The following is a 144179-nucleotide window of genomic DNA, read 5'->3' as shown; positions in this document are numbered from 1 at the left end:
GCTCTGAGGGGTGGCCAGTCCCCTTCTGGCTGTGCCAGGTGGAGATTAGAACAGTACATGGCCATTAAGGCCAGATTTCTCTCCAAGATGTTCATAGATGACCAGCAGGGTCAAATAATAATTACAGTGGTTGTAGAGGTTGCAACAGGTCAGTACATCAGGAGTAAATGTCACTTGGCTTTTCATAGCCAGGCATTTAGAGGTTGAAATAGCAGGTGCGGTAGAGAGAGAGAGTTGAAAACAGCAGGTCTGGCACAAGGTAGCACGTCCGGTGAACAGGTCAGGGTTCCATAGCCGCAGGCAGAAGAGTGGAAACTGGAGCAGCAGCACGACCAGGTGGACTGTGGACAGCAAGGAGTCATCAGGCCAGGTAGTCCTGAGGCATGGTCCTAGGGCTCAGGTCCTCCGGGATGGGAGGGAGCGAGAGACCGAATTAGAGGGAGCATACTTAAATTCACACAGGACACTGGATAAGACAGGAGAATAACACCAGATATAACAGACTGACCCTAGCCCCCCGGCACATAGACTATTGCAGCATAGATACTGGAGGCTGAGACAGGGGTGGTCGGGAGACACTCTGGCCCCATCCTACGATATCCCCAGACAGGGCCAACCAGGCAGGATATAACCCCACCCACTTTGCCAAAGCACAGCCCCCACACCACCAGAGGGAAATCAACAGACCACTAACCTACTACCCTGAGACAAGGCTGAGTATAGCCCATGAAGATCTCCTCCACTGCACGAGCCTGAGGGAGCGACAAACCGGACAAGAAGATCACATCAGTGACTCAACCCACTCAAGTGATGCACCCCTTCTAGGGACGGCATGGAAGAGCACTAGTAAGCCAGTGACTCAGCCCCTGTAATAGGGTCAGAGGCAGAGAATCCCAATGGAGAGACAGGAACCGGCCAGGCAGAGACAGCAAGGGCGGTTTGTTGCTCCAGTGCCTTTCCATTCACCTTCGCACCCCTGGGCCAGACTACACTCAATCATAGGACCTACTGAAGAGATGAGTCTTCAGTAAAGATTTAAAGTCGAGACCGAGTCTGCGTCTCTCACATGGATTGGCAGACCGTTCCATAAAAATTGAGCTCTGTAGGAGAAAGCCCTGCCTCCAGCTGTTTGCTTACAAATTCTAGGGACAATAAGGAGGCCTGCGTCTTGTGATCGTAGCATACGTGTAGGTATGTACGGCAGGACCAAATCGGAGAGATAGGTAGGAGCAAGTGCATGTAATGCTTTGTAGGTTAGCAGTAAAACCTTGAAATCAGCTCTGCAGAGACCTGAAAATAGCTGTGCAGCTACGCTCCCCATTCAACCTGACAGAGCTTGAGAGGATCTGCAGAGAAGAATGGGAGAAACTCCCCAAATACAGGTGTGGCAAGCTTGTAGCGTCATACCCAAGAAGACTCAAGGCTGTAATTGCTGCGAAAGGTGCTTCAACAAAGTACTGAGTAAAGGGTCTGAATACTTATATACATGGTTTATTTCAAAGTTAAAAAAAAAAAATTAAATTAAGATTTTTTCTAAAAACCTGTTTTTGCTTTGTCATTATGGGTTATTGTGTGTAGATTGAGGAGGGGAAAAAACTATTTAATCAATTTTAGAATAAGGCTGTAATGTAATTTTTGGGGGGGAAAGTTAAGCAGTCTGAATACTTTCCGAATGCACTGTAAATACATCCCAAGATTTACACCCATTGGTTTAGAAAGAGGAAGGTGAAACAGCAAGCGTGAGGAATGGGCATTATTGGTTTGTCCTTATAGGCTATAAGGTAAATAAGTGAATGACATTCCACACATGGCTACAGGGAAAGAGAAGAAACAAGACGCTATGCTGACGATAAAAAGTTGCTATTCATTCCCACTATGCCCGTAGAATAGGAAACAAAGTGAATTATGTATTGCGTAAACGAGCATTCAGACCAGCCTTCCTGATTAAACTTTTGTAAACTTTATTTGTGAATTATTCGAATGAAATGTGTCCATATATTGGTATTTTAGTGCCACCTATCAGTAACTGTTGATCCTACATCAGTCTATGGCTGAGCTTAGTTGAGCAGTGTGTAATTTTGTCGGATGATATGAAATATGCCACCATTGGAGGCTATCGCTTGTGTACCTTGGCTACATTTGTTTTACATTTGGTGAAAATTGTTTGTCAATTTCGGTTAATAGCCTGTCACACTGGTTGTTGGGGCTATGTGTTGTATGGTGAACTTGGCCTTCATCAAGGTTTATTTTGTGAGTAAATCTGGCTTTGATAATAGCCAGTGTGTTATATCTAGCCTAGCTGTAGAAGAACGCACATCTGCACAGTTTCACGTTGTACATCACTCTGTCCTTTAATGACACTCATTCTGACAACCCATTCATCCGTAAAGCAGCACAATGTCGTAAACCATACATAACATTTCTCCCCCCTTTCCAAAACCAGGGACTGGTATCATATATACAAATGTCCATAGTGCAAGAACCTAGAGTGATACATGTAAGAAATAAACATTAGCCCTTAAACGGAAGGACTCTCCAAACTAGCCTAGACTTTTTGGTTGCAATGACCAAGTTTGAAATCCAGGGGGCAGCGTTGACTGGCTCCATGATGCCTGCCTCCAACTGTGACTGGAGATCTTTTGTGATGTCATCACGCAGTGCAAAGGGAATGTGCCACAGGGGCTGCATGACTGGGGTCACGTCCGGGTTCACTAGGGGCCTGTGAGTGAAGGCTGTGAGGCAGCCCCTCAAACAGAGTTGGCCAGTTCTGTTGCCATGTGCAGGTAACTTGGTGGATAGCTGACCCACTGTCATCGCTCAGTTTTTTATTTTATTTATTTCACCTTTATTTAACCAGGTAAACCAGTTGAGAACAAGTTCTCATTTACAACTGCGACCTGGCCAAGATAAAGCAAAGCAGTGCGATAAAAACAACAACACAGAGTTACATATGGGGTAAAACAAAACAAAGTCAAAAATACAACAGAAATACATATAATATACAGTGTGCAAATTTAGCAAGTTATGGAGGTAAGGCAATAAAATAGGCTATAGTGCAAAATAATTACAATTAGTATTAACACTGGAATGATAGATGTGCAAGAGATGATGTGCAAATAGAGATACTGGGGTACAAATGAGCAAAATAAATGTGTGAATCCCAAGCCTGTGAAGAGGTCGAGACCCAGGAGGTTGGCAACCCGCTTTGCAACGTGAAATGTGAATGATGGCAGATGCTTGGTACCGTAGTGTACTGGGACCTGGAGGGTGCCTACAATGTCTGTCTTGGATCTACCATACCCACACAGGGCAGTGGAGGGCTGTTGGAGTGGTAGGTGACTGAAAAACTTGTAGTAAGTGGCAAGGTTGAGCAACGACACCGCAGCACCAGTTTCCAGTAGCAAAGGCAAACCCACCTCGCCCAGCTGCACAGTGCATGTCCTGAATGACACATGGTTGGTGGAGACGGTTCAGATTTCAGTGTGTTCATGTTGAGAGTGAGATGAAAATAAGGGCCTGTTCTGGGTGGAGCTAGTAGCTGGGGCAGAACGACACACTTTCGCAAAGTGATTGTATTTTGAACAGTTCTTGCATATTTTCCCACGGGCTGGGCAGTTTGAAGCCCTTGAATTGTGAGAGCTAGCCCCACAGTTGCCATAGCTACTTCTGTTTGTTTGTCTGTGTGCCTTCTGCACGGGCATGCAGGTATCTGTGTCCATGCAACTGTCGACGTGGGAGGGCGTGCGCAGCGCGTGATCGTTGTAGTGCGCCTGCTCGGGCTGAAGCTGCTATGTGAGAATGGCTGGGGGCCAAGTGTATGCTGCAGAGCTGTCTGTTAGCATAGTAGAGCATTCCAAAGCCGTTTCAACCTGGAGTGCTATTTTAATAGCTCCATCTAGTTGTAAATTATCAGATTCCAAAAGCAGTTTCTCCCTTGTCCTTTCACATAACGTCCCCTCTATCAACTGATCCCTGATAATCTCATCCTGAAGTGTCCCGTAGTTACAAGAGCTAGCCAAATCCCTCAGATTAGCCATGTAGCTTTGAATGGACTCACCCGGCCGTTGGTGTCTTTTCCGTAGCCGGTAGCGTCGGAGGAGCACTCGCTCTTTCCCGGCGAAGTGGTTCCGTAGGAGGCTGACTGCAGCGGTGAATGTAGGAGCCGATCCAAGGGCTCTGAAAATCCTCTGTCCCTCTGTACCGAAGCAGTGACGGAGCAGTGCTGTCCTCCGCTTGTCGTAGATTGTAGAAAGGTCCATAGCTTCGAGATAAGTGTTAAAACTTTCAAGCCAGTTATTCCACGGGACTGGAGGTTCACCAGGCACGGCAAGGAATGGTGCTGGTGGTGGTAAGCTGAATTTAGCCATCTTCGTCTCCAATGTTATAACTAGCCTAGCTGTAGAAGAACGCACATCTGCACAGTTTCACGTTGTACATCACTCTGTCCTTTTAATGACATGTGCCACTCATTCTGACAACCCATTCATCCGTAAAGCAGCACAATGTCGTAAACCATAACAACGTACAGCACGTCGTACCATACATAACACAGTGCTTACCCAGCCACCGACCTCACCGCCACACCACTGCCAACATCACACACCCTACACATACAGAGTACACACGCAACCAGGAAATGTGCCCACTCATATATCCATAAACACTTATAAAGAAACAATACCTAACTCTGATACTCTGCTGCACTCAGTCTGTTAGTGTCAGCACCAAATTGGTAAAATCCATGGATTTAATCAGTTGTTTGGATCTGTCTGGGCTGTATTAGGGAGTTGTGCTCATAAAGCAGTGTGAAGAGGAATGATGGGGTCATAAAGTGTTAAAGTCTGACAACTCAGAAGTTACATGCACTGGCAGGAATGACCACTCCCACTGCTGTGTGTGTGACAAAAGGAAAGGTACTTTATGCTCTGTATGTGTCCAAGATGACATAAACTAGTGAACAGGAATCGATCAGTTGTCCGTCTGGATCCACTGAGGGATCCGGTGACCATTCCTGTGGACACAGCTTTTGTATGGGCTGTATTACATTTACATTTTAGTCATTTAGCAGACGCTCTTATCCAGAGCGACTTACAGTTAGTGAGTGCATACATTTTTCATACTTTTCTTTTCTCCATACTATTAAAGACTACTGGGATCAAAATGATAAAAATAGGATAATAATGTACAGCTGTCCCCATTGCAGACAGACCTTCATTCCACAGCCTGTTTTGAGGAAAAGCACCATGCTAGCCAAATTGGTGGAGAAACTGAACGAGACAGGACTTCAAGCTGCTCCTCCTGCTCTCTGTTATGCTGGACCTGGAGATGTGGAGTGGGACTTCTGTTCTGGGAGAAAACTCAAAGCTGTCAAGTCCTGTCTGGAGTGTCTGGCCTCTTACTGTGAGACTCACCTCCAGCCTCGCTATGAATCTCCTGCCTTTAAGAAGCACAAGCTGGCCAAAGCCTCCACACTACTACAGGAGAAGATCTGCTCTTGTCATTGCTAACTGCTGGAGATGAACTGCCGTACCAATCAGCAGTTGATCTGTTATCTGTGTATGATGAGTGAACATAAAGTCCATGATACAGTCTCAATGGAATTAGAGAGGACTGAGAGACAGGTAAGGATAGAACTCTGTATTGGCTTATCATTCAGAATATCACTTTGAAAACTAAATAATTACAGAATAGAATACAACTACTTTAGCGCGGGTGAAGTAGAGGGAGTCAGGATTACAACAATGTTAGACAATCATGGTTGGATGTAACTGGAGTTGACTTAGCATCTCTTAAATTCGTGAAGGTAGGATTCCAGAAGTATTTTCAACAGACCGGGACTTGACCTTAAAGACATAGATTACTCAAATTACAAAATTACCGGTACTTATTGGTGTCTTACCCTGTGAGCAGTCTATGGACAAGGTTAGATAGCAATCCATGCTTTGGTTTTGTTTACCTGGCCACTTACTCCAAATGCTAACATTTAACTATTTTCTTTACCAATGTGAGTCAATGTTCCTGATATTAGCATTTATTATTCATGTCCAAATCCAAAATGGCTAAAATGTATTGTGTAGCTAAATAAAGTTATTTAAATATGATTTGGGCATGACCATGTGGCCAGTGAGTATTGTGTGTGATGTTTGAACATGAGAGCAGTACGGCACACACACGGCACAAATTACAGAAAAAAACATTTTGCATTTCTTTAAAAGTGTTTTTACGGAAAGTTTAGTTACACGTACAGTGGGGGAAAAAAGTATTTAGTCAGCCACCAATTGTGCAAGTTCTCCCACTTAAAAAGATGAGAGAGGCCTGTAATTTTCATCATAGGTACACGTCAACTATGACAGACAAAATGAGGAAAAAAAATCCAGAAAATCACATTGTAGGATTTTTTATGAATTTATTTGCAAATTATGGTGGAAAATAAGTATTTAGTCAATAACAAAAGTTTCTCAATATTTTGTTATATACCCTTTGTTGGCAATGACACAGGTCAAACGTTTTCTGTAAGTCTTCACAAGGTTTTCACACACTGTTGCTGGTATTTTGGCCCATTCCTCCATGCAGATCTCCTCTAGAGCAGTGATGTTTTGGGGCTGTCGCTGGGCAACACAGACTTTCAACTCCCTCCAAAGATTTTCTATGGGGTTGGGATCTGGAGACTGGCTAGGCCACTCCAGGACCTTGAAATGCTTCTTACGAAGCCACTCCTTCGTTGCCCGGGCGGTGTGTTTGGGATCATTGTCATGCTGAAAGACCCAGCCACGTTTCATCTTCAATGCCCTTGCTGATGGAAGGAGGTTTTCACTCAAAATCTCACGATACATGGCCCCATTCATTCTTTCCTTTACACGGATCAGTCGTCCTGGTCCCTTTGCAGAAAAACAGCCCCAAAGCATGATGTTTCCACCCCCATGCTTCACAGTAGGTATGGTTTTCTTTGGATGCAACTCAGCATTCTTTGTCCTCCAAACACGACGGTTGAGTTTTTACCAAAAAGTTCTATTTTGGTTTCATCTGACCATATGACATTCTCCCAATCCTCTTCTGGATCATCCAAATGCACTCTAGCAAACTTCAGACGGGCCTGGAAATGTACTGGCTTAAGCAGGGGGACACGTCTGGCACTGCAGGATTTGAGTCCCTGGCGGCGTAGTGTATTACTGATGGTAGGCTTTGTTACTTTGGTCCCAGCTCTCTGCAGGTCATTCACTAGGTCCCCCCGTGTGGTTCTGGGATTTTTGCTCACCGTTCTTGTGATCACTTTGACCCCACGGGGTGAGATCTTGCGTGGAGCCCCAGATTGAGGGAGATTATCAGTGGTCTTGTATGTCTTCCATTTCCTAATAATTGCTCCCACAGTTGATTTCTTCAAACCAAGCTGCTTACCTATTGCAGATTCAGTCTTCCCAGCCTGGTGCAGGTCTACAATTTTGTTTCTGGTTTCGTTTGACAGCTCTTTGGTCTTGGCCATAGTGGAGCTTGGAGTGTGACTGTTTGAGGTTGTGGACAGGTGTCTTTTATACTGATAACAAGTTCAAACAGGTGCCATTAATACAGGTAACGAGTGGAGGACAGAGGAGCCTCTTAAAGAAGAAGTTACAGGTCTGTGAGAGCCAGAAATATTGCTTGTTTGTAGGTGACCAAATACTTATTTTCCACCATAATTTGCAAATAAATTCATTAAAAAATCCTACAATGTGATTTTCTGGATTTTTTTCCCTCAATTTGTCTGTCATAGTTGACGTGTACCTATGATGAAAATTACAGGCCTCTCTCATCTTTTTAAGTGGGAGAACTTGCACAATTGGTGGCTGACTAAATACATTTTTCCCCACTGTAGGTGTGCGCACACGCTCATGCGTGTTTTCCTCATTTTATATAATTAACTATGGAATGATGTTTGTTTCTCTACAAAGGAAGCAGGGGTAGAAACAGCAGAAATCTAAACAGAAAACCCAGAAGACAGAAAGAGATGCAGGAGGTAATACAGGCTGTGAAGTCGCTCAAGGTGAATGTTGACCATTTAAATGTATTTATTAAGCAGATAGTCCTCTCTAAAGTGAGTGAGTGGGGCCCTGGTGAGAGCTGAGTGAATGGGCTTGTTGAAATGAAACTCTTCCTCTCTGTGTGTGTTCTAACAGCGATCAGGACAGGAAGCAGTGGAGGACAGTGAGAGCATCTTTACTGAGCTGAACCGCTCTGAAGTGAAGGAGCTGATCGGAGCCCATGAGAAGGCCCCTGATGAAAAAAACAGCATAGACCAGTATACAATTGAAGCTGGTCCAGGCTGGTCAATGTCAGTCCATGCTGGTCTATGCTGGTTAGTGCTGGTCAAGCTGGTCTGACCAGCATGGTCTATCTGGTTATGCTGGCAGATCAGCCTTCGTTGTGTTTTTGGAGGTGACCAGCCATCATTGTGTTTTTGCTGGTGACCAGCCTTCGCTGTGTTTTGGACACTGGTGAGCAGCATACACTAAAGCAAAACCAGCATCAAGTCACATTATGCTGGCATGTAAAATTATGTTTAATTCCTATTGGAATCCAGCCAGAGTGGATTCCCACAATCTGCATTCAGAATGACTGCCAGGGTTATAGTGATGTGCAGTTCACGAACAAATCGCTCTTTTTGAACGACTATTTTTACTGACTCGAGAGTAATGATTCGTTTTTCTGAGTGACTCGTTCAAAATAGTTGTTTTGTTTTATCTGCTGTTAGTGCTGGCCGCAATGCGTCCTACAGCAGGATTAATACATGCTCCTCTGGCTCAGCAGCTCCAGAGTCATGCACCGACCACCAACTGTCTGTCATATGCGCGCAGGAAAATAGATCATGAGCATAGAGAAGAAAAAGACATGTTTAGAATGGACAATTGATCGCATGGTGCAAAAATGACTGCTATTAATTTCTTATTGAATGTTATGATGGACACAGATTTGTAGAAACAAAACATACACAGCCTCTGCTCAACAAATTCGAACTCGAGAGACGAGTTCACGAACGACTGTGCTTATCATCCTAATGGCATTCAAGCAATGCATTCTGCCAAGAGTTGTTCACAATCTAGTCCGATTGAGGCCACAACTAGACCTCGTTTCAAATGTATCAAGAAATAATCGTATTTATATGCGTAGCAATCAGCACAAGTTTACAAGCACACATTTACAAGTATCAGTCACAAATGACAGCTCCAATAAGCCCCATTGTGAGGCCAATTTTTCTTAAAGGTATCTGTGACCAACAGATGCATATCTGTATTCCACGTCAAGTGAAATCCATAGATTAGGGCCTAATGAATTTATTTTAATTGACTGATTTCCTTATATGAACTGTAACTCAGTAAAATCTTTGAAATTGTTGCATGTTGCATTTATATTTTTGTTCAGTATAGTACTGAAAGCATAAGCTACAGCTAGCTAGCACTGCAGTGCATGAAATGTGGTGAGTAGTTGACTCAGAGAGAAAGACAATAGTTGAACAGTTTTGAACATATTAATTTGTTCAAAAATGAATGTTATGATGGGTTTCTCCGGTATCAAGTAATTCAGGATGCAAGAAGATATTTAACACTTAGATAGAGAGTTGATACATGTATTTAATATACGGTACCGGGTTCAACATGACAAGCTGCACGTGAGAGGCCTATTGTCATTTGGACTCCCCAACGGATTCAACATAGCAAGATACACGTGGGTTGCATCTCTCTATTCGAATGACATACATAGAAAATCTCTCTGCTTGGCAAGCTAATTCTACCCAACAGTTGCCAACCATTATTGGGTGTCACTCCCAACTACAATAGTATCACCCTATATGGTATCGTCTTAATAATATAATATAATAATATGCCATTTAGCAGACGCTTTTATCCAAAGCGACTTACAGTCATGTGCGCATACATTTTTACGTATGGGTGGTCCCGGGGATCGAGCCCACTACCCCGGCGTTACAAGCGCCATGCTCTACCAATTGAGCTACAGAGGACCACACCCTTGCACCCTAGTCAGGACATTCCATCACATACTCATTCTAAAAGTAACATCAGTGGCCCCCCAGTCTTCCTTGGCACGCATACCTTCTGGCACCCACCAGTGACAAAAATAAATAAATGGAATGTCCTCATCCTCAAAATCCTATGCAACACAATATCAAAGACATTAACAAATCCTGTGTAAAAGACGTCATATCAATCCCCCTTTTCTCTCTTTATATGTTGTCAGTAAAATTCCCCAGATATAACATTTACTTAAACCAAACAATTCACATAAAATTTGATTTCCAAAATAAAATATTCTCCCATAGCTTTACATATGATTGGAGTAAATTCCCCATATAACTCAATCAACATTATCAATGGACTCTACACTTGAATAACATGATATAGATGAAGAATTTGTACTTTCCCTCCTTGCATTTAATATTGACTGATACATCTCTAGCTGTAATCACTAATCCCATCCTGTAACCTTCTAAATTCCCAAAACCTTCCTATTCTGATGGCAAGTATGTACAACATGCATCTCCCCCTATAATCGCATACACTCCCCCATTTAGCTGCTGTAATAGCATCCAATGCTATGCGATTATCAATTGCATATTGTCTAATGAGTGCCATTTCAGACCCAATTGCTTGAAAACCCAAGACTGTTAGTAGGTACCATGTTTAGTCTGAACCCTGTTCAACCCTGACTCCGTTCCAGTAATATGCCTTAAGATAGAGGCATAGGATAACACTCTGGTTTCATTCACTGATAAATCAGTACAGCCTTGGATTACTTAGGATTGAGGAATTCAACCCAAGGTCAGATCAGATGAAAATAGCATAAACATTCCTATGTCACACACACCAAACCCCATAATAGGAACCAATTAAGTTCTTGCATATCAACATAGATGTAACCCTATCTCCGTGTTCGTTGATTAACTACGTTGATCTTATAGTTCACTGAGTCTGAATAAATGTAACTATAGTCTACTGAAAAATCAACATATCCAAATTAATTATCCAACCCTAATTCAGAATGACAATGCTTAGTGACTCACATGGGTCTTATCATTCAAAGTTAACCCTCAACTTATCACATATCACCACTCTCAGAATGTACACTTATATTACATACAGTATAACAATCCAGAATTCTAGTATTACCTTCCTCATCATAATAACTACAGATCATTATCACAATGCATTCTTAATCCAAATGACTATACATTTATCAGTGTATATACCTCCTACATCAACCTGATACCCCACATATTAATTTTAGATCAGTCAAAATCAATTACGGACACAGCTGACCAACCCCGTCCTTCCCCGGCACTCAATCTTCTGGCGTTTCTTCATTATGTTCTTCAGACAGCTTCATAGTTCAATGTGGATTGCCCATGATAATGTCCCAATTTCAATGTCTCATCTGAGCAACTACCTTCTCTACCCCCCATTCTGTCTCGTCCATTTGCCAACCAGTATACCAACAACATGAGAAATGTTGTATTTGAACAGATCTCTCTCCATTCTCACTCCTTGTGGACTCCTGTCCCACTCCCCAGAGAAAAGCATGAGAGAAAAGCAGTTGATAGCTTAAATTGGATGTTGTACACCGGTTGCAGGTAGAAGTGGTGCTGACAGGACCGTATTCAACGCCTTTGTTGCTCATCTTCAGCTTGTTTAGAATGTTTTTTTTTTTAGGTTCACACCGTTCTTGACCAAATTATCCCTGCAATGCATCACGACACCATCTGTAGTTACCTCGAGAGAGAGAGAGGACAGAACACATAACAGTATAGTTTAGTTCATTTATAATCCACGAAATCCATATAAGCATTGACTATATGACAAATTATTATGTTTTACCAATTATTCTTAAAACCAATTTCTAATATACTCCCCTTATCAATCTATCAACTACACCGTAGAATCACAGGATCGGCAAGTTAGACCTCAATATCTGTTAGGGAAACCCTTCAAAGACAGAGAAATGAATGGTGTGGAAGTCAGGTGATTCTTGAAAATCTGGAAGATCTTTAAGTTCTTGGAGGTCTGTCCCTCCGCCAAGGGAATCAGCCAGAGCACATAGCTCATCAGTAGCATTCCCATTGCCATCGTCTCCCATTTCATGATTCTGGCCAGCTCCAGCATCCTCAGCTCCCTCATCTCTAGGTCGTCGGTTTCCTCATGGTACTCTGTTACAGTGGTTTAGATGATACCAGGTCGATCTCCCCTCTATCCGTACAGTCGTTGGTGTAGCCTGGGTGACGATGTATGGTCCCTTTATCTCTGGACCTTATTCCGTCACTAGGATCTCGGGCTCAGGCAGAATCTTTCTCAATTTATCAACATCGTTCTGTGGAGTGTGTCCTTCTGGCAGCGTACCAATAGGGAAGCTGAGAGTCCCTGCTGCAAAGATACACACACAGAGACAGACACAAAATAAAACAATGCTCCGCAGTGGCAGTGCCATCTTCCTCCTCTGAGTTTGGAACACTCCTACACAGTGGGACACATGGATGCAGGTATCTCTCTCTGCTACTTTCCCAACCATCAAGGTAGCCAGCAACACCTAGTACTGACCTCTCCACCTACGGTCTGTCCAGCTCTTACTTCTGTAATAATTTACCGCCAGTCTCCAGGGCGCAGACAATGCTCAGATTCTCCTGCTAGGTTGGGCAGAGAAGCCTTCACCCATGAAGAGAGTCTTAAGAACATTGTTAGTTGAGACACAGTATGCTACTATACCATGTCTTCTCATCAGTCAGGAGAAGCCTCAAGATTAGGAAGTGCACATTCTTGCAGCTTATTTTAGTATACTAGTTTCATAGACACAGGCCTCCTCTACACCCTGCCTCCTACCACAAATACATTTGCACATAACACATTCCATCTAACCCATAACACATTAATTACTACTGCTCATATTCTTAATATAATTAGCATATTTACCAAAAGCCCCAGGAAAAAGGCCCCAGGAAAACAGTAATTCCCCCTTTTGGACACATGACTCACGTCGTGATTCATGCGTTCAAAAAACAAAAACAACAACATTGCCTGTTAAATCAAAATAATAAATGAAATTAGAATGACAACCCTTGATAACATCTTAACCTAATTGTATTCCATAAGGTAATTCAAGGAATAGTCAAATTGACTAGCGACACGTGTCCCTCATTCAGGGCTAGCTCTCTCTCTGTCCTTGTTATGATCCGAATCATTACATTTACATTTTAGTCATTTAGCAGACGCTCTCATATATAGGACTATTGCCAAATTATAAACTTCTTCACAATTATCAGTACTACAAATTACCCTCATCTCGGTATAATAAATTACCTTAAATTCATCATCCTATGTCTCTCGGTTTTCCAGTGTGGGTGATCAAATCACACTAGAAAGTCAGGACAGAGGTCAGAGGTCATTCAAACCCTTCAAAGAAGTGTTTCATTCTATAGTAGACTAATCATTTACAACAGTAAAAACATTTCATACATTACATATCCCAAGTGTACAGTAAGTCTTCAGTACAGTTATCAAAATAAATCAAATGTTTAATTAAAACTCACTCAGAAAATTATATGTGTGTGTGTCCCTTTAAGATATATCATTTCTAACCCCTGAAAAACCCCTAAAATCAAAATCAAAACCCTATGCAACTAACATTTCATAATAGGGGGGTTGTGTGTGGTTATTTAAAACCATTATGGTAAAAACCAAACAAAAATGGACAGGCCTTATTTAATTTGGTAGCTCCCTCTTATGGACTAATTATAAAACTGCCAGACAAAATTAAAACTGGCCTATTTATATACTGAATATGAATTCGGAGGACAGAAATGATTAAATATTAAAGCATTAGACCTATCACTAAAAGCTTCAGTCATACAAAAGTTATACTTAAATCCGAACTGGTTCTCTAGCAAATTTGTAAAATTGTCTCACCCCATGTTCAAGAACGGCATTTTTCCCTTTATACAGATTACAACCTCTCACTTTCAGTTATTTGAAAAGGAAATCATCTCCCAAATATCACTATTTCTAAAACAAGCCATAGAAAGTTCGTTGCAATTTCAATTTCAAATCAGAAACAACAGAACAAATAATGCAGCAAATATTGTGGTTAAACTCAAATATACTAATTGATAAAAAGCCAGTATTTTCTTAAAAAATGTTTTAAAAAAGGAAATCATCGTAAATTATATCATAGGTAGGACTGGTGGAGTTACGTCGCACATGCAGCTAACAAAAACATATGGAAATGTCTGCTCTACCCAAAAATACAACCAAATAATTGCAGCATTACCGCAAAAATGGAAGAGGAAAGTGGAAGGGGGAAAAGTAAGGAACTTGTCTGTCGGCCCTGCATTAAAGAACATAATTGGTTAAAGAAAATTGTGATAAATAAAAAAGTATACCAGTTTCATTTAAGGACCAAAGGATTGACATCCATCCCATATAGATTGCAAATAGTTGGGAAGAGATTTTTGATGTACCGATTCCATGGCATAGAGTTTATGAACTGATACGCAAAACGACACCGGATTCAAAATTTAGGATTATTCAATTTAAATTATTATACAAAATTCTTGCTACCAATAGAATGTTATTTATATGGGGTATACAGTCTTCCCAGCTCTGCAGATTTTGCTGCGAAGAGACAGAATCATTAGATCATTTGTTTTGGTACTGTCCATTTGTGGCTTGTTTTTGGTCACAGGTCCAGGAATGGCTGAAGGATTGCAATATTTACCTGGAACTAACCCTGCAGATAGCACTACTGGGTGATCTGAAAAGTCATAGTCAATCGATCAATAATATAATACTTTTAGCAACATATATATATATTTTTAATTTACAATTTGTAGAAACAATGAGAATAGAAGGGTTCAGAACTTTTGTGAAACATCACAGTACAGTTGAAAAATATTTGGCAAATAGAAATCCAATATGGATGGTGTTAAGAGACAGTTGGGAGGTGTTGAATGGAGCTGAAGGATGGGACTCATAATAACAACTAATAACAGCAAGATAACTAATGTAGGGCATGCTATGTCAATAATAAGTATATAGGTTATAGGTTAAGAGCTTTTGTGAAGGAACACAGTTGGAGAGAAATGGCATATACAGTGAGGGAAAAAGTTATTTGATCCCCTGCTGATTTTGTACGTTTGCCAACTGACAAAGACATGATCAGTCTATAATTTTAATGTTAGGTTTATTTGAACAGTGATAGACAGAATAACAACAAAAAAATCCAGAAAAACGCACGTCAAAAATGTTATAAATTGATTTGCATTTTAATGAGGGAAATAAGTATTTGACCCCTCTGCAAAACATGACTTAGTACTTGGTGGAAAAACCCTTGTTGGCAATCACAGAGGTCAGACGTTTTTTGTAGTTGGCCACCAGGTTTGCACAAATCTCAGGAGGGATTTTGTTCCACTCCTCTTTGCAGATCTTCTCCAAGTCATTAAGGTTTTGAGGCTGACGTTTAGCAACTCGAACCTTCAGCTCCCTCCACAGATTTTCTATGGGATTAGGGTCTGGAGCCTGGCTAGGCCACTGTTTTGGGTCATTGTCATGCTGGAATACCCATCCACGACCGATTTTCAATGCCCTGGCTGAGGGAAGGAGGTTCTCACCCAAGATTTGACGGTACATGGCCCCGTCCATCGTCCCTTTGATGCGGTTAAGTTGTCCTGTCCCCTTAGCAGAAAAACACCCCCAAAGCATAATGTTTCCACCTCCATGTTTGACTGTGGGGATGATGTTCTTGGGTTCATAGGCAGCATTCCTCCTCCTCCAAACACGGCGAGTTGAGTTGATGCCAAAGAGCTCAATTTTGGTCTCATCTGACCACAACACTTTCACCCAGTTCTCCTCTGAATCATTCAGATGTTCATTGGCAAACTTCAGACGGGCCTGTATATGTGCTTTCTTGAGCAGGGGGACCTTGCGGGCGCTGCAGGATTTCAGTCCTTCACGGCGTAGTGTGTTACCAATTGTTTTCTTGGTGACTATGGTCCCAGCTCCCTCGAGATCACTGACAAGATCCTCCTGTGTAGTTCTGGGCTGATTCCTCACCGTTCTCATGATCATTGCAACTCCACGAGGTGAGATCTTGCATGGAGCCCCAGGCCGAGGGAGATTGACAGTTCTTTTGTGTTTCTTCCATTTGCGAATAATCACACCAACTGTTGTCACCTTCTCACCAAGCTGCTTGGCGATGGTCTTGTAGCCCAGCCTTGTGTAGGTCTACAATCTTGTCCCTGACATCCTTGGAGAGCTCTTTGGTCTTGGCCATGGTGGAGAGTTTGGAATCTGATTGATTGATTGCTTCTGTGGACAGGTGTCTTTTATACAGGTAACAAGCTGAGATTAGGAGCACTCCCTTGAACAGTGTGCTCCTAATCTCAGCTCGTTACCTGTATAAAAGACACCTGGGAGCCAGAAATCTTTCTGATTGAGAGGGGGTCAAATATATATTTCCCTCATTACAATGCAAATCAATTTATAACATTTTTGACATGCGTTTTTCTGGATTTTTGTTTTTGTTATTCTGTCTCTCACTGTTCAAATAAACCTACCATTAAAATTATAGACTGATAATGTATTTGTCAGTGGGCAAACGTACAAAATCAGCAGGGGATCAAATACTTTTATACCTCACTGTACATGCTTAATTTAGAGTTATTAATGTAACTTTAGTTGTTCTACAAACATTGGGCTATATGTTACATTTTTTCTACTCAATTTTGTGATATCCAGTTGGTAGTTACAGTCTTGTCCCATCGCTGCAACTCCCATATGGACTCGGGAGAGGCAAAGGTCGAGAGCCATGCGTCCTCCGAAACACGAACCTGCCAAGCCACACTGCTTCTTGACACACTGCTCGCTTAACCCGGAAGCCAGCCGCACCAATGTGTCGGAGGAAACACTGTATAGCTGGCGACTGACGTCAGCGTGCAGGCGCCCGGCCCACCACAAGGAGTCGCTAGAGCACGATGGGACAAGGACATCCCAGCCCGCCAAACACTCCTCTAACCCGGACAATGCTGGGCCAATTGTGCGCCGCCTCATGGGTCTCCCGGTCGCGGCTGGCTGCGACACAGCCCGGGATCGAACCCGGATCTGTAGTGATGCCTCTAGCACTGCGATGCAGTGCCTTAGACCGCTGCGCCACTCGGGAGGCCATATGTTTTGATTTTTAATACATTGTAAGGCTGCATGACGCGACTCTAATGATGATTTGAAAAAAGTTGCTTGAAAGGCATGAGCTCTGCTTTGGTTTTTGCGCCACACACTTTATCAGTCTCTCATTCACAATTTGACAAGCACTTGATAATGCCTCGAATTTCACGGCTGCATCCCCTTCATGTGGCCATAATGGACCCTATAAAAATCTATGCCTGTTGCGGCCAGTGGCCGTTGTGCCCTTCTCCCTGAGTGCTGCGTCCTCCGAAGGACCTTTCACTCACAACGCTCTCCATCACGTGATCGGGTCTTTCTCATAGGCTACAAGTGTAGATAGATGCATCAGGGACGCAACTGCGTACACCCTTATCTAATCCCAAAGTGCATACTGAAGATATTGGAAGAACTATCCACATTTACTTTTCGTCAGCCAACAAGATGAGTAGGCCTAACGAACAGCAAAAGCACTAGCCTAAGTCTATCTACTATCCCCCATAGTACAAAAGTTGACCTATTCTATTCTGTGCGAGAAATAAATATTCCAAACATAGTCTGGGACAGTTGTGGGATGCGATAGATCCCAAATTAATACAATCACTAGCATCAAAAAACATTTTTTACGCAATGTGGCTGGCGCAACAGATCAGAACTTTTACCTTAAAATGTTTTTAAACTATTAGGCTATTTCTTCACATTATAAGCGCAGCAATGTGCACACGGCAGTAGGCTATAAACACGGATGTTCCAATAGCAGGAAAACACCATTATCAAAAGTGACCGCAAATGCGATTATGCATGTAATGCTTTCATTATAAAGGTACATTTTTATGGTGACAATTATCTTCCCCAAACTTGAAACTCATGCACTGCTTATGCGCTGCTTATGTATGCCAGTTAGGCTCTACACCCCTTGTAAAGCAGATGAATGTGCTTAATTTTAAGAAGTTATTTGTCCACTTTAGTTGTGATACAAACCTTATCAAAACATATAGCCTATGGGCTAGGCTACATGAGGTGTGTGACTATGATTTAAAAAAGTAGCAAAAAAAAGGCATTGTTTCTTGCCTCACGCAAATAAAGGCATCATTCACAAGTGATAATATATCATTCAAAAGTGATAGGCTAATGTTTTCACCCATCAAACTATTCTTGATTTAATCTTGTCTTTACATATACTAAATAATATATGTGTGACATTTGTTTTGATTTAGAATGGACCATTATCATGCACCTGTCTCGAAACAGGGGCAGGGGAAAAAATACATGGCATCTATGCACTTAAATAGCGAATGGAGGACGCTTTTCCCGTGGTACATTTTCATGCCAGTCAGGTAGGCTATACTCCTGTTGTAAAGATAAGCAACGTGCTTAATATTAGGAAAGTTGAGAAATAAATATAGTAGGCCTAGCCTATACAAAGCTGATGGATCCTCCTCTTTTTAATAGGCTATCACTCTGTTTTCTCAAGCAATTGTATAGCCTATAGAAATGTTGCGCAACATGAGCTCATGGTCTCTCATGAAATGTTTGATTAGATTTTCGAATACATTTGCATTGATGTCAGAGTGATTAGAGGGACAATAGAGTGCTGAGTACCAGGCAGTTAGCAATTTTGGTAGGAATCAGCAGCATCAGAGCTTGAAGAAGCCTAATTACCATGACTAAACGGTCATGCGGAATTTGACTGCCTTCATGACTCGTGACTGCCGGTGTGGCGGTAATATGGTCACCGCAACAGCCCCAATTGTGAATCTTCAAACTTCTGAAAAAATCTAAATATCACTTTTTGGCCATATCACCCAGCCCTAAATTAATGGTTAGAAAGTTAGCTAGCTAGCCTCATGCTAAGCACTAGTTTAGCCCTTGTTATATGCTTACCAGCTCATGTATTTGACTGTTTGTGTTTACACTACTATAGTGGGTAATCTGTTGATATGTGTTGGACAAACATACATACAATTTGATGGTTTTACATGCTAGATAGCATACCTTTTGCACTATTTGTAAGTGAATAGCCTTTATTTTGGTACAGATACTCATTCATTGAATAGCAATAGCTATATTTACTGTTAAAGAGACTTAACATAGGATATAAAAGTATGTGAATGTATATACACTGCTCAAAAAAATAAAGGGAACACTTAAACAACACAATGTAACTCCAAGTCAATCACACTTCTGTGAAATCAAACTGTCCACTTAGGAAGCAATTGACAATAAAATGTCACATGCTGTTGTGCAAATGGAATAGACAACAGGTGGAAATTATAGGCAATTAGCAAGACACCCCCAATAAAGAAGTGGTTCTGCAGGTGGTGACCACAGACCACTTCTCAGTTCCTATGCTTCCTGGCTGATGTTTTGGTCACTTTTGAATGCTGGCGGTGCTTTCACTCTAGTGGTAGCATGAGACGGAGTCTACAACCCACACAAGTGGCTCAGGTAGTGCAGCTCGTCCAGGATGGCACATCAATACGAGCTGTGGCAAGAAGGTTTGCTGTGTCTGTCAGTGTAGTGTCCAGAGCATGGAGGCGCTACCAGGAGACAGGCCAGTACATCAGGAGACGTGGAGGAGGCCGTAGGAGGGCAACAACCCAGCAGCAGGACTGCTACCTTCGACTTTGTGCAAGGAGGAGCAGGAGGAGCACTGCTAGAGCCCTGCAAAATGACCTCCAGCAGGCCACAAATGTGCATGTGTCTGCTCAAGCAGTCAGAAACAGACTCCATGAGGGTGGTATGAGGGCCCGACATCCACAGGTGGGGGTTGTGCTTACAGCCCAACACCGTGCAGGACGTTTGGCATTTGCCAGAGAACACCAAGATTGGCAAATTCGCCACTGGCACCCTGTGCTCTTCACAGATGAAAGCAGGTTCACACTGAGCACATGTGACAGACGTGACAGAGTCTGGAGACTCCGCGGAGAACGTTCTGCTGCCTGCAACATCCTCCAGCATGACCGGTTTGGCGGTGGGTCAGTCATGGTGTGGGGTGGCATTTCTTTGGGGGGACGCACAGCCCTCCATGTGCTCACCAGAGGTAGCCTGACTGCCATTAGGTACCGAGATGAGATCCTCAGACACCTTGTGAGACCAGATGCTGGTGCGGTTGGCCCTGGGTTCCTCCTAATGCAAGACAATGCTAGACCTCATGTGGCTGGAGTGTGTCAGCAGTTCCTGCAAGAGGAAGGCATTGATGCTATGGACTGGCCCGCCCATTCCCCAGACCTGAATCCAATTGAGCACATCTGGGACATCATGTCTCGCTCCATCCACCAACGCCACATTGCACCACAGACTGTCCAGGAGTTGGCGGATGCTTTAGTCCAAGTCTGGGAGGAGATCCCTCAGGAGACCATCCGCCACCTCATCAGGAGCATGCTCAGGCGTTGTAGGGAGGTCATACAGGCACGTGGAGGCCACACACACTACTGAGCCTCATTTTGACTTGTTTTAAGGACATTACATCAAAGTTGGATCAGCCTGTAGTGTGGTTTTCCACTTTAATTTTGAGGGTGACTCCAAATCCAGACCTCCATGGGTTGATACATTTCATTTCCATTGATACTTTTCGTGTGATTTTGTTGTCAGCACATCAACTATGTAAAGAAAAAAGTATTTAATAAGATTATTTCATTCATTTAGATCTAGGATGTGTTGTTTAAGTGTTCCCTTTATTTTTTTGAGCAGTGTATATATTTTAATGTATATAGATATTTTTCTATTGATAATGAGAACTGTGAATTTATATTTTTCTACAAAACAATTGTAATGAACCAGATAATTGACCCTTGACAGTTTTGGATTAAAATGTCTGAAACCAGAAAATGTTATATTGTCTCATCATTTCTCTTGTTTTACAGGAAACATATTATCCTGGTGTCAATCCTGGGACCTGTAACAAACACGTCATAAGCCATGTTTTCTTTTAATTACAGGAAATTAGCTTTAAAACTAAAAGTTCTCTCTCATCCTCATGGCAAAATGTGTAGAATAGCAGGAAATTAGCTCTAAATAGCAACATTTTCTCTCAGCCCCATGGAAAGATTTGTAAAATAACATGAGATTAGCTATGAAACTGCAAATTTGTCTCTGCCCTATTGCAAAAAACAAGAATGCAAAAAACCTAAACAAGTGTTGTGTGCAGCTTGTATGCAAGGCACACGTGATCTACTGGTGCGCTGCGCTTTTGTGTCGATCTGGTAAACAATTAGATAGGTCTTTGTCATTCAACAGCATCACCTTCAATCTATCCTGATGGTTACTGCTGAGCGATTAACTGAAATGTCGGTTCTTTTTGGGTTTTTAAACAACTTAATTGACCAACATGGATCAATTATTTGAATTTCATTTTGTTCTGATTTTTTCTGTGAGCTCAATGCGTTTCTCTAGAGATAAATCAGATCCAGCCTGAACTGTGCGATGTAGTATGGAGTTGTAGTTTCCAACCGGCTAATATTCTACATAGTTTAGCGCATAAAACATGGTAGTTAACTACAATGACCATAATCCACTGCTCATCTACTTGTCTGGTCTGTGTTTCTTTTATTCCTGCTAAGGAAGAGACAGAAGAATGCATATGCCTTCGGAAAGTATTCAGACCCCTTTACTTTTTCCACATTTTGTCATGTTACAGCCTTATTAAAAAAATGATCAAAATAATAATAATCCTCAGCAATCTACACACAATACCCTATAATGACAAAGCGAAAACAGGTTCAGATATTTTTGCAAATGTATTAAAAATAAAAAACAGAAATACCTTATTCAGATCTTTTGGTATGAGACTCGAAATTGAGCTCAGGTGCATCCTGTTTCCATTGATCATCCTTGAGATATTTCTACAACTTGATTCACATGTATTGATCACATTTTTACTAATGCTGTAGAACTTTGTTCTAAAGCTGTATCCATACACATTGGATGCAGTGATCACAACATAGTAGCTATATCCAGGAAAGCCAAAGTTCCAAAACTGGGCCTAAAATAGTGTATAAGAGATCATACTAAATATTTTGCTGTGACTCTTATGTGGATGATGTTAAAAATATTTGTTGGTTTGATGTGATTAATAAGGAGCATCCAGATGCTGCACTTCATGAATTTATGAAATTGCTTCTTCAAATTATTGATAAACATGCACCTGTTAGGAAACTGACTGTTAGAACTGTTAAGGCTCCATGGATTGATGAGGAATTGAACAACTGTATGGTTGAAAGAGATGGGGCAAAGGGAGTGGCTAATAAGTCTGCCTACACATCAGACTGGCTGACTTATTGCAAATTGAGAAATGATGTGACTAACCTCAACTGCAAATTGAGAAATGATGTGACTAACCTCAACAAAAATAAGAATAAACTGTATTATGAAGCCAAGCTCAATGGTATAAAGAATGATGGAAAAAAAACAGAGTACTTTCAATGAAATTATGGGCAGAAAGACAAATTCAACTCAATCTTTCATCGAATCAGATTACTTATTCATCACAAAACCATTTGATGTTGCCAATTATTTTGATGATTACTTCATTGGTAAAGTGGGCAAACTTAGGCAGGAAATGCCAAAAATGAACAGTGAGCCATCGTACTCATGCATTAACCTCTTCATCACGAGGTTCCCCATATCCGGGGTACTCCTCCCGCAATCTCAAACAATGCCGTAGTACGGTTTTTAAACATGTATGAATACCTGAATGTTATACACTACTGGAACGAGAAGAGTCTCAACTGTGAATCTAGCTTAACTGTTGTTGCCCAAATTAAATAATATTCCGACAAGCAAATATATAAGCATATAGCAAAACCAGTACTGTATTTTGAATCCGTGCATGCCCGTATATTCGTAGACAGATAACTTATTTTTCTCAACCTATCTACACAAACAATACACTATTCGAAAGCTGCTACCTCACAGATTCCAACAGTGATAGCCATCTTCCTCTATGACTAACACTCACTAAACTATTAATCAAAGATTGTCAATAACAAACTTCCATTTTCTTTATCACAACAACAAACTGTGTCTTACATTTGTTGTTTTTGTTACCAAAAGTAGTGTCTGATCGAATAAAACCTCTTGAAAAGATACTCTAGTGTCTCTCTCTCATTCCGAGTCGATTTCAATGAGTTTCCATCGTTTTACATGGCCAAGAATGTGTTTGAAGATGAAGTCAGTAGTTTGTTTCAATCACAACAGGCATAAATAAATAAATAAAATTATAAACGCAAAGTTTATAAAAATATGGCAGACGCTAGTAACAAATATACAGTTACAGAGGCGTTATTAATTGTAACAGATGAAAGTTGGACTCCATGTATCCCCACTGACTCTGAATCGGACAATGAGGACCTGCTTAGACCAGATGAACCAGAGCCCAACGACGAGAACGAAGGTTATCGTGTACAGGGCCCTACTCAAGCATCAGAACAGTATGTAATCCCATTGTTATTTATTACTTCTAATACTACTATTACTAATTTATTGTATGAGTACAAAACATACATTCTAAAATATCTATTTGAGTAACTGAAGCTCAACGTAAGTTAGCGCTAGCTTAGCTTAGAGGCCCACACGCAAGTTTACTTACAATAGAATGCTATGTGTATTATTTCTTGTCACTGAATTATCACTTTAGTCAACATTCTTATAGTTCTATTATTTTATATATCTGACTGTTTTGAGTCAGATTTGTCAATGAATGAATACAAGTGTGTTTTAGTCATGATTTTATGTTCTCTTTTGTCTTGTTTGCACAGTGAAGATGACTATTGGGGTGATGAGCCAGAGCATCTGCCTCCTCAGCCACAGCTTCCCCTTCCTCAGGCAGAGACTCCTCTTCCTCAGCCTGGCCGCTTGTCTAAACAACGCAGTTCTGCTCCCCTCCCTCGGCCACGGTCTTCATCGGACACTGAGTCCCCTGTAAAGAGCCCTCAACCCAAAAGAAAAGGGAAAGCTTTCTCAAAGTCAGCGCATCCAAGTAAGCGTGGTGGAGGTAGGCCTGCCACTCCAAGAGTCGGGGAGGAAGAAGAGGAAGAAGAAGATAGGTGGCATAATAGAGAAGAGAATGATGAACGACCAGACCCAATCCGGTTTATGCCCACCAGAGTCCCAAGCCCCACAATCGACACCACTGCATCATGGTCTCCCCTTTCCTTTATCCAATGCATTGATTGGATACTACAGTGTTCACCACAAGACGATGAAATGGTATAAGACTTTACTTTTTCATTTTGTTGATATTGCTGTTGTAAATAGTTTCCTACTTCACAAAGAACTCCATAAGAACAACCCCACTAAGCCGTACACACAGAAGTAGTTCAGGGAAAAGCAACTCACAGAAATGGTGAGCTTTGCTAAACAGTCTGAACCACAACCTCCACCACGACCACCACCAACATCCTGCATGCCAGAATACTATGGTGATGATGCCAGCAAAGACAGGAAGAACTGTAGGAGATGACTGGATGTTGGCATCCCCAAAGTGAAAACACCTGTGTACTGCAGGAAGTGCCAAGTCCCTTTGTGCATTACATCAAAGCGTAACTGTTTAAAGGATTGGCACGACAGCAAATTTTAGGGTAAAAAGGGTCTACATTTTGTGTGACAACACACCCAAGGATACCATATCATTGTTTATAGTTTTGGGATGTGTGGATGTTTTGTTTTTAATTTTGTTGTTTATAGTTTCTAATAAATCTGCTCAGTTTGGAGTCAAACTTTCCCATTGTATGGTTTATTTGAATGGGAACACAAAGAGGTCTGGGAGAACATTGGAAACAACATCAAAACAGTTGTATTTTGATGGAATGTACACATATAGTGATATGTTAGTGAAATTAAATGACTTTTGCTGTCTGGTACCTGATAAAAGTCAAATGGTACTGATGGTGCCCAAATCTACCCAAATGTCTCCATTTGGAAATCTGCCTAAACATACTTCAACTAAAACCCCTACAACTTTGGTTTACTTTACTTTATTGGCATCAAACTTCACATAAGTTTAGGGGCTGCAGCTGCATAAGTCCAATAAAGCATTCCCTATAAAACCTGAAGTTACTTTCAGGCGGAATCAAAACCTCCCAATTTATGCTCTGTTCTAGCTTCATGTACTCTGACATTGTAATACCCACATTAATTATTTCACTTCAAGATACATCTCACGCGTTATCTTTATTTTGCTACCAAGATTATGTTTATAGCCCTTGTTGTTTTGGAGATATACTATACTCAATTTGGGCATGCATTTTCGAGGCAGGCACTTTAACCAGGTGTCTAGTGATGAAGATGTAAAAAATAAAAAAAATAAAGAAAAAGCATTGCAAGTTTGAATTTTGTAAAGTTAGTGTGGGAGAGGTGGAAAAATTATTGTTATCGACAATAACTAACATGTACTGAAGATGGTAGCTGACTCTATAGCCACTCCTATCTGTCATATCTTTAATCTGAGCCTAGAGGAAAGTCTTTGTCCTCAGGCCTGGAGGGAAGCCAAAGTCATTCCGCTACCCAAGAGTGGTAAAGCAGCCTTTACTGGTTCTAACAGCAGACCTATCAGTTGCTGCCAGCTCTTAGCAAACTGTTAGAAAAAAATGTGTTTGACCAAATACAATGCTATTTCTCTGTAAACAAATTAACAACAGACTTTCAGCATGCTTATAGAGGAGGGCACTCAACATGTACTGCACTGACACAAATGACTGATGATTGGTCCCAGCTGCCTTGAGATCATTGACAAGATCCTCCCGTGTAGTTCTGGGCTGATTCCTCACCGTTCTCATGATCATTGCAACTCCACAAGGTGAGATCTTGCATGGAGTCCCAGGCCGAGGGAGATTGACAGTTATTTTGTATTTCTTCCATTTGCGAATAATCGCACCAACTGTTATCACCTTCTCACCAAGCTGCTTGGTGATGGTCTTGTAGCCCATTCCAGCCTTGTGTAGGTCTACAATCTTGTCCCTGACATCCTTGTAGAGCTCTTTGGTCTTGACCATCATGGAGAGTTTGGAATCTGATTGATTGATTGCTTCTGTGGACAGGTGTCTTTTATACAGGTAACAAACTGAGATTAGGAACACTCCCTTTAAGAGTGTGCTTCTAATCTCAGCTCGTTACCTGTATAAAAGACACCTGGGAGCCAGAAATCTTTCTGATAGTTATTTCCCTCATTAAAATGCAAATGAAGTTATAACATTTTTGACATGCGTTTTTCTGGATCTCACTGTTCAAATAAACCTACCATTAAAATTATAGACTTATCATTTCTTTGTCAGTGGGCAAACTTACAAAATCAGCAGGGGATCAAATACTTTTTTTCCCTCACTGTAGATTCAATGGTTGTAAAGATGGGGAGAAGTCTGTCCGTAATAAAGAAATGCTCTGCTTTTTTGACACCACACTCCACAAAGCAAGTCCTGCAGGCTCTAGTTTTATCTTGACTATGTCCAGTCATATGGTAAAGTGCTGCAAAGAAAGACCTAGTTAAGCTGCAGCTGGCCCAGAACAGAGCGACACATCTTGCTCTTTATTGTAATCAGAGGGCTAATATTAATACTTTGCATGCCAGTCTCTCTTGGCTAAGAGTTGAGGAAAGACTGACTGCATCACTTGTTGTTTTTATAAGAAACAATGTGTTGGAAATTCCAAACTGTTTGCATAATCAACTTACACACAGCACTGACACACACACCTACCCCACCTTACCCCATCTTTTCACAGTCCCCAGGTCCAGAACAAATTCAAGGAAACGTACAGTATTATAAACTGGGTGGTTCGTGCCCTGAATGCTGATTGGCTGACAGCCGTGGTATATCAGACCGTATACCACGGGTATGACAAAACATGTATTTTTACTGATCTAATTACATTGGTAATCAGTTGATAATAGCAATAAGGCACCTCGGGGGTTTGTGATATATGGCCAATATACCATACACCCTCAGGCCTTATTGCTTTATTTTACAGAGCCATGAGTGCATGGAACTCCCTTCCATCTTATATAGCACAAGTGAACAGCAAACCCGGTTAAAAACCCCCCGAAAAAAGCAACACCTCAAGGCACAACACCTCTCCCCACCTACTTGTTGTGTGTATGTACTGACATGTATGTGTAACTGATAGATGCACACACCTACTGTACACACTACATGTAAATGTTTTTAAATGTGTCAATTGTAAAGTATTTTGTCTGTAACGTATTTTTCGTTATGTGTCGGACCCCAGTAAGACTAGCTGTTGCCATTGCCGTCAGCTAATGGGGATCCTAATCAATCAAAAAATCTAAACCCAAAATAATAATCGAAACCTAAATAAAAAAACGGTGATTATTTTTCTACTTAAACCGAACAGACCTAAAAAAGCACTAATCGCTCAGCACTACTGATGGTATTTGTGTCACATATACATAGCCAGCACTGCCCATCCCCCTGAAATGCTTGGACCCCAACATGGCAAATTGCTGTTCAGCATGTGGACTTGTTTTGGTGGAAGATGCATTCGAGCAAGCAAGGGATGCTGCTGGATATTACTTGTAAGTAGCAACATTGGATAGTTGTATTGATTATTGGTGTTATTGTTACAGCTAGAATGTGTAGTAATTGCTATAATTTTAGTTACATAGAGAGTTCAGGTTTCATAGAATGCCATTGTAGCCTGTGTAGCTAGTAGCTTAGCCTAAAGAAAACATTCAGATTTAAATATATTATAGAACACTATGTGTCTGACATGTAGAATATGGAATCCTATCAGCTCTTTTTGACACCAAAAATGTATAACTTCTGTCGCCAGAGAATCTTGAATCATAGATGCTAGTCTACCAAGAGATTCAACTAGCGATTACATTACTTCCTTAATTTGCGTGTGCACAAGGAAGAATCAGGCAGAAGTCAATGGAAAATTGTCACATTCTAAGCTACAGGAAGTAATTGCATTTTGAGTCCAATGTGGGTATTTCGTTTTTCTATTTAGCCTAGCTCACACAAGTCGAGGATTCTTCTATCGACTACTTTCCATTCCATACCCAGTTTCATAAGCGATATAAATAAATCACTAAAGAACATGTTTATGAAGTTAGACATTAGTATTTTGGCCTGTTCAATGTGGATTCTTCAATAGCATAACCCGTTGGAAGCATATTTTATTGGAATGTTGTTATGATAATGTTATGTCTTAGGGCTGGCTAACGCTACCACACAGTCATGGAAATTACCCTGCACATATGGTGTAGACCTATGGCATTTTTAGAGCTTTAAAAAAAAAGCTTTAAAACTTCAGGAATGATGTTGAAACCATGCTTGGATGAAACCTCCCTCCTGGATGAAACAATTAATCAGTCACTCTCCCCCATCCCCACCTACAGGTACTCCTGGCTGGCTGAATTGGTGTTGTATAGCCTATTTGAGCCAATGCAAACACAACACTATTTAGGATATCTAGTTTATTCAAATGGTATACTGACACGCTTTCATAAGAAATCCTGAACATGCTGCACAGGAACCCTGTGTCTGTAGGCCATACAGGGCTTTAAGAAAAATCTAGACATTACTAGACATTTACACGATTCTATTTATTTCACCTTTCATGCTACACAAAGATAAAAAGCTTAACATTTTCTAAACTAATCCAAAGATAAATAGCTTAACATTTTCTAAACTAATCCAATCTGTTAGTTGGATGTTTTGCACCAGTTACTGAAATTGTTGTTCCAGTTTAGATAGTTTAGGTAGTCTCAGTCATTCTGAATGCAGATTGTGAGTGAGTAAAAGGTCATATTTTGGTATATCCCCAATCAGGCTGGACTCCAATACGAATTAGACATCACTTAGCAAGCCAGCATAATGTGACTTGATGCTGCTTTTGCGGGTGACCAGCATACAATATGCTGGTATGGTGGTGACTAGGCTTGGGCGGTATACAGTATACCGGGGTATTTGGAAAAAGCCACAGGATGTTTTTTCAATACCATCAAAATTATTTATTATTAGTTTTTCAAGAAATGTGAATATTTGTAGCTGCTTTTTAAGTTAATAACTACAGTCAACTTGTTCAATACATTAGGAGGTAAAACAGACTGCGTTCTTCATTTCACCTGTCACATAATTTATATTATGAAGCTACCATAGTTCCCTAGAACAGTTGAGCCAGTCACGTGTTTGTTTGTAAATAGCACAACGGGAGACAACGGGAGCTGGTGAGTCCATAGCGTTCTATATCTATCAGCGAGTCCGTTGCGTGGAGCACATGAGGTGATGAAGTTACACTTGTATGCAATTCACTACTAAATGTTTGCCATCAGATATCTTATAATGGCTTTCTGCCAGAAGTCTGTACAGCTGCCATTTATACCCTGTGCTTCCTACTAGCGTTTCTTTCCTTCTCTGTTCTTCTCCCCTCTGCTCCATGTAGTATGGAGGACCAAATCTGCCGTAATTAGAAAATATCTGCCGTAAATAAATAAATAAATAAATGTACACATAAATACACTACTGGTCAAAAGTTTTAGAACACCTACTCATTCAAAGGTTTTTTTTTATTTTTACTATTTTCTACATTGTAGAATAATAGTGAAGACATCAAAACTATGAAATAACACAAATGGAATCATGTAGTAACAAAAAAAAGTGTTAAACAAATCTATGAACGTTTGAACATTTTGGAGAAAAATCTGGCCTTAATGGCCATGTACTGTTACAGTGAGGGAAAAAAGTATTTGATCCCCTGCTGATTTTGTACGTTTGCCGACTGACAAAGACATGATCAGCCTATAATTTTAATGGTAGGTTTATTTGAACAATGAGAGACAGAATAACAACAACAAAAATGCAGAAAAACGCATGTCAAAAATGTTATAAATTGATTTGCATTTGAATGAGGGAAATAAGTATTTGACCCTCTCTCAATCAGAATTTTTCTGGCTCCCAGGTGTCTTTTATACAGGTAACGAGCTGAGATTAGGAGCACATTCTTAAAGGGAGTGCTCCTAATCTCAGCTTGTTACCTGTATAAAAGACACCTGTCCACAGAAGCAATCAATCAATCAGATTCCAAACTCTCCACCATGGCCAAGACCAAAGAGCTCTCTAAGGATGTCAGGAACAAGATTGTAGACCTACACAAGGCTGGAATGGGCTACAAGACCATCGCCAAGCAGCTTGATGAGAAGGTGACAACAGTTGGTGCGATTATTCGCAAATGGAAGAAACACAAAATAACTGTCAATCTCCCTCGGCCTGGGGCTCCATGCAAGATCTCACCTCGTGGAGTTGCAATGATCATGAGAACGGTGAGGAATCAGCCCAGAACTACACGGGAGGAGCTTGTAAATAATCTCAAGGCAGCTGGGACCATAGTCACCAAGAAAACAATTGGTAACACACTACGCCATGAAGGACTGAAATCCTGCAGCGCCCGCAAGGCCCCCCTGCTCAAGAAAGCATATATACAGGCCCGTCTGAAGTTTGCCAATGAACATCTGAATGATTCAGAGGAGAACTGGGTGAAAGTGTTGTGGTCAGATGAGACCAAAATCAAGCTCTTTGGCATCAACTCAACTCGCCGTGTTTGGAGGAGGAGAAATGCTGCCTATGACCCCAAGAACACCAACCCCACCGTCAAACATGGAGGTGGAAACATTATGCTTTGGGGGTGTTTTTCTGCTAAGGGGACAGGACAACTTCACCGCATCAAAGGGACGATGGACGGGGCCATGTACCGTCAAATCTTGGGTGAGAACCTCCTTCCCATTAAAAATGGGTCGTGGATGGGTATTCCAGCATGACAATGACCCAAAACACACGGCCATGGCAAAAAAGGAGTGGCTCAAGAAGAAGCACATTAAGGTCCTGGAGTGGCCTAGCCAGTCTCCAGACCTTAATCCCATAGAATATCTGTGGAGGGAGCTGAAGGTTCGAGTTGCCAAACATCAGCCTCGAAACCTTAATGACTTGGAGAAGATCTGCAAAGTTGAGTGGAACAAAATCCCTCCTGAGATGTGTGCAAACCTGGTGGCCAACTACAAGAAACATAGAAGATACAGAAGATAGTCCTATTTGGTTAAACACAAAGTCCATATTATGGCAAGAACAGCTCAAATAAGCAAAGAGAATTGACAGTCAATCATTAATTTAAGACATGAAGGTCAGTCAATCTGGAAAATGTCAATAACTTTGAAAGTTTCTTCAAGTGCAGTCAACGAAGGCTGGTCACCAGCAAAAACACAACAAAGGCTGGTCACCAGTGTCCAAAACACAACGAAGGCTGGTCACCAGCGTCCAAAACATAACGAAGGCTGGTCACCAGCGTCCAAAACGCAACGAAGGCTGGTCACCAGAGTCCAAAGCGCAACGAAGGCTGCTCACCAGCGTCCAAAGCGCAACGAAGGCTGGTCACCAGTGTCCAAAGCGCAACGAAGGCTGGTCACCAGTGTCCAAAACAAAATGAAGGCTGGTAAACAGCGAAAACACAACGAAGGCTGATCACCAGCGTCCAAAACAAAATGAAGGCTGGTCACCAGTGTCCAAAGCACAACAAAGGCTGATCACCAGTGTCCAAAGCACAACGAAGGCTGGTCACCAGCGAAAACACAACGAAGGCTGGTCACCAGCGAAAACACAACAAAGGCTTGTCACCAGCGAAAACACAACGAAGAAACAAGCGAAAAACACAACAAAGGCTGGTCACAAGCGTCCAAAACACAACGAAGGCTGGTCACCAGCGTCCAAAACGCAACGAAGGCTGGTCACCAGTGTCCAAAACACAATGAAGGCTGGTCACCAGCGAAAACACAACAAAGGCTGGTCACCAGCAAAAACACAATGAAGACAAGCGAAAACACAACGAAGGCTGGTCATCAGTGTCAAAAACACAACAAAGGCTGGTCACCAGCGTCCAAAACACAACGAAGGCTGGTCACTAGCAACTAAAAACACAACGAAGGCTGGTCACCAGCATCCAAAACACAACAAACACTTTTCACCATCGTCCAAAACAAAATTAAGGCTGGTCAACAGCGTCCCAAAAAAAAAAGAAGGTCTGGTCACCAGCGTCCAAAACACAAGAAAGGCTTGTCACCAGTGTCCAAAACAAAATGAAGTCTGATCACCAGTGTCCAAAACAAAATTAAGTCTGATCACCAGTGTCCAAAACACAAAGAAGGCCGGTCACCAGCGAAAACACAATGAAGACCGGTCACCAGCGAAAACACAACGAAGGCTGATCACCAGCGTCCAAAACAAAATGAAGGCTGATCACCAGTGTCCAAAGCACAACAAAGGCTGGTCACCAGCGAAAACACAACGAAGGCTGGTCACCAGCGAAAACACAACAAAGGCTTGTCACCAGCGAAAACACAACGAAGAAACAAGCGAAAAACACAACAAAGGCTGGTCACAAGCGTCCAAAACACAATGAAGGCTGGTCACCAGCGTCCAAAACATAACGAAGGCTGGTCACCAGTGTCCAAAACGCAACGAAGGCTGTTCACCAGCGTCCAAAACGCAACGAAGGCTGGTCACCAGTGTCCAAAACAAAATGAAGGCTGATCACCAGTGTCCAAAACACAACGAAGGCTGGTCACCAGCGAAAACACAATGAAGACAAGCGAAAACACAACGAAGGCTGGTCATCAGTGTCAAAAACACAACAAAGGCTGGTCACCAGCGTCCAAAACACAACGAAGGCTGGTCACTAGCATCCAAAACACAATGAAGGCTGGTCACCAGCATCCAAAACACAACAAACACTTTTCACCATCGTCCAAAACAAAATTAAGGCTGGTCAACAGCGTCCAAAACACAAGAAAGGCTTGTCACCAGTGTCCAAAACAAAATGAAGTCTGATCACCAGTGTCCAAAACAAAATTAAGTCTGATCACCAGTGTCCAAAACACAAAGAAGATCGGTCACCAGCGAAAACACAATGAAGGCTGGTCACCAGTGTCCAAAACACAACGAAGGCTGGTCACCAGCATCCAAAACACAACAAAACCTTTTCACCAGTGTCCCAACAAAATGAAGGCTGGTCAACAGGGTCCAAAACACAACGAAGGCTGTACACCAACATCCAAAACACAACGAAGGATGGTCACCAGTATCCAAAACACAACGAAGGCTGGTCACCAGCGAAAACACAACAAAGGCTAGACACCAGCAAAAATACAACAAAGGCTGGTCACCAGCGTCCAAAACACAACAAAGGCTTGTCACCAGCGAAAACACAATGAAGGCTGGTCACCAGCAGAAACATAAAAGGCTGGTCACCAGAGTCCAAAACACAACAAAAGCTGGTCACCAGAGTCCAAAATACAACAAAAGCTGGTCACCAGAGTCCAAAACACAACAAAAGCTGGTCACCAGAGTCCAAAACACAACTAAGGCTGGTCACCGTCGAAAACACAACGAAGGCTGGTCACCAGCGAAAACACAACGAAGGCTGGTCACCAGCGAAAACACAACGAAGGCTGGTCACCAGCGAAAACACAACGAAGGCTTGTCACCAGCAAAAACACAACGAAGGCTCGTCACCAGCATCCAAAATACAAAGAAAGACTATTCACCAGCGTCCAAAACACAACGAAGGCTGGTCACCAGCGTCCAAAACACAACGAAGGCTGGTTAAGCATCCAAAACACAACGAAGACTGGTCACCAGCGAAAACACAACCAAGGCTGGTCACCAGCGTCCAAAACACAACAAAGGCTGGTCACCAGCGTCCAAAACACAACAAAGGCTGGTCACCAGCGTCCAAAACACAACGAAGGCTGGTCACAAGCGAAAACACAATGAAGCCTGGTCACCAGCGAAAACACAACAAAGGCTGGTGACAAGTTTCCAAAACACAACGAAGGCTGGTCACCAGTGTCCAAAACACAAGGAAGGCTGGTCAACAGCGACAACACAAAGGCTGATCACCAGCCTATGCTGGTTTATGCTGTTTCTTTCAGTAATTGAGGCTGAAGGAATCCAGGAGCCCTGGATTTCCAGTCCCTCTGCAACTTTCCTGGATCTGAGGCCTTACCCAGCATTACTGTCAACCAACCAGTATGAAAATGTATGCACTCACTAACTAAGTCGCTCTGGATAAGAGCGTCTGCTAAATGACTAAAATGTAAACATGCCTCCTTTGAAGATGTGAAGAAATCAGTTTCTGATCTGCAAAATCGGAAAGTATTCAGACCCCTTGACTTTTTCCACATTTTCTTACGTTACAGCCTTATTCTAAAATGGATTAAATTGTATTTTTCCTTACCCCCACACAATACCCCATAATGACAAAGCAAAAACAGGTTTTTAGATTTTTTTGCAAATGTATAAAAAAACAAAAACTGAAATATGACATTTACATAAGTATTCAGACACTTTACTCAGTACCTTGTTGAAGCACCTTTAGCAGCGATTACAGCCTCAGGTCTTCTTGGGTATGACGCTATAAAGCTTGGCACACCTGCATTTGGGGAGTTTCTCCCATTCTTCTCTGCAGATCCTCTCAAGCTCTATCAGGTTGGATGGGGAGCGTCGCTGCACAGTTATTTTCAGGTCTCTCCAGAGATGTTCAATCGGGTTCAAGTCCGGGCTCTGGCTGGGCCACTCAAGGACATTCAAAGACATGTCCCGAAGCCACTCCTGCATTGTCTTGGCTGTGTGCTTAGGGTTGTTGTAATATGGAGTTGGTCCCCCCTTTGCTGCTATAACAGCCTCCACTCTTCTAGGAGGGCTTTCCACTAGATGTTGGAACATTGCTGCGGGGACTTGCTTCCATTCGGCCACAAGAGCATTAGTGAGGTCGGGCACTGATGTTGGGCGATTAGGCCCGCAGTCGGCGGTCCAATTCATCCCAAAGCCAAACCCAGAATCGTCCGTCGGACTGCCAGATGGTGAAGCGTGATTCCACTGCTCCAGAGTCCAATGGCGGCGAGCTTTACACCACTCCAGCCGACGCTTGGCATTGCGCATGGTGATCTTAGGCTTGTGGGCGGCTGCTCGGCAATGGAAACCCATTTCATGAAGCTCCCGACAAACAGTTATTGTGCCGACGTTGCTTCCAGAGGCAGTTTGGAACTCGGTAGTGAGAGTTGCAACTGAGGACAGACGATTTTTACGCGCTACACGCTTCAGCACTCACCAGTCCCGTTCTGTGAGCTTGTGTGGCCTACCACTTCGCGGCTGAGCCGTTGTTGCTCCTATACGTCTACACTTCACAATAACAGCAATTACAGTTGACCGGTGCAGCTCTAGCAGGGCAGAAATGTGACGAACTGACTTGTTGGAAAGGTGGCATCCTTTGACGGTGCCACGTTGAAAGTCACTGAGCTCTTCACTAAGACCTTTCTACTGCCAATGTTTGGCTATGGAGATTGCATGGCTGTGTGCTCGATTTTATACACCTGTCAGCAACGGGTGTGGCTGAAATAGCCGAATCCACTAATTTGAAGGGGTGTCCACATAATTTTTTTAAACTGACAAATAAAATCAATCAACACAGACTAAATAGATGAATGACAAGTCAAAACCAGACATTTGTGCGATGGCCATTACAGATATGTTCTCTATCTTTTCAAACATGATCAGATAAACTATACAAAAACAATGCACTCTCTGGATCAGTGTCTACTAAATGACTAACATATACAAAATGTAATAATTGTACAGATGTAGGATCTTAATTTGATCCCTATGGTGCAGGAGAACTTTACTGCAATGGAAATTTAAAACATGTGTATTTGTGGTTTAAAAAGGCTTCTGAAATTTGTAATTTCAGACTTGATTTTAACAACACATATAAAAATGGCCTGAATTATAATCCACATTTCCTGTTGCTGTAGGATTATTTTCCTGATGTAGCAAACTGGCTCACGTTAAGATCGGCCACCTCTGTATATCACCTGCTAAATTGCTCTGCCACCTGTGACAAAACATTCTGTAAGTCTTCTTTGTCTGAACAAACATATTCTCTGTTTATTGTGGTTTTCTGTTTCTGTAGTTCTGTCTTCGCTTCTGTATTATTTATTACTGTGAAAATAATAGAATTTGCAAATGATTTGCAGTGTAGTGTACCTCCCAACTGACCAGTCAAGTGAGGCATTACCTTGTACAGGGAGCTGTAATGAGAGAAAAGAAAGACAGTTTTCAGCAACCACTAATTGCAGCTAGCATCCCACCCTCCAATTTAAGTGACTTGGCTTGAACCATCTTGAAAAAAGTTGATCTATACAGTCACAATTTAAACAAAGAGTAACACAATCATGGTAACACTTTATTTTACAGTATTGTTCCAGCTGATATTTACCTAATATTTTATAGTAAATGATATGGTAATAATGGATACTTTCTGCTACTTATTTTCACACCAAAACAAATGACTAATAAGCTCATTACCTATTCACAATGTATTGTCTGAATTAATACCAGGTCAAACAGCGGACTGTAAAATAAAGTGTTTCCAATAACACAAGTCATTACTTTGGAGTGTTGGTAGGCATGGTGGGATCGATGAAGACCAGCGCTCCTTCTGAGTCCACCAGCATTATAGCAGTATTTCCGAGGACGAATCAAAGTATTACACAAAGTATTGAACACATCAAAGTACTGCAGGCTGAATCATGTTAATTACAAATAAAAATAAAATAAGGATCCATAATGCAATCTCAGGAGTGTCAGCATTATAAGTAATGTTAGGCAGTTAGCAAATTGATTTAACGTTGTTGATAAGTGCAGGACATAGGGGTGTATGTGAGTGAGAAAGAGGGCAGTGAGGTGACACTGACCTGGCTATGTTTGAGGAGGAACACAGCAGTTTTCAGATGTTACAGGGGCTGCAGTATCGACTGAAAATTACCTAAAAACAGAAGCAAGGACAGTACAGATACATTTATGATACGCTATGGCAATCAAAATCAAAAACCAAAACACATTTTCCTTCAACTTTCCTTTCATCCTCAATTATGACAATTGTAAATTAATATCATTTAAATACCTCAAGCATCCCTTCGATACCTAGGATTTACATACACTACTTGAAGCTCCTTCTTATAAAGTGTTATATCCTTAAAAACGTATGTATGCCATTGTTGTTGGTATAATTTGCATTACATCAGCTTTAATGAACCGATAATGGCAGCTGGTGTACCAGGATCATCATGTGTCGCTCTCACTCACCCTCCACACCTTCCCATCCACATCTAGGTAGACCGTATTGGGGGCGTATGATGAGGAGCTGGTACCCATAGTGACCTTGTGTCAAAAGGTCAAGTGAACTATGGCTCAACCTGGGTCCCTCGCTCCTCATCTCTCTGTGAAACTTGAAATAGGAACTAGGAAAGGCACAAATTACAGTTCAACTTGTGGATCGTTGGTATCACGCTCAACTGTTACAATTTATTTTGTATCGTTGGGTGTACCATGGGATTGAGAATAAGTATTCATGTATACAGGAAGAAATACAAATGTTGACGTCTATGATGAAATTAATAAATATGATATTGTGGGAAAAGGGTACAGTTTTTCATTCATAGCAGCCATTTATTCATTACATTTATTAAATTCATGCTGGATCATTACCATGAAAAGGAAGTGGTAGTAACCTTATTTATCAAACTGTGAAACTATTATTCAATTATGATTTTTGACATTGCGTATACAAAATGATGAATATGAACATTTTCCTGTCAACCAGTTGCTACATATCACATTGAAATATAAAGTAACTCACGTAGCATGTCAAATGTAATATCATGAACAAAAATAGCTCAATGTTTATTAATCTTGCAAAGAATCTAATGAAACTAGATGTACATACCTCAGTCAGTCACTGTCAGAAGCAAACCTCTCCCTCCTGTTGATATGCTGCAGATCCAGAGAAAGGGGGATGGAATACAACAACCTGTACGAAACCTGAGAGGGAGGGATCCACTACCAGCGCTTTAAATAATCACCCATTTACTCTGCAGTTGCCAAGGTACCGTTACTACAGCGAAGTAGGCTGTCCACTGACCCTGTCATATCATCCACTCCTTTCAGAAAAGCAGGAATTTGAATCATGGTGGTTAAATCTCAATATTTCCTTGATTCCTCGCGTCCTCTCTCCTTGCCTCCAATGTAGTTTGAGAAGGAGGCTAGGAAAAAGGACGTGAGGAATCAAGGAAATACTATTGAGATGCATCCATGGTGGTAGAATAGAATCAAACATTGACATAATGTGCATGTGTTTTACCTTTGATGGTCTGATTAGGTAATGCCTATTCAATGGGTTACATCAGATGTGAATGGTGTGCATCAGGTTCAAACCACGTTCATATATCATTAATATCAATAATAAAGTGGGCTTGTTCTGTTTAATTAATAGTTCACCTGGGGTCATGGAAATGAAAGATCCAGATGGTGTTAAAAGCATATGCGTCAGTCCTAAATACCCTATACAGTACACTACTTGTGACCAGTTCTACGGGCCCGTGTCAAAAGTAGTGCACTATAAAAGGGAATAGCGCACATTTGGGATGGACCCATGGGTGCTGTGGTACCAGAATATATGTTTGAGTGATTTTATATTTTGATAAGTGAGTATAGTTTCTGTGTAGCCGTTTCTGTGCAGTTACCTATGTTCTACATTACATAAAATATAAGATAAAACGTCCTAGAGCATGTTTACACGAGTTATCCTAACTGTTATGGTGAGGAGTTGCATTTTACATTTTAGGTAAAATTGAATATTACATTTGATATGAAGCAAAACATGTCCTTTTAATGAAATAGTTTCTCAAGCTCATATTCATCTGGCATCTGATGTACACCACCGGTCAAAAGTTTTATTACACCTCCTCATTCAAGGGTTTTTCTTTATTTTTCCTATTTTCTACATTGTAGAATAATAGTGAAGACTTCAGAACTATGGAAACACATATGGAATCATGTAGTAACCAAAAAAGTGTTCAACAAATATGTGAGATTCAGCTAATATGTGAGATTCTTCAAAGTAGCCACCCTTTGCCTTGATGAGAGCTTTGCACACTCTTGGCATTCTCTCAACCAGCTTCATGAGGTAGTCACCTGGAATGCATTTCAATTAACAGGTGTGCCTTCTATATAATAATAATAATAATAAGCCATTTAGCAGACGCTTTTATCCAAAGCGACTTACAGTCATGCGTGCATACATTGTTGTGTATGGGTGGTCCCGGGGATCGAACCCACTACCCTGGTGTTACAAGCGCCGTGCTCTACCAGCTGAGCTACAGAGGACCATTTGTGGAATTTCTTTCCTTCTTAATGCGTTTGAGCCAATTAGTTATGTAGTGACACGGTTGGGGGGTATACAGAAGATAGCCAAATTTTGTAAAAGACAAAGTCTTCAACTGCAGTCGGAAAAACCATCAAGCGCTATGATGAAACTGGCTCTCATGAGGACCGCCACAGGAATGGAAGACCCAGAGTTACCTCTGCTGCAGAGGATAAGTTCATTAATTACCAGCCTCAGAAATTGCAGCCCAAATAAATGCTTCACAGAATTCAAGTAACAGACACATCTCAACATCAAATGTTCAGATGAGACTGTGTGAATCAGGCCTTCATGGTCGAATTGCTGTAAAGAAACCACTACTAAAGGACACAAATAATAAGAAGACTTGCTTAGGTCAAGAAACACGAGCAATGGACATTAGACCGGTGGAAATGTGTCCTTTGGGCTTGAGTCCAAATTTGAGATTTTTGGTTCCAACCGCTGTGTCTTTGTGAGACGCGGTGTGGGTGAACGGATTATCTCCACATGTGTATTTCCCACCGTAAAGCATGGAGGAGGTGTTATGGTGTGGGGGTGCTTTGCTGGTAACACTGTGATTTATTTAGAATTCAAGGCACACTTAACCAGCATGGCTACCACAGCATTCTGCAGCAATACGCCATCCCATCTGGTTTGGGCTTAGTGGGACTATCATTTGTTTTTCAATAGTACAATGACCCAACCCACCTCCAGGCTGTGTAAGGGCTATTTTACCAAGAAGAAGAGTGGTGGAGCGCTCCATCAGATGACCTAGCCTCCACAACCCCCCGACCTCAACCAAATTGAGATGGCTTGGGATGAGTCGGACCGCAGATTGAAGGAAAAGCAGCCAACAAGTGCTCAGCATATGTGGGAACTCCTTCAAGATTGTTGGAAAAGCATTCCAGGTGAAGCTGTTTGAGAGAATGTCAAGAGTGTGCAATGCTGTCATCAAGGCAAAATGTGGCTATTTGAAGAATCTCAAATAAAATATTTGGATTTGTTTAACACTTTTTTGGTTACTACATGATTTCATATGTGTTATTTCATAGTTTTGATGTCTTCACTATTATTCTATAATGTAGAAAATAGTAAAAATTCAGAAAAACCCTTGAATGAGTAAGTGTTCTAAAACTTTTGACCGGTAGTGTACATACACTAACTACATTTACAAATATTTTTGTTACATTTTAGTCATTTTAGCAGACGCTCTTATCCAGAGCGATTTACAGTAGTGAGTGCATACATTTTCGTACTGGTCCCCCATGGGAATCAAACCCACAACCCTGGCGTTGCAAGCGCCATGCTCTACTAACTCAGCAACACATGTAAATCATATTTAAAAACAAGTACAAAAAACCTACTTTGAATATACACTGAACAAAAATATAAACAACATGTAAAGTGTTGGTCCCATGTTTATTGAGCTGAAATAAAAGATACCCAAAATTTTCCAAATGCAAAAAAGCTTATTTCTCTAAACTTTTGTGCACAAATTACACTGAACAAAAACATAAAACGCAACATGCAACAATTTCAAAGATTTACAGCTCATATAAGGAAATCGGTCAATTGAAATAAATGCATTAGGCACTAATCTATGGATTTCACGACTGAGAATACAGATACACATCTGTTGGTCACAGACACCTGAAAAAAATTAAAAATTAAAAGTAGGGGCGTGGATCAGAAAACCAGTTAGTATCTGGTGTGACTACATATTTACCTCATGCAGCGTGACATCTCCTTCACATAGAGTTGATCAGGCTGTTGATTGTGGTCTGTAGAATGTTGTCCCACTCCTCTTCAATGGCTGTGCGAAGTTGCTGGATATTGGCGGGAACTGGAACACGTCGATCCAGAGCTTCAAAAACATGCTAAATGTCTGGTGAGTATGCAGGCTATGGAAAAACAGATCTTTGCGACATGGTGCCGTGCATTATCATGCTGAAAAATGAGGTGATGGGGGCGGATGAATGGCACGACAATGGGCCTCAGGATCTCGTCACGGTATATCTGTACATTCAAATTGCCATCGATAAAATGCAATTATGTTCGTTGTCCGTAGCTTATGCCTGCCCATACCAGGTGAAGAAGCCAGATGTGGAGGTCCTGGGCTGGCGTGGTTACACATGGTCGGCGGTTCTGAGGCCGGTTGGATGTACTGACAAATTCAGCGGCAGGGACTGGGAGACTAGTCAGGATCGAGGGAAAGATGAACGGAGCAAAGTAAAGTGAGATCCTTGATGAAAACCTGCTCCAGAGCGTTCAGGAGCTCAGACTGGGGCGAAGGTTCACCTTCCAACAGGACAACGACCCTAAGCACACAGCCAAGACAATGCAGGAGTGGGTTCGGGACAAGTCTCTGAATGTCCTTGAGTGGCTCAGCCAGAACCCGGACTTGAACCCGATCGAACATCTCTGCAGAGAATAATGGGAGAAACTCCCCAAATACAGGTGTGCCAAGCTTGTAGCGTCATACCCAAGAAGACTCGAGGCTGTAATCGCTGCCAAAGGTGCTTCAACAAAGTACTGAGTAAAGTGTCTTAATACTTATGTAAATGTAATATGAGTTAATTTTTTATACATTTGCAACAATTTCTAAAAACCTGTTTTTGCTTGATGAGGCCATTTTTATTTATTTAATCGATTTTAGAATAAGACTAACGTAACATTTTTTGGAAAAAGGGAAGGGGTCTGAATACTTTGCGAATGCACTGTATATCGATCATGGTCACTGAGTGTATATCGACAAAGATCAGTCGGAGAAAGTTGTGTTGACTACTTCCTGGAGGCTGATCGTGCCATGCTGACTGTCTCGGTCTCTGAAAATGAATCAGACGAGGAAATCCCTGACTTAAAAAAATTGTAATTGAACCAGACATTGTAGTCTTCGATCATGGCCGCTGAGTGTATGTCGACAACAGTGATGGGGAAGAAACTGAGCGTATTCTTTTCTTTGAATGCTTCATTTGGTCATTGATAAACACAGGAAGACCCCACTGCTGAAGGAGACAAGAAAGATGGGAGAGGTGTAATAATGCTGTGGGGTTGCTTTGCTGCCTCTGTTTCTGGGGTCCTTGAATGTGTGCAAGGCATCATGAAAACAGCAGATTATTAGGTGTTTTGGAGTCAACCCAGTGTCCAAAAACTGGTTCTCCATTGAAGATTGTGTGTCTTCTAGCAGGACAACGACAAACCAAAAACCACCCAGGAATGGTTCAAGAAGAGATGCTGGACTTTTCTGGAGTGGCCAGTGAAGAGTACAAATCTGAATCACATCCAAAACCTATTGCAATATACGAAAACAGAAGTAGGTGGAGGGCAGCCCTCAAACATTGAAGAATTAGAGCAGCTTGCTGCTAAAAGTGGGCCAAATTGCCAGTAGTAAAGTGCATCAAGCTCACACTAGCTTTAGCCACGGAGGGAGCAGGCCTGCCTCGGCAAGTGCAGGGGGTTGCCTAGCAACACATGCCTCGGAGGTTGACAACGTCTGCATAGCGCGACAATTTCCAATGATTTGTGAATCTGTTCGGACCGAACAGCTAGCGCAACAGCTAAAATAGCTTGGAAAAACTACGAATTAAGCTACTAGGAAGAAGTATCTTACCAAATAACTACCCTATGTCATTCACTAATAAAAAGGTTTACATATAATAGAAATGTGGGTATATTTGTCGAATTTTTTTTTTTACTTACTCAACCTTTAACTTTGACTATATTTTGCTACTTCACTCAAGTAAAACTTTTTAAACTCAACTAACATTTTTTTTTAAACACTTACAAACTTCTAAACTTCTTCCACTAGATGCACATCATATCTCTCCAAATGATAGCCTCAAACTTTTCTAATTTCTTATTAGTAAAAGTGTATTAGTCTGACTGTAGTTATTTCTGATTCAATATGTGATATAACTGCCCCATAGTCAAAAGTAATAAGGTTGATATAGTCTATCAAAGTAATCAGACCAGATATTTTTATATTTTGAACTTTGACTATATTTCACCACTTCACTTAAGTAAAACATTTTTAAATCCTTCCACAAAAATACTTTTAAAGAGCTCAAGCAAGTCCCAACATCTTAAGGGGGTTAGCCATCAGTGACAGAGTTGACAAGCCACTGATGGGAGTTAAAAACAGATACTCAGAATACATTTTTGTCTGTAAAAATACAAGTTAAAATCAAACATTTGTAAATAATGGAAAAATATTCATTTGAAAATCCCCAATAAAAACAGCCATTCTATCAGATGTTTCAGCACTCTGACAGAGTTGATGCTTTATGGAGGTGACAAAACTAGCATTTTTCTTCATTCGAGTGGTATACACAGTACCAATTCTGTTTTTCCCCAGTTGCTTTGACTCTGAACCGTATTAAATGGAACATATTTGAACCAAAATGTATATTCTATCAGGCAGATGGAGTTGACAGTTGTGACCATGGTGATTCAAATATTGTTTGTTTAAATCTATCAAAAAGTGGAGAACTTTACAGACCATGAGTGGTCTTATTGCACTACATGTGCGTGTAATGAGGACACAATGAGGGTTCCTTATGGTATAGCTGACCCTGCACATTCCTGATTCATTTTAGACAAATCTGACAGAGTTGACCAAATCTCTGGATCTTTTAGGAATCACGGTTTTGAGAGAAGTATTCTTTAAAGTCACAGAGGGCTATAGCAAGCAACTATATAAGATCATTTCAGTTAATATCCATTATTGCTACACTTTTTGGAGCGCTTGAAATTGGGATCCTTTGACCCGGACAAGGGCATTTTCAGGCATAGAGCCGACATGGAAATTAACAATATTTAAAGTATTTTTTCCCTTCTAAAATTCCCCTAAATTTAATTTTTATGCTCAAATAATGCAACAAAATCAAAACATTTTCAGTTTGCCTGCCGGACAAGGATTGTCCCGACTTTCAAGAATCCCTGAACAACATAATACAGCCTGCCCTCTGCATAAGCTTATGCATGTCATGACATCTTCTGGGGCATTACAACTACCGGTAACTGCATCCCTTCCCCTCAATTCAAAATGTATTTTCCACCACCTATAGCAACGCCTCTCCCTACAACAAAGCAGAAGGTCCCTGAAGTAAAATCATCACCTTAATAACATGGGACACGTGAAATGTAGATCAAAAGGAATGGAAGTCCAATTCATTGAAGAAAAGAAAACAACTGTCTCAAGTGGACACTGGTCACCTGCCTGTTGTTGGTCAGAGGGAATAGTTGTCATGTGCCATTGAAACGGATGCGTTTACAAATCAGTCACGTGAAAACATTGAGTGAGCATGTTTTGCATGGCCCAGTCCAAAGTTCTCCTACAACAGGGTGATCAGATTAAGAGCTTACATCTGTAGCACTCAACTTGCAATTTAGGAGCCCGGGGACAAAAGTCAAACGCTCCAGTTATGATAATGATGGTTTGTTGGGACTGATGGTTTCTACGGTTGTGGTTGTTGCGTCTGGGAAAAGAGGTCTTGACAACTCTAGCATTTTAGCTGAGCCTAACCCTAACCCTTTTCCTAACCTTAACCTCATTCTCCTAACCTGCTATGTTAATACTCCTAACCTGCTGCGTTAGTTCTCCTAACCTGCTGCGTAAGTTCTCCTAACCTGCTGCGTAAATTCTCCTAACCTGCTGCGTAAAGTCACTTCTGTCCGTAGCTGGCCACAACCGTAGAAACCATCAGTCCCGACAAACCATCAGTATCACCACACCCCGATCAAAATCTGCGAGGCCCGCTATGAGGGGTGGAGTCAAAAACAAAACAACAATGAAACGCATGTGGTTGATACAAACTAATTTCTAATCATTGATCAACAAACATTTCAACAACCATTTGCATCAGAGACAAATAGAAGGATGTGATGGTGCTGTCTGAGAAATGATTCTTTCTTTTTTGATCTGTCAGACAATTTTTCCTTATTTGTACTGGTTTAGTTAGTGACGACATTTGCCGCCACAGCAATTGACTACAACTGCAAACTCCTCCTTCGCTGCTTATGTAGTTCGGCGTTCTCCAGCTATGCAAAACAAGCGTGCCCAATTTAGCTTGCCCAATACTGGCACGTGATTTTAACTGTTAGTAACCATGGAGGCGAGATTGGGGAAATGCACATCATTTTAATACTAAGATGAAAGACGCACACAGCACCGAGAGGGGCTATAAGAGTGAAGAAAAAAAATAAACATACAAAATAATAATAAAAAGGTATAAGAGAGAAAGAGCTTTGCGACCATTTGAAGCAGGGACATGTTCTCTCTCCGTCAGATGGTCCCAAAATATAAAATGTCCCCTTCCTCCTTTTTCAGCTAATTTCACCCGCTGGTGATGGGGTCTGAGTCCATTAAGCCTGAAGGATGAAAGGACCGGCACCGTATGAATTGCGGTGCGCCTCAGGGATTAGTCCTTGGTTCTTTTTCCTGCGTCCTTCCTTGCAGGTGTGATACGGTCTCTTGTCCCAGGCAGCCACTCAGATTTCTTTAAACCTGACAACACAAGGCGAGATTAGCCCGTTTCAGAATGGACCAAATGCAAACCTATTCCGGTCATTAACATAAGCACCAGATCATTGGATCTGATAAATTCAATGTAATTTCATATTTGAGGACTGGAGGAGAAGCAACCACCACAGAATATTCAACTGAGTATCCTCTCTGGAAAAGTTTGCAATAAACACTGTCCCTAGCCCGTTCTCAACTTCGCTGGGAGAGAGGCTAATGCTATGGAGTTAGTTTGGGAAGTGGAATAAATGGGGGGCAGCATAGAGCCACGAGGTGCATAATTGTTGTTGGGGATGGAGCATTGCTTTATTTGAAGGCAGCATTATATGACAGGATGTGAGGGTTAGTTTGGGACTTGGGATAAACGGGACAGCATGAGAGTGGTCGGCGGATATTGGGGGTGGATACAGCTTTCTTTTACCTTCGACACTGTTATGTAGCTCAGAGAGACACCTTGTACTGCAGTGTAACTGCATTATGATAAAACCGGACATGTTACACAGTGCATTATGGGTAATGTAGTACTGTTATAGTTTCCAAAACCACCTACAATGACATGTTAAACATGATGTCATAATGGCTCTTAACCCTTTACACTCGTACCTGTATAAGGGTTAAAAATGGCAGATTTGGGCGCTGATAAACGCCTAAATTGGAACGAAGTGGCTGTACAGTATCACACTATACATAACATCCGAGCTCTGTCTCTGCGCTTCTCAGTGCTGTATGGGTTTTGACTAACCGCCGTTCTGAACTTGAGCACCTCGCGCGACAAGACATTGCCCACATCCCTGCTTCTAATTGGCCAACTTTTGCACATTTACATTTTACATTTTTAGTCATTTAGCAGACGCTCTTATCCAGAGCGACTTACAGTTAGTGAATACATTTTTTTTTTTTTATACTGGCCCCCCGTGGGAATTGAACCCACAACCCTGGCGTTGCAAACGCCATGCTCTATCAACTGAGCTACATCCCTGCCGGCCATTCCCTCCCCTACCCTGGACGACGCTGGGCCAATTGTGCGCCGCCCATGAGTCTCCCGGTCGCGGCCGGCTGCGACAGAGCCTGGATTCGAACCAGGATCTCTAGTGGCACAGTTAGCACTGCGATGCAGTGCCTTAGACCACTGCGCCACTCAGGAGTGCACACATTTCTTGTTGTCTGTAAAATGCTGTAAATTAAGAGGACTATGTATTTTTAAAAATGAGACATTGATGATTATAATAAATACCACTGATGTCATACAAGCAAACCCAACACCTGTGAGTCCAAAGGTGCACTTCATATTTCCATATCATAAAACTCAGTCATATACAGTTTCAACGTTTATGATCACTATGTTTGATGTACAGTTACTAGATGACATTGCATCATACACTGGGTTGTTCTGACAAAAATGAGCCCGTTTGTCTATTGTGAAGAAGATTCGCCGCAGCACATGCACCCGAATGCACTCATGCCTCCTTTCTATGTGCACCAAAATTATGATCAGTTTCCATGAATTGCATTGTGAAAGCCTAACACTGTAAGATCGTATTTTATAACTTAGCTAGCCAAGTTGGCAATAGAACAGACTTTCAAATTATGCCCACCTGACATAGATTGAGATTTATAATGGACTGTTTTTGGTATGAGTAAACAGTCATTGTGTTATGGCTGGGATGGAGGGTTGTGTACCAAACAAAACAACTACAAGTGTGGTTGCTCTAGTCCCTCAACGGCACTGCTAGGAGAACAAAAAAGCCCCTTATAGTTGAAGACTGGATGTATCCAGAGTATTTTCTGATTTTGTTATCAACAAATGCAGCGAAAAGTACAGTAAATGTAAAATGCACATAAAATCAACAGTGTTTATGTTTGGATTCAGTCTTGTGTCAGGTGAACTGTTGTGTCCTCACAACTTTGGTCTAAGAATTTTCCCATAATCTCAAAATTGTTCCCTTTCATTGCTACCATGGTTATGCATACGCTTTTAATATTTATTCTGTAAGAAACAATTCAATTTAGCCCTATCCATATAGGCCAATTCCCACAAGTGCAAAGGGTTAATCGCAGTTGCCCAGCGTATATAGATTTGCAGAACATGGAAAGGTGCTTCTAATCAAGAAACTGTTACTTGATGTTATGCAAGAATAAAGAAGCCTGAGTGCTCGGTGAACAGAGCCGATTCTGTGTCACAACATTTGATTGAGCGTCTAAGACCAACTCAAGTCATCCATTCAAAGACAATCATGTCTCAAATCCTATGGGAACCTGGTGGAAATATATAACTCTCAAGACGCAGGTTGTCCCAGGTTGATAGTGATTGATTACTTATGATCTCTAAAAATAGCCTGAGGTGCAACTGCAATTTTTCTCTTAAAGTAACTGTCCAATGAAAATCTCTTAAAATTTAATATTCTGTTAACTCATACCCAAATATTGTTGTTGATTCATCCTATACTCGTATGTGGTGAAAGTATAAATTGGAGAAAAAGAAAAAAAAATAACTTTAAAAAACCCACCTAAAACTTGTACCAAACAGACCGTTTAAAAAATGCTTGCTATTTCCTCAGAGGATGATGTCATCCTCCTGAGGAGGATGAGCTGGCCAATCAGCGGTCTACTCGCATGAATATTTTTTATGGTCGGTATACGCCCAAACCACTCTGTTGTTGGGGTAGGCCCACACCATTCCAAAACAGAAAAGCTGCTTTTTGACATACTTAATTACCATGTTTTGGAAGAAAACTATTTAACTGATATTGTAATTAATTATAGGTAATATTTCATAGAAATTTGGAAATACTGGATATTTACTTTAAAGATGGCCAATTAATAAGAAGCCTGGAGGCCCCTTTGGAGTAGAATAATGAGCACCCTTAACCTCTAGGGACAGGCTAATGTACAAAAGCAATACTGAGTTTTGTGGCTTTGACCTGTATACAAAGTTAGTCATTTTTGTGCACACTCAAGTTCAATTGCATTTTCTTACCCTTAAGTAGCCAGTATTTGTTCACTCAGATAAAAAAAATGTATGATTTTATGATTTATTGCACTTAGAAGCCTCTTCATCCTAAGAAAAGGAAACCAGCTTTTGGCTTCCTGATAGGTGATCTGATTCCCAGTGGTGTATTCATGAGTGGCTCACCCTCTTTGTCTGGGGCTGTGTCCACACCAGCCCCTTACCTCCTTATACACCAGCCTGGACAGCAGCTGGAAAACAGGGAGAAAGCAAACGCAACACAGCTTACAAAAATATATCTATACGTTTTTACATATATAAAAAAACAAAAACATTTTCCACATATAACACAATATACAGTGCATTCTGAAAGTATTCAGACCCCTTCCCTTTCTCCAATTTTTTTTACGTTACAGTCTTATTCTAAAATGGATTTTTTTAAAAATTGGCCTCAACCTACACACAATAACCCATAATGACAAAGCAAAAACAGCTTTTTATAAGTTTTTGCTAAAATAATTAAAAATTAAAATCAGAAATACCTTATTTACATAGGTATTCAGACCCTTTGCTATGAGACTCGAAATTGAGCTTGTGTACATCCTGTTTCCATTGATCATCCTTGAGATGTTTTTACAACTTGATTGGAGTTCTTCCATTTAAGACCTTCAATGCTGCAGAAATGTTTTGGTACCCTTCCCCAGATCTGTGTCTCGGAGCTCTACGGACAATTCCTTCGACCCCATGGCTTGGTTTTTACTCTGACAAGCACTGTCAACTGTAGGACCTTATCTAGACAGGTGTGTGCCTTTCCAAATCATGTCCAATCAACTGAATTTACCACAGGTGGACTCCAATCAAGTTGTAGAAACATCAAGGACGATCAATGGAAACAGGATACACCTGAGCTCAATTTCGAGTCTCATAGCAAAGGGTCTGAATACTTACGTAAATAAGGTATCTGTTTATTTTTAATAAAGGTGCTCAAATTTCTACAAACCTGTTTTTGCTTTGTCATTATTGGGTATTACGTGTAGATTGATGAAGGGAAAAAAACTATTTAATCAATTTTAGAATAAGGCTGTAACGTAACAAAATGTGTAAAAAGTCAAGGGGTCTGAATACTTTCCAAATGCACTGTACAAGCTCCCAGTAATTTATTGTATAAATTTGAAAGCTAGAAAAAAATGAGTAGCTCGCGACATGTTTCATTTAAAAAAGTAGTTCTCATGGTAGAACAAGGTTGGAGACAGCTGTTGTACACAATCCACAGGTATAGCACCTTCTTTGTACATGTGGCTCAAATATTGCAGTGATTTATAAAACATGTTAATATAAATATAATAAAGAATAAAAACTAACCAAACAGGCGAGGATATCAGCAGTGATCAGCATGAAGAAGACATTGTTCCACCCCGTCGGAGAAATCAGTCCTGCTAACAGAGGACCTAGGGCAGCACCTACAGGACAGTCAGAATAACAGTCAAACGCTTGAGCACCTGAAACAAGGGGCCACATTTATCAACCGTGCATAAATGTCTCACTAAATTCTGGCGATTCTAGGATTTGCGTGCACAACAAATTATTGGGATATATCAAACTGTCGCACGCAACATATATGTCTTCTTTGATAAATCAGAGCCATACTATATTTGTGTGCTCGCCTGGAAAACGCCCTCCATTCACCTTTTATGGTAACAAAAACACCCTCATTTGCTGTATGATTTGGAGATGTTGGAACTGGGCCATAACAGTTTGTAAAGTAGAGCGCAATGGCAAATTTTATCACATTTATGTAGAGGTGTGCACAGAATGTTTGGTTTTGCAGTGACTTTTTCAAACAAGAAATGCATGCCGCCTATATACCATAAAACTTCAGTTAAATGCCCAGTCTCAAATAGCCACCTCGCCCTTTTAATAGCCAGGCAACGGCACACATTTCAGCAAAGAAACGCCTGATTCAACAAAACGCTGGGTCTAAATGAATTGTTTACGAGGTTACCATGGATTACCATACATTTTTTACGACGTTTAATGTTTGATTTGTTACATTAAATAATTCAGTAATGACTCGAAAAAAATCTTCCGTTTTTATCGCCAGTAAGAAACTGCACGCCATTGGCTGCTAACAGCTGAGAACTGCTAGCTAACTGTCAAGCACAAAAACAGTCAACAACTTTGGGGGTACAGACCCCTAGAAACCGTCAGATCACCCTTTAGTGGCGAAAGGTAAGAACTGCCAAAAATGCAGTCAGAGGAGAATAATTATTCTGTCAAGGAACTTTTTTTTTCTTTCTAAATAGAGGCATACTAAGACAAAAGAAATGCGACATAATGTGTAAATGATAACACAGTGCATGAAATGAAGAAATTGCTTAAAATGCTGGAAGTGAATGCTGGAATTAAAAAACTATGCAAATGAGCAAAAGCTGTGTGCATTAACAGAAACCTGTCTCTGATAAGTGCCTGTTGTGTTCAGTGATTTAAGCAAATAAATGCCAAGGCTATTAAATTCAGGTTTACGGTAATAAAAGTAAACGAAACACATTAGGCTACCTGCTGCTATGCGATCTCCTTACCGACGGGAAATGCATCCATTTTATCATTAGGCCTATGTTATGTTTTTATTAGCCTACCATTATTAAAATCCCCATGTATCAAACACCCCCATTTCCCTCAAAATAACAATATTTGCTTGCAATACAATTGATCAACCACTAGAAGTCAGATTCGCGTGGAGATACACACACCTTCGCATCAAGTTCAAAATGTATAAATACCAACTTTTGGGGAAAACTGCCGCACGCAAGGTTTAGAGTATTTTTTGTGCGCACGCAGCTTTAATAAATAAGGCCGCAGGTCTGGGTATATAATTTGATTTGGGACAACAATCATGAAAAGTCTGCCTTTAGAACACTACATAATTTACAATGGAAAATAATTGTGTATGGCAATGAGCCATGGACCTTGTACATAAACTGTATAAAAACAATTTGTAAATTGCCACATAACACTGCAATAACTGAGCATTGAAGTGAATCTCAAAACATAGGTGACCTTAAATAAAAACATTCCTTCATGCATTGACACAGGCGCACATAAATGCATCGTAGCGCCACTAACCCATTACTAGTTACCATTACAAGCGTCAAAACTAAAACATCAAGATTAGTACCAATCCCCACATACCTATCGACCCTGTGCCGTCAATAATGGCTGTGACCGTTGACAATGCTCTAGAGTTTCCCCTCAGGCTCTCATGTGTCCCCTATGAAAGGAAAAAACATCATTATGAACCAACATTCAGTCCTCTTTCCCAATTTGTCTCCTCGATTCCTTGCGTCCTCTCTCCTCACCACAAAACGCATTGAAGGTGAAGGTCTGACAGGAGGGACCTTGAATCGGTTTGAGAAAGAGGCAAGGGAGACAGAATGCAAGGAATCGAGGAAATACGCATTAAGACAGAGCCTTGGACTAACAGGGGATGTGGGGGAGTTAGGGCAATGAGGAGCTTATCTCCTCTGTGTGACTTTGGAAGAACTGAGGACCTCATCATGTTAGAGGGATGAAGTGGTGCAGTCTGGAATGGATATGCTTACCAGGTCAGCAGAAACAGCGGTGGTGATGAGGGCGTAGGGGCCGTTCACCAGGGCTCCACACACCAACAGCATCCCTACAGGGCAGAGGTACACAACAACACAGCACTGTGAGAGAATCCGGCATGTACAGTACGCTAGCTAGCAGATAGCAAGGCTATTTTGTAAGAAGCTTTTCATTGTGATATGTGGTTATGTTGATTGCCTACTTTAGTTGAAAGCACTGATTGTAACTCGCCCTAGATAAGTGCGTCTGCTAAATGTGAAAGGCTACAAACACATGACCGACACACAGTTTAGTACAATGTGTTAAATTGGAGCATTGATGTAGTCGTCAGCAGGAGGGATTGAGACTAAAATGGCTCTATGGTTTGAAAGTCAAATTTCATACAAAAAAACGTATCTCTTACCGATTGTGGTTGCTAGGCTATGCTGTCCAATGTGGTTGTACAGGAACAGCTAGGAAAGCAAAACAAACATTTAGACTGGATTTGGGGTAAAAGGTGGCACTCTTGAAGGATTTGCTCATGATTTAATAACCCACATGTAGACCCAAAGGAAAACATTGAGCTATGCTGAAAAACAGATTGACACAATACTGTCAAGGAACTCGCAACCTATCATGAAATGTTTCTCGGGCTTGGGCAGCAGGTGAAGTTCACTGCCAATTCCAGAGCAACAAGCGCAGCCAAATTCCTTTTTCAGAGTCCATCATGCAGTCATATTTACATGACATATATGTGATTATGTGATCAAAACATTGACAGAGAGAATTTCCTATTTTCATTAGTGAATATAAAGTGTGTCTAGTCCACATTTGTAATTGAGGCCTTTGTGCGGGCCTTTCCTTTCTTGATCTACAGTATATTTTAGCCCAGCACTGGTTTTCTAAAGTTTGGGATGTGGATATGACTCTCGAATGCCACATTTACAACTCAAAGAGGAGACATAAATGTACTATAATAAAGAGACACTAGAAATGTCCATGGTGTTACACATGGTAAAAGCCAGTGATGTCTTTTGTGTGAATGAACACTCACCATAGGAGCAGCCACAATTAACATGACACAGCAGGTAGAGGCTCTGCCCCCAGTTTGGTCCGACACCAGTCCAGCCACGATGCCCCCTGCAGACACACAACACACACGCTTAACACAGACTTAACACGTAGGGGAAGATAGCAGTCCTACATCATATGAAAATATTCAGCCTTTGAGGAGCTGCATTGAAGATCAATAGTAAGTGCTCAGACACCAATACAGTAGGAGCCATTCATTGACCAATTCTAATGAGAACTCTTCTGACTGCAGAAAATCACTTTGTATGTCTATGTTCTGTTTTATGATGACTGCAGAAACCACTCGTTATGTCTATCACTTGTTATGACTACAGTGTAGACAAAACATCCAGGTCAATCAGAGAAGAGCTTCCTGGTTCCTCATATGATCTCTCAGATTATTGGGCTATAAAGGTTACATAATTCCATATAAAGTCATTCACACGACTGTTAAGGCTTACCCACAATTCCTCCTACATCAAATAGTGTTGACATGTCCCCAGCTTCCTTGGGGTCAAAATGGGCTGAGGAAATAAACATTAGGAATTTTAAGCGACACAGTATGCCAAATTAACTAACAGCCCATCTCACAATGCAATGCAAATCATTATCAGCGTATAAGCATTGTTAGCATTTGAACCCTCAGGTGAAAATGACAACAAATAGGAGCTAACCTGAGTACGTACCAACGTTAGAGATGTAGAGAGGAAGCCAGTAGAGAAAGGTGTAGCTAACAAGCTTAGCGAACAGCAGACAGAGGGAGAACTCCATTACGCCCTGTAAGATAATAACACACATATTACACACTGGTCAGAGCAGTCATAGCAACTGTCATAACAAGAAATCCAAACTGGATGGTCTTCAGAGATCAATGGGAGGGGTTGAGGGTAGCTGAAGGCTGGGACTAAAAACAAACAAAAGATAACTAATGTAAAATATACTGTCCGTGAAATGTATGTAATATTTACAAACTGGAAGTGGAAGCCTAAGTATTGTTGTAGTTTACTCCAATTGGGTGGTAAGGTTAGGGGAAAATAATAAATAAAATATATTTAATTATACTGAACAAAAATATAAAATGCAACATGCAACAATTTCAAAGATTTTACTGAGTTACAGTTCATATATGGAACTCAGTCAACTTAAAAATCATTAGGACCTAATCTATGGATTTCACATGACTGGGAATACAGATATGCATCTGTTGGTCACAGATACCTTTAAAAAAAAAAAGGTATGGGGTGGATCAGAAAACCAGTCAGAATCTGTCACCATTTGCCTAATTTTTTTATTCTTAATTTTACTATGAGCGCGACACATCTCCTTCACATAGAGTTGATCAAGCTGTTGATTGTGGCCTGTGGAATGTTGTCCCACTCCTCTTCAATGGCTGTGCGAAGTTACTGGATATTGGCGGGAACTGGAACACGCTGTCGTACACGTCGATCCAGAGCATCCCAAACATGCTCAATGGGTGACATGCCTGGTGAATATGCAGCCCATGGAAGAACTGGGACATTTCCAGCTTCCAGGAATTGTGTACAGATCCTTGAGACATGGGGCCGTGCATTATCATGCTGAAACATGAGGTGCTGGCGGCGGATGAATGGCATGACAGTGGGCCTCAGGATCTCGTCACAGTATCTCTGTGCATTTAAATTGCCATCAATAAAATGCAATTGTGTTCGTTGTCCGTAGCGTATGCCTGCGCATACCAAACCCCACTGCCACCATGGGGCACTCTGTTCACAACGTTGACATCAGCAAACTGCTCGCCGACACAATGCCATACACGTGGTCTGCGGTTGTAAGGCAGGTCGGACGTACTGCCAAATTCTGTAAATTGACGTTGGTGGCGGCTTATGGTAGAGAAATGAACATTCAATTATCTGTCATCAGCTCTGGTGGATATTCCTACAGTCAGCATGCCAATTGCAAGCTCCCTCAAAACTTGAGATATCTGTGGCATTGTGTTGTGTGACAAAACTGCACATTTTAGAGTGGCCTTTTATTGTCCCCAGCACAAGGTACTCCTGTGTAATGATCATGCTGTTTAATCAGCTTCTTGATATGCCACACCTGTCTGGTGGATGGATTATCTTGGCAAAGAAGAAATGCTCACTAACAGGGATGTAAACAAATGTGTGCACAACATTTAAGAGAATTACACTTTTTGTGCATTTGTTTATTGATTTCAGCTCATGAAACATGGGACCAACACTTTACATGTTGCGTTGATGTTTTGTTCAGTGTAGTTTACTCCAATTAGGGGAGGGATGGAAGGGTTAGGGGAAAATAATAAAGAAGGAAAATATATTTAAAAAATATATTTAAAATAATATATATATGGGGGATTGGAAATTATGCAGACAATTACATTGATTGATGCCACAATCTATCTGCAATTTTAAAAAGCTGCTCTACCCCATTTTTTTATAAACTCATTAAAACAGCCTACTGCATTCACGTGAGTCTGGAGAGCAATTATTAACCATGAGTCACAACAGAAAGCAAATGAAACAGCTTGAAATTGAAAATAATTGAAATTAAAGTAACATAGTGATCACCACTCACAGGTATCCTGAGGGCCCCACAGAAGCTGATGGCCTCGGTGTGCTCCTCTGTCGCCTCGGAAGAGATAGAGTTGGACAGACCAGGACTGCTGAAGATCTCCTCGTTACTAGATGAGTTTTGTAAGAGAGGCTCCTTCTCGTTGTCCTCCTGCTCATACACAGCAATTAGCATTGTTCTAACCATGGCTACAACTACACTACCGTTCAGAAGTTTGGGGTCACTTTCCTTGTTTTTGAAAGAAAAGCAATTTTTTTGTCCATTAAAATAACATCAAATTGATCAGAAATACAGTGTTGACATTGTTAATGTTGTAAATGGTTATTGTAGCTGGAAACAGCTGATTTTTAATGGAATATCTACATAGGCCCATATTATCAGCAACCATCAGTCCTGTGTTCCAATGGCACGTTGTGTTTGCTAATCCAAGTTTATCATTTTAAAAGGCTAATTGATCATTAGAAAACCCTTTTTCAATTATGTTAGCACAGCTGAAAACTGTTGTGCTGATTAAAGAAGCAATAAAACTGGCCTTCTTGAGACTAGTTGAGTATCTGGAGCATCAAATCAAATTTTATTTGCCACATGTGCCGAATACAACAGGTGTAGACATTACTGTGAAATGCTTACTTACAGCCCTTAACCAACATTGCATTTATTTTTAAATAAAAAAGTAAAATAAAACAAAAAAGTGTTGAGAAAAAACCTAGGCAGAGTTTCAAAGAAAAAGTCCAGTGTCTGTGTTCATTTGCCCATCTTTAATCTTTTATTTTTATTGGCCAGTCTGAGAGGCTTTTTCTTTGCAACTCTGCCTAGAAGGTCAGCACCCCGGAGTCGCCTGATCACTGTTGACGTTGAGACTGGTGTTTTGCGGGATCTATTTAATGAAGCTGCCAGTTGAGGACCTGTGTGGCGTCTGTTTCTCAAACTAGACACTAATGTATTTGTCCTCTTGCTCAGTTGTGCACCGGGGCCTCCCACTCCTCTTTCTATTCTGGTTAGAGCCAGTTTGCGCTGTTCTGTGAAGGGAGTAGTACACAGCGTTGTACGAGATCTTCAGTTTCTTGGCAATTTCTCGCATGGAATAGCCTTAATTTCTCAGAACAAGAATAGACTGACAATTTTCAAAAGAAAGTTATTTGTTTCTGGCCATTTTGAGCCTGTAATCTAACCCACAATTGCTGATGCTCCAGATACTCAACTAGTCTCAAGAAGGCCAGTTTTATTGCTTCTTTAATACAGTGGGGGAAAAAAGTATTTAGTCAGCCACCAATTGTGCAAGTTCTCCCACTTAAAAAGATGAGAGAGGCCTGTAATTTTCATCATAGGTACACGTCAACTATGACAGACAAAATGAGATTTTTTTTCTCCAGAAAATCACATTGTAGGATTTTTTATGAATTTATTTGCAATTTATGGTGGAAAATAAGTATTTGGTCAATAACAAAAGTTTCTCAATACTTTGTTATATACCCTTTGTTGGCAATGACACAGGTCAAACGTTTTCTGTAAGTCTTCACAAGGTTTTCACACACTGTTGCTTGTATTTTGGCCCATTCCTCCATGCAGATCTCCTCTAGAGCAGTGATGTTTTGGGGCTGTCGCTGGGCAACACGGACTTTCAACTCCCTCCAAAGATTTTCTATAGGGTTGAGATCTGGAGACTGGCTAGGCCACTCCAGGACCTTGAAATGCTTCTTACGAAGACACTCCTTCGTTGCCTGGGCGGTGTGTTTGGGATCATTGTCATGCTGAAAGACCCAGCCACGTTTCATCTTCAGTGCCCTTGCTGATGGAAGGAGGTTCACTAAAAATCTCACGATACATGGCCCCATTCATTCTTTCCTTTACACGGATCAATCGTCCTGGTCCCTTTGCAGAAAAACAGCCCCAAAGCATGATGTTTCCACCCCCATGCTTCACAGTAGGTATGGTGTTCTTTGGATGTAACTCAGCATTCTTTGTCCTCCAAACACGACGAGTTGAGTTTTTACCAAAAAGTTCTATTTTGGTTTCATCTGACCATATGACATTCTCCCAATCCTCTTCTGGATCATCCAAATGCACTCTAGCAAACTTCAGACGGGCCTGGAAATGTACTGGCTTAAGCAGTGGGACACGTCTGGCACTGCAGGATTTGAGTCCCTGGCGGCGTAGTGTGTTACTGATGGTAGGCTTTGTTACTTTGGTCCCAGCTCTCTGCAGGTCATTCACTAGGTCCCCCTGTGTGGTTCTGGGATTTTTGCTCACCGTTCTTGTGATCATTTTGACCCCACGGGGTGAGATCTTGCGTGGAGCCCCAGATCGAGGGAGATTATCAGTGGTCTTGTATGTCTTCCTTTTCCTAATAATTGCTCCCACAGTTGATTTCTTCAAACCAAGCTGCTTACCTATTGCAGATTCAGTCTTCCCAGCCTGGTGCAGGTCTACAATTTTGTTTCTGGTGTCCTTTGACAGCTCTTTGGTCTTGGCCATAGTGGAGTTTGGAGTGTGACTGTTTGAGGTTGTGGACAGGTGTATTTTATACTGATAACAAGTTCAAACAGGTGCCATTAATACAGGTAACGAGTGGAGGACAGAGGAGCCTCTTAAAGAAGAAGTTACAGGTCTGTGAGAGCCAGAAATCTTGCTTGTTTGTAGGTGACCAAATACTTATTTTCCACCATAATTTGGAAATACATTCATTCAAAATCCTACAATGTGATTTTCTGGATTTTTTTCTCTCAATTTGTCTGTCATAGTTGACGTGTACCTATGATGAAAATTACAGGCCTCTCTCATCTTTTTAAGTGGGAGAACTTGCACAATTGGTGGCTGACTAAATACTTTTTTCCCCCACTGTAAGCACAACAGTTTTCAGCTGTGCTAACATAATTGCAAAAGGGTTTTCTAGTGATCAATTAGCCTTTTAAAATGATCAACTTGGAGTAGCAAACACAACGTGCCATTGGAACACAGGACTGATGGTTGCTGATAATGGGCCTCTGTACGCCTATGTAGATATTCCATTAAAAATCAGCTGTTTCCAGCTACAATAGCCATTTACAACATTAACAATGTCTACACTGCATTTCTGATCAATTTGATGTCATTTTAATGGACAAAAAAATTGCTTTTCTTTCGAAAACTAGGACATTTCAAAGTGACCCCAAACTTTTGAACGGTAGTGTATGTTTTATGTATAGTCTGTCTAACATGTCTTCTAGTACTCTATAATATAAAGTCTTTCGAAAGAAAGGGAAATAATATCATGACAAAACGTTGGTCAAAACAAAATCAGATCATAATCTGGGGGTAGCTGGTAGCCTAGAGGTTAGAGAAGCAGGGCAGGTATCACATCTCAGGTGCCACCTACACCTACTGCCCTTGAGCAAGGCAGCCCTTCTCTATACTACTAAGGGCACCCATTACTTCATATGTTCTTTGGTTATACTTACATGGTGCTGCGGAGGGCTGCAGCCGACATCTTCTGGTTCTGTGACAGAAAAAAGGTTGTGCTCACAAATCCATTTTCATGTCAAAATACAGTCTTGGGACAAGCCTATTCTTATTTTATATGTCTACATGAGAACAGTCTGTTTAAGATGAAATGCCTGCAGAGTAGAAACTCTGAAATGCTGTCTGAGAACGCAAGATGATCCATTTTCAAACTAGGTTAATAAAACCGTATCCTCCATAATAACTTTATAATAGCAATGAACATTATATACCATTTCATTTTCACTCTGATCTACAGTATCAAGCTTCAATAGGTCGTAGTGGTTTATGCAGTCAGCAATATGGGCATGTTGACATGTTTTGATCTGGGACCGTATTCATAAAACATCTCAAAGTAAGATCTAGGATCAGGTCCCATCTGTCCATTCATTATAAACTAAAAGGCAAATCTGATCCTAGATCAGCACTCCTACTAATGAGACTAGAATACAGACCTAGAGGTCAAAGGTCACACTCACTCTCTACCAGGAAGAAGAAGCAGAGCACGCCCGTAGAGGCGATAATGATGCCGGGCACGATGAAGGACATGCCCCAGGCCGAGGACACAAATATGCCGGCGATAAGCGAGCCCAGGATGTTGCCTACCGAGGTGTGGGAGTTCCACACGCCCATGATGAACCCTCGTCTGGAGGGCGAGGGACAGACACACACAGATGGGATGGACATGAAAGAGGTGGGTTTAGAAACATTGTATATCTTGACAGTGAACAGTGAGACAGTGAGCCTGCTTACTTTAACTTATAGGGACACTTGTTGGACATACAGAATATATTGGAGTGAATTCGATATATACTTAAAACATTCAATTCATTCAACATACCGGTACTAAATACTGAGGACAGCTTTCGGCAGTAAAATGCTCAATTGGAAACTGGACATCTGTAAATTGTTCCTATTTTGAATTTCCAAACACTCATTACACTCAAACCTGTTCCAACAAAGGCCCTGACCGGAGAGTACTGTTTTTAATTTAACATAATGTGACTGACCTTGATCAAAAAAAAGATACCCTACACTATATGGAAAATGGGGTACTGATACTGTGTAGTCAGCATTGCTGAACCGGTCTGGAGTAAGGATATGTCTCACTCACTTCCCCTTTCCGAACCAGTTCCCAACGCAGGCCACCACTGCAGGCCAGCCAGTTGTCTGCACCAGTCCATTCATTGCCTAGGGAAGTAAGAGAGGGAGATTTAGATTTTTATTTCAACATTAAATATGCCCCTATACCCCAACCCGATGAGAGAAAAAGAGACGGAGAGAGAGATACGTTTTGTATCCCCATGAGAGAGCGAGATACAAACAAAGACACAGAAAAAGAAAAAGGGGGGTGGGCCGGTTACCCACACCATCATATTCTCACACACAGCCTTGACAAAAGCACTGGCATGGAAACAATCCCTCAGCCTCCCTCACACTCTCAGCATCATATGATACTGCTGACCTGTCATGTGATAGTGCCTAAAGCCCCCATGCCAACTTTTATCAGATTTTCCTTTTACAACCCATGTTGTTTTGTTGCTGCATATGCTCAGATAGGAAAACTCATAAATGTGCATGCATACACAAGGCCCTGTATACACAGTGTGGCCAAAGATTTGATCAAAGATAACTTTTTTCATAATGAACTTCAAACTGTTGTTTTTCAGTACCAGGCCGTGTTCATTAGGCACGAAACGCAAGACAACTGACAAACAGAGAGGGTCTACCTGGACTTGTGCAATAAGACACCATGTTTTTGTTTTCCCGTTACAAAATGTTTCAGTTGCAAACTCTTATGAACATGCCCCAGGTCGGGCCTGAATTCAAAGGTGACTATGCTGCAGGGTGTGAGCGAGTGACAATGGTTTTGGAGGAGATTTAACCCTTACCTGGACAAAGGCGTAGTACCATATGGAGTGGATGTTCCAGTAGAAGCCCAGGCCAAACAGACATGTGAAGAGACCACTGAGAAGCATCCCAGTGGTCAGGTAGTAACGCAAGGGCACACGCTCACCAAATATCCCACTGTCAAAACACACAACACATCATCTGGTTAACTCCTTGTAGTGAGGTTTAATACACACGCAAGCATGCACACCCACACCCACAAAACAACACAATCATATAATTTACATAATTCTGCCTACCTGAAAAACATGCCAATGGCATAAGCAACCAGGAAAGAGTTGTCCACGGCTCCAAACAGCGTCTGGTAGTTGTCCTGGTCTGGACAAAACAAGATGGCATAGAAAATGTCTGAATGAAATCTGCTGTCCCAATGCTTAACCAGCGACATGACAACTGATTAATTCTACTGACATAGTGTGCTTTCTATATATTCGTTTTGGAAGCACTCAGAAACACTTTGGAAATGTTTTGGAAGCCTATTCCTTCTTAAAATGAACGAAGAAGTCGAGTCAAGCAGAGGACTCACCAAATGGCGCCCAGTCACACCAGGTTTCATTGTCAGTTCCGTTGAGGTTTGGTGGCCGAATGAGGGTGGAACAATTTTTGTGCAGCTCACTCTGTATATACATGAAGCAATAACCAGAGATTACACACATGGACAGAAAACACTCAGCCTTCAAGACACAACCAGCTTAAACGTCTCGAAACAAAGACAGCCACTATCATATAACTTTCTCAAAAATGACTATGTTAACTATTGTAGTGTAACTTGAGTGTTCTAGGGCTTTTGTGGCCTAGAACACATAGAGATCTTACAATATAGAGCTGAACAGTGTGGCCTTACATTAAGATAACGTTTCATACAGGTTTGTGAAGTCAGTGTATCACCTTGACGATGCTGATGGGTTTCCGGGAGAGATGGTAGCTGGTATAGAAGAGAAAAGTGAGGAAGAGGGTGAAACCCCTGTACCTGCACAGAGATTAGAAAAAGAGATCATTCTAATGTTGTCCAAAGCAAATACCATGCCATTAACAACCTCATCTTTGTAAGTCAAAGCACACCAATTTTATGGACAGTCTCTTATACATTATCTAGATTAGACTAGAGGTCTACAGGGCCTACGTATTATGGGATATTAGTCTCATAGGACCGGGTAGGGAGAGGAGAAGAGAAAACAACTGTTCACATGGTCTTGTCTGTACAGTAGACAGTACACATAGGCTTGTTTTTTAGTGGGAAACAAACAGGATATTTCAGAAGAGTTATTCACTGCAGGGAGCAGTACAGGGACTTCGCTGGCACGAGATGCACAGGAAGGCAGCTAGCTACACCACACACACAGTGCACACTCTGTATTGACCTGTTTACATTTCATGGAGTGGAAAGGAAGGTTTTACCACCAAGTTATATTTTAGTAACAGTTAACACCTCACTCAGAACCTGGTGTAACCTCCTCATCCTCAGGCTAATTGCACACAACACATAAGATACGTCCAAAACGACACCCTATTAGTGCAATACTTTTGACCAGAGCGCTATGGGCCTTGGTCAAAAGTAGTACACTAGGGCCTTGGTCAAAAGTAGTCACTACATAGGGAATGGGATGCCATTTCGGACACAGACATTCGGGAGGAAGTGTTGTGCGCAAGACCAAACCTGCTGTGACCTTTACAGTTTGACTGACAAAATCTAGGACAAAGTGTGACTATTTTGTCAGGTTTATGGAACATACTGGATCAGTGACAACAATAATCCAGAAAGTTTTGTGGATTGACGAAATGTTGTAGAAATCCAACAGTGTAGATGGCCTTCGCCTAGGATGTCTTCAAAAAACAGACCTATAACTCACATTTCTCACATATTGCAGCTTTAAAGTATACTTTTTTTTAAAAGTTGTAAGGTTTATGTCCCCACTACAACAACACAATACTTAAAGCTGCAATATGTAACGTTTTGGGGCGACCCGACCAAATGCACATAGAAATGTGAGTTATAGATATATCACTCATTGAAAGCACGTCTAAGAAGTGGTACATCCGTTCTATGTGCGCTATTTCTATGCTTCCGTTCTTACGTTTTGTTTTTGCATCTTTTACTTTCGGTTGTGTACACCAGCTTCAAACAGCTAAAAACACATTTTTGGTTATGGAAAATACATTTAATATCGGTTTAAATGGTACAATGATTCACTACACTATACATTGGCTAATTTCAGTTTGTGACAAAACAAGCAAACTATTAGAATTGTAGCAACCAGGAAATGGCGGTGCGCTTTCTACATATTGCACCTTTAAATACACATAATTTTGACCTTGAAACATTTAATTTAAATACTGTAGAATACCATTCATTTCTATGGACTATGGAGGACTGCTTCTTCTGGGGAGTGCCAATATGGCCGACCGGTGACTTCAAAGCCTCTCATTGGCCAATACATAGCATCAGCAGTCCAGGGTTTATATATATATATATATATATATATATATATATATATCATTGGTTATAACTATACCTAATGAACAGTGACGATTTTATGTAGGCCCACAAACTGTTAGAGCCTACATAAAGCTGTCCCAACACCTTACCACCGCTACACCTGGCCATCAGCTGAGCCTTGTCTGGCAGGGAAACAGTTCATTCAGCCTCATTTACTGCCTTTAAAAAAAACATAGCTGAAATAGCTGACTTGCTTAAACAAATGTGGTTTCTAATGACAATTGAGATGTACTAACTATGGCATAAGGGGACGACGAGCGGATAAGAGGCAATCCATCATTTCAATTAAGACTTTAATGAGCGAGCTAGGACGGACAAAGTCAATATAACTATTTGTTCAGCACTTTTGAAATGTACAGAGACAGAATTCAGAACATGGGCCGTTTTTACATTATTCTCCCTGTACACCAAGTCAGAACCACAGGATAAATAAAAAGCTCTTACAATATTCGATGACGACATTTCTCTAAAACAGGCTATAGGCTACATGTGCACCACCAAGTCAGAACAGTAGGCTAAGTCATGAGGGGAAAAGGGTGAGGCACATGGGCTACTAACAGCTTACTACACAACATACACTTAGTATTACTTTCTTAGCTACAGTATACACACATCTCCCTGGCATATTACATAATTTATGCAGCAGCATAACTTATATATTTTTGCTCACCTTGTTGTGCTGTGTGCTCACTTGAACAGGAAGGTGACGTGGCGGTCCTTCGTGGGCAAATTTTGTAAAAGTCTGGCATTCTCTGGATTTATGGTGCTTTCAAGACAACTGGGAACTCGGAAAAAAACAAGGTAAAATCATGACGTCAGTGATCTTCAGGTCGGAGCTCTAGAAAGAGGCCCGAGTTCCCACTTGGAATTCCATGTTAGATAACCGTTCAAAGCGTATTTTCCCAGTCGGAACTTGTTTTTAACCGAGTTCCCAGTTGTCTTGAACTCACTGAAATCTGAGATTTCCCAGTTCTGAGTTTCCAGTTGTTTTGAACGCGGCAGAAGTCATGCTGGATTGACAGCATGGCCAATGTTGAATGTTTATCCTTTTAAGCTTGGAAAAGATACCCTTAAAACCAGACTTGGACCACACACCCACTGCACTGAATAGCAGGCTAGTGATGGCTTTGCAACGCTTGCAGTTTGCCACTGATTCCTTCCAAACCACTCATTGTTGAATTTGCGATTTCCAACTTGTTGTGTAATGTTTATGTCCAATGGCCGATGAGCACCGATACGTTTCATCTATAATTTATCTTCATATAACAAGGATTGAAAAGGATTTGCCAGTAGATTGTCATCTTGATTCATGATGATGACGACTGCTAGGTTGCTAGCTAAGATTTTGAAAGTATGATGTTGACATGATCAGTCCAATCAAAGCTACGGTAGATATAACGTGATTTGACGTCATTTTATCTGTGGCCGATGACCTTGAGCCTTCTTGGATGGGCACTTCTAACGTAACTCTATGGCAGCACCCAAGGGGCTTGAATTTTCGAGCTCTCCCCGTAGATTTTGCGGTGACGTAGTGTCCCATGAGTGACAGAACACTGTCTAGGGAACATTACCAACCCCTACACTATTTTCCACTGGCTGCCCCACCACCACAGAAAGCACTGAGCTAGGCTGAAACACCTGTATTTTGGAGCTGCCTTACTCAAGAAAGCAAAAAAGAGACCATGTTTGTATACGGCTTTATTAACTCAATGATCATTTTCTTTCAATAGCAAAATAACATGAAAAACAGGCACACACAATTTGTGACATATATATTTTTTAGCTAAACAGGTGAGTTCAAAATGACGAGTCGCCAATGTTAATGAAACACAATGGAAATCTAGACGGTTGACAAACCTTTAATTCCTAACATTCTAACCATCTTAGAATGTCAGTAGTGCATAGAATGTCCCCAAATCAATGCCTCCAGCCTGGGTTGGGGAGCAAGTAGCTGACTAGTTGTGGCTATTCAGCAGCCTGATGGTCTGGGGTAATAGCACTTGGCCAGTCCTCCAGTTTTTGCTATGATGCTCCTGAACCCTAAACTTAACCCCTAACCTAGCTAACGTTAGCCACCTAGCTAACATTAACCACAACAAATTAGAATCTGTAACATTTCATACGTTTCGCAAATTCGTCACATATTATATGTTTTGCAAATTCGTAACATATTGTACATTGTGCAAATTCGTAACATGTACGAAATGGTTGATGGATATCCACAAATTAATATATATCATACGAAACATATCATACTAAATGGGATTCTCGAAAGTACATACAGAATAATACGAAATGCTCTGAGACCAGGTTGCAGCCTCATGTCTAGCCAATCATTGACTTCTAGCTGATTGGCGACAAAACAGTTGTTCCCCTCCCCCATCATCAACCTACATACTGTACAATGCAATAGTTTTGTTTGCATAAAGGGTGTCACACACACAACAGAATTCAAAGATAGTAGAAACTTACCCGCTGTCTCTTGAGAAGGACGTGATCAGTCGGATGCCAGGAGCCAAAGAAGACCTCATATTTGGTGGAGGTCTTCTACCTTCGTAAAACTTGTTAAAACTGCTTACAATTCTCTCTCAGACATGGCATCAAAAGTTATAGTTCGTTCGCCTTCTATACATCCAATTGATATATTGTCTGTTAAAAAAATAGTACTACAAACATATCTAAAACCAGCAAGAAAACAAACTGAAAATCGATACATGGGACTTTAAAACAGCTTCTCACACAGGTTCGAGCTCCTATGACTTTTCATTTTTAGTTACAATATTCCATCGATATTTTTCCCACTTTGATTATTAACACTGGTTTCTTTCTTTTTTTTGGTTTAAAGTGTATTCATTTAAAATATAAATAATAAAATCAGCGCACTGATCAAAACAGCTTCAGTCGCTAGGCTATTCCTACTTCCTGTTGATGGGTGAATCTCCGCAAACAATGAATTCCCATAGATTTCCATGCACGCTTGAGCCCGCTGATAGCGTTATAAAAGCCGGTTCCTATAAATACTCTATGCACTTCTCTACCGTGTCACATGCACGTTAGTCCACATGTTTACGGATTCTGTCCATAATAGTTCAAGGGTAGCCATTCCCTAATCTTTTCCAAACCCACCCGCCGCACCAAAACAGATATTCGGAAGTGTGTGGACATGTGATTCCCGTATCTGACGTCACGGCATTAAAGGAGCGAAGACTGATTAACTCTTCGAGTACTGTACCACCGCTACAGAGAACGATGCTTTGTCTTCTGTCTATCAAATTTGGTACAGCCTACCTACATCAGAAAATGAAAAGACATCAATATGTTTGAAATGTAAAATTATGCTCCGCTAAAATTACAGATTGAAAAATGTTGAAAACCGTGCTGAAAAGGACAATGTTTCATCAATACCCACATTGGCCTTTCATATGATGTTTTGGTTCAAACTAAAACATACATTCACTCATCTAACCACTATAGGAAACATTGTGACAAATCACCCACACAATGCAATGAATAACACATTAGTAATACCTTGAGATAAAAAAAATACCAATTTAATCATAGGTCTCTGGTCTAGGACAAAAGTCACTCTTTCCCCATTTTATAGGAAATAAACCAGCGGACAACATTTTCAGCCCACTCTTTTTCCATAGGAATGGAATAATATACACTGAGTGTACCAGACATTAGGAGCAGCTTCCTAATATAGAGTTGCACCCCTTTCGCCCTCAGAACAGCCTCAATTCGTTGGGGCATGGACTCTACAAGGTGTGGAAAGCATTCCACAGGGATGCTGGCCCATGTTGACTCCAATGCTTCCCACAGTTGTGTGAAGTTGGCTGGATGTCCTTTGGGTGGTGGACCATTCTTGATACACACGGGAAACTGCTGAGCATGAAAAACCCAGTAGTGTTGTAGTTCTTGACACAAACCGGTGCGCCTGGCACCTACTACCATACCCTGTTCAAAGGCACTTAAATATTTTGTCTTGCCCATTCACCCTCTGAATGGCACACATACACAATCCATGTCTCAATTGTCTCAAGGCTTAAAAATCCTTCTTTAACCTGTCTCCTCCCCTTTATCTACACTGATTGATGTAGATTTAACAAGTGACATCAATAAGGGATAATGGCTTTCACCTGGATAGTCTGTTATGGAAAGGGCAGGTGTTCCTAATGTTTTGTACACTATGTATACTGTAATAGGAAGACCCAACTTGTTACACAATTAACATGCACAACACAGGCTGGGACACAGGGCCTTATTCTCTATGTTCACCAGCACAAACACATTTAGGGCTGGTTTCCTGGAGTCATATTATTCCTGGACTAAAAAGTACTTTCAATGGAGATTATATACTGAACAACAATATAAAACGCAACATGTAAAGTCCCATGTTTCATGAGCTGAAATAAAAGATCCCAGAAATGTTCCATCCGCACAAAAAACATTTCTCCTTTGCCAAGATAATCCATCCACCTGACAGGTGTGGCATTTCAAGAAGCTGATTAAACGGCATGATCATTACACAGGTGCACCTTGTGCTGGGGACAATAAAAGGCCACTCTAAAATGCCACAGATGTCTCAAGTTTCGAGGGAGTGTGCAATTGGTATGCTGGACTGCGAGAATGTCCACCAAAGCTGTTGCCAGATAATTTAATGTTAATTTCTCTACCATAAGCCACCTTCAACGTTGTTTTAGAGAATTTGGCAGTACGTCCAACCGGCCTCACAACCGTAGACCATGTGTAACCACGAAAGCCCAGGACCTCCACATCCAGCTTCTTCACCTGCAGGGTCATTTGAGACCAGCCACCCGGACAGCTGATGAAACTGAGGAGTATTTATTTATGTAATAAAGCCCTTTTGTGGGGAAAAGCGTATTCTGATTGGCTGGGACTGGCTCCTCAGTGGGTGGGCCCATGCCCAATCATTCTGGGCCTTATCTAGTCCATTTAATTTCACATCGTATTGATTAATAAAGTTACCTGGTGCCTTCTTTATCTTTCTTTGCTCTCTCCTTCTTCTCCAACACTTCTGCCCTCTCCTATTTTTCAAGCCTCAGTCGCTCCAGAATCAGAAATTCCCTCTCAGTAATTTCCAATCTATCCTCCTCCAGCTGCCGCAGTCTCTCCATCTTCCTCTCCTCCTCCAACCTCTTCGGTTCTTTTGCTGCTTTTATCCTACAGTGGAAAAGGAAATTCAGACTTCATTAAAATGTGTCCTTACTTTGCAATGGGATGTAATGTCACTGTTCTCTACATTGTTTAACTTTAAGAAAACATTTTATCCATTCTATTGAAGAGAACATGTTGAAGGAGTATGAATCAGGGTTGGCTTCAATTCCATTTTAATTAAACAAGTACTGAAATTCAAATAGGAAAAGCTATGAGATATTTGGAATTTCTGGTTTATATTTGACTGAATTTAAATGAGATGTACCCCAACCCTGATATCAACACAAATGTGACAGCACAGATTACTAATAGTGACACGTTTTTTTGAAAACCACATATGGATCAAACAGGAAGATTATATCCAGAAGAGGAAGTGATGAGTAAAACTAAAATGAGTTTGTGGTTGTGCCGAACCACCTTGCGATTCTTCTCAGGTGCTTCCTGTGTCTCTGATGCTCCTTCATGTCCATGAATAGGTGTCGGTACATCAGAAACTGAGACTGACGCTACAAACAAGCATTGTTAGAGTTAACGTGAAGTAGTTTTTTGGTGTCAATGGGTAAAATTATATAAAATATGCATATGGAGAAAGATTATGTTCTAGCATATTAATGTAATTGAAAGACGCAGAGACCAAAGTTTTAAGAAAATATTTTACTAAATGCTCACTAGTTGAAATGATGCGTCTTGAAAATATGTGGTTGTACTTTTTGTGCTTAAAATCCACTGAGCCACTGTACTGCATAAATCATTGTGTGTCATGCAGTAGTAATTAATCTCTAAAGGGGGGATTTGGTGGAGGGCTGTGTGTAAATATGGTCACTCATAAAGATTATTTGGTGGCCATCTTGGAAGGGCCGGTTGTATATTCATAAACACTAGAACCCTGTAATGTAGTTCCAATTTTTACCACCTGTCTCTTCAGTTCCTCCTGGTCTTCTTGGTGCCAGAGCACTTGAGTAGCTCTATAGTCAGTACTAAACCCAAAACTATGATCTGCAGGAAAAGGCTCTCCAAAGAGCCTCTCACACACCTGCAACACACACACACACACACACACACACACACACACACACACACACACACACACACACACACACACACACACACACACACACACACACACACACACACACACACAGGTATGTAAGATTGATTATCAGCAGTCACAGATGCATTTTAGCATTAAAGCAGTATTTTTCATACAAGTCGGATGACACCTGGGCAACAGCACCCAAAGACTAATTTACAGAAGAGTTGAGCACCTCTTGTTGTGCATTACGTAAGATTCAACCTTTAGGGTAATTTAGTTGGAGTTACAAAGGAAATTATATAAACTGATAAACAAACACAAATCGCTATTGCTTGACTAAGGGAATGTTAGGATAAGCATGTGCCTTACAGGACTGTATGTGGTTTGGGGAAATGGGAGTGTTAGGAAATTGGAGAAGTGTTAAAAAGAGCATAGTTGTGGTGACCGACCGGATTGTTGTCAAAGGTGACAGCCTTGCTCCTGTGACCCTCGTGAGGATCAAAGTTCTGAAGAGGTGAGTTGTGTTGCCCAATCAAAGGAATATCTTCCTCCTCCTCCTCCTCTTCTTCTTCTTCATGATCCTCCTCTGCTCTGGTCACCCAAGATACAGGTTTCTGTTTTGAGTTAGAAAGCAAAATATTTATTTTTACTCACATTGAGATAAATCTTGTAGTAAATACAGTACTCCTGCAATTGGGAGCTCAGAATTATAACGTTATATCCATAGAAAAATAATGAGAAATTCATGGAGGTAGAATACAATTATTCAAATTCTATGGTTATCTGATATTTTTGTCAAAACTGACTTTGGCCAGTTAGAAAGGAACAGTGTAAACTCACATCTCTGGTTGGAGACCCGTTCCACATTCTTTTGACAGGCTGCCAGTCTGTGTCTAACCTGCCTCATGACTTTGCTGAGCTGAAAAACCAGAACCAGCCCATATGAATATCTATTTGATCTATAGAGCTAATGACAGCACTAATGGTAATGTCACTGACTTAGTATATTCAGCCAGCTTGGCTGCAACATCTGTGTAAATAATCCATCTGCATCATTGAGGATAAACAGGTAGGTAGCCTAGGTCTATGTGTTGCAGAGATCCATGATGGATATAGATGCACATTAGATATAGATGCAAAAAGTTACATTGATTCAGAATTTTGAGCTGGGTCTCAATCTAAAAACCAGACTCAAAGAATCAATAACAATATCGACTCAGTGCATGCATGGCCTTATTCAATGTTTTCATTACAGCAGATAAAGAAATAACACGGACTGTTTGCTTTACTGTACCCTCAAATAAAAGGTGACAGTGAAGCAAACATTTTACATTTGTCTTTATACTCTAGCATTTTGGATTTGAGATCAAATGTTTCATATGCGGTGACAGTACATAATGTCACCTTTTATTTGAGGGTATTTTCATACATTTGATTTACTATTTAGAAATGAAAGCACTTTGTATCTAGTCACACCATTTGAAGAAGTCATAAGTATTTGGACAAATTAACTTATAGTGTATTAAAGTAGTCAAAAGTTTAGTATTTAGTCAAATATTCCTTGCACTCAATGACTACATCAAGCTTGTGACCTTACAAACTTGCAAACTGCAAATGCATCCAATTTATGTTGTGTTTCGGATTATATTTTGCCCAATACGAACGGAATGGTGAGTAATGTATTGTGTTATTTTGGAGTCACTTTTATTGTAAGTAAGAATCGAATATGGTTCTGAACACTTCTACATTACATTTCAAGTCTGTATTGTCAACTGCACTAGTACAGTGAAATGCCTTTCTTGCTCTTTCCCAACAATGCGGTAGTACTATTAAAAAAAAAAAAAAATGAAGGAGAACAAAAATACAGGAAAAATAGAAATAAGAAGAACATGAGAAAGTAAGTAAACTATAAACAGGGTCAGTTCGAGGTTCAGTGCCAATACCATATTTACAATGTGCAGGGATACTGGAGTGGTAGGGTTACATATGTAAAGGGGTAAGGTGACTAGGCATCAGGATATATGATAACCAGAGTAGCAGCAGCATACAGTGCATTCAGAAAGTATTCAGAACCAGCCTTATTCTAAAATGGATTACGTTGATGAGGAAAAAATTAAATACAAAATATCTACACACAATACCGCATAATGACAAATCAAAAACAGGTTTTTAGAAATTTTGCAAATGTATTTTTAAAAAAAACACTGAAACATCACATTTACATAAGTATTCAGACCCTTTACTCAGTACTTTGTTGAAGCATCTTTGGCAGCGATTACAGCCTCGAGTCTTCTTTGGTATGACGCTACAAGCTTAGCACACCTGTATTTGGGGAGTATCTCCCATTCTTCTCTGCAGATCCTCTCAAGCTCTGTCAGGTTGGATGGGGCGCGTCGCTGAACAGCTATTTTCAGGTCTCTCCAGAGATGTTCGATCAGGTTCAAGTCCAGGCTCTGGCTGGGCCACTCAAGGACATTCAGAGACTTGTCCTGAAGCCACTCCTGCGATGTCTTGGCTGTGTGCTTAGGGTCATTGTCCTGTTGGAAGTTGAACCTCCCCCCCAGTCTGAGGTCCTGAGCGCTCTGGAGCAGGTTTTCATCAAGAATATCTCTTTACTTTGCTCCGTTCATCTTTCCCTCGATCCGGACTAGTCTCCCAGTCCCTGCTGCTGAAAAACATCCTCACAACATGATGCTGCCACCACCATACTTCACCGTAGGCATGGTGTCAGGTTTCTTCCAGACGTGACGCTTGGCATTCAGGCCAAGCGTTCAATCTTGGTTTCATCAGACCAGAGAATCTTGTTTCTCATGGTCTGAGAGTCGTTTGGTGCCTTTTGGCAAACTCCAAGCGGGCTTTCATGTGCTTTTTACTGAGGAGTGGCTTCCGTCTGGCCACTACCATAAAGGCCTGATTGGTGGAATGCTGCAGAGATGGTTGTCCTTCTGGAACTCTGTCAGAGTGACCATCGGGTTCTTGGTCATCTCCCTGATCTAGGCCCTTCTCCCCCGGGCAGCCAGCTCTAGGAATTGTCTTGGTGGTTCCAAACTTCTTCCATTTAAGAATGTGTTCTTGGGGACCTTCAATGCGTCATAATTTTTTTAGTACCCTTCCCCAGATCTGTGCTTCTACACAATCCTGTCTCATTGCTCTACGGACAATTCGTTCAACCTCATGGCTTGGTTTTTGCTCTGACATGCACTGTCAACTGTGAGACCTTATATAGACAGGTGTGTGCTTTACCAAATCATGTCCAATCAATTGAATTTACCACAGGTGGACTTCAATCAAGTTGTAGAAACATCTCAAGGATGATCAATGAAAACAGGATTCACTTTTGCTCAATTTCGAGTCTCATAGCAAAGGGTCTGAATACTTATGTAAATAAGATATGTTTTTTATTTGTAATACATTTGCAAACATATCTAAAAACCTGTTTACGCTTTGACATTTTGGGGTATTGTGTGTAGATTTATTTATTTATTTTTTGTTTTAATCCATTTTAGAAGAAGGCTGTAACGTAACAAATTGTGGAAAAGGTCAAGGGCTCTGAATACTTTCCGAATGCACTGTATATGATGATTGTAATTGAGTGTGTGAAAATAAAATAGGATGGTCAATGCAGATAGTCCATGTAGCCATTTTGTTAGCTATTTAGCAGTCTTATGGCTTGGGAATATCTGCTGTTCAGGAGCCTGTTGGTGTCAGACTTGATGGTATGGTACTGCTTGCCATGCGGAAAAAGAGAAAACAGTCTATGGCTTGGGTGGCTGGAGTCTAACAACTTTCCGGGCCTTCCTTTCACACCACCTGATAGAGGTCCTTGATGGCAGGGAGCTCGGCCCCAGTGAGGTACTAGGCTGTCCGCACCACACTCTGTAGCGCCAATTGATCGAGGGTGGTGCAGTTGCCATACCAAGCAGTGATGCAGCAGGTCAAGAGACTCTCAATAGTGCTGCTATATAATATTTTGAGGATGAGGGCCCATGCCAAATCTTTTCAACCTCCTGATGGGGAAGAGGCGCTGATACAGTTAAATCAAATTCAATTTCAACTTACTGTGTCGGTGGGCAGGACGGTTGGTCATAATGAGGGAAGGAATTTGAGACAAAATATCTAAATGAACATATTATTAAACAGACTTTCCAAACGTTGGTCTGTTGTAGACCCACTTCCTCTCTGCTTACCTCATGTCAAAATAAGAGTCTCCCACAAGTTATTCCTTTTTTATCCACATGGTGCATGTGCAGGACTTTTATTTTGATATGAGGTAAGCAGAGAGGAAATGGGTCTACCGCAGACCCACATTTGCAAAGTATGTTTAAAAATACATTCCTTTAGATTTTTGGTCTCAAATTTCCCCATCATAATGACCAACCCTCCTGCCCATTAAAGATAGAGAAGGATACGTTTTTCCAATGACATCAGGCAATTAGTAGGCAATAACTACTCACAACTGGTCAAAATCACACTGCACACCAATGACGTTATTGGAAACACTTATCTTCCTCTGTCTTTTTTACTATAAAACCAAAAAAACGCACATTTTTCACATGTTGACGTTGGGGGTGGTGCTGGAGATGATGAATATGAAGTTGAAAAATATGAAGTTTCCCTTTAAGTTTAAATTGAATTTTATTTAACTTCTGGCTTCCCACAGACTGTTTTTGTGCAACTCATTACAATAGGAAGAAACGCTAGTGTTTGTAAATACACCCACGTTGCTAAAAGCAACTACAGCAATTCAAAATGTCCATTATCCACATAATATAGGCTAGTCACCGTCTCGCATTACTTCTGAAGCTGCCGCCTATTGCGCCACGCGGCGGCGCACTTCGTCCTGAAACCGGCGAAGACTATCCTCTTTCTCCCGTTGCATCTCCACCTGTAGCCCCTCAGTTAGCAGGGCGCGAATCTTGCCCATACGAGAATAAGTCAACAGGTAAATATGCTATAACTACCTACCTATTCCAGTACAATAATTGATGTAGCTAACTACAGCACATGACTAACAGTTGGATGCTCATTGGTACCTTAGTCTTGTACACTCTCCACCCAGGCGCAACTGCCTGATTCCTCTTGGCCAATACTTTATTTCAACGACCATGTTTGCTTTGAGCATGTGCCCTACTAATTGAAATGTTGGTTGTGTCCTTTACTTTAAGATTTCTAGGGGCCATTTTGCTAGCCAGATTGCTAACATTTGCAGGCAATGTTGGCTACCTACTTCAACCAACCTAATAGCTAAGATTCACGAACTACAACAGGCTGTTGACATGAGTATTACTTGTCCCTAGGGCTATAAATCGTTAATGAATATTAAGTCTGTGAACAAAACTATAACTGAAATATCCATGCATGGAAGTTTGTTTGGCTTCTTCTTCTTCTTCTGTGGGTTTTATGGCGGACTGCATCCAAAAGTTGTATTGCCGCCACCAACTGGACGGTTTGAACCCCCCCAAAAAAATAAATAAAAAATAAATAATAATCCATACTTAGTGATTCTAACAATCCACCCTAATAAAAATAGTACATTGCCAAAACAAACAAAACTACCACTTCTTTCTTCTTTTAGTTCTCCATATCTCTCTTCTCAGGCTCTAGTACCTGAGAAGGTGGTAAGGCTTTTGCTAATATTCCATGTAACTGCTTTGATGTGAAATCTTTCAGCCCCAGGAACCGCTCTGCCGCAATCACAATGATTTAAATCTTCCTAGATCTTTTCTCCAAATTGGCAGGATCCTCTTGGTGTAAGACAACCCCTGCAGCCTGCAGTGAAGACCTATCCACTTCCATGGACTCTTCTGGTGCAACATTCAAACCCTCAACCCTTTTCACAGCTTCTGCTTATGAAATGCTCTGTACAACCCTGACTTTGACCACGCCATTCTATTTTACCCTTGTGGGGCATTTAGAAGACGTGGCTTCATGATTCCCACCGCAATTACAACATGTCACATTTTCTTCACTTTTATAACACATGATCTTTTCCACATCTTGTACATCTCGGCTTCTCCCTTCTGCAAACACTTTCTACATGACCAAAAGCTTTACAATGTTCACACTGCATTGTTCTTGGGATAAATGCTAACCGCACTTCATTAGGGAGAGACTCCATTTAAAAAAACTAAATAACAGAAACTCTTCACTTTTTCCCCATTCACCACTCGATTCATCCGACGTGCTTCAATCACTCCAGGAATATTTTTCATCTCTTCCAAATCAACTTCCCACGAAACGCCAGATATAACCCCCTTAAAGGGTGCCCTGTTCCGAAGCGACACACACAACACTTCAAACTTATCAAATCGATCAAGACACAACGCACGTTCTTTCTGATCCGCAGAATCACAAAAAACGAAACAAGCCCGCCTCTCGTGATCCTCACATCCTTCACTTTACCCAGCACTCTCTCCACCAGTTTGGATAACTCAAATTGTTTCTTCAGGATTGGTACTCTGCTCAGCTGCTCCTTATTAACAAACCTTACTTCTACTAGATAGGAAGGGTCATTCTCATCACTGTACCCTACTTTGCTCCGTTTTCCATTCTTTTGAACAATACTCCAATTCTCCTTGATTCTACCGCCATTGTATTCAGATTCCACTTCATCATCCACTTCCGCCATCTTCCGTCGTTAGTTCAAAAGTCCCATGCTCCCTGACCGGCTTCTGAACTGCCACAGTAGATGCGTGTTGTTGGTGACGTATTAACAGTGCGACCATTTTGGCTCCACCTACTTAATTTCTTCTTCTTCGATTAGGTTTAATGGCGGTTGGCATTAAATATGCATTAAATATGTTGCATTACTGCCACCAACTGACCTAGAGTATAAATCCATGATACTTTCTGACACAAAAAGGAAAAAGGTTCAAAAGTACCCTGCCATCTAACCCTACACTCATTAAAAACCCACCACCCTATTCCACTATTTTAACCCTATCAGGTCCTACACCAGGCCAACGGCCTGGGAGGACGGGACACTACCACTCAACACTCCCTGTAACTCTTCTGCAGTAAAATCTCGTAGTCCCAAGCACTTCTCCGCAGCTGCCACCACAACACCTATTTTCTGTAACTTACGTTCCATTCCTGTGGTACAGTTGATAACCATGGCAATGAAAGCTAAAAAGCCAACCTTGCTGAAGCACAATTAATTTGTAGTCCTATCACTCTGAACTGGCAAAACTCTGCTACACACCGGGAGCCTCTTAGGATCCCTACCCCTTGACCTCTCTTTCTCTACTTTCTTCCCTGCTTCAGCAAACAACACCTTCTGTACAATTCCTAACCTTGGCAACCTCAACCTGCCTCTCTAACACCCCTACAATTAACACATACCGCTTATTTCACCGATACTGCACATTATTTTGTCTCATGCCCTTCTGTACACTTCTCACATAGGAACCTCCCTCCTACACACTGCAGTCACATGCCTATAAGCTTGGCACCTGAAACACCTACTTGAGTTCTATTGGTTCCTGCTAGAGATCTGCGAATACAATCTGAATGGTCGTACCAGATGCCAATCGATGTGGTTTGAGTTAACCAGGCCCATTCTAGCCCGCTCAAAACATCCTCTCTGCTCAGAAGCACAGAGCAAACATTAGGCATAAAAGTGAGTTGATAAAAAATATATTTAGGCTGTTAGAATTCAATAAACAGATGTAATCATCCTGCCTCTGTGTTTTGCCTGCGGCAATTATTTGATACATGGTAATAAAGCAGCAATAAGTGGTGGAGAGTATTCTTTCTGTTTCTTAGGTTGTGGACCTGACAACGCTGTCAGGTTGTAGACCTGACAGCGTTGACAATGCTTGAACACACATACAGACACACAAATGACCAGTCCTGGTGTTCACCTCTGCACCTGTGGTCCACTGATCGAGTTCCCCTTCTGCTGTTTTCACTATCTACTACTCACTTTGTGTAAAGACTGAAAGGTCTCATCATAATGGGTTACCTGTCTCTCTGCTGGACATAATGCATTCCTATAAGGTTTTACCTAAAGTGACGTGTACAAGGCAAGTTTCCTGTCACATTTCTTAAAATTGACACAAAACAGAATATCATATTATATATCATTGCAACCAGTAGACTTCAGGGAACACCCATTTAATGGTATAGAGTGTTTATATGTAAACTATTTGACCTAGCCATGTAAACATTTACAAAAAGAGTAAGTTGGCACACGTTTTCAACACTTTTCAAAAAATAAATAAAGAATATGTACAGTGGGGAGAACAAGTATTTGATACACTGCCGATTTAGCAGGTTTTCCTACTTACAAAGCATGTAGAGGTCTGTAATTTTTATCATAGGTACACTTCAACTGTGAGAGACGGAATCTAAAACAACAATCCAGAAAATCACATTGTATGATTTTTAAGTAATTAATTTGCATTTTATTGCATGACATAAGTATTTGATACATCAGAAAAGCAGAACTTAATATTTGGTACAGAAACCTTTGTTTGCAATTACAGAGATTACATTTACATTTACATTTACGTCATTTAGCAGACGCTCTTATCCAGAGCGACTTACATTATTTATTTTTTTCATACCCCCTGTGGGAATCGAACCCACAACCCTGGCGTTGCAAACGCCATGCTCTATCAACTGAGCTACATCCCTGCCGGCCATTCCCTCCCCTACCCTGGACGACGCTGGGCCAATTGCGCGCCGCCCCATGGGTCTCCCGGTCACGGCCTGCTACGACAGAGCCTGGATTCGAACCAGGATCTCTAGTGGCACAGCTAGCACTGCGATGCAGTGCCTTAGACCACTGCGCCACTCAGAGAGATCATACGTTTCCTGTAGGTCTTGACCAGGTTTGCACACACTGCAGCAGGGATTTTGGCCCACTGCAGCAGGGATTTTGGCCCACCTTCTCCAGATCCTTCAGGTTTCGGGGCTGTCGCTGGGCAATATGGACTTTCAGCTCCCTCCAAAGATTTTCTATTGGGTTCAGGTCTGGAGACTGGCTAGGCCACTCCAGGACCTTGAGATGCTTCTTACGGAGCCACTCCTTAGTTGCCCTGGCTGTGTGTTTTGGGTCGTTGTCATGCTGGAAGGCCCAGCCACGACCCATCTCCAATGCTCTTACTGAGGGAAGGAGGTTGTTGGCCAAGATATCGTGATACATGGCCCCATCCATCCTCCCCTCAATGCGGTGCAGTCGTCCTGTCCCCTTTGCAGAAAAGCATCCCCAAAGAATGATGTTTTCACCTCCATGCTTCACGGTTGGGATGGTGTTCTTGGGGTTATACTCATCCTTCTTCTTCCTCCAAACACGGCGAGTGGAGTTTAGACCAAAAAGCTATATTTTTGTCTTATCAGACCACATGACCTTCTCCCATTCCTCCTCTGGATCATCCATATGGTCATTGGTAAACTTCAGACGGGCCTGGACATGCGCTGGCTTGAGCAGGGGGACCTTGCGTGTGCTGCAGGATTTTAATCCATGACGGCGTAGTGTGTTACCAATGGTTGTCTTTGAGACTGTGGTCCCAGCTCTCTTCAGGTCATTGACCAGGTCCTGCCGTGTAGTTCTGGGCTGATCCCTCATCTTCCTCATGATCATTGATGCCCCATGAGGTGAGATCTTGTATGGAGCCCCAGACCGAGGGTGATTGACCGTCATCTTGAACTTCTTCCATTTTCTAATAATTGCGCCAACAGTTGTTGCCTTCTCACCAAGCTGCTTGCCTATTGTCCTGTAGCCCATCCCAGCCTTGTGCAGGTCTACAATTTTATCCCTGATGTCCTTACACAGCTCTCTGGTCTTGGTCATTGTGGAGAGGTTGGAGTCTGTTTGATTGAGTGTGTGGACAGGTGTCTTTTATACAGGTAATGAGTTCAAACAGGTGCAGTTAATACAGGTAATGAGTGGAGAACAGGAGGGCTTCTTAAAGAAAAACTAACAGGTCTGTGAAAGCCGGAATTCTTACTGGTTGGTAGGTGATCAAATACTTATGTCATGCAATAAAATGCAAATTAATTACTTAAAAATCATACAATGTGATTTTCTGGATTTTTGTTTTAGATTCCGTCTCTCACAGTTGAAGTGTACCTATTATTTATGGAGGTATGGCCATGTGAATCATGTTCAATATGGCCCCATGCAGCTGGTTGGCGGCAGTACAAAAGTCCTCAGTGGAGCAGCATACTACTGAGATGAACTAGATCAATGAAGTTGATTTCACCTGTTGATTCTCTCAATGCCACACACTTGTCACTAATTATCAGGACTGCCCTGATAGGCTCATTCACACCTTTAGTTTGTATCATAATGTCATTCCTCAGTTTCTTTTCAGTTGTGTGTGTCTAAGTTAAGAGTAAGTTTGTTTCCTATTTCCATGTATATTTTAGTCATAACATTATGATGTCATGTAATTCCTTATTTTCCTTATTTGAGCTACATTGGTTTAATAGATCCTTATCACCTTTACATTTTATGTCTCTCCTTTGTTGCAGAACCACACACAAATCCAACTTTATCATGTCCAACCACAAGTCCTTAATAAATATGTGAACGTTGGCACTCTTTGTGGTCTGCTTGGTTTCTGACCGGAGCAGAGTACCCCTGGTGACATCTATCCAACCAGTTACCTATCTTGGGTTTCTTAGCCTGTTTTTCAGCGGCCATATTGGAAATGACCGTCAGGGGGGTAATGGACAAAATCTGCGATGGCACTATAGACAGAAATACTTATTTAGACATGCCCTAGCTGTGTGAAATTTGGTGGCTCTAAGTCCCAAAAAACTTAATGTAGCCGCTGGACTATGGTCAAAATGATCTCAATATGACCCCCTTTAAGGTCTTGAGTATGTCAGTAGCTGAGTGTAGATGCGGTGTGGAAATCAAGCGCAGGAAACACGGGCGTTCGTGAACAGACTTTAGTAAATGAAGTCAGCACCAAACAGGCGAACAGCCAACCCAACCGGGAGGCAAAATACAAATTACGCACAAAATACAACGTGCGTAAAAAGACAATAGCGCACACAGTGCGGACTCTCGAAAACAACAAAACACGAGAGTAATAACGAGAGCAACAGCTAGACAATAACCAATCACACATAACACCTGACCCAACACACGATAACTAAATAGGAAACCAAATCAAACACTAACAAGGGACAGGTGTACAAACAGACAAAACCAAACAAACATGAAACATCGAACGGTGGTAGCTAGTACTCCGGGGACGACGACCGCCAAAGCCTGCCCGAACAAGGAGGAGGAGCAGCCTCGGCCGAAACCGTGACAGTACCCCCCCCCTTGACGCGCGGCTCCAGCCGTGCGCCGATCCCGGCCTCGGGGACGACCAGGACGACGCAGAGCAGGGCGCGTAGGATGACCCCGATGGAACTCGGTCAGCAGGGACAGGTCTAATATGTCCCTCCTCGGCACCCAGCACCGCTCCTCCGGGCTGTACCCCTCCCACTCCACGAGATATTGGAGACCCCCCATCCGGCGTCTCGAATCAAGGATGGACCTCACAGTGTACGCCGGAGCCCCCTCGATGTCCAACGGGGGCGGAGGAGTCTCCTCTATCTCATAGTCCTGGAGTGGACCAGCCACCACCGGCCTGAGGAGAGACACATGGAACGAGGGGTTAATATTCCTATAATCAATAGGCAGTTCTAACCTGTAACACACCTCGTTCAACCTCCTCAGGACTTTGAATGGCCCCACAAACCGCCGACCCAGCTTCCGGCAGGGCAGGCGGAGGGGCAGGTTTCTGGTCGAGAGCCAGACTCGGTCTCCAGGTGCGTATACAGGCCCATCACTGCGGTGGAGATCGGCGCTCGTCTTATGCCGACGGATGGCCCGCTGCAGATGAACGTGGGCAGCGTTCCATGTCTCCTCCGAGCGCCGCACACACTCATCCACCTCAGGGGCCTCGATCTGGCTCTCGTGCCAAGGTGCCAGAACCGGCTGGTACCCTAACACACACTGGAAAGGGGTTAGTTGGGTGGAGGAGTGGCGGAGAGAGTTCTGTGCCATCTCGGCCCACGGAACGTATCTCGCCCACTCCTCCGGCTGGCCCTGGCAAAAAGACCTCAGAAACCTACCCACATCCTGGTTGACACGTTCAACCTGCCCATTACTCTCCGGGTGGTAACCCGAGGTAAGGCTCACCGAAACCCCCAACCGTTCCATAAAGGCTCTCCACACTCTGGAGGTGAACTGGGGGCCTCGATCAGACACTATATCCTCGGGTACCCCGTAATGCCGGAAGACATGGGTAAACAGAGCCTCAGCGGTCTGTAGGGCAGTAGGGAGACCCGGCATGGGAAGGAGACGACAGGCCTTCGAGAACCGATCCACAACGACCAGGATGGTAGTATTCCCCTGTGAGGGGGAAGGTCTGTAACAAAGTCCACCGAGAGGTGGGACCAGGGTCGTTGTGGAACGGGCAGGGGTTGTAGCTTACCCCTGGGCAAATGTCTGGGCGCCTTACACTGTGCACACACCGAACAGGAGGAGACATAAACCCTCACATCCCTGGCTAACGTTGGCCACCAGTACTTAGTGCTAAGGCAGTGAACTGTCCGGCCGATACCTGGATGTCCAGAGGAGGGGGGACGTATGAGCCCAATAAATGAGGCGATCGCGTACCTCGAGCGGAACGTACGTCCGACCCACTGGACACTGTGGAGGACTTGGGTCGGTGCGTAACGCCCGCTCGATCTCTGCATCGACCTCCCATACCACCGGTGCCACCAGACAAGACTTTGGTAGTATGGGAGTGGGCTCAACGGACCTCTCCTCCGTGTCATACCGCCGAGACAGGGCATCTGCCTTCCCGTTCTGGGATCCAGGGATGTAAGTGATTTTAAACACAAACCGGGCTAGAAACATAGTCCAGCGGGCCTGGCGAGGATTCAGTCTCCTAGCTGCCCGGATGTACTCCAGGTTACGGTGATCAGTCAGAATGAGGAAAGGGTGTTGAGCCCCCTCAAGCCAATGCCTCCACACCTTTAGGGCCTGTACCACGGCTAACAGCTCCCTGTCCCCTACATCATAATTCCGCTCCGCCGGACTGAGCTTCTTAGAATAAAAAGCACAGGGGCGGAGCTTAGGTGGTGTGCCAGACCGTTGTGAGAGGACGGCCCCAATACCGGCCTCGGACGCGTCTACCTCTACCTGGAATGGTAAAGCGGGATCCGGATGCGCCAACACCGGCGCCGAGGTAAACAGGTCCTTCAGTCTCCCAAAAGCCCTGTCCGCCTCAGCTGACCACCGCAAGCGCACCGGACCCCCCTTCAACAGAGACGTTATGGGAGCTGCCACCTGTCCAAAACCCCGGAAAACCTCCGGTAATAATTCGCAAAACCCAAGAACTGTTGCACCTCTTTCACAGTGGTTGGGGTTTGCCAATTACGCACAGCTGACACCCGGTCAACCTCCATCTTCACCCCTGACGCAGACAACTGATAACCCAAAAAGGAGACCGACTTCTGAAAGAACAGGCATTTCTCTGCCTTGACATATAGGTCATGCTCCAACAGTCTCCTCAACACTCGGCGCACCAGGGCTACATGCTCAGCTCGGGTAGAACTGTACACCAGAATATCGTCTATGTACACGACTACTCCCTGCCCCTGCATGTCCCGGAAAATCTCATCTACAAAGGATTGGAAGACTGAGGGAGCATTCATTAACCCATATGGCATGACGAGATACTCGTAATGACCGGAGGTTGTGCTAAATGCTGTCTTCCATTCATCGCCCTCTCTAATGCGCACCAAGTTATATGCGCTCCTGAGATCCAATTTTGTGAAGAACTGAGCACCGTGTAATGACTCCGTCATAGTCGTAATCAGAGGAAGTGGATAACTGTACTTCACCGTAATCTGATTGAGACCGCGGTAATCAATACACGGGCGCAAACCTCCATCTTTTTTCTTCACAAAAAAGAAGCTAGAGGAAGCGGGTGAAGTGGAGGCCCGTATGTATCCCTGTCTCAGAGACTCAGCGATGTAAGTTTCCATCGCCTTCCTCTCCTCTTGAGACAAGGGATACACATGGCTCCGCGGGAGTGCTGCTCCTAACTGGAGATCTATCGCACAATCCCCCTGTCTATGAGGCGGCAGCTGCGCCGCCCTTGTCTTACTAAACACCAGTGTCAAATCCTCATACTCGGGGGAATATGCAGTGCGGGCATTTGATTTGGACTCTCCACCGAGGTCGCCCCTATGGAAACACCCAGACATAGCCCCTCACACTGAACAGACCACCCTTTAAGAGCTTTCTCTCGCCACGAAATAGTAGGATCATGGGTAATCAACCAGGGAAGTCCCAGCACCACCGGATACGCAGGAGAGTCAATCAGATAGAGCTGAATCGTCTCCTCATGACCCCCCTGCGTCTTCATCCTAAGGGGCGCTGTAACTTCCCTAATTAACCCAGATCCTAACGGACGGCTATCTAGGGCATGTACAGGGAAAGGCTTATCAACGGGAAGGAGAGGAATCCCTAACTCTACACAGAACTGGTGATCTACAAAATTCCCAGCTGCGCCTGAATCTACTAGCGCCTTATGCTGGGAACGAGGTGCAACCTGTGGAAAACAAACAGGCAAGGTTATGTGAACGACAGAAAGCTCTGGGTAAGTAGGACGCCTACTCACCTGGGAGGACTCCCCAATGCGTGGCCTGCCTTCACCTCCACCGGGGACCTTCCCCAACACCTAGCCGCGGTGTGCCCTCCACGGCCACAGTTGGTGCAGGGAACGGCCCCCCTCGGGTTCCTACTCCTCCGTTCTCTAGCGCCAGCACCTCCGAGCTCCATAGGGCTCGGCTCGGAGGTGCCGGAAGGTGGAATGGGCAACCCCCACCCGGGACGTCCACGGGTGGCGAGCAGGGTGTCCAGCCGAATGGCCATGTCGACCAGTTGGTCAAACGACAACGTGGTATCCCTGCACGCCAACTCTCTCTGGACGTCCTTCCGGAGGCTGCAGCGGAAGTGGTCTCATTCCACCCTGCATCTGCCGCTAGAGTCCGGAACTCCAAAGCAAAATCCTGTGCGCTCCTCATCCCCTGTCGGAGGTAGAATAGACGCTCTCCCGCCGCCTTCCCTTCTGGTGGATGGTCAAACACGGCACGGAAGCGGCGGGAGAACTCCGCGTAGGTAATAGTAGCGGCGTCTATTCTCCTCCATTCGGCGTTGGCCCACTCCAACGCCTTGCCGGTGAGACAGGAGATGAGGGCGGAGACGCTCTCGTGTCCCGAAGGCGCCGGGTGTACGGTGGCGAGGTAGAGCTCCACTTGCAGTAGGAACCCTTGACACCCGGCAGCAGAGCCGTCGTACGCCCTCGGGAGCGAGAGCCGAATCCCGCTGGGTTCCGGAAGGGGGACAGGAGGACTGACCGATGGGGATGGTCCGGTAGGTGGGGGCGTGGGTACCCCGCTGCTTTCCCATCGGTGGAGAGTGTTCATCACCCGATCCAGGGCGTGACCGATCTGGTTGATCCTGTCCTCCTGCCCACGCAGACGGTCCTCCATGATGTCCGTTGGCGCGGTTGCTCCTGCTGATTCCATGGGTGTGATGTGTGATTCTGTCAGTAGCTGAGTGTAGATGCGGTGTGGAAATCAAGCGCAGGAAACACGGGCGTTCGTGAACAGACTTTAGTAAATGAAGTCAGCACCAAACAGGCGAACAGCCAACCCAACCGGGAGGCAAAATACAAATTACGCACAAAATACAACGTGCGTAAAAAGACAATAGCGCACACAGTGCGGACTCTCGAAAACAACAAAACACGAGAGTAATAACGAGAGCAACAGCTAGACAATAACCAATCACACATAACACCTGACCCAACACACGATAACTAAATAGGAAACCAAATCAAACACTAACAAGGGACAGGTGTACAAACAGACAAAACCAAACAAACATGAAACATCGAACGGTGATAGCTAGTACTCCGGGGACGACGACCGCCGAAGCCTGCCCAAACAAGGAGGAGGAGCAGCCTCGGCCGAAACCGTGACAGAGTACTTTATTATCATAATTATTGTCTATATTATCTGTGGGGTTTATTTAGTGGGTAGATAACATTACAAACACTACCAACGGGACATTAAAAACAGTAATATCTTATGTTTCACCGAGTCGTGGCTGAATGACGACACGAATATTATACAGTTGTCTGGGTTTTCCGTGCATCGGCAGGACAGAACAGCTACGTCTGGTAAGACGAGGGGTGGTGGTGTGTCTATTTGTCAATAACAGCTGGTGCACAATGTCTAATATTAAAGAGGTCTCGAGGTATTGCTCGCCTGAGGTAGAGTACCTCATGATAAACTGTAGACCACACTATCTACCAAGAGAGTTTTCATCTATATTTTCCATAGCCATCTATTTACCACCACAAACCGATGCTGGCACTAAGACCGCACTCAACGAGCTGGATGATGCCATAAGCAAACAAGAAAATGCTCATCCAGAGGTGGTGCTCCTAGTGTCCGGGGACTTTAATGCAGGCAAACTTAAATCAGTTTTACCTAATTTCTAAAAGCATGTCACTTGCAACCAGAGGAAAAATAATTATAGACCAACTTTACTCCACACACAGAGACGCATACAAAGCTCTCCCTCACCCTCCATTTGGAAAATCTGACCATAATTCTATCCTCCTGATTCCTGCTTACAAGCAAAAACGAAAGCAGGAGGTACCAGTGACTTGCTCAATACGGAAGTGGTCAGATGACACGGATGCTACGCTACAGGACTGTTTTGCTAGCACAGACTGGAATATGCTCCAGGATTCATCCAATGGAATTGAGGAGTATACCACCTGTCACCAGCTTCATCAATAAGTGCGTCGACAACGTCGTCCCCACAGTGACCGTACATACACTACCAGTGAAATGTTTGGACACATCTACTCATTCAAGGATTTTTCTTTATTTTTACTATTTTCTACATTGTAGAATAATAGTGAAGACATCAAAACTATGAAATAACACATATGGAATCATGTAGTAACCAAAAAAGTGTTAAACAAATCAAAATATATTTTATATTTGAGATTCTTCAAATAGCCACCCTTTGCCTTGATGACAGCTTTGCATACTCTTGGCATTCTCTCAACCAGCTTCATCAGGAAGTCACCTGGAATGCATTTCAATTAACAGGTGTGCCTTCTAAAAAGTTAATTTCCTTCTTAATGCGTTTGAGCCAATCAGTTGTATTGTAACAAGGGGGAGGGGGGGGGGGGGTATACAGAAGATAGCCCTATTTGGTAAAAGACCAAATCCATATTATGGCAAGAACAGCTCAAATAAGCAAAGAGAAATTGCAGTCCATCATTACTTTAAGACATGAAAGTCAGTCAATACGGAACATTTCAAGAAACGGAACGTTTCTTAAAGTGCAGTCGCAAAAACCATCAAGTGCTATGATGAAACTGGCTCTCATGAGGACCGCCACGTGAATGGAAGACCCAGAGTTACCTCTGCTGCAGAGGATAAGTTCACTACAGTTACATCAATGTGTAAGTCGCTCTGGATAAGAGTGTCTGCTAAATAATGTAAATGTAAATGTAAATGTTACCAGCCTCAGAAATTGCATCCCAAATAAAGTTCAGGTCACAGACACAGCTCAACATCAACTGTTCAGAGGGGACTGTGGGAATCAGGCCTTCATGGTTGAATTGCTGCAAAGAAACCACTACTACAGGACACCAATAAGAAGAAGAGACCTGTTTGGGCCAAGAAACACGAGCAATGGACATTAGACCGGTGGAAATTTGTCCTTTGGTCTGGAGTCCAAATTGGAGATTTTTGGTTCCAACCGCCGTGTCTTTGTGAGACGCGGTGTGGGTGAGCTGATGATCTCTGCATGTGTAGTTACCACCGTAAAGCATGGAGGAGGAGGTGTTAGGGTGTGGGGATGCTTTCCTGGTGACACAGTCTGTGATTTATTTAGAATTCAAGGCACACTTAAACAGCATGGCTACCTCAGCATTCTGGAGCGATACGCCATCCAATCTGGTTTGGGCTTAGTGGGAGTATCATTTGTTTTTCAACAGGACAATGACCAAACATACCTCCAAGCTGTATAAGGGCTATTTTACCAAGAAGGATAGTGATGGAGTGCTGCATCAGACGACCTGGCCTCCACAATCCCCCGACCACAACCCAATTGAGATGGTTTGGGATGAGTCGGACGGCAGATTGAAGGGAAAGCAGCCAACAAGTGCTCAGCATATGTGGAAACTCCTTCAAGACTGTTGGAAAAGCATTCCAGGTGAAGCTGGTTAAGAGAATGCCAAGGTTGTGCAAAGCTGTCATAAAGGCAAAGGGTGGCTATTTGAAGAATCTCAAATATAAAATATATTTTCATTTGTTTAACACTTTTTTTGGTTACTACATGATTCCACATGTGTTATTTCAAAGTTTTGATATATTCACTATTATTCTACAATGTAAAAAAATTAAATAAAGAAAAACCCTTGAATGAGTTGGTGTGTCAAAGCTTTTGACTGGTACTGTATATATCCCAACCAGAAGCCTTGGATTAGAGGTAACATCTGCACCGAGCTAAAGGCTAGAGCACCCGCTTTCAAGGAGCGGGACACTAATCCGGACTCTTATAAGAAATCCCGCTATGCCCTCAGACAAACCATCAAACAGGCAAAGCGTCAATACAGGACTAAGATTGAATCCTACTACACTCGTCGGATGTGGCAGGGCTTGCAAACTATCACGGACTGCAAAGGGAAACACAGCCGCGAGCTGCCCAGTGACACGAGCCTACCAGACGAGCTAAATGCCTTTTATGCTCGCTTTGAGGCAAGCAGCACTGAAGCATGCATGAGAGCACCAGCTGTTCCGGACGACTCTATGATCACGCTCTCCGTAGCCGATGTGAGCAAGACCTTTAAACAGGTCAACATTCACAAGGCTGCAGGGCCAGACGGATTACCAGGACATGTACTCAGAGCATGCGCGGACCAACTGGCAAGTGTCTTCACTGACATTTTCAACGTCTCCCTGACAGAGTCTGTAATACCTACATGTTTCAAGCAGACCACCATAGTCCCTGTGCCCAAGAAAGTGAAGATAACCTGCCACGCTGATCCTCAACACGGGGGCCCCTCAGGGGTGTGTGCTTAGTCCCCTCCTGTACTCCCTGTTCACCAATGACAGCGTGGCCAAGCATGACTCCAACACCATCATTAAGTTTGCTGATGACACAACAGTGGTAGGCCTGATCACCATCAACGATGAGACAGCCTATAGTGGATTGGATCGAGAGTTTCAAGTTCCTTGATGTCCACATCACCAACAAACTATCATGGTCCAAACACACCAAGACAGTTGTTAAGAGGGCACGACAACACCTTTTCTCCCTCAGGAGACTGAAAAGATTTGGCATGGGTCCCCAGATCCTCAAAAGGTTCTACAGCAGCACCATCGAGAGCATCCTGACCGGTTGCATCACCGCCTGGTATATCGCCAAAGTCATAGACTATTCTCTCTGCTACCGCATGGCAAGCGGTAACAGAGCGCCAAGTCTAGGTCCAAAAGGCTCCTTAACAGCTTCTACCCCCAAGCGATAAGACTGCTGAACAATTAATAAAATGGCCACCCGGACTATTTACATTGAAACACCCCCCCCCGACTAACCTGTACCCCCGCACATTGACTCGGTACCGGTACCCCCTGTATATAGCCTCGGTATTGTTATTTTATTGTGTAACTTTTTTATTTATTTTATTATTTATGAAATATTTTCTTAACTCTATTTCTTGAACTGCATTGTTGGTTAAGGGCTTGTAAGTAAGCATTCCCAGACTGCCTCCAATCTTTAAAATGTTCCTTAAGGTATCTAGTATTAGTGTACCAAGTTTGATACTTGTATCATGAAATGGGACAATTACAGTATTTCACATGTCTGCTGGACTATACTCAGAGAGTGGAGGAATGTAAGCAGTGCATGTGCCAGTACCCGAGGCCCGGGCTTTTGCGGTACAGGTCATGACCATAGGGTTGTGATGCTTTGCTCTGCGCTACAGTCCCCCATTTCAGCTGTTGTCACTCTCTCTACACTGGTCGGCTACAAATTCATTTAGTCAAACTCTTCTCCAGTAGCTGAATCAAGCTAGATTGGCTTGAAATACTTTTGCAGATAAATTGCTCATTTACATATATGGAAATAGGCTGTTTGATTTAGGCCCACTGAAAAGTCCAAGTACAGGGAGTGACATCGTTTTCTAGTGAGAATACATGGTAACAACACGTAATTGTTATCCAGGCATGTGATAATCTGTCCCTGATCTGTGGACAAATTGTGTAATGTCTCCACTCTCCAATTTATACATTAATGTATATGTTGGGATAGGCAGATGAATCACTTTCTTTCTTCTCCATGCCTCAACTACACAGCCGTAGTGGTCACTGAACAGGCATGCTATTGTCCTCTTGGTGAAACTGTGAATCAGCAAACAGATTCTCTCTGTGTGTGTGAGAACAGATTGAGGAGCATTAGACAAAAAGGAACAAATTACATAAAGCTTGTACTGTACTGTGTTGAAAGTATGTCCCCTCTGTTTTATTGCAGGGCACAACCATTCTCTGTGAACAGAGATTAAGAGATTGCATTGATGTCGACCACGATGGGTGCAGTCTACCACTGTCTGAGGAAACCCCATGTAAGCTGCATGGATAAATGACAAAAATGCATGCTCGCCTCGAGTCACCTGAACATACAAACCAACAATATTGAGGACAGTGTCTGAAACATTCAACATTTCACTAAAGTTTAACTTTAAGTAAAACAAATGTAGAAATGACAACAAATATTTCCTCATCATACGTTTATTGAACATCTCTACTGATATGTACAATGCATCCTTTGATTTTCTTAACAATTCTATGAATCTATACAAAGGAAAACAAATATTGAATGATTATTCAACTATGATACCCAAGAACACAGACAATTATTAGTTAAATTACAAACATCCACACCATACAAAATGTACTAACAAGGAACTTGTATCTTTAAAGAGAGGTTTTATACATTTTACAGTTTAGGTCTTAACCCTCCCGTTGACCTAGGGTCAAAATGACCCGCCACTGTGTTGAACCAACTTTATTTAATTTTTATATTTTTTGGATCATTTGTGAGAAGGAGGCAGTGATACTTTCTTTAAAGTCTCACTGCCTCCTTCTCACAAATGATCCCAAAAATATAAAAATTAAATAAAGTTGGTTCAACACAGTGGCGGGTCATTTTGACCCTAGGACAACGGGAGGGTTAAGAATGGGACATAATTAAATGTAACATAAAGAAATAGGCTAATGTGTCAGAACTTAAAAACTAAAACTGACCCATACAGCTGTAGAGGATGACAGTGTATTTACAAACCCATTGAGGAGAGAATGCACTATAACGTCATAAAAAAGTATTTACATACATACAGTCACCATGTGAGCATACAGAAATATACACATCTCTCTGCAGCACCAAGGCATGGAGGGGGGAAAGCATGTAGGCCAGGGTGGACAACAGGGGCCACAGTGTGTGCCAGCTTTTTTCCTGGTCCAACTTCAACACACCAATGGTCGTTTTCATTAGGGCACTGAAAATTAACTGTTTTAAAACCTTTTGCAACGAAAAAATAAAATGAATGTCCAGTTTGTTCCCTTTGGTGCCTAATGAATATGATCCTGTTTCAACTAATCATGGACTTAAATTTAGACCAGATGTGTTAGTGCTGGGCTGAAACTAAAGCCAGCACACACTATCCCTCCAGGACTTGCATATAGACAATCAGGGCTGAGTGGTGCTGTTGCTCTCCAGTGTGGGGGCGGGCTCTTCCAACTGAGGGGCAGGCAGTATGCCCACTGGGGCGCGGAACATGCGCCTGGAGCTTCGAGTGTGGGGGGGGGACGGGGTGTAGGATTTGTTCTGCACCTTGTTATTGTGATGTGAAGGGGGGGAGCTGACTGGGGTGCGGGGGTACCTGCGAGAAGAGCGGGCAGGGGGGTCAGGGGAGCGTGTGAAGGGGGGCAGGGAGCTGCTGTAGCTGGGGGGGCTTCTGGGTGGTTCAGAGTGGGGGCCCAGGCCTATGTTGCCGGGTGAGTCATGGTCTTCCTGAGGGGAATCCTACAAAGAGGGAACCCAGTCAATACTCACACATACACACACAATGCTCTCTGAACAGGTCCAAACAATACCTAAGGTGTATTGGCTGTATTATTTTCTAAATTGAGATATTGTAGTCATCCTAACAGCTGAATGAGGGTTGAGAAATATACACCTATAAACCCCCACAGTATCTATGGGCATTTTATCGATTTATAAAATGTACATTTATTCAGACAAGGGTATATTTAGTTATGTTTTGAGTCAGATACTGATGGTAACAGCTTTATATCTTTTTAGTTATTTAGAGAGGTACCTTTTTGAGGATGTAGAGTGCCACTGGATTCTTGCGTTCATGTTCAGTCATAATTTTTGGTAAAACTCTAACTGAACAGGATGAAAAAGACATTGGATGAACACCATTTCAAAATTATTAAAAATAAATAGTTATTATTAGGTTTCTTACCTGCATGACTGATTTGGGAATAATCAGGGTGTCCTATTAAATGCTTTGGCAGCACTGCCAAACCTCTGGGCTTCATTTGGCGTTTCTGCCGTTCTCTGCACAATAAACGTACAATATACGTGAGGAGGGGGGGCATTACTGCTATTAGCCAATAGAAACTCATTGAATAACAGATTCACTACATGGAACAACAGATAGTCCAAAACAAAATAAAAAAGAAGTTTGTTCTGAAGTGTCTGTCCTATATCTTACATGTATTTAGCCCCTTATTTTAGGCACTAAACTATCTCCATATATACCCGCATAAGTTTTTTAAACTGGTACCGGGAACCTTCAGATGAGTCTTGTGAGGCTTGTGGGCCTTAATGAAATTGACTATCAATATGCTTCTGCCTTTTACCACTCTTCTCACTGTTTTCCCCACCCATAGGACCATGTACAGACAGAGAAGCACCCAGAAACATGTAGAGAGTGAGACAAACGTCAATAAGCCAGTTCCTACTTCTTGGATGGCCCCCAGCAGGCGCACACCGTAACCAAGGTGATGAGGAGAAAAATACCCCCGGTGGAGAGAATGATGTAGAGGGAACTCCTCCCTGTGGGGGGAACATAGGAGGGTCAGGAGGATAGTAGTGTCACAGGTTGTGTCCCAAATGGCACGTTTCCCTATTCAGTACACTACTTTTGACCAGGACCCATAAGGCTCTGGTCAAAAGTAGTGCACTATATAGGGAATAGGGTGCCATTTGGGTGGTAACCACATAGGAAAACAAATGGCACAGTAGAGCTACTTAACAGTATGTTCAAGCAGAATTACAGTATGTACTTTCTCCCCCGTCCTCCCACCTACACACTCATGTCTCTGTGATGTAGTCATGTACTGTATGTATAGCCAGTGATCGACTTCCCTCCCACTCATTATCTGTTTGCTGATGGTACATTACAATTAGGTTTTTTCCCCATCTAGGGTGAGGGCTTTGTTTTATTTTATTTTACAGAAACTATCTATAGCTTGCATTTGCCTTTTTTTCACCCTTTCCCTCACGTACAAGAACTTGCTTTTCAGGGAAGGATTTGTTTCATGCCCTAGGCTTGAACCACTGACTTGTACACCTAAGAAAGCACTCTGAGATGAAATAATGAAAATAATTACAATTTTATTTAGTGAGTACTTACTAAAGAAGCCTATATCATGGGTTAGAGATCGCGAGAGTATTACAGGAGTTAGCTAAATTTCTCCAGCCCCATCCCTCAACTTTATAGCAAAGCAAGTGGTGTGGATGCATTTGATAGAAAACCATATTGCAGATTGTGGCTTTAAATTGCCACTGGTTCAAGCCTATAGTACCACTGTATAGCCTACTGTAGATAGTGAGTTTAATGGGCAGGCTCTTCATGCTGCCAATAGGGTTCTCCACCACGCAGCCGTAGATGTCATCATCCACCATCAGCACCCGCACGATTGTCAAGAGCTTCTGGTCAGGTGACAGTTGCAGGCGCGTCTCATTGGTCAGCGGTTTACCGCCTTTCTGCCAGCTGTACTTGGCATTGGTTCCGTTGTCGTGGGAGCAGTTGAGGGTAAAGCGCTCGCTGAGCTCCAGCACTGAAGAGGCCTCCATGTGGACATAAGGCCTGGATATGGGCTCTATGGAGAAGAAGTATAGTAGTCAGACATGTCAAGACATGTCTCTGAAATACCCCCAATGAAAAGATTAGGATCTCTTGTTCATTCAGGGTCAAAGGTTATGCTGATATGATGGTTTAAACATACATATATATATATATATATATATATATATATATATATATATATATATATATATATATATATATATATATATGTGAGTCACTCATGAGCTAATGAACTCGGGTGTACATAAACAACTTCTCAGGTGACCCTTCTCAGGTGACCATGCGACAATGACTTTACAGGAACAACACTGTTTGGACTATTGTCCCCTGCACTTTCCTTGACAATTCAGACTATTCATACAAATTCAGCCCATTCATACAATTCAGCCCAGTCACACAAATGAGAAATATAAACAAAAAGGGCAAAAAGCCTTCGGTTTTATCACAGACAATGCCAGCAGTCCCTGCAAGCAGCGCCTCTTTAATGCAAGTCATTTCATAGAAGACTATTCACCAACCAACTTAGTGACCTTAGTGTCCACCCTGAAATTGGTAGAGTCATACCAAAGACTCTAAAAATGGTAGTCGATGCCTCTCTGCTTGGCACTCAGCATTAAGGAGAAGGATTAGAGATAAGGTCCTGCGATAGACTAGCGTCCTGTCCAGGGGGCGTACTTATACATCAAACTGCCTAACGCTACAGAATAAGGACATAGGCTACTACCCTATGGTCCGTTATGGCATGGACAAGGCTTACTTTTCCAAGGCTTACTTACACTATGAACCACCTACCATCCACAGTCAGGTCGATACTCCCCTCTCCAGTGAATGTATCATCCGTAATGGAGATCTCCACTTCGTAGGTGCCCTCGTCAGAGAGCTTGAGGTTGTGGAGCAGGAGGGTGCCATTCTCAAACACCAGGATGCGGTCCCGGTACTCTGGCCTCAGGTTCCCAATGATCTCGGTGCCGATGGACTGGACCACGGTGACAGGCTTGTCGTCCCTCTTCAGCTGCCACTTGATGACAGGCGCGTCGGGGCTGGAGCTGCTGTAGCGGACGGAGAGGAGTGCCTCCCCGCCCAACGTGCCTCGGATCAGGGAGCCAGGGCTGGTGATGTTGACCCCCTCGACACTTCCTGGTCATAGAGGAGATGGAACAGACTGGATGTATAAGATCCACTTTATTGTATCTAGTCAATTTATTCAGGTTATAGTATGTGTAAGCACCACCATACATATTATATTTAGCATATTTCTATTCATATTTCTATTCTTTATCTAATCAGATTAGCGTCTCTGTTTATACGAATGGAACTTACACGCATGTGAGACATAGATAAACTGATACATTAAACCACAATAGGGCACAGGTGTATCCTACCTGCAATGCCACTTCAGGATGCTACAAGTGTCTTTTAAATAGGCCTAGTAGCAAACTATCTGTCACGATCATTGGAGGAAGTGGACCAATGCGCAGCGTGATGAGTGAACATACTTTAATTATTTTCCACCACACGAACAAAACAACAAAACGATACGTGAAGTCCTTGGTTTACAGACACAAACCATACACGGAACAAGATCCCACAACACACTGTGGAAAACAGGCTGCCTAAGTATGGTTCCCAATCAGAGACAACAAGCAACAGCTGATTCACGTTGCCTCTGATTGAGAACCAAACCGGCCAACATAGAAACAAATGAACTAGATAAACAACCTAGCACACAAAACACATAGAAACAACACACCCTGGCTCAACATAACAGAGTCCCAAAGCCAGGGCGTGACAGTACCCCCCAAAGGCGCGGACTGCGACCGCGCCAAACATAAACCGAACAGGGGAGGGCCGGGTGGGCGTTCCTCCTCGGAGGCGGATCCGGCTCCGGGCGTGACCACCACCCTCTAATAACCCCCCCGTAGTACCCCTGGTCTGGTCTGGCCCCGCTGGCTGGAGCTGGACTGGACATCGGTGGAGCGGATTGCTTAGGCTCCGGTGTGGAGCAGCTGACTGGTACCTGACCAGGCACCGGTGAACCGGGCACGGGCTGTGCCGGACTGACGACACGCACCCCAGGCTTGGTGCGGGAAGCAGGAATGGGCCGGACCGGGCTGACGATGCGCACCCCTGGCTTGGTGCAGGGAGCAGGAATGGGCCGGACCGGGCTGACGACGCGCACCCCTGGCTTGGTGCGGGGAGCAGGAAGAGGCCGGACCAGGCCGACGATGCGCACCACAGGCTTGGTGCGGGGAGCAGGAATGGGCCGGACCGGGCTGACGACGCGCACCCCTGGCTTGGTGCAGGGAGCAGGAACAGGCCGGGCCGGGCTGGCGACGCGCACCATTGGCTTGGTGCGGGGAGCAGGAACCCGGGCCGCGGGCTTGCGGGAGCAGACGGCCGTGACACGCGCACCCTGGCTTCGAGCAGGAACAGGCCGGCGGGCTGGCGGCGCGACCATTGGCTTGGTGCGGGAGCAGGAACGGGCCGGACCGGGCTGACGATGCGCACCACAGGCTTGGTGCGGGGAGCAGGAATGGGCCGGACCGGGCTGACGACGCGCACCCCTGGCTTGGTGCGGGGAGCAGGAACAGGCCGGGTCGGGCTGGCGGCACGCACCATTGGCTTGGTGCGGGGAGCAGGAACAGGCCGGGCCGGGCTTGCGACGCGCACCGTAGGCTTGGTGCGAGGGGCAGGAACAGGCCGGGCCGGGCTGGCGACGCGCACCGTAGGCTTGGTGCGAGGGAAAGGAACAGGCCGGGCCGGGCTGGCGACGCGCACCGTAGGCTTGGTGCGAGGGAAAGGAACAGGCCGGGCCGGGCTGGCGACGCGCACCGTAGGCTTGGTGCGAGGGGCAGGAACAGGCCGGGCCGGGCTGGCGACGCGCACCGTAGGCTTGGTGCGAGGGACAGGAACAGGCCGGACCATACTGGGAACACACACCACTGGCCTTACACGGGGATCAGGAACAGGCCGGGCCGGGCTGGCGACGAGACCGTAGGCTTGGTGCGAGGGGCAGGAACAGGCCGGGCCGGGCTGGCGACGCGCACCGTAGGCTTGGTGCGAGGGACAGGAACAGGCCGGACCGTACTGGGAACACACACCACTGGCCTTACACGGGGATCAGGAACGGGCCGGACCGAACTGGCAATAAACCTCAGTACCTCTCGCCATGCCTCTACATCTTCCTTCCCTCTTCTCACCAATGGCTCCCGTAACCCGGTGGCCTTCTCTCCTCTTCCACGAACTCGCCCCTTATCTGCCTCCAGCAGCCCCGTCGTCCATGCCATGTGCCCCCCCCTAAAAATGTATTGGGGGTGCCTCTCGCCTGTCCGACCACGGCCCGGTTGGCGCCGCTTCTCCTCTCCTGCCTGGGTCTCCCCCTTCATAGCCCTCCGGCAACGGACGGCCTCCTCCTCCGTGATCTGCCCCCAACCGAGGAGGACATCCACCAACGTCACCTCCTGCGTGTGCTCCTGGACACGCTGCTTGGTCCTGTTTTGGTGGGATCTTCTGTCTCGATCGTTGGAGGAAGTGGACCAATGCGCAGCGTGATGAGTGAACATACTTTAATTATTTTCCACCACACGAACAAAACAACAAAACGATACGTGAAGTCCTTGGTTTACAGACACAAACCATACACGGAACAAGATCCCACAACAGGCTGCCTAAGTATGGTTCCCAATCAGAGACAACAAGCAACAGCTGATTCACGTTGCCTCTGATTGAGAACCACACCGGCCAACATAGAAACAAATGAACTAGATAAACAACCTAGAACACAAAACATATAGAAACAACACACCCTGGTTCAACATAACAGAGTCCCAGAGCCAGGGCGTGACACTATCCAACAACAAGCTTTATCCAGATCGTGTACCCAAGGAGACTTGGCCCACTTCATGATGGAAATGTACTGCCTTTCCTAGTCCATTACTCTGTGAATGTTAATATTCTGAAGAATATTGGACTGTCCACAATCTCCACACCAATACCAGCCGTGACTAGACCTTTGTTGATAAATTGGTATGCTTCTATTCATTGTAATCAGGTCATTGTCCAGGCATATGCTAAGCTTCCTCCTCTCAGCCCCTTAGCTAGTTCAACAGCATATTTCAAACAGTCTAACTTATGGACAACAGATTTTGTAGCAATACTTTCAGAGTTCATTGACCAGAGGTTTCTTCTCTGTGAGGGAAATAGCCTACAGTATGTGTTCAGATTGGGCTTATAAAGTGAGAGCCAAATGACTAGCTAGTTCTGCTGGCTGTTGTTGTGGGCGGTAGGCTGCTGATGACTCGACTGTGGGCACCGGGCCCCCTCCTCCATTGGGGGAGAGTGTGCTGGAGCGAGCCTGCGTGGCAGCACTGCACCGCCGTGGTAATGGCTCGCAGTTCTCTGGGACGGCTGGGATGAGCTGACAAAAGGCGGAATTGTTTGGACCAATTTCCTCCCTGGCAGTCCATGAAAAGAGCCCTCAGAGCAACACAAGCTCCCCGATTGGCTGAGCCCGGAGACAGGGGCCCCAGTGATTCTGCTGATGACAACACAACCGCACCTCTTTCTATGTTTGTGTCTGCACACCTAATGTACAGTTAGAATTATATATTTACAAAAATATAGATTCTTCGTATAGCTTTCCTTTTATGTTTCTAGGTCGCACCTCAATACCCTGAGCTCAGGTCCTTTGCCAACCTCGTACCAACCAACATCTGCCCTCTCACCATGATCCTCTCTGCTTGGAGGATCCTCTGATTGTGCCATTCTCACAGAGCAGTTTGGCTCCATGACATCAGCATTCATACTGGTGGAGGACTTTGGCTAACCTGCTAAACCATCCGGAAGACATCTGAGTAGTGTAGTGCCCACATGGGCTCTACAGAGGTCAAATACAAACACTTAAACTCTCTAAAGTCTAAACCTTGTGGGCTGGTTTCCTAAACCCAGATTAAGCCATCCTGGACAAAAAATAGTTCTCAACAGAGAATGTCCATTGAAAGTACATTTTACTCCAGGACTTTATCTGGGTCCCATTGTGACTGCTTTCTGCCAAATAATATATCTTCATCAATCTCTTATTAAATCCACAGATTATGTGTCGTATTATGAGTGTCATCAGCTTGACCACAAAATGGTTTTCTAGTCATCTAGGATTAGTAATATAACGAGATGTACTGTGTGGCATTGTGCAGTCAGATTGAATGTTTTAAATAGGTTTTTATCTGAATATACACAGAGTGTACAAATCATTAGGAACACCTTCCTAATATTGTGTTGCACCCCCTTTTGCCATCAGGGGGGCATGGACTCAACAAGGTGTCAAAAGCGTTCCACATGGATGCTGGCCCATGTTGACTCCAATGCTTCCCACAGTTGTGTCAAATTTGCTGGATGTCCTTTGGGTGGTGGACCATTCTTGATACATACGGGAAACTGTTGAGCGTGAAAAACCCAGCAGCGTTGCAGTTCTTGACACACTCAAACCGGTGTGCCTGGCACCTAACTGCATACCACAGGAGGTTGGTGGCACCTTAATTGACAGACATACACAATCCATGTCTCAATTGTCTCAAGGCTTAAAAATCCTTATTTTACCTGTCTCCTCCCCTTTATCTACACTGATTGAAGTGGATTTCACAAGTGACATCGTTAAGGGTTCATAGCTTTCAACTGGATTCACCTAGTCAGTCTCTGTCATGGAAAGAGCAGGGGTTCCTAATTTTTATTTATTTAACCTTTATTTTATCAGGGAGTCATACTGATACTGAGACCAAGGTCTCTTTTACAGTAGAACCCTGAATTACATGAATTACAGAAAATACACACATCAAAATATAAATACAAAATGCAAGCAGAAAGAAAGAAAGAAAAACGGTCATAAAAAACAAACACATTCATCAGTAACAAGGTCCTCAATCAGCTTTCTGAATTGGCCTAGAGTCACCAAAACATCAAATTTAAGAACGTTTTGAAGATTGTTCCACAGATAACATGCAAAAAAACTTAAAGCAGAATTACCTAAGTCAGTAGAGACCAAAGGAAACCAAAGGATTGTTATGTACACTCAGTGTAAGCTAGTATACAATAAGGAAATGTTTATTTGCTTGTTTGACATGGAAATTGTGTTTAATGTAATAGTTTTTTGTAACTTATATGGTACTAATGCATTAATGATAATCGAATTAATGAATATTCAGAAACATGTAGATTCATAATAGGGGCCTTAATTGGCTGCTGTTGAATTACTTGGAAAATCATATTTTTAATTGAATATATGCATTTACATAAACACATTTATAAGCAAAAGTAGGCATAATTTAACATATTTTTGCAAGTAGGACATGAAAAACACAAAATGTATGTGTCCAACCTATCAGACAAACAAATCTCTCAGTCAGAAACCGTTTACTTGTCCACTCCATTCCAAATACCTCCCACCCACATTGCCTTGCCTTGCAAGTGTACACTACACATTGCTTTAAGTCAGCACAGATGTGTTTCCCAAAAACAGGGGAAAGTTTTCCTTACCTGACTGGGACAGAACAAGGAGACACCAGAGCAGCAAAAGTTGAGGAGCGGCTATGGCTTTGGAGAGAGCTTCCCTCTCTGCCTTCATCTTGGGTCTAACGCTCTGTTTCTGTCCCAGACAATTAGCATGATTTGTTCACTCTGGCCACGTCCCCCAAGAGAGCGCACAGCCATTCCTCCAAGGCAGGGCTCCACTAGGACTGGGTGCACTGCACAACAAAGTAACGCACCAGCAGGCAAGACAGAGCGATGTGTGTGGGTTGGTTCTTCTACCCTTGTGGGGACCTAAAATCCCCAAAAGTCCCCACAAGGATAGTAAAACAAGGAACGTTTGCCCTCGTGGGGACATTTCCCACATCCCCATGTGGACAAAGGCTATTTTAAGCTTAGGGGCTAGGTTTAGGGTTAGGGGTTAGGGTTAGGGTTATGGTAAGGGTAAGGGTAAGGGTTAGGGTTAGGGTTAGGGTTAGGGTTAGGGTTAGGGTTAGGGTTAGGGTTAGATTTAGATTTAGTGTTAGGGAGAATATAATTTTTTATGGAAATACATTTCAGTTCCCTACGAGGATAGAAGAACATAACATGTGTGTATGTGTGTGTTTAGTAGAACAATCGTACAGAAAACAAAGCACACATCTTGTTAATTTTCTGTGCAATTCTGGATTTGCAGTTAAACTACTTTTAAAACTTGCATAGTAAGCTACTCCAGTGGACAATTTGCAACATGCAACTTCCAACCACGAAAACACGACAAGTGTCTACTACCTACACTCAAAAGAAGCAAAACAGCATAAGTGAAATTCCAAGTACATTACATTAATGAATACATACATTTAGAATTTAGAACAGCACTTGAACTCCTGAAATGGATATGGCCAAAATGAGCTGACAATGCTAAGGGGAGACCTAGGCTATGGGGAGACCTAGGCTATGGGGAGACCTAGGCTATGGGGAGACCTAGGCTATGGGGAGACCTAGGCTATGGGGAGACCTAGGCTATGGGGAGACCTAGGCTATGGGGAGACCTAGGCTATGGGGAGACCTAGGCTATGGGGAGACCTAGGCTATGGGGAGACCTAGGCTATGGGGAGACCTAGGCTATGGGGAGACCTAGGCTATGCACTACAGGCTTTACTGGAGCCACTGAATGCTTATACTCTGCCTCTGTCTGGAGCCACTTGTTGTTGTTCCTCTGCTCTCAATATAAGGGAAAGACAAGGTCTACATCCCAAATGACACCCTATTCCCTATATATACTGAACAAAAATATAAACTTAACATGCAACAATTTCAATGATTTTACTGAGTGACAGTTCATATAAGGAAATCAGTCAATTGAAATAAATTAATTAGGCCCTAATCTATGGATTTTACATGATTGAGCAGGGGTGTAGCCATGGGTGGGCCTGGGAGGGCATAGGCCTACCCACTGGGGAGCCAGGCCCAGCCAATCAGAATTAGTTCTTCCCCACAAAAGGTCTTTATTACAGACATAAATAATCCTCAATTTCATCAGCTGTCCGAGTGGCTGGTCTCAGACGATTCTGCAGGTGAAGAAGCCGGATATGGTCTGCGGTTGTGAGGTCGGTTGGACGTACTTCCAAATTCTCTAAAACGACGTTGGAGGCAGTTTATGGTAGAGAAATTAACATTCAATTATCTGGCAACAGCTCTGGTGGACATTCCTGCTGTCAGCATGACAATTGTACGCTCCCTCAAAACTTGAAAAATCTGTGGCATTGTGTTGTGTGACAAAACGGCACATTTTAAAGTGGCCTTTTATTGTCCCCAGCACTAGGTGCACCTGTGTAATGATCATGCTGTTTAATCAGCTTCTTGATATGCCACACCAGTCAGGTGGATGGATTATCTTGGCAAAGGAGAAATGCTCACTAATATTGATGTAAACTATTTTTATTTCAGCTGAAACATGGGACCAACATTTTACATGTTGCGTTTATATTTTTGTTCAGGATAGTTCACTACTTTTGAGCAGGGCCCATGGACAAAAGTAGTGCACTATATAGGGAATAGGGTGCCATTTGGGACACAGCCAGGGTTTATGGGCCAAATACACTTCATGGGGAAAGAGGGATTTTTGATTAAAAAAATTAAATAAAACTCAAAAATGCCATCTGTAGTTTTTGAGGATAATAAATATTATTCTGTCTGGTATTTGGACGTCAACATGGTTTATGGGTGGTGGCGAGAGGTATGCTAGTAAAATCGGAAAGCCTGAGAAAACTGAACAGGAGGCACTATCCTTTGTTGTTTTGACTGTTCTCATTTACATTTCTAGACCCAATTTGTCCATCATCTGTATAAAAAAGAGCACTTCTGTTAGCCCCCACATCCATTCTCACTAAACACAGACAACAGCATTCTTGATGAATGGAAGGGGGATTGATAGCATTTGAAGGTGGGTTGTTAAATGGCATTTATTTGCAAAATAATCTAGGTATGTGAGAGAGATTTGGTTGCCTTAAAGGGACATTTCACTCATAAATGGAAATCTTTTCATACCTCAAAAGTAGAGTAATGTCAAGTTGAAACCATATCCCACAACATTAGAATACATTAGAGGTCTGAAAACATCTGACAAACTTTTAATGTCCCTTCATGTAGCCTACTCATTACATTAAGTGCTCATCAAATAAACTATGATTACAGTAGTACAGATTAAGGTCAGAGGTGATAGAAAATGGTTAAAGTTATGGAGAAGTGTTAATGTTGCAGTTTCAATCCGCTGAGGAGCTGCAAGGGCATCAAGTGTTCTTACTAATCAATCACTGATGCAGAAACTGATTGTAAGGACAGGGTGTTGTGAATGAATGCCTAAAAAGTCAACGGCGATGCGTTGCACTACAAGTCACAGCCAATGTGCTGCACACCACACACACACTCCTCCTCCCAGACCCACACACACACTCCTCCTCCCAGACCCACACACACACTCCTCCTCCCAGACCCACACACACACTCCTCCTCCCAGACCCACACACACACCTCCTCCCAGACCCACACACACACTCCTCCTCCCAGACCCACACACACACTCCTCCTCCCAGACCCACACACACACTCCTCCTCCCAGACCCACACACACACTCCTCCTCCCAGACCCACACACACACTCCTCCTCCCAGACCCACACACACACTCCTCCTCCCAGACCCACACACACACTCCTCCTCCCAGACCCACACACACACTCCTCCTCCCAGACCCACACACACCTCCTCCTCCCAGACCCACACACACACGCCTCCTCCCAGACCCACACACACACGCCTCCTCCCAGACCCACACACACACTCCTCCTCCCAGACCCACACACACACTCCTCCTCCCAGACCCACACACACACTCCTCCTCCCAGACCGACACCCACACCCAAACATGAGCCAGCCAGAGCACTGTATCATATCATCACTAATGGCACTGACTGACTCTTCTACCGGACTGAAAGTTTAAACATGCTTTAGGCGAAATATCCATGCCATGTTTTGGTTCCAACGGTCATTGCTGTGGCCTACAGAAAATGTGATGTCGGTTGTCAAAACGTTATAAGACAAAGGATTCACATGTGGGTATAAATAAGTACTAAAGGACAATAAGACACACAAGCAAGTACAAATGAGTCAACAGTTGAGTTATCTATATACAGTGAGGGAAAAATGTATTTGATCCCCTGCTGATGTTGTACGTTTGCCCACTGACAAAGAAATGATCAGTCTATAATTTTAATGGTAGGTTTATTTGAACAGTGCGGAAAAAAAAACGCATGTCAAAAATGTTATAAATTGATTTGCATTTTAATGAGGGAAATAAGTATTTGACCCCTCTGCAAAACATGACTTAGTACTTGGTGGCAAAACCCTTGTTGGCAATCACAGAGGTCAGACGTTTCTTGTATTGGCCACCAGGTTTGTACACATCTCAGGAGGGATTTTGTCCCACTCCTCTTTGCAGATCTTCTCCAAGTCATTAAGGTTTCGAGGCTGATGTTTGGCAACTTGAACCTTCAGCTCCTCCACAGATTTTCTATGGGATTAAGGTCTGGAGACTGGCTAGGCCACTCCAGGACCTTAATGTGCTTCTTCTTGAGCCACTCCTTTGTTGCCTTGGCCGTGTGTTTTGGGTCATTGTCATGCTGGAATACCCATCCACGACCCATTTTCAATGCCCTGGCTGAAGGAAGGAGGTTCTCACCCAAGATTTGACTGTACATGGCCCCGTCCATCGTCGCTTTGATGCGGTGAAGTTGTCCTGTCCCCTTAGCAGAAACCCCCACCCCCAAAGCATAATGTTTCCACCTCCATGTTTGACGGTGGGGATGGTGTTCTTGGGGTCATAGGCAGCATTCCTCCTCCTCCAAATACGGCGAGTTGAGTTGATGCCAAAGAGCTCCATTTTGGTCTCATCTGACTACAACACTTTCACCCAGTTCTCCTCTGAATCATTCAGATGTTCATTGGCAAACTTCAGACGGGCATGTATATGTGCTTTCTTGAGCAGGGGGACCTTGCGGGCACTGCAGGATTTCAGTCCTTCACGGTGTAGTGTGTTACCAATTGTTTTCTTGGTGGCTATGGTCCCAGCTGCCTTGAGATCATTGACAAGATCCTCCCGTGTAGTTCTGGGCTGATTCCTCACCATTCTCATGATCATTGCAACTCCACGAGGTGAGATCTTGCATGGAGTCCCAGGCCAAGGAGATTGACAAATCAAATCAAATCAAATCAAATCAAATTTTATTGGTCACATGCGCCGAATACAACAGGTGCAGACATTACAGTGAAATGCTTACTTACAGCCCTTAACCAACAGTGCATTTATTTTAAACAAAAAAAGTAAGAATAAAACAACAACAAAAAAAGTGTTGAGAAAAAAAGAGCAGAAGTAAAATAAAGTGACAGTAGGGAGGCTATATATACAGTAAAATAAAGTGACAGTAGGGAGGCTATATATACAGGGGGGTACCGTTGCAGAGTCAGTGTGCGGGGGCACCGGCTAGTTGAGGTAGTTGAGGTAATATGTACATGTGGGTAGAGTTAAAGTGACTATGCATAAATACTTAACAGAGTAGCAGCAGCGTAAAAAGGATGAGGTGGGGGGGCAGTGCAAATAGTCCGGGTAGCCATGATTAGCTGTTCAGAGTCTTATGGCTTGGGGGTAGAAGCTGTTGAGAAGTCTTTTGGACCTAGACTTGGCACTCCGGTACCGCTTGCCGTGCGGTAGCAGAGAGAACAGTCTATGACTAGGGTGGCTGGAGTCTTTGACAATTTTGAGGGCCTTCCTCTGACACCGCCTGGTATAGAGGTCCTGGATGGCAGGGAGCTTTGCCCCAGTGATGTACTGGGCCGTACGCACTACCCTCTGTAGTGCCTTGCGGTCAGAGGCCAAGCAGTTGCCATACCAGGCGGTGATGCAACCAGTCAGGATGCTCTCGATGGTGCAGCTGTAGAATTTTTTTGAGGATCTGAGGACCCATGCCAAATCTTTTTAGTCTCCTGAGGGGAATAGGCTTTGTCGTGCCCTCTTCACGACTGTCTTGGTGTGTTTGGACCATGATAGTTCGTTGGTGATGTGGACACCAAGGAACTTGAAGCTCTCAACCTGTTCCACTACAGCCCCGTCGATGAGAATGGGGGCGTGCTCAGTCCTCTTTTTTTTCCCTGTAGTCCACAATCATCTCCTTTGTCTTGGTCACGTTGAGGGAGAGGTTGTTGTCCTGGCACCACACGGCCAGATCTCTGACCTCCTCCCTATAGGCTGTCTCATCGTTGTCGGTGATCAGGCCTACCACTGTTGTGTCGTCGGCAAACTTAATGATGGTGTTGGAGTCGTGCCTGGCCATGCAGTCATGGGTGAACAGAGAGTACAGGAGGGGACTGAGCACGCACCCCTGAGGGGCCCCCGTGTTGAGGATCAGTGTGGCAGATGTGTTGTTACCTACCCTTACCACCTGGGGGCGGCCCGTCAGGAAGTCCAGGATCCAGTTGCAGAGGGAGGTGTTTAGTCCCAGGATCCTTAGCTTAGTGATGAGCTTAGAGGGCACTATGGTGTTGAATGCTGAGCTGTAGTCAATGAATAGCATTCTCACGTAGGTGTTCCTCTTGTCCAGGTGGGAAAGGGCAGTGTGGAGTGCGATAGAGATTGCATCATCTGTGGATCTGTTGGGGCGGTATGCAAATTGGAGTGGGTCTAGGGTTTCTGGGATTATGCTGTTGATGTGAGCCATGACCAGTCTTTCAAAGCACTTAATGGCTACAGACGTCAGTGCTACGGGTCGGTAGTCATTTAGGCAGGTTATCTTAGAGTTCTTGGGCACGGGGACTATGGTGGTCTGCTTGAAACATGTTGGTATTACAGACTCAGTCAGGGACATGTTGAAAATGTCAGTGAAGACACTTGCCAGTTGGTCAGCACATGCTCGGAGTACACGTCCTGGTAATCCGTCTGGCCCTGCGGCCTTGTGAATGTTGACCTGCTTAAAAGTCTTACTCACATCGGCTACGGAGAGCGTGATCACATAGTCATCCGGAACAGCTGGTGCTCTCATGCATGCTTCAGTGTTGCTTGCCTCGAGCGAGCATAGAAGTGGTTTAGCTCGTCTGGTAGGCTTGTGTCACTGGGCAGCTCGCGGCTGTGCTTCCCCTTTGTAGTCTGTAATAGTTTTCAAGCCCTGCCACATCCGACGAGCCAGAGCCAGTGTAGTATGATTCAATCTTAGACCTGTATTGACTCTTTGCCTGTTTGATGGTTCGTCGGAGGTCATAGCGGGATTTCTTATAAGCGTCCGGGTTAGAGTCCCGTTCCTTGAAAGCGGCAGCTCTACCCTTTAGCTCAGTGCGGATGTTTCCTGTAATCCATGGCTTCTGGTTGGGGTATGTACGTACGGTCACTGTGGGGACGACATCATCGATGCACTTATTGATGAAGCCAGTGACTGATGTGGTGTACTCTTTTGTGTTTCTTCCATTTGCGAATAATCGCAACAACTGTTGTCACCTTCTCACCAAGCTGCTTGGCCATGGTCTTGTAGCCCATTCCAGCCTTGTGTAGGTGTACAATCTTGTCTCTGACATCCTTGGAGAACTCTTTGGTCTTGGCCATGGTGGAGAGTTTTGAATCTGATTGATTGCTTCTGTGGACAGGTGTCTTTTATACAGGTAACAAACTGAGATTAGGAGCACTCCCTTTAAGAGTGTGCTCCTAATCTCAGCTCTTTACCTGTATAAAAGACACCTGGGAGCCAGAAATCTTTCTGATTGAGAGGGGGTCAAATACTTATTTCCCTCTTTAAAATGTAAATCAATTAATAACATTTTTGACATGCGTTTTTTCTGGATTTTTTTGTTGTTATTCTGTCTCTCACTGTAAAAAAAATAAACCTACCATTAAAATTATAGACTGATAATTTCTTTGTCAGTTGGCAAATGTACTAAATCAGCAGGGGATCAAATACTTTTTTCCCTCACTGTATATACTTTACGAAATTACAGCCTGATGCGCTCACATCTGTGAATTCAACCGCTGCTTTCTTGTGTCCCATTTACCACCTGCAGTAGAGGGAAAGTGTACAGACACGTGTGCAACAAAACACCATGCAAAGGAGAAACATGTAGGCCTATTACAGCAACATTTGAGCAGTAGGTTAAGCTGGCTACTCAACTACAATACATTTTGACTGCACAATACAGCAGAGGACGCTGGTGGGAGGAGCTATAGGAGGACATGCTCATTGTAATGGCTGGAATGGAATTACTGTAAGTATCACACAGTGGTGGAAAAAGTACCCAATTGTCATACTTGAGTAAAAGTAAAGATATCTTATTAGAAAATGACTCAAGTAAAAGTAAAAGTCAGTAAAATACTACTTGAGTAAAAGTCTAAAAATATTTGGTTTTAAATATACTTAAGTATCAAAAGTCAATGTAATTTCAAAAATATACTTAAGTATCAAAAGTATAAGTATAAATCATTTCAAATGTCTTACATTAAGCAAACCAGAAGGCAGAATTTTCTTGTTTTTTATTTTATATACAGATAGCCAGGTGCACACTCCAACACCCAGACATTTTTTTTAAATGAAGCAAGCGTGTTTAGTGAGTCTGCCAAATCAGAGGCAGTAGGGATGACCAGGGATGTTCTCTTGATAAGTGCGTGAATTTGACAATTTTTCTGTCCTGCTAAGCATTCAAAATGTAACAAGTACTTTTGGGTGTCAGGGAAAATGTATGGAGTAAAAAGTACATTATTTTCTTTGGGAATGTAGTGTAGTAAAAGTAAAAGTTGTCAAAAACTTAAATAGTCAAGTCAAGTACAGATACCCCAACAAACTACTTAAGTAGTACTTTAAAATATTTGGAAACCACATTTGACTCTGTTCCATTTATTCCATTACAACCACGACAATGAGCCTGTCCTCCTATAGCGCCTCCCACCAGCCTCCACTGCCATACAGCAACGCTGCATTCAACCTTACAGGTGATCCATGCTAGTGCAAAGAAATTAAAACATGTTTTAAGTTTAGATGTTACAACAACCTAGCTCCGTTTTTGTTATTTGGAGTTATGAAATACTTTTTGATTAGGGTCACAGCATATAATGCACATCTGCAAGCATAGCAGCAAAGGCTGGACAAAAATTATTTATCAAATCAAATCAAATCAAATCAAATTTTATTGGTCACATGCGCCGAATACAACAGGTGCAGACATTACAGTGAAATGCTTACTTACAGCCCTTAACCAACAGTGCATTTATTTTAAACAAAAAAAGTAAGAATAAAACAACAACAAAAAAAGTGTTGAGAAAAAAAGAGCAGAAGTAAAATAAAGTGACAGTAGGGAGGCTATATATACAGTAAAATAAAGTGACAGTAGGGAGGCTATATATACAGGGGGGTACCGTTGCAGAGTCAATGTGCGGGGGCACCGGCTAGTTGAGGTAGTTGAGGTAATATGTACATGTGGGTAGAGTTAAAGTGACTATGCATAAATACTTAACAGAGTAGCAGCAGCGTAAAAAGGATGGGGTGGGGGGCAGTGCAAATAGTCCGGGTAGCCATGATTAGCTGTTCAGGAGTCTTATGGCTTGGGGGTAGAAGCTGTTGAGAAGTCTTTTGGACCTAGACTTGGCACTCCGGTACCGCTTGCCGTGCGGTAGCAGAGAGAACAGTCTATGACTAGGGTGGCTGGAGTCTTTGACAATTTTGAGGGCCTTCCTCTGACACCGCCTGGTATAGAGGTCCTGGATGGCAGGGAGCTTTGCCCCAGTGATGTACTGGGCCGTACGCACTACCCTCTGTAGTGCCTTGCGGTCAGAGGCCAAGCAGTTGCCATACCAGGCGGTGATGCAACCAGTCAGGATGCTCTCGATGGTGCAGCTGTAGAATTTTTTGAGGATCTGAGGACCCATGCCAATTTCTTTTTAGTCTCCTGAGGGGGAATAGGCTTTGTCGTGCCCTCTTCACGACTGTCTTGGTGTGTTTGGACCATGATAGTTCGTTGGTGATGTGGACAGCAAGGAACTTGAAGCTCTCAACCTGTTCCACTACAGCCCCGTCGATGAGAATGGGGGCGTGCTCAGTCCTCTTTTTTTCCCTGTAGTCCACAATCATCTCCTTTGTCTTGGTCACGTTGAGGGGAGAGGTTGTTGTCCTGGCACCACACGGCCAGATCTCTGACCTCCTCCCTATAGGCTGTCTCATCGTTGTCGGTGATCAGGCCTACCACTGTTGTGTCGTCGGCAAACTTAATGATGGTGTTGGAGTCGTGCCTGGCCATGCAGTCATGGGTGAACAGAGAGTACAGGAGGGGGACTGAGCACGCACCCCTGAGGGGCCCCGTGTTGAGGATCAGTGTGGCAGATGTGTTGTTACCTACCCTTACCACCTGGGGCGGCCCGTCAGGAAGTCCAGGATCCAGTTGCAGAGGGAGGTGTTTAGTCCCAGGATCCTTAGCTTAGTGATGAGCTTAGAGGGCACTATGGTGTTGAATGCTGAGCTGTAGTCAATGAATAGCATTCTCACGTAGGTGTTCCTCTTGTCCAGGTGGGAAAGGGCAGTGTGGAGTGCGATAGAGATTGCATCATCTGTGGATCTGTTGGGGTGGTATGCAAATTGGAGTGGGTCTAGGGTTTCTGGGATTATGCTGTTGATGTGAGCCATGACCAGTCTTTCAAAGCACTTCATGGCTACAGACGTCAGTGCTACGGGTCGGTAGTCATTTAGGCAGGTTATCTTAGAGTTCTTGGGCACGGGGACTATGGTGGTCTGCTTGAAACATGTTGGTATTACAGACTCAGTCAGGGACATGTTGAAAATGTCAGTGAAGACACTTGCCAGTTGGTCAGCACATGCTCAGAGTACACGTCCTAGTAATCCGTCTGGCCCTGCGGCCTTGTGAATGTTGACCTGCTTAAAAGTCTTACTCACATCGGCTACGGAGAGCGTGATCACATAGTCATCCGGAACAGCTGGTGCTCTCATGCATGCTTCAGTGTTGCTTGCCTCGAAGCGAGCATAGAAGTGGTTTAGCTCGTCTGGTAGGCTTGTGTCACTGGGCAGCTCGCGGCTGTGCTTCCCTTTGTAGTCTGTAATAGTTTGCAAGCCCTGCCACATCCGACGAGCGTCAGAGCCAGTGTAGTATGATTCAATCTTAGACCTGTATTGACTCTTTGCCTGTTTGATGGTTCGTCGGAGGTCATAGCGGGATTTCTTATAAGCGTCCGGGTTAGAGTCCCGTTCCTTGAAAGCGGCAGCTCTACCCTTTAGCTCAGTGCGGATGTTTCCTGTAATCCATGGCTTCTGGTTGGGGTATGTACGTACGGTCACTGTGGGGACGACATCATCGATGCACTTATTGATGAAGCCAGTGACTGATGTGGTGTACTCCTCAATGCTGTCTGAAGAATCCCGGAACATGTTCCAGTCTGTGCTAGCAAAACAGTCCTGTAGCTTAGCATCTGCGTCATCTGACCACTTTTTTATTAACCGAATCACTGGTGCTTCCTGCTTCAGTTTTTGCTTATAAGCAGGATCAGGAGGATAGAGTTATGGTCAGATTTGCCAAATGGAGGGCGAGGGAGAGCTTTGTATGCGTCTCTGTGTGTGGAGTAAAGGTGGTCTAGAGTTTTTTTCCCTCTGGTTGCACATTTAACATGCTGGTAGAAATTAGGTAGAACGGATTTAAGTTTCCCTGCATTAAAGTCCCCGGCCACTAGGAGCGCTGCATCTGGATGAGCGTTTTCCTGTTGATTAATGGCCTTGTACAACTCATTCAGTGCAATCTTAATGCCAGCATTGGTTTGTGGTGGTAAATAGACAGCTATGAAAAATATAGATGAAAACTCTCTTGGTAAATAGTGTGGTCTACAGCTTATCATAAGATACTCTACCTCAGGCGAGCAAAACCTCGAGACTTCCTTAGTATTTGATTTTGTGCACCAGCTGTTGTTTACAAATATACAGAGACCGCCACCCCTTGTCTTACCAGAGTCAGACGTTCTGTCCTGCCGATGTAGCGTATAGCCTGCTAGCTGAATGTTATCATTGTTGTCGTTCAGCCACGACTCCGTGAAACATAAGATATTACAGTTTTTAATGTCCCGTTGGTAGGATAACCGTAATCTTAAATCGTCAATTTTATTCTCAAAAGATTGAACGTTGGCTAATAGGATTGATGGGAGAGGCAGTTTACTCGCTCGCCGTCGGATCCTTACAAGGCACCCGGATCTGCGTCCGCGATATCTCCGTCTCTTCCTCACGCGAATGACGGGGATCTGGGCCTTGTCGGGTGTCTGTAGGATATCCTTCGCGACCGCCTCGTTGAAGAAAAAATCTTCGTCCAATGCGAGGTGAGTAATCGCTGTCCTGATATCCAGAAGCTCTTTTTGGTTATAAGAGACGATGGCAGAAACATTATGTACAAAATAAATTACAAATAACGCGGAAAAACACACATAATAGTACAATTGGTTAGAGGGCTGTAAAACGGCAGCCATCTTCTCCGGCGCTGTTCTCACATTCTCTTATTTTTGTTTTAATATGTTAAAAATGTGCATTCGGAAAGTATTCAGACCCCTTGATTGTTTCCACATTTTGTTACGTTACAGCCTTATTCTAAAATGGATGAAATTGTTTTCCCCCCCCTCATCAATCTACACACAATACCCTATAATGACAAAGCATAAACAGGTTTTCAGAAATGTTTGCAATTTTTTATTTTTTTAAAGACAGGAAAAAAAGGAAATTACATTTACTTTACTCAGTACTTTGTTGAAGCACCTTTGGAAGTGATTACAGCCTTGAGTCTTCGTGAGTATAACACTACAAGCTTGACACAACTGTGTTTGGGGAGTTTCTCCCATTCTTCTCTGCAGATCCTCTCAAGCTCTGTCAGGTTGGATGGGGAGCGTAGCTGCACAGCTATTTTCAGGTCTCTCCAGAGATGTTCGATCAGGTTCAAGTCCGGGATCTGGCTGGGCTACTCAAGGACATTCAGAGACTTGTCCCGAAGCCACTCCTGCGTTGTCTTGGCTGTGTGCTTAGGGTTGTTGTCATGTTGGAAGGTGAACCTTCCCCCCAGTCTGAGTTCCTGAGTGCTTAGGAGCAGGTTTTCATCAAGGATCTCTCTGTACTTTGCTCTGTTAATCTTTCCCTCGATCCTGAATAGTCTCCCAGTCCCTGCCGCTGAAAAACATCCCCACAGCATTAACTGCCAACACCATGCTTCACCGTAGGGATGGTGCCAGGTTTGCACACTTGGCATTCAGGCCAAAGAGTTCAATCTTGGTTTCATCAGACCAGAGAATCTTTGCTTCTCATGGTCTGAGAGTCTTTAGGTGCCTTTTGGCAAACTACAAGTGGGCTGTCATGTGCCTTTTACTGAGGAGTGGCTTCCGTCTGGCCACTCTACCATAAAGGCCTGATTGGTGGAGTGCTGCAGAGATGGTTGACCTTCTGGAAGGTTCTCCCATCTCCACAGAGGAACTCTGGAGCTCTGTCAGCGTGACCATCGGGTTCTTGGTCACCTCCCTAAACAAGGCCCTTCTCCCCGATTGCTCAGTTTGGCCGGGCGGCCAGCTCTAGGAAGAGTCTTGGTGGTTCCAAACTTCTTCCATTTAAGAATGATGGAGGCCACTGTGTTCTTGGGGACCATCTTTTTATTTTATTTCATTTATTTAACCTTTATTTAAGTCAATGCTACAGAAGGTTTTTGGTACCCTTCCCGAGATCTGTCCCTCGACACAATCCTGTCTCGGAGCTCTACGGACAATTCCTTCGACTTCATGGCTTGGTTTCTGCTCTGACATGCACTGTCAACTGTGGGACCTTATATAGACAGGTGTGTGCCTTTCCAAATCATGTCCAATCAACTGCATTTACCACAGGTGGACTCGAATCAAGTTGTAGAAACATCTCAAGGATGATCAATGGAAACAGGATGCACCTGAGCTCAATTTCGAGTCTCATAGCAAAGGGTCTGAATACTTATGTAAATAAGGTATTTATGTTTTTTTATTTTTAATACATTTGCAAAACATTCTAAAAACCAGTTTTTGCTTTGTGGTTATAGGGTATTGTGTGTAGATTGATGAGGATTTTTATTTATTTAATCTATTTTAGAATAGGTCTGTAACGTAACAAAATGTGGAAAATGGAAGGGGTCTCAATACTTTCCGAATGCACATAAGTGGACATTATAAAGGGCCATATTTTTTTTTATGAAACAATGGGCAGTTTGGGTCACAGTTGTATGCACCTTTTTTAATAAAAACTAACATAATAGGCTATGTCCGCGAATTTGTTGTGTTTTTTCAATATGGCCCTTGCGCTGATTGAGTTTGACACCCCTGATCTACAGTACCTGTAAATAAATGTAAACTAAATTAATTAATTAATGCGTTTGAGCCAATCCGTTGTGTTGTGACAAGGTAAGGGTGGTATACAGAAGATAGCACTATTTGGTAAAATACCTTATTATGGCAGAACAGCTCAAATAAGCAAAAATAAATGACAGTCCATCATTACTTTAAGAAATGAAGGTCAGTCAGTACGGAAATTTCAAGAACTTTTAAAGTTTCTTCAAGTGCAGTCGCAAAAACCATCAAGCGCTATGATGAAACTGGCTCTCATGAGGACCGCCACAGGAATGGAAGACCCAGAGTTACCTCTCCTGCAGAGCATAAGTTCATTAGAGTTACCAGCCTCAGAAATTGCAGCCCAAATAAATGCTTTGCAGAGTTCATGTAACAGACACATCTCAACATCAACTGTTCAGAGGAGACTGTGTGAATTAGGCCTTCATGTTCGAGTTGCTGCAAAGAAACCACTACTAAAGGACACAAATAATAATAAGAGACTTGCTTGAGCCAAGAAACACGAGCAATGGACATTAGACCAGTGGACATTTTTCCTTTGGTCTGGAGTCCAAATTGGAGATTTTTGGTTCCAACTGCCGTGTCTTTGTGAGACACGGTGTGGGTGAACGGATGATCTCTGCATTTGTATTTCCCACCATAAAGCATGGAGGAGGAGGTGATATGGTGTGGGGATGCTTTCCTGGTGACACTGTCTGTGATTTATTTATAATTCAAGGCACACTTAACCAGCATGGCTACCACAGCTTTCTGCAGCGATACACCATCACATCTGGTTTGGGCTTAGTGGGACTATCATTTGTTTTTCAACAGGACAATGACCCAACACACCTCCAGGCTGTGTAAGGGCAATTTTACCAAGAAGGAGAGTGATGGAGTGCTGCATCAGTTGACCTGGCCTCCACAATCCCCCGAACTCAACCAAATTGAGATGGTTTGGGATGAGTCGGACCACAGAGTGAAGGAAAAGCAGCCAACAAGTGCTCAGCATATGTGGGAACTCCTTCAAGACTGTTGGAAAAACACTCCAGGTGAAGCTGGTTGAGAGAATGCCAAGAGTGTGCAAAGCTGTCATCAAGGCAATGGGTGGCTATTTGAAGAATCTCAAATCTCAAATATATTTGAATATGTTTAACACTTTTTTGGTTTTTACATGATTCCATAGGTGTTATTTCATAGTTTTGATGTCGTCACTATTATTCTACAATGCAGAGGAAAAGAAAAACCTTTGAATGAGTAGGTGTTCTAAAACCTTTGACCGGTAGTGTATATCAATTAATTTACATTTCACAGATCCATGGGTGTAAGACCTCTGGGTTACTCTATTTGGTTGTCTTCATCTATCTTCTCTGGCACTTATCACTTTTCTTATGCTCTGATGACACCCCCTGCTGTTCACTTTACACCATAGAAAGTGACCATTTACATTTTCATTTTCTGTTTATTAAATGCTTTGCTAATGTGTGCGTTAATGAATGCCAATCTGCTGTTCACTTTACACCATAGCAAGCTCAAGTGGCCACGACTAGCTACACGAATAGTGGCCAATAGTGACAAAACCAAACATTTTAATTGTAGAAATGTAGAAAACAAGGGAAAACAACAACAACAACAAATCCCACAATGTGTCTCCTTATAGAAATATCTGACTCTGATGTTTATAATGAGACACATTGTGTGATTTTTTGTTGTTGTTTTCTTAGTTTTCTACATTTCTACAATGAAAATGTTTAGTTCCCAGTGAATATGACACAGTACTTTGTGTGCACTTAGTAGCCTTGCCTATAAGGGGCTTAGATTGGGATTTTGTAGGTTGTGGTGCTTTTTAATGATAACTCTATTGTAAACGGTTCCATTTCCATTGTGTGGGGTCTCGCAACCTGGAGTGGTACAATTCATTCCATTACACCCCACCCCCATGCTAACTCCTGCAGATACTCTGCACAGGAGTGTGTTTGGCTGTGTCAGTGCTTGTCTGTGTTTTAACATGCTTCAAGTGCCCTGCCTACTGTAGCCATTGACAGGCTCTTCCCATTTGTGGTAGTGGGTGAGTGAGGCCTGAGAGGGGACACCATTATAAACTGTTCCCGAGATACCATCTAGTCTAGCTCGAAACCCACTTTATCCACCTTGACAAATGAGAATAAGCACAATATTAAGCCTTTACTTTTTAATTAGGCTTAATACACACATCCATTGGGATCCATTGTACTGTTCAATGCTACTGTCAAACATTATAAGGCCCTATGGTAAGGGTGCAGTTGTGTTGCTCCACTCATTCCCTCTCTGTTCCTCTCAATACTCACCTCAACCTTCATAAATCCTTCATATGCCCCACCACATCTCAGCAAACGTGCTACGATGACTCTCTTTAAAAATGTGTGTTAATTCACTAAACATGAGCTATACTCACTCGTTCTCCACAACTCCAAGTGGCGTGTTTCAAACTGACAAGACCAGAGGAGGAGGAGTAAAATAACAGTAGGCTGTGGTGATTTGCAATTGCAATTGAACTCCCACCTCGGTGAGTCGAGTCTGCATTAGCATCCCAGAGCTGATTCCCACTCCATGGCAGTGAGTGGGAGCCTACGTGGGCGGCCGTTGGGCTCCAAGCGGCTCGAGTGCAAGTCTACATGGGAGGGTTCAACTTCAAGAAGTGCAACATGAAAATATCTGATGTGTGGTTACACGGTGTACGGCTGGGGCTGTTGTGTCTCTGCTATCTTGGTATCTGAGGTTTAGGGTTAAAATTCAAATGGAAAAACTGGCTACATGAGCTATAGTTAGTAATGAGGATATTTTAATGAATATGTTGTGCTGCTTAGTCTGTGGCTATACGCTACAGTGTCTATTTCATGGTGGGGGTTCTGGTTCAGAAATGGAAACACTTGAGGCAATCACCAGCAAACTATTCTTATCCTCGAGAATGAGCAAAGAAACGGTTGCAAAGCTAGGTCACATTTTGTACAGCCAAGCATTCCTTGACTGAGATGGCTACCCCAAAAGAAATGGTGATAAAATACACAGCAACTTGGCTTTTTTAGACAACTATCAACCACCAACTCCAGCAACTACAAAGCAACCACTACCACCACAATCAATAGCACCGCAATGATCGGTCTCACTTAACAGTTGCTGATGTGGCTGTATCGGTAGTGTGCTTCAGCATTTGCCCTTTTAGCTGGCGTTAAATATAACTGAGGTTGCTACTGTCAGGAGAGAAGACAGGACGAGATAATTACCACACGCTCCAGTTTCTCTTGTCCTCCCTTTACCATTGTGATTTGTGCATAGTAATTAAAACATGAGAGCTGCTGGTATAAAGTTGCACACAGTGTGTATTAGCTTAGGGAAGGTGCAATGTGTTTGGGAGTGGGTCTTAACATTGCTGTTCTCATGTACATCAGTGGAGGCTGCTGAGGGGAGGATGGCTCATAATAATGGCTGGAACAGAGTAAATGGAATGGCATCAAACACATGGAAACCATGTGTTTGATGTATTTGATACCATTCCACCAATTCTGCACCAGCCATTACCATGAGCCCATCCTCCCCAATTAAGGTGCCACCAACCTCCTGTGATGTACATTCAGTATGTGTGTGTTGGGGGGGGTGTCTATATGTGTGTGTGTGTGTGTGTGTGTGTGTGTGTGTGTGTGTGTGTGTGTGTGTGTGAGTGTGCGTGTGTGTGTGCGTGTGTGTGTGAGAGAGACACGGGGAAATAGAGAGAGATAAAGAGAGACAGTGAGAAAAAAAAGGGGTGGGCGGTCGTGCATACCTTTGTTGCGGTACGAGCCATATCCTCCAAAAAGCTTTCCAAACAGATTAATCCAAACATGCAGTGTAAATGTGTTATTCTGCAAGACTGCACATAGCGAGTGCATTTCACTGTACACATTTTTAACCAGCATCAGTTCTACATGGGAGACACATTTACTAGATTTAAAAGATTGACAGTCACAACACAAGGAAAGGAAATCAAGCTACGGCAAGAAGAAGGTAACAAACTTGCTTCAATCGTTATTCCTCTATTTATTCATTTTTCACAGCAATCAAGCCAGCCAAACACCATACAGACTTTCACACTTAGCAGTTGTCCCTATATATACAGGGACAACCAAAGAAAGAAAGTCAAAGAAAAGAGTAAGTGCAAAGAAAATGGTTCCATTGGGTCTTCCCGCCATAAATAATGAAACATTAACATAAATGAATATGTTACATACTGAGCAGTTCTATCAATTCTACTTCAATCAATTTCACTTTATTAGAGTGACACAAAACACACACATAAAAAAAGTTATTGAACTGTCAGATTAGAAAATGCATACTTTTATATTGTAAAATGTATACGATTATATAGCCAGTTAAGTGAGCACAAACATACATTTCCCCAAATCAACTGTCCACACCTTGCCATTACCTTACCACCTTGCCATTACACTTGCTCTGGAAGGAGCAAAGTCCCACTTCACCCTTCATCAAACATACTTTTCACTTGAGTGCACAAAAAAAAATCATGCTGTGAAATATTATTTTGGGTCAGAGACATCTACCCTGATACTAGTGGAGGAAAGGGAGTGTGTTTGTGAACAAGAGAGTGCGTGTGAGTGTGTGTGTGTTAGAGAGAAGGAGAGAGTTCACTGATCAGTGGGGGTACTCCAAACCTACATCTAGTTAGTTCTATTTGTGTGGTACGGTGACGTTTTTTCTCTTCATGATAAGAGGTCTTGATATTGTAGTAGCGTGTGTGTTTCTGCCAGGATCCACGACCTCACAGTAGAGGCACCTCTCTCTCCTCTACTTCTGCTCCCGTCGCTTCTGAAAAGTATGAACACACATGCATGCACACACACACACACACACACACACACACACACACACACACACACAGCATTACATGGTGGAATGGCAGGATATGAATGGTCCAAACTCATTAGCATAATGATGGTGATCTAAAAGACAGCTTTTAAACGGTTCACTGGATGATGAGAGCATATAACCACCAGTACTTTAGCAAAAAAAAAAAGAAACAAACAAACAAACAAACAAAAGAAAGACAGAAAGCTAGAAAGCTAGAAAGCTAGAAAGAAAGAAAGCTAGAAAGCTAGAAAGAAAGCTAGAAAGCTAGAAAGCTAGAAAGAAAGAAAGAAAGAAAGAAAGAAAGAAAGAAAGAAAGAAAGAAAGAAAGAAAGAAAGAAAGAAAGAAAGAAAGAAAGAAAGAAAGCAAGAAAGCAAGAAAGAAAGAAAGAAAGAAAGAAAGAAAGAAAGAAAGAAAGAAAGAAAGAAAGAAAGAAAGAAAGAAAGAAAGAAAGAAAGAAAGAAAGAAAGAAAGAAAGAAAGAAAGAAAGAAAGAAAGCTTTTTTGAACATGAATGACACAGGTCAATCCTAGATGCGCACATTTAAATCTGTAGTGCTAAAAGTTGTGAGGAGAGGACATTATGACACCAAAAGTGCAGCATGTCCAAAGAAAATGATATACTAAATATCCACTCTATTATAACTAACCATCATGAATGGTGTCTTATCAAATGTTATGAAGTAAATAATATTATGGAAAACTTTCAGACATGATGTTATAACTTAAATTATAGAAAATACTGTATGTGCAAAACTCCTCTTTGTCTTCAAATGTACAGTATGTGACTCAGTGGAGATCTTGCACTCTCATGACATTAACTCGATGCCATCTGTATTATTGCCTAGCAACATGCAATTAAGTCTGCATCGCTCTGAAAGCTTTTTTTCCCCATCCGGGGATTGGGCGATAGGAGGCTGGCTGGGTTACTGATTCCTTGGGGAACACACACAGCAGATGTGTCATGCCCATAGGGGGCACAAGGGCACGTGCCCCCTCATATTTTCCCTGTTTTGGAATTTTTCTGATGTCAAATGAATTATTTTATCATAATTATTTATAAAAGATCTGTCAGATGTATTTTGCAGAGGGTGCACACTGATTGGACCAGGCAAAGAGTACCCCCCCTAGCTGACGGTGATGGGCAGGACTCGCAGGAGGTATATTTGTAAATGAATTTGATCAAGCTATGTAGCCTATTGATTCCTTCTTGATGAATAAATACAATTTTATGAAGTTGGCTTTAGCTAGCCCAGATAGGTTCCCAATCTCCCAACCTCATAACTAGCTACCAAGAAGCCATTTCAGGCTGTCAATCAGGTTAGAGTAGCTAGCTTGTCTAACTATCTTAGCTGGCATGCCTGCTGGCAAGGTTGGTAGATTTACAAAAGCAAGCAATTACTAAATGTATTGAATAAGACTCACATTCCTTTCCAACTTTCACCCAGATTTTAGCAGAGATGCAGAGAAGCATATTTAGTTTATTAGAAAAAAAATTACCACCAGTCAGGAGGATACAGACAGCTTAAGGGGTATGCTTAGATATGCAAAAGATACTTCGTTTAAATGTAATCTGGCAACTTATGATAATCATGATATTTGTGTATTAATTATGATGCCATGATAAGTGCCTGTATTGATGATGTGTGTTATGATCCCATGTACTGTGTTGTAATTTGGATGTAATATCCTAGGCATGTTAGTGCAGTATATTGACATATGTGATTTACAACAGTCAGAATGACACCCTCATTAAAATGACAATTGAACAGAGGTATGCTTAGATAACATATGCAGAAAAATAGACATACTTTTTTTTCATAGAATTAGGCATAATGATTATGGCTCTAGAATGCAGGAAAAAGCAGGTTCAGGTTCTGGAAAAATGCACAATTCTCTAACTTCCACCAATAACTGACTTTGGTGCAGGTCATGTTCTTCACATTACCGTCTCTGGTAAACACATACTATATAAAATCAAAGTTGATTTGTCACTTCAAAATCAAATCAAATCCAATTTTATTTCCCACATGCGCCGAATACAACAGGTGTAGACCTTACAGTGAAATCCTTACTTACAAGCCCTTACCTAACAATGCAGTTTTAAGAAAAATAAGTGTTCACCTCTAAGGATCGGACCCTTTTTTCAATTTTCGCCTTAAATTACATACTCAAATGTAACTGCCTGTAGCTCAGGACCTGAAGCAAGGATATGCATATTCTTGACACCATTTGAAAGGAAACACTTTGAAGCTTGTGGAAATGTGAAATTAATGTAGGAGACTATAACACATTAGATCTGGTAAAAGATAATACAAACAAAAAAACATGCATTGTTTTTTTGTGTTTTTTTGTTTTGTTCATCGTCTTTAAAATGCAAGAGTATGGAAAATGTATGCACTCACTAACTGTAAGTCGCTCTGGATAAGAGTGTCTGCTAAATGACTAAAATGTAAATGTAAATGTAAGAGAAAGTAGTAGTTATAGTTGATAGTTATGCACGTTCAAGTTCTGTTTTTTTGTCTTTTTGGTTGTTTGTCTTACCCCAAAAAATATTTTGCATCTTCAAAGTGGTAGGCATGTTGTGTAAATCAAATGATCCAAACCCCCAAAAATCTATTTTAATTCCAGGTTGTAAGGCAACAAAATAGGAAAAATGCCAAAGGGGGTGAATACTTTCACAAGTCACTGTAACTATAGAGAACATACAAAAATGATATGGTAATACAAAATGTACATTTACACACTCCCAGGAATGTCATACATGATGGATTATTAGCTTATACACTAACTTTCTATCTAGATGGCTGGTGGGTGTGGAGCCAGAGACAGCAGGGGTTCAAACTGTAGAACCCAGTGCCTACATTTGAATATAAAAATTGATTTTATCAAAAAAAACTATGCTACATTTTATCTCTGGGACCCTTAGGATGACAAATCAGAGCAAGATTACTGAATGTAAGTACATTGTTTACCTTCAGAGGTGAATGTATCAAACCAGTTGCCGTGATACGTTTTTTGTTGTTGTGCCCTCTCCTCAAACAATAGCATGGTCTTTTTTCACTGTAATAGCTACTGTAAATTGGACAGTGCAGTTAGATTAACAAGAATTTAAGCTTTCTGCCCATATAAGAAATGTCTATGTCCTGGAAAGTTTGCTGTTACTTACAACAATGCTAATCACATTAGCGCACGTTAGCTCAACTGTCCCGTACACGGGACACCGATCCCGTAGAGGTTAAGTAAAAAATAGATAAGTAAAAAAAAAAAGTTGAATAACAGTAGGGAGGCTATATACAGGGGGTACCAGTACAGAGTCAATGTGCGGGGGCACTGGTTAGTCGAGGTAATTGAGGTAATATGTACATGTGGGTAGAGTTAAAGTGACAGGTGTTTTATACAATAGCCTTCTGTGTGTTCTCTTTTCAACTCCCTCTGCATATCTACAATCAAACGGCATAATTTTCTACATCTCCTTAGCTATCGTACTCTAATTCCACCAGGCATTCCATTGATTTCAAAACTCGGTCCTCCAGAAAGTGGAGAACAACACTTTTGCAGCTCTACTACATGATATCTTTCAAAAAAGCCACGTTAGAAAGGATTACCTACATACTGACCAGCTCATGCTGTAGACAGAAGCCTGCTACATGGCAGACCAATCCGAACTCATCTCTCGACATGTCCAGCCCATCCATTATCTCAGCCAATCATGGCTAGTGGGAAGGTTCCTGTCTCTTTCCATGGCTAAACCAATTAGACTCGTAATTTAACCATTTTATTCGTATATACAGATGGTATACAAGTATGTTATTAAGGCACATGAGAGTTCACATGTTATAGAAGGCATTTCTGCCAAAAAAATAGCATTTTGATAAATAAAGAAAAGTGCCTGATTCAGAGGGGTTGGGTTAAATGCGGAAGACACATTTCAGTTGAATGCATTCAGTTGTACAACTGACTAGGTATCCCCCTTTCCCTTTCTCTCCTGTGAAGTAGCAACATACGCCTATTTTCCTAAACAAGTCACAATTTCGCTACTGAAGGATTAATGACTAGTTTCTCTACCACCTAAATTCTTACAACAATAGTAAATACACACCTAAACCACTGAAGCCCCATTCCTTATAAGAACAACTGTTGAGCCAAAATGGACGCTCAATACACCCTCAGTTTCCCTCCTAAGACCAAAGTTCTTAACCTTATCCCTCTCTCTTACAGCTCTTGTGACAACTTGTACTACACACATACAAATTTCTATCAACATTGTTGATGGCAATTACAGTTTTTATTTCTGATTCTGATTAGGGTTACAAAATTCTGGTAACTTTCCCAGAATTCCCATGGTTACCAGCATTTTGCAAACCTAATTCTGCTAAAGCTCTCACCTCCTCCCTGGGTTTGTCTTCCTTCATTTTCTTGCGAGTCATGTGACCACGGAAGCTGGCCTGGATCTTGGCAGCAGCCTTGTTGGCCTCAGGGTCATCCAAGGGGATGTCCATGATGTCCTCCTCATGGGTCTTGGGACACCCGTCCTGCGGGGGACAAACAACAGTGTTGGGGTCAGTTCCATTTCAATTCAGTCAACTGAAATTCCAATTCATTTTTTAAAATAATTTAAACAAGAAGGCCAATATCAGCTGTTCTTATCCCATTCACTGATTGAATGTTGTACAATGTGAAAGCCAGCCTGGGTGCCAGTCTGTCTCTGCTTTAGCCAAGCCATACAATTGAGGCAATGTGTAATTCTGAATAGAGTAACAGATACCCAGGCTATAAAAAAAGCTATTTTTATTTGGCGAACCAAGTTGTCTATACAGTTGTGGCAAAATATATTGACACCATTGCACTTTCCTTAAGTAATTCCCTATTTCTTCTAAAATAAGTTGAAATTTAAAAATATATATTTTGGTCACCACAACTTGTTATTGCATTTTAAACATTGTAGAACCAATTGTATTTTTCTAAACTTAAGTTTACAATTTAAATTAAACAAATAAGAAGAGTTTATTTCCGAAACGCGATATCCACAAATGTTTTACGTGTTTTTTCCATCAGCTTATGGGTACCTTAATTTGTGTGTAAAATATGACTGTTCTCAGATGTTTTATTCATACTTTTAACATGTGTATGAAAATATGTTTTTTTTGCAAAACACTATACCTTTAGCCATTGTTTAGCTGGAATGGAATGTTAATGTCCTGTACATTTGACTGTGATACAGTGGGGGAAAAAAGTATTTAGTCAGCCACCAATTGTGCAAGTTCTCCCACTTAAAAAGATGAGAGAGGCCTGTAATTTTCATCATAGGTACACGTCAACGATGACAGACAAATTGAGAGAAAAAAATCCAGAAAATCATATTGTAGGATTTTTAATGAATTTATTTGCAAATTATGGTGGAAAATAAGTATTTGGTCACCTACAAACAAGCAAGATTTCTGGCTCTCACAGACCTGTAACTTCTTCTTTAAGAGGCTCCTCTGTCCTCCACTCGTTACCTGTATTAATGGCACCTGTTTGAACTTGTTATCAGTATAAAAGACACCTGTCCACAACCTCAAACAGTCACACTCCAAACTCCACTATGGCCAAGACCAAAGAGCTGTCAAAGGACACCAGAAACAAAATTGTAGACCTGCACCAGGCTGGGAAGACTGAATCTGCAATAGGTAAGCAGCTTGGTTTGAAGAAATCAACTGTGGGAGCAATTATTAGGAAATGGAAGACATACTGATAATCTCCCTCGATCTGGGGCTCCACGCAAGATCTCACCCCGTGGGGTCAAAATGATCAAAAGAACGGTGAGCAAAAATCCCAGAACCACACGGGGGGACCTAGTGAATGACCTGCAGAGAGCTGGGACCAAAGTAACAAAGCCTACCATCAGTAACACACTATGCCGCCAGGGACTCAAATCCTGCAGTTTGAAGTTTGCTAGAGTGCATTTGGATGATCCAGAAGAGGATTGGGAGAATGTCATATGGTCAGATGAAACCAAAATAGAACTTTTTGGTAAAAACTCAACTCGTCGTGTTTGGAGGACAAAGAATGCTGAGTTGCATCCAAAGAACACCATACATACAGTGAAGCATGGGGGTGGAAACATCATGCTTTGGGGCTGTTTTTCTGCAAAGGGACCAGGACGACTGATCCGTGTAAAGGAAAGAATGAATGGGGCCATGTATCGTGAGATTTTGAGTGAAAACCTCCTTCCATCAGCAAGGGCATTGAAGATGAAACGTGGCTGGGTCTTTCAGCATGACAATGATCCCAAACATACCGCCCGGGCAACGAAGGAGTGGCTTCGTAAGAAGCATTTCAAGGTCCTGGAGTGGCCTAGCCAGTCTCCAGATCTCAACCCCATAGAACATCTTTGGAGGGAGTTGAAAGTCTGTGTTGCCCAGCGACAGCCCCAAAACATCACTGCTCTAGAGGAGATCTGCATGGAGGAATGGGCCAGAATACCAGCAACAGTGTGTGAAAACCTTGTGAAGACTTACAGAAAACATTTGACCTGTGTCATTGCCAACAAAGGGTATAAACAAAGTATTGAGAAACTTTTGTTATTGACCAAATACTTATTTTCCACCATAATTTGCAAATAAATTCATTAAAAATCCTACAATGTGATTTTCTGGATTTTTTTTTCTCATTTTGTCTGTCATAGTTGACGTGTACCTATGATGAAAATTACAGGCCTCTCTCATCTTTTTAAGTGGGAGAACTTGCACAATTGGTGGCTGACTAAATACTTTTTTTCCCCACTGTATGTGGTTGTCTCACCTAGCTATCTTAAGATGAATGCACTTACTGTACAGTGGCTTGCGAAAGTATTCACCCCCTTGGCATTTTTCCTATTTTGTTGCCTTACAACCTGAAATTAAAATGGATTTTTGGGGGGTTTGTATCATTTGATTTACACAACATGCCTACCACTTTGAAGATGCAAAATATTTTTGCTTGTGAAACAAACAAGAAAAAAGACAAAGAAAACAGAAAACTTGAGCGTGCATAACTATTCATCCCCCCAAGGTCAATACTTTGTAGAGCCACCTTTTGCAGCAATTACAGCTGCAAGTCTCTTGGGGTATGTCTCTATAAGTTTGGCACATCTAGCCACTGGGATTTTTGTCCATTCTTCAAGGCAAAACTGCTCCAGCTCCTTCAAGTTGGATGGGTTCCGCTGGTGTCCAGCAATCTTTAAGTCATACCACAGATTCTCAATTGGATTGAGGTCTGGGCTTTGACTAGGCCATTCCAAGACATTTAAATGTTTCCCCTTAAATCACTTGAGTGTTGCTTTGGCAGTATGCTTAGTGTCATTGTCCTGTTGGAAGGTGAACCTCCGTCCCAGTCTCAAATCTCTGGAAGACTGAAACAGGTTTCCCTCATCCATCATTCCTTCAGTTCTGACCAGTTTCCCAGTCCCTGCCGATGAAAAACATCCCCACAGCATGATGCTGCCATCACCATGCTTCACTGTGGGGATGGTGTTCTCGGGGTGATGAGAGGTATTGGGTTTGCGCCAGACATAGCGTTTTCCTTGATGGCCAAAAAGCTCAATTTTAGTCTCATCTGACCAGAGGACCTTCTTCCATATGTTTGGGGAGTCTCCCACATGCCTTTTGGCGAAAACCAAACGTGTTTGCTTATTTTTTTCTTTAAGCAATGGCTTTATTCTGGCCACTCTTCAGTAAAGGCCAGCTCTGTGGAATGTACGGCTTAAAGTGGTCCTATGGACAGATACTCCAATCTCCGCTGTGGAGCTTTGCAGCTCCTTCAGGGTTATCTTTGGTCTCTTTGTTGCCTCTCTGATTAATGCCCTCCTTGCCTGGTCCATGTGTTTTGGTGGGCGGCCCTCTCTTGGCAGGTTTGTTGTGGTGCCATATTCTTTAAATTTTTTAAAGAATGGATTTAAGGGTGCTCCGTGGGATGTTCAAAGTTTCAGATATTTTTTTATAACCCAACCCTGATCTGTACTTCTCCACAACTTTGTCCCTGACCTATTTGGAGAGCTCCTTGGTCTTCGTGGTGCCGCTTGCTTGGTGGTGCCCCTTGCTTAGTGGTGTTGCAGACTCTAGGGCCTTTCAGAACAGGTGTATATATACTGAGATCATGTGACAGATCATGTGACACTTAGATTGCACATAGGTGGACTTTATTTAACTAATTATGTGACTTCTGAAGGTAATTGGTTGCACCAGATCTTATTTAGGGGCTTCATAGCAAAGGGTGTGAATACATATGCATGCACCACTTTTCCGTTATACATTTTTTTCATTTCACTTCACCAATTTGGACTATTTTGTGTATGTCCATTACATGAAATCCAAATAAAAATCCATTTAAATTAGAGGTTGTAATGCAACAAAATTGGAAAAACGCCAAGGGGGATGAATACTTTTGCAAGGCACTGTAAATCGCTCTGGATAAGAGCATCTGCTAAATGACTAAAATGTAATACATACAGATCTAATATTACTGTATTAACTATTGATGCCACAAATTTATCATTTGCACAGTTCTTAAATTTTTTTAAATTTTACTGCGTAAAACCAAGCAGTACTAGGTGAGGCAGATATATAGCATTTAGCAAAAAAACATGATTATTTATCTTTCTGAAATGAAACCATCGTGATAGATTTTAAACAAATACATGGATGTCATTGAACAACCCCATGCCATGTTTAGATAGTGAAAAAACACACCAATCTCTTTCACAACTTTTTTAAACAACAAAAGCAAATTTTCCAACATTTCTGAAAATGGATATATAGCGTTTTGGAATGAAACTCTTCATAAAGACAAATTATTGGCACCCCAGAGCTAGTATTTGGTTTCACAGCCATCGGCCAAGATAACTGCAGACAAACGCTTCTTGTAACCATCAACGCGCTTGCTGCACCTTTCTACTGGCCATTTTCTTAGCAGCAAACTGCTCTGATTCTTCAATGTTTGAGGGGTGCCCTCCACCAACTGCTGTTTTCAGATCGCGCCATAGGTTTTGGATGTGATTCAGATCTGGACTCTTCACTGGTCACTCCAGAACAGTCCAGCATCTCATCTTGAACCATTCCTGGGTATTTTTTATGTGTGATTTGGGTCGTTGTCCTGTTGGAATACCCACAACCTTCAATTGAGACTAAACTTTTTGACAACCCTACAGCGTTATCAACCCTCCCCCATCTTTGATTGTAGGGAAGGTGTTCTTTTCATTGAATGCTTCATTTGGTCGTCAGTAAACACAGCGCTAATATGTATTGCCAAAGAGTTCTAATTTAGTTTCATTGGTCCACAGAACATTTCCCCCAGGATTTAGGCTTGTTTAGGTGGGTTTATGAGAAGTTCAATCACGCTTTCTTGTGTCTCCTTCAGCAGTGGGGTATTCCAATGTTTACCAATGACCAAATGAAGCATTGAAAGAATATAACACCCTCCCCACAATTAAACATGGGGGAGGTTTGATAATGCTGTGGGGTTGCTTTGCTGCCTCTGGTACTGGGGGCCTTGAATATGTGCAAGACATCATGAAATAAGCAGATTATCAAGGTGTTTTAGAGTGTAAAGTTCAAACCTGTGTCCAAAAACTCTGCTGAAGGTTGTGGGTCTTCCAGCACAGCAGGGCAACCTTAAACACATATCAAAAGCATCTTGGAATGGTTCAAGATGAAATGCTGGACTGTTCTGGAGTGGACAGCGAAGAGTCCAGATCTGAATCATATCCATAACCTATGGCGAGAACTGAAAACAGATGTTGGTGGAGGGCACCCCTCAAATATTGAAGAATTAAAGCAATTTGCTGCTGAAGAGTGGGCCAAATTGCCAGTAGAAAGGTGCAGCAAGCTCATTGATGGCTAGCAGAAGCATTTGTTCGCAGTTATCTTGGCCAAAGGCTGTGCATCCAAGTACTAGCTCCTGGGTGCCAATAATTCAGTCCATGTCATTTGTCTTTAATTTCTAAATTAAAATAGTAAACTTAAGTTTACAAAAATAACATTGGTTCTGAAATGTTGAAAATACAATAACAAAGTATAGAGACAAAAAGTTGTTTTGTAATTTCTGCTTATTTTAGAAGAAATAGGGAATTATTTAAGTAAAGGTTCTGATATATTTGGCCGCAACTGTATCTGCCTAGGGCAGCTGTAACTTACTGTAGTAATCTATAAAGACAGCTGATAAACGTTTAGGTTGCTATCTAGCTATGATAAGACGGTGTGATGGTCCGATATTGAAAGTTTGAATATGTATGATCTGCATGAAGGAGAATTGGGCATGAAGTATGGCTATGAGTCAAGTGGACCAAATATTCTACTCCATGTAATGAGGTATAATTTCCAAACACTTTGATACAAATGAAAGTGGAGCACAAATGGTGCTCAGAATTTACTTAAAATAGAAAATAAAATAGAAAAGACATCAGAGTGACAAGGGCTAGAACACAGTATTGGTATAGTATACCAGTAGATAGGTTATCACAGATACCTGCTTATCAACTTGTAATGATTATTCTGCACATGTAAAATATGAGTTATTCAACGTTAATAACCTCTACCCTAAAATATATATAAAAAACAAAATACTAATATGTCAATTTATCATTCCATTCAAATAACATAGAGTGACATGAAACATTGTACCGTCAAATCATTGCGGAGCGGATAAACAGACTGTCTCATAGTGCGTTGTTCACCTCTAAGGAATATGCTAAGGAACAGAATCCCTCATGCTTTGTTTATAAGCACACTAGCCTCCTGTGCTCTGTCTGTGCCTCTCCACCCAGGTCCTATGGGAACTTCAGTTTCCGTCAGCACATCTATTTCCTCTTGGCTGTTAGGGGATGCTACGTCCCAAATGGCATCCTATTCCCTATATAGTGCACTACTTTTGACCAGAGCCCTGGTCAAAAGTAGTGCACTATATAGGGAATAGGGTGCCATTTTGGACATAACTGATGTTTCAGTGTCAGGGAATCAGAGGCCAGAAGACTTTCTCGTACAATGAGGCTTGCTAGACATGAAGGTAGTTTAGTGAAATGAAACTATACATGAGTTTCATGTACTATAACTAAGCCGAGGAAACCAAGGGTATGTTATACAACAAGTGTGGCCTAAACTATCTGACTTTTGCAGAGGCAAATCGGTAGACCACTCTAGTGGGTGATGTTTCCTTTTCTTGATATTGGCCTCCAACTCTTTACTTAAAGACAAATGATATAATGCATTATGGTGCATTAATAATGCATAAGCATTATGCATTATTGACATGAGCACATATGACCCCTTATGATGTCTTAGCATTATTTCACAATAATCCTGAATAATCAGCCATATTGAGTAAGGCATAGCATGTCATGACTGCGTAATTAAACATGATAAGGATTCATACATACTTACAACAAGTAATAATGCATTATACCTGTTGACCTGAGTTATTTCAATTATGTGGTAACATAACCAAAACCAAAGACGAGAGAGTTATTTGAGTAGTGGTTATCACTGAAATATATCGGTGGCAGTTACATTTGCCAAGAACCATTGTTCACTTAACAAACACATATCTTAGGGTATACTATGAATGGAAACAAGAGATTGAAGAGGGCATATTTAAGTTGAGTGTCACCCCATCTCTTTTCAATATTTCAATAGAATGCTATAGGGTGGAAACACAACAAAAGATGTACACTAGCTAAAAAAAATCCAAGCTCTGTGTCAATATATACACTTTTAATGTAATGATCAATCATTGTCCAAGTCATCTCTGACATTATGGATCTTCAAACTATGCAGGTCAGATGACTGTTGAGAGTTAGTATGCAAATGACCATCTGTCTACTCAGTCACAAGCAAGTCTTCAAATTATACACAGATAATGGCTGTTTCTTGAAAACTCGAAAGTCTAGGGTCCTCCCAAAAACACACAACCTTCAAGCCCAGGCAGTTCAGTAAGGATGAGTTGTGTAGCGCACCAACTGGTGCTATCCATACCAGATTTTTTTTTAAGCCAAACATTTTGCAAGAAATCCTCCACCCCTACTGAATATATCTATCTCCCTTTGCCTAAGTCCCAATAGAATAAGTTGTCTATGTTGGATTGCTTTTGAACATCTCATTTTCTAAAATGATTCACAGAGTCCAATTCAGTGAGTACAACGTGGTCTCAGGGCAATTCGTATTATTCTGTATGTAAATCTGAGACACTCCATTTAGTGTGATATATTATGTTACGTTAGGTTATATTATGAATGGAATAGCGGTCATAAATTATGTGAATTATAGGACGTATAGTATCTTACGTCCTACTCAGTTACACAATAGCATACGAATTGGATGATGTACCTACTTATATATCTTGGAAGACATATTGTATTACTCTGTATTTCTGAGACCAGGTTGCTTGGTCAAATATCATTTTAACTTAGTCAGAATAATTTTGTCAGAATAATTTTGAAATCATAAGACATTATAAGGTGTCATGCATGCTTATGACAAGTCATACGATGCATTATAATCGTGTTATAATGCATTATACCTGCATTATCGCACAAACCAGTCATTGGAGTAGGCCTACAGGTAATACAGTATGTCCTCATTCTTTCCTGAGTGATTTGCACGCGCCTATGCTTATTATACTAAAGGTCAATAAGCTCCCCACAAGATCTTTTCACGACCCCCAATCAAATTTTGTCACTTCTCATCCAATCTTTCCAATAATTATCAAGCAAATGAACATTGGACTGAAAATGACATACAGCTGAAACCACAGTTGACTAAAACAGTACAAAAACAGTTGAGAATGTAAAATAAATACATCTGAGGAGTTAAACACATCTGTCAACAGTTCTATGCACATTTGATATTAAAATAATCACATAATGCCAGTCTGAGCCTGCAGCTGCTCTCACACCTCCATGATTAGCAGGCTAGCCCAGCCAAATAATTACATGGTCTCATTATTGTCTCTACATGGATCCAAATGTATGGTGCAATTTTGCGTTGAGTCACAGGTCAGCTTATGTTTTTGAGAGCAAAAACACATTGATTTTGGAACGTCAATTTTGTTGGACTAAACTGTGCCTGAATGCCAGAATGTTGTTTTATCAGATTTATTTAGGACTACTATATCCATTATTTAAACTTGTCTCCCGTTATTTTCATAATGAAATACATCTAACAAAGTAGCCTAAAACATAAGAAATAAAGTTCAACATTTAAAATGCTTGCACTTCATAATTTTGACAAAATAGCCTAGATCGATACTTACATTTCGACATTCCATTGCGAGAGAATGGAAAAGAAAAATCCTATATAGAAACGTAAAGTTCCCTTTTCAGAGTTTTTGGTTGATATTTATGAACAATCCCCGTCTCCCTTCGTGCGCTTCTCTCCGGTACCTCTTCTACTCCTGTATGGCAGTACCTGTGTGAAGCTAGCCACAATAAGGTTTAGCCATCAAAATAAAAGTCCCCCATTGAAAGTGATTCAAACCGGTACAGTAGCCTACGCACATCGGGATTCATTCCCCAATCAGCTGATAGCATTGCAGGCACGACCTCTGACGTTCTTCCTTGCTCTACCCTCAGAAATCACAAAACAGAACATTACAAAAGTAAGAAAAAGTTGTGGTTATGACTAATTAAAAGCATTGATGGGAATATCACATATGAACAGAAAATATCTATTGTAGAATTAATTATCCCTCATAATCCTTATAATATGACATACTCATAGCCTATTAACAAGTGATTGCCAAATACAGTGCATTCGGAAAGTATTCAGACCCCTTCACTTTCTCCACATTTTGTTACATTACAGCCTTATTCTAAAATGTTCCCTCATCAATCTACACACAATACCCCATAATGAAAAACAGAAATACCTTATTTATAAGCAAAAATAAGTTTTTAGAAATTGTAGCTAATTTATTAAAAATAAAAAACTGAAATATTACATTTACATAAGTTATCAGACTCTTTATTCAGTACTTTGTTGAAGCACCTTTGGCAGCGATTACAGCCTAGAGTCATCTTGGGTATGACGCTACAAGCTTGACACACCTGTATTTGAGTTTCTCCCATTCTTCTCTGCAGATCCACTCAAGCTCTGTCAGGTTGTCTTGGCTGTGTTCTTAGAGTCGTTGTCCTGTTGGAAGGTGAACCTTCGCCCCAGTCTGAGGTCCTGTGCGCTCTGGAGCAGGTTTTCATCAAGAATCTCTCTGTACTTTTCTCCGTTAATCTTTCTCTCAATCCTGACTAGTCTCCCAGTCCCTGCCGCTGAAAAACATCCCCACAGCATGATGCTGCCACCACCATGTTTCACCGTAGGTATGGTGCCAGGTTTCCTCCAGACGTGACGCTTGGCATTCAGGCCAAAGAGTTCAATCTTGGTTTCATCAGACCAAAGAATCTTGTTTCACATTGTCTGAGAGTCCTTTAGGTGCCTTTTGGCAAACTCCAAGCGGGCTGTCATGTGCCTTTTACTGAGGAGTGGCTTCCGTCTAGCCACTCTACAATAAAGGCCTGATTGGGGGAGTGCTGCAGAGATGGTTGTCCTTCTGGAAGGTTCTCCAATCTCCACAGAGGAACTCTGGAGCTCTGTCAGAGTGACCATCGGGTTCTTGGTCACCTCCATAAACAAGGCCCTTCTCCCGCGATTTCTCAGTTTGGCCAGGCAGCCAGCTCTAGGAAGAGTCTTGGTGGTTCCAAACTTCTTCCATTTAAGAATGATGGAGGTCACTGTGTTCTTGGGGACCTTCAATGCTGCAGACATTTTTTGGTACCCTTCCCCAGATCTGTGCCTCGGAACTCTACGGACAATTCCTTCGACCTCATGGCTTGGTTTTCTGCTCTGACAATCACTGTCAACTGTGGGACCTTATATAGACAGGTGTGTGCCTTTCCAAATCATGTCCAATCAATTCAATTTACCACAGGTGGACTCCAATCAAGATGTAGAAACATCTCAAGGATGATCAATGGAAACAGGATGCACCTGAGCTCAATTTCAAGTCTCATAGCAAAGGGTCTGAATACTTATATAAATAAGGTATTTCTGTTTTTCATTATGGGGTATTGTGTGTAGATTGATGAGCAAAAGAATGTATTTTGTCACGGTTCAGACAGACGACAAGAGGACCACAATTGCGTCACACCAGAAAGTTTATTAAAACTTAAGGGAAAAGGGAAGTAGGGAGTGAGTGAAGGCTCCAGGGGTTATCCCGTCCAATGTGCTGGGTCTGTGCCCCCCCCCAGTGGCAGCGGTGCGTCCGATGACGCCGGTGGTTGGTGGTCCAGAAGTCCGGGGTCGAAGAGTAGTCAGAGTCGTAATGGCAGAAAGCAGGTCTGGTTTTCCTGGGGCAGAAGAGTATCCAAGAATCAGGCAGGTCCGGGGGTCACAAAACAAGGGTGAGCCAGAAGCGCGAGCACACACGGTTCCGGGTGTGAGCTTTGCAGACGATCTGACAAAGGAGAGCTGAGAGACGGGACTTTAAATACTGGGAGAGGTTAGTGGGTAATGCAGCGCAGCTGGCAGAGTAATTAGAGCCGAGCAGAGCAGGGACAGGTGGAGCTCGTTGGGCTGAGTAGAGAGAGAGAGATGAGCAGAGTGGAAGATAGTGGAAACACATTAAGGTGGTAACCCGGTGGAGTGAGAGGGCTCATGACAGAACCCCCCCAAGGGACGGCCCCAGAAGTCCCAAGAGCAACACCACGCCGGGCGGGAGGAGGGGGGCCGGAGGAGGGCTAGAACTCCTCCGAACGGTCCGAGCGAACGCCCTCATCCTCGGAGGAAGCCGGAGGGCCGTGGTCGGGAGATGGGACAGGTCCCGAGACAGGATCAGGCACAGGACAGGAAGCCGAGCGGGCAGGACGGTTAGGGGATCCCTCTGGGGGCGGCCCCTACGGATTGCAGGTTGATCAGGATGCCGTTGGTGGAAGGCGGTGATGAGAGTCCTATCCACAATCCGACTAGCTGGCACCCAGGTCCTTTCCTCAGGTCCATAGCCCTCCCAGTCAATGAGGTACTGGAGACCCCTACCCCTCCGTCTGGACCGAAGCAGGCGGCGGACGGTGTAAACCAGACCACCATCGGCGAGCCGTGGAGGAGGAGGACAAGGCGCAGCAGGGACCAGCGGACTCTCATGAATGGGCTTAATCTTAGACACATGGAAAGTGGGGTGCACCCTCATGGAATTAGGCAGTTGGAGCCGGACAGCAGTTGGGCTAATCACTCTTATGATAGGGAATGGGCCAATGAACCGAGGTGCCAACTTCTGCGACTCCACCCTGAGTGGCAGGTTCCTTGACGACAACCACACCCTTTGACCAACATGGTAGGTGGGAGCAGGGATTCTCCGACCGGTTGGCCCCGGTAGTGTAGCTGGCAACGGATCTGAGAAGTGTGGCTCGGGCCTGTGACCAGGTGCGGCGACATCGACGGGCAACGCAAGTGCAGATGGGCAAGTAACCTCCCCTTCCTGACTGGCAAATAGAGGAGGCTGGTATCCATAAACACATTGGAAAGGGGACATACCGATGGCAGAGCAGGTCAGAGAATTGTGTGCGTACTCCACCCATGTCAATTGCTGCGACCAGGAGTGGGGGTTGCGTGAAGTCATGCATCGCAGTGCCTTCTCGAGCTCTGATTTGCCCGCTCTGACTGCCCATTGGATTGGGGATGGAATCCGGAAGTCAGACTGACTGTGGCTCCCAGCAGGTGACAGAACTCCTTCCAAAAAGCGGAGGAGAATTGTGGACCACGGTCAGAAACTACATCCTTTGGCAGTCCGTGGATCCGGAAGACATGTTCCAGGACCACCTGGGCGGTCTCCTTGGCGGTTGGGAGCTTGGGGAGGGGAATGAAGTGTGCCATCTTGCTGAATCGGTCAACTATGGTGAGAATGACGGTCTTGCCCCTTGAAGGGGGCAGCCCTGTGACAAAGTCAAGGGCGATGTGAGACCAGGGACGTCTGGGCACAGGCAGGGGCTGCAGCAATCCGGCTGGGGGCTGGCAGGACGACTTGTGTTGGTTGCAGATGGGGCAGGCTTGGACGAATTCCCGTACATCCTTTCTCAGAGCGGGCCACCAGAACCTCTGGGCGAGCAGGTTGTAAGTGCGGGTGGAGCCAGGGTGACAAGCTAGGCGGGAGTCATGTCCCCACTGAACGACCTGGGACCTTAGGTTTTCGGGGACAAAAAGGGCGGTCAGCTGGGCAAGTGCTGGGACCGGGCTGGTTACGGAGAGCTTCCAGCACCTGTTCCTCAACAGCCCAGGTCAGAGCTGCTACGATGCAGGGACTTGGCAGAATCGACACAGGATCCTTGGAGGGGTTGTCATCCTTCTGGAATTGACGGAGAGGGCGTCTGGCTTGGTGTTGCGTGATCCAGGCCGGTATGACAGAGTGAAATTAAACCTGGTGAAGAACAGGGCCCAGCGGGACTGCCTGGAGTTCAACCGTTTGGCCGTGCGGATGTACTCCAAGTTCTTATGATCGGTCCAAACGAGAAATGGAGTGGTGGACCCCTCCAGCCAGTGACGCCACTCCTCCAAGGCAAGCTTCACAGCCAGCAGCTCTCGGTTCCCTATGTCGTAATTGCACTCAGAGGGGGACAACCGACGTGAGAAAAAGGCACAGGGATGGAGCTTCCTATCCTCCGCAGCCCACTGAGAAATCACAGCACCAACTCCCACATCCGAGGTCCACCTCCACAATGAATTGCCGGTCCACGTCAGGCATCTGGAGGATGGGAGCGGAGGTGAACCTTACCTTGAGGGTACTGAAGGCCTTGTCGGCTGCTGGGGTCCAGGTGAAGGGGTTGCTTGGTGCTGGTTAGAGCAGTGAGAGGGGCAGCAACGGTACTGTAGTTCCGGATAAACTTTCTATAGAAGTTAGCAAACCCCAGAAACTGTTGCAGCTTCTTTCTGTTCTCCGGAACTGGCCATGACGTGACTGCTGATACTTTGGCAGGATCCATTTGGATACTTCCCTCTGCCACTATGTACCCCAGGAAGGCCACTGTCTTGACGTGAAACTCACACTTCTCTGCCTTGGCGTAGAGGAATTCTCCAGAAGACGATGAAGGACTTGCTGGACATGGCGGGTGTGTTCAGACAGGTTTCTGGAGTAGATTAAGATGTCATCCAGGTAAACGAAGACAAACTTGTTTAACATGTCCCGCAGTACATCATTCACTAGAGCCTGGAACACAGCAGGAGCATTGGTGAGGCCAAAAGGCATAACCAGATACTCGTAGTGGCCTGTTGGTGTATTGAATGCGGTCTTCCATTCATCTCCCTCCCGGATCCGCACTAGGTGGTAAGCGTTTCTGAGATCCAACTTGGTAAAAACAGTGGCTCCCTGGAGCAACTCAAAAGCAGAGGTGAGCAGAGGGGGAGGGTAACGGTTTTTCACTGTGATGTCGTTGAGTCCCCTGTAGTCGATGCAGGGGCGAAGAGATCCGTCCCTCTTCCCCACAAAGAAGAAGCCAGCACCAGCCGGAGATGAAGATGAACGGATCAATCCTGTGGACAGAGAGTCATTGATGTAGTCCTCCATGGACCTTCTTTCAGGAGCAGACAACGAATAAAGACGGCCCCTTGGAGGGGCTGTTCCAGGGAGGAGGTCGATGGCACAGTCGTACGGTCGGTGAGGGGGCAGAGATGTGGCTCTTGCTTTGTTAAACACTTCTCTGAGACCATGGTAGCATTCTGGGACATGGGAGAGGTCAGGGCGGAGTTAGTAGGTACTGGCCGAGGGGGTAGTGCGGCAGCAAGCAGGCAGGTTCGGTGGCAGTCCTCTCCCCACTCCCTGATCACCCCGGTCACCCAGTCGAGCTGAGGGTCTGTGCCGGGCGGAGCCATGGGTAACCCAGGATGAGGGGTTGGCCTGGAGAGGGGAGCAGGTGAAACTGGATAGTTTCTTGATGGTTTCCGGACAGACCCATCAAGACCGGGGCCGTGACATGAGTGACCGATCCGAGTAAGTGTCCGTCCAGTGCCCGGGCAGGAATAGGAGGTGTCAAACGGAGGTTCTCCAGTCCCAGTTGGCGTGCCAGCTTGATGTCCATTATGTTGGCTTCGGCGCCAGAATCCACCAGAGCAGCCAGGGTGTGAGTAGAGTCAGAGAGGCGGAGGTGAACTTGCAGCAAGGGGTTTGCGGTCGGAGGACTGGATGGTCATTGAGCTCAACCGGACTCCCCTATGCCCGGTGAGCTTCGGCTTTTAAAGGGCAGGTTACCACACGATGTCCATCACCTCCACAATAGAGGCAGAGGTTTGAGGTGAGCGGCGCTGGCGCTCTGCAGGAGTGAGAGAGGCTCGCCCAATCTCCATAGGCTCAGACTGATCAAGCTGACTTGGGTGAGTGGCAGTAGCTGACAGGAGCCCAGTCGGATCTCTCCGAATGCCGGTAGTTGGTGGACCTTGGCGCCCCCTCTCACGACGACGGGTCTGTATCCTTCTGTCGATCCGGACAGTCAGTGCGATGGCTTCATCAAGAGTGGAAGGCAGTTCATGGGAGACCAACTCGTCCTTGATATAGTCAGCCAAGCTATGGAAGAACGCGTCCCACCAACGATGGTGTGTTCCAAGAACTTCGTCTTGCCAGGGTTCGGAAGTCGATGGAATGGTCTGCGACTGTACGTCTGCCTTGTCGAATACTGAACAGTTCACGAGACGCCTCTGCGGTTGGTGAATCCAGGTCAAACACCTTCAGCATCTCCTCAGCAAACAGGTCGAAGGTTGCACATGCGGGGGTTTGACGTTCGAACTCTGCTGTTCCCCAGAGTCGAGCTCGGCCCGTCAGGTGAGTGATGGCATACCCGACCCTAGCCCCCTCTGTGGCGAAGGTCCTTGGCTGCAAGGAGAACTGAAGTCGGCAGCTAGTCAGGAATGGCCGGACCTGGGTAGAATCGCCGTTGAACCGCTCGGGGTTTCCAATCTTGGGTTCCGGGGCAGCGGCTGAAATGACCGGGGCAGGTGACTCGGAGGCAGGGCTGGTGGGCAGACTGGCTGGGGTAAGGTTGGTGAGGAGTTGGATGATCCTGGCGAGTTGTTGTTGCTGCTGCTGGGACTGCTGCTGGTGCTGCTGGAACTGCTGATGCTGTTGGTGGCCGACCTGAAGCAGAGAGGTGATGTCGCCGCTCATGCGGCCTAGCTCTCTCTCAGTGTGTTCCAGGCGTAGCATGGCGGTGGGTTGCTCAGGTTCTTCGGTTTCCATGTCGGGGAAGTGTGCGCTGAGTCCATGATGGGTCAGATCGTACTGTCACGGTTCAGACAGACGACAAGAGGACCACAATTGCGTCACACCAGAAAGTTTATTAAAACTTAAGGGAAAAGGGAAGTAGGGAGTGAGTGAAGGCTCCAGGGTTATCCCGTCCAATGTGCTGGGTCTGTGCCCCCCCAGTGGCAGCGGTGCGTCCGATGACGCCCGGTGGTTGGTGGTCCAGAAGTCCGGGGGTCGAAGAGTAGTCAGGAGTCGTAATGGCAGAAAGCAGGTCTGGTTTTCCTGGGGCAGAAGAGTATCCAAGAATCAGGCAGGTCCGGGGTCACAAAACAAGGGTGAGCCAGAAGCGCGAGCACACAGGTTCGGGTGTGAGCTTTGCAGACGATCTGACAAAGGAGAGCTGAGAGACGGGACTTTAAATACTGGGAGAGGTTAGTGGGTAATGCAGCGCAGCTGGCAGAGTAATTAGAGCCGAGCAGAGCAGGGACAGGTGGAGCTCGTTAGGCTGAGTAGAGAGAGAGAGATGAGCAGAGTGGAAGATAGTGGAAACACATTAAGGTGGTAACCCGGTGGAGTGAGAGGGCTCATGACAGTATTTAATCCATTTTAGAATAAGGCTGTAACGTAACAAAATGTGAAAAAAGTGAAGGGGTCTGAATACTTTCCAAATGCACTGTACATTAGGTAGGCCTATAACTTCTCTCAACTTTCAATTTATTACAGAAAATAAATTGATAAACACAATATGTAGGGAAGGTACTGCACATGTGAAATAGTCCCCTTTATTCACCTGATCTTCAGGCATCTTATTATAATTTTGTAAGCCTACACAATGCTGGGTTATTTTGCTGATAAAAAAACATGATATTGGATAATCATAAATAACATCTGTTTTTTGCCTTCATCATTCAGGCAGAACAGTACCACAGTAGAAGTGAAAACCTTGTTTCCCATGGGATCTTTCCGTTCTCTGTATGATGTTCATCATGAGTAACTTCAGCCCCCATGTTCCTCCACTAACTTCTCTACCCTGGGGTGTTATGATAATATATGATTCCACTCCCGCTTTCATTTCTCTTCTTCTGTGGTGTTATTTTAGGAACAATCATCACACAACGCCCTTAGACAGTGCAGTTTGTTGAATCTGAGTGGGCAAAGGTTCACTTTTACTTCTCACTTAATGGAGTAAATATTGATTGTAATTGCATTGCAGGAATGCTATGTCATACAGGTCCTATGCAAAAAGGTTATATCCAAAGCATATCTGTGCATAATTAGGCTAAAGTGCCTACTCTGTGTGCAAGCATTTTGTTGAATCAGTTTTCTAAAAACAAAAATACACATCATATGATATAAAACGGAAGTGACAGGTTCATCCAAATATAGCATTCTCCCTTGAGAACGCAGACAGACTATCACTTTGTGATGCTCACACATCCCTAGAAGTGCATAAGTAAAGATTCCAGATTTAGTGTTGATGCTGCCACGAACGCATCATACTTCTAGTCAAGAATCTGTGCTCCGGCCTGGTGTGTGTGTGGTGTCCAGGGGTTGAGAAAATACTTAGAAAAGACAGGTTTTTGTTTCACAGTGGACCAATGAAGGACATGCTATTGCTATTGTTTGCTAGCCATTTAATAGTCCTATTGCATTAGATAGTAAATTGGCTTGTGGCTGCAATAACATTTGGTGAACAAATATTGTTGAGCTTTCACTTCAGGAGGTGCTACTTCACTCTGCATGTATCTATGGTAATATACTCACATGAGTAACCCAATCCCTCATTGTTCCCTGCCAATTTCAACAGAGCCTACATCAGATGCCTAGGCAAAATGTTCACATATGAGATTACAAATTGGTTGGATTGGATGGTTTGATTCTCTCTCTCTCTCTCTCTCTCCCTCTCTCTCCCACACACACACACACACACATATGCACGCACACACGTCAGATCTCGATAAAGTGAAACATCAATGTATGTGACAATCAGCACATCCACATTGATGTGCCTGTGTTTGAACCACAAGTTATTTCTGAGGACACTTATAGTTCTCTTCATTTGGGTGTAGAGTGAATCATATCAGTGATATGATATCACCCAATACACTATGGGACGTATATGTATCAAGCATCTCAGAGTAGGAGTGCTGTTCTAGGATTCAGTAGGATCAGCTCCCCCCTGTCCATATAATCTTATTAATTGTGATGAGATCTAAAAGGCAAACTGTTTCTAAGTCAGCACTTCTACTCTGAGATGGTTGATGCATATGGCCCTTGATTCATAATGATCAAAAAGGCTAAACTGATCCTAAGTCAGCCCCATGTCTTTGACAGTAATACTGTATTGTCACGGTTTCGGCCGAGGCTGCTCCTCCTCCTGGTTCGGGCAGGCTTCGGCGTTCGCCGTCCCCGGAATATTAGCTGCCACCGCTCTATGTTTCTGTGTTTGATTGCTTTTGTCTGTCTGTCACACCTGTGTCTGTTTGAGTGTTGATTACGTGTCTTATAAGTTCCTTGTTTTGCTCTATGGTAATTGTGTGTTGTTATTTTCCGTTGCCTATTTTGTATATGATACGTGTTTGTTTTCCGTATCATTTTTTCTATGTTTAGTGTTTTACGCGTGTGCGTAATTTTCCCTCGCCTCTTCGTGTTATCGAGGTCGGGGTTTATACCATTGCATTTGAGACTATTAAAAGTCTTGTTGGACTAAACCTCTGCTTCCTGCGCTTGACTCCTCCACCACATCCACAACGGTTTATCACAGAACAATACACCATCATGGAGTCAGCAGGATCAGCGGCGGCACCCGAATCCCTGCTGGACCGGATCGATTTCCAGGACGCCATGATCCAGCGACTCGGGACCGCCATGGACGAGGTGTCCAACGCCCTGCGCCGATTGGTGAACTCTGAGGTGGCCAAGGACCCTTACAACTTCACCTCACCAACGGCCAGTCCTCCTCTCTCAGTACCGGAACCCAGTGGCATTCGGCTCTCACTCCCGAGGGCATATGACGGTTCTGCAGCCGGGTGTCAGGGATTCCTCCTGCAGGTAGAACTGTACCTTGCCACTATACACCCGGCGCCCTCGGGATACGAGAGCGTCTCCGCCCTCGTCTCCTGTCTCTCCGGCAAGGCGTTGGAATGGGCCAACGCCGAATGGAGGGGAATAGACGCCGCTACCATCACCTACGCAGAGTTCTCCCGCCGCTTCAGGGCTGTCTTCGATCATCCCCCTGAGGGGAGAGCGGCGGGAGAGCGTCTATTCCACCTCCGACAGGGGAGGAGGAGCGCACAGGAGTTCGGACTGGAGTTCCGGACACTAGCGGCGGCTGCGGGGTGGAATGAGAGGGCCCTCATCGACCAGTACCGATGTAGTCTACGAGGGGACGTTCGTAGGGAGCTGGCCTGCAGGGACACCAACCTGTCGTTTGACCAGTTGGTGGACATTTCCATCCGTCTGGATACCCTGCTGGCTACCCGCGGACGTCCCGAGTGGGGGTTCGTCCAGTCCCCCCTCCAGCACCCCCGAGCCGATTCCCATGGAGCTGGGGGTGCTGGCGCTAGAGAGAGGAGGAGAGGGAACCCGAGGGGGGCCATCCCCTGCACCACCTGCGGTCGTGGAGGACACACTGCGGCCAGGTGCTGGGGAGGGTCCCCTGGGGGAGGTGACAGCAGGCCACGCACTGGGGAGTCATTTCAGGTGAGTAGGCGCCCCACTCACCCAGAGCTCTCTGTTGGTCACATGAGTATTCCTGTAAGGTTTCCACAGGTGGCACCACATTCCCAGCATAAGGCGCTAGTAGATTCAGGCGCAGCTGGGAACTTTATTGATCGGGCATTTTGTAGTAGGTTAAGGATTCCCCTTCGGCCGGTAGATAATCCATTTCCTGTCCACGCATTAGACAGCCGGCCGTTGGGGTCGGGCCTTATCAGGGAGGTCACAGCGCCACTGACTATGACGACGCAGGGGGGTCATGAGGAAATCATTCAGTTCTATCTGATTGACTCTCCTGCGTACCCAGTGGTGTTGGGTCTTCCCTGGTTAAGCACCCATGATCCTACCATAGCGTGGCAACAGAGGGCTCTTATGGAGTGGTCTGCCCAGTGTGTAGGGAGATGTCTAGGTGTTTCCATAGGGGCGACCTCGGTAGAGAGTCCGAACCAAGTGCCCGCACTGCGCATTCCCCCCGAGTATGAGGATTTAGCACTCGTGTTTAGCAAATCGAGGGCAGCACGGCTACCTCCTCATAGACAGGGG

General features: G+C 43.2%; 3 protein-coding genes and 1 long non-coding RNA gene across 6 annotated transcripts; 1 reads left to right on the top strand and 3 right to left on the bottom strand.

The window, feature by feature from the left end:
* The first annotated feature begins 5480 nt into the window (after window positions 1-5480).
* Window positions 5481-9237, top strand: LOC121537330. 2 transcript variants are annotated; one of them, XR_005995039.1, is made up of 3 exons: window positions 5481-5621; window positions 7926-7990; window positions 8151-9237. It is a non-coding gene; the product is annotated as an uncharacterized LOC121537330 (long non-coding RNA). The 2 variants fall into 2 exon arrangements; XR_005995038.1 differs by having other exon boundaries at window positions 7926-8017.
* Window positions 9238-45213: 35976 nt separating this feature from the next.
* LOC121537600 (glucose-6-phosphate exchanger SLC37A2) lies at window positions 45214-67166 on the bottom strand. Of its 2 annotated transcripts, none has more exons than XM_045206982.1 (18): window positions 66477-67166; window positions 62396-62477; window positions 62034-62124; window positions 61747-61825; window positions 61489-61624; window positions 60711-60787; window positions 60076-60242; window positions 59557-59594; window positions 56123-56269; window positions 54223-54325; window positions 54010-54072; window positions 53532-53617; window positions 52902-52950; window positions 52495-52568; window positions 52085-52163; window positions 50258-50355; window positions 49082-49146; window positions 45214-45933 (listed from the first exon to the last, which is right to left on the bottom strand). In XM_045206982.1, exons 1-18 carry the CDS (start codon window positions 66533-66535, stop codon window positions 45918-45920), a joined length of 1509 nt encoding a protein of 502 aa, XP_045062917.1. In that variant the 5' UTR covers window positions 66536-67166; the 3' UTR covers window positions 45214-45917. The 2 variants fall into 2 exon arrangements, with proteins under 2 accessions (XP_045062917.1, XP_045062918.1); XM_045206983.1 differs by having other exon boundaries at window positions 54235-54325.
* A 24304-nt stretch (window positions 67167-91470) lies between these two features.
* Window positions 91471-101094, bottom strand: hepacamb (hepatic and glial cell adhesion molecule b). The gene is made up of 7 exons (XM_045206984.1): window positions 100956-101094; window positions 95220-95564; window positions 94159-94440; window positions 93298-93391; window positions 92796-92890; window positions 92646-92716; window positions 91471-92350 (listed from the first exon to the last, which is right to left on the bottom strand). Exons 1-7 carry the CDS (start codon window positions 101041-101043, stop codon window positions 92015-92017), a joined length of 1311 nt encoding a protein of 436 aa, XP_045062919.1. The 5' UTR covers window positions 101044-101094; the 3' UTR covers window positions 91471-92014.
* A 17760-nt stretch (window positions 101095-118854) lies between these two features.
* On the bottom strand, window positions 118855-133131 carry nrgna (neurogranin (protein kinase C substrate, RC3) a). Its single transcript, XM_041844985.2, has 3 exons — window positions 132963-133131; window positions 124088-124234; window positions 118855-119660 (listed from the first exon to the last, which is right to left on the bottom strand). Exons 1-3 carry the CDS (start codon window positions 132975-132977, stop codon window positions 119640-119642), a joined length of 183 nt encoding a protein of 60 aa, XP_041700919.1. The 5' UTR covers window positions 132978-133131; the 3' UTR covers window positions 118855-119639.
* Between the last annotated feature and the right edge of the window lie 11048 nt (window positions 133132-144179).

The sequence above is a fragment of the Coregonus clupeaformis genome, chromosome 24, assembly GCF_020615455.1.
Source record: "Coregonus clupeaformis isolate EN_2021a chromosome 24, ASM2061545v1, whole genome shotgun sequence".
Lineage (NCBI taxonomy): Eukaryota > Metazoa > Chordata > Actinopteri > Salmoniformes > Salmonidae > Coregonus > Coregonus clupeaformis.
The sequence above is the reverse complement of the archived record's forward strand: the minus strand, read 5'-3'. Positions and strand labels throughout refer to the sequence as shown.

What these genes read in the sequence shown, in the direction of transcription:
- hepacamb (XM_045206984.1), bottom strand. Translation starts at nt 101,043, where the DNA reads ATGAAGGCAGAGAGGGAAGCTCTCTCCAAAGCCATAGCCGCTCCTCAA. An exon ending in TATCGACCTGACTGTGGATG is followed by an intron (nt 94,441 to 95,219) that starts GTAGGTGGTTCA and finishes TCTTCTCCATAG; the next exon opens with AGCCCATATCCAGGCCTTAT. An exon ending in CATTAAACTCACTATCTACA is followed by an intron (nt 93,392 to 94,158) that starts GTAGGCTATACA and finishes TTCCCCCCACAG; the next exon opens with GGAGGAGTTCCCTCTACATC.
- LOC121537600 (XM_045206982.1), bottom strand. Translation starts at nt 66,535, where the DNA reads ATGAGGTCTTCTTTGGCTCCTGGCATCCGACTGATCACGTCCTTCTCA. An exon ending in GGTACTACGCCTTTGTCCAG is followed by an intron (nt 60,788 to 61,488) that starts GTAAGGGTTAAA and finishes TTACTTCCCTAG; the next exon opens with GCAATGAATGGACTGGTGCA. An exon ending in GTGGGGCCCTCAGGATACCT is followed by an intron (nt 54,326 to 56,122) that starts GTGAGTGGTGAT and finishes ATTATCTTACAG; the next exon opens with GGCGTAATGGAGTTCTCCCT.
- nrgna (XM_041844985.2), bottom strand. An exon ending in AAGACAAACCCAGGGAGGAG is followed by an intron (nt 119,661 to 124,087) that starts GTGAGAGCTTTA and finishes CATACTTTTCAG; the next exon opens with AAGCGACGGGAGCAGAAGTA.